Source organism: Anabrus simplex, chromosome 1 (assembly GCF_040414725.1).
Source record: "Anabrus simplex isolate iqAnaSimp1 chromosome 1, ASM4041472v1, whole genome shotgun sequence".
Classification (NCBI taxonomy): domain Eukaryota; kingdom Metazoa; phylum Arthropoda; class Insecta; order Orthoptera; family Tettigoniidae; genus Anabrus; species Anabrus simplex.
Genome location: NC_090265.1, coordinates 1,591,111,701 through 1,591,255,879, shown reverse-complemented (window position 1 = coordinate 1,591,255,879; position 144,179 = coordinate 1,591,111,701).

Below are 144,179 nucleotides of genomic sequence, written 5' to 3'. Positions count from 1 at the left end.
TATTTCTAGCCACCAGTATTGGTACTTTGTCAAAAAACACCGAGTGAACTGAGAAGACCGCGGAAAGAACTGAGCACAATACAATACACAGATGAGAGCACGCTGTTACACAAAACACCAGATCGACAACACAGGTAACCGCAAATCGAGTCTAACGCGCTCTATCGGAGCGATCGTCTGCCTATGATTGACTGTTGATTAATTCACTTAGCCTCCGCCAAAAGGCAGCACTCAAATGTCAAGTCGAAACTCATAAGAACTGAACTACTGTATATTGAGATCACTCCGCTCTCTTAATATTCTTGTTGGTGGCCCCGTCGGAGTGTGGCGCTGCAGTCGCAACGAACCAGCTGCAACAACATGTGCGCCTAATTGTTGAAGAAGGTAATAGCGTCCGTGCATGAAGTCATGGTAACAATTTTTAAAACCTATCATCGGGCGAGTTGGTCGTGCGGTTAGGAGCGAGCAGCTGTGATTTTGCATCAGGGAGATAGTGGGTTAGACCCCACTGTCGGCAGCCCTGAAGATGCTTTTCAGTGGTTTCCAATTTTCACACCAGGTAAATGCTGGGCTGTGCCTTAATTAAAGCACGGCCGATTCCTTCCCATTCCTAGGCCTTTCTTATCCCATCGTAGTCATATAAGATATCTGTGTCGGCGCGACGTAAAGAAAATTGTAAAAAAAAAAAAAAAAAAAAAAAAACAAACACGAAAGCCTATTGAGAGAATTTGTTTGTTTTGAAATTGTCAGAAAGTCTGTATTAATGTTTGTCAAGTGCTTTGTGTGTGCAATCATCTAGCTTTCTATCATCTGGATAAATTGTCGTACTGTTTCGTTTCTGGTTGTAAATCGGGTTACGGAAGGAAGCTGGGTGCTAGCCGATTTCTTATATCCCTAAAAGAAAATAACCTGTTTGCAAAGAGGATGGGAGTTACACAGCGGAAAGATTAACAATATTCAGCTAAAAGCAGAATATGTGACCTGCATTTTTCGGTAGATTTAATTAAACACAAGGATTGTTTCGTTGTGAACGGTCAAAACGTTGAAATTCCTCGTGTGAGATGGAAATTAAAACCAGGAACGATGTCTCATATTTTAAAAAATTACCGAAATACCTACCAACTGACGTAAAATTGCGAAAGGCATCCATTAGGAGAAGTATTAAGAGGATAAGGAACAAGAATCGCGATGTGAGTGAAGTAGTGATAGAAACAGTGAGCGGTAAGGTTCAAGGTCAGCCTAGGTGTATTCAAATTGACGACCAGTCTATTTCTCTCACCGACACCCAAAAGCAAATAGTGTCTCTCAAAATGCGACTAGAGAAAGCACTCGTAATTTAATGCATGCTAAATGTCTCTTTCCTGAATCAAAGCAAGGATTAATTTCCTACAGGGGCAGATTAAGAATATGGAATGTTGTATGTGCCTATTTTATGAATGTAAAACACAATATTGCTTTCGATTTTCGTAAAGTTCCATTTTATCTCGTGTGTTCTCTTATTAAATTCGCAAGATATTTCTTAGTGGGGACTGAGAATATTATTTAGAACTCTTTGACAGTATTATTCATAAGTCTAAACAATTGGGTATTTTATTTGGTTATTTGCGTATAATTGTAACCTCCACTAAAACAGCTGACCATGCAGCGTTGGTGATTGGCTTCACTAGCGCCGCTCTTCGGGAGCGCGCTTGAACTCGGAGAGTGATCTCACTAGGTATTCTAGTCGTCATGTTACAACTTTACTAAGAGATCCGCGGGCTAGTTCTTGGGTGCTACAATTCAGCGCACTACACTTCGCCGCAACATGATTGCATTTTGTTTCTAAAGCTTGTCCAATAAGAGAAAGGTTCTGACAGTTGCGGCCGTGGCGAGAACTATTGCGAAAACAATGGCGAACTGCGTTGCGAGATATCCACGAGCTGATTTGGCGTTAAATCTCCAAATGTTTTGAGCCAACGTTTGTAATGAAACTCCGTTTTTCACTTCCCTAAGCTACGACATTTATATACTCAATCAACCGACAGGATGCATTCTTAAATTTTATTACCGGTACTGTGATGGTACTGCCATAAAATAGAATTGTAGGAGGGCGTGTAATATTAACTGAAACAACTCCATCTATCATAACGCATAAAGAAAACAGGCACTCAAGACAGCTATTATAACGAAGTAATAACATTCCTGCAATACATACTTGCTTTGAAATGACTAGCTATAATGCTTGTACGCCTCTGCATGGACTGTCGGCTGTAAATAATCACAGATATTAGCCTAGATAATTCTTCAGCAACTGAATCACGTGGAAATACGCGGGTAAATAACACCTGCCTGAGCGATCGCAGCGCTCAAATGTCAGAACCGTTCTCTTATTGGACAAGCTTTAGCGGATAAGTTACTTTGTACGAAATGTTGTCAATTGCGTTCTTTACAACCTGAAGCATCATTTCTTTATTGTTCTGTGCATACCCTGGTCAGTGACCAAACCACTGGCACACCAGGCTGTACCCTAATTAATGCCTCGGTCACTTCTTTCCCAGTCATAGCCCTTTGCCCTCCCTGTAGTGGCCTAAAACCCTTCATTGTGTTAGCGCGACTTTAGACACTAGCAAAAAGAAAAAAATAGATTGTTCTAACAAGTTAGGGATGCATAGAATAGAGCCTCTCAAACAGTGCGTGCTCCTGCGGAGAGAGGGTGCTTTTTCTTGTCAGACCATTGGTTTCACAGTAAAGACTCTGTTTAGGAGATTTCATTGTCGAGTAACTGGTAACGAAACCTATCTATGTTGAAGTCTGGGAGTGATGCCGTATTCCACGAATTACAGCCAACAGCAGTAACCACAGGAAGTATGGTAAATGTCGAGAGTATATATTAGGTGGTATAAGTAAATATGTTGCTGTGGGCGTGAGGTTGGCATTCATATTGAACAAACCACTCTCCAACAAGTAATACAGTGTAATATTGGCATCATTTACCGTTTACAATAATGTTCTTTTACGCTGCAGGTCCCTTAGCAGTCGATACTTGCACAACAGCAGAAAATGTAACTTCATAAACCCGTTAACAATAATGCCGTCCACTATAGATTTGTGGCAGAGAAAGAAACAGAACTAACAATAGTCAATTAGTATATCGTCATTAGTGAATGTTTTAAGAAGTACAGAATTATTTGTAAGCTAAAACTCCCGTTCACTTGGCTGTCGAACAGTGGGTAGTAAACTATGTTACTACGATGATTGTAATAATGTGACCGTAATTATTAGGGCTAGGGTTTCGGTAGGTACTACTTAAAATAACGAACCTTCTCTCGCAAAATGTCAGTGGAGCATGTGGAATAGTTTGGGATCACACCGCACTCAGTATAGTCTCAGCAATTTGTACTTTTCATTGTGAATAAAACCACAAAAGGATTTCTCCAGATATATCAGCAAGGACTCTGTCTCCTGGTAAACAAGTCGTACAAAATTTGTTCAAAACTGTTATTACTACAGCATTTGTTATATACGATTTCTTCAAAAAAAATAATCATTGTGGAAATATGTGAAGGAATATTATATTAATACTTTGTACACTTCCGAGAAAAAATATTTGAGATTTTTAATTTGCTTACGTCGCACCGATACAGGTGGGTGTTATGGCGACGATGAGATAATGAAGGGCTAGGAGTGCGAAGGCTGCGACCGTAGTCTTAATTAAGGTACAGCCCGATTATTTGCCTGGTCTGAAAATGGAAAACTACCGAAAACCATCTCCAGGAATGCAAGCTGACAGCTACGTGACAGAAAACCCACAGAAATATTTGAGACACCATCTATGCAAATGATACTGCTGTGATATGTAACTTAAGTGTGACTGGTTCGAATCTGGTCTCGCATCTTAAGGTAGCGACTGTGAGTTCTCTATTGAAGGCTCCATGCAAATCTCTTCCACCTATCCATTCTCGTACTCAATTTCCATTCCCTTCATACTTAAGCTCGTCTTCCATTTCTTCCAGCTTAGGACTTAGTCTATTCCTCCTCGCTCTCCTGATCATGCTGCAGTTCACACTCCGCAGTAGTCGACACCTGAAGACGGACAAAATCGTGTCTGAACACACACTCCCCCATTTTCTGTTTTCTCGTTTAGTAGAGCTACTAAGTCACTCACCACTGGACAAGAGTGAATCAGCCTTTACTGCCAAGAGGATTCGTTGCACTGACCACACGTCACCTCGTAATCAGCGGACCTCCGGGATGAGCAGTGGTCACCTAGTAGCGTCATGGCATTTATTTGGTTTGGAATTGGTTGGGAGTCATGCCTTCCACTGTTAGCTTATTAGGAATGGGTATGTGAAAATACTTTCCAATAGCTGGAGCACAGTTTTTAGTACAATGGTCATCTCCATATAGGCCATTAAAGCCCTTGGAAGAGTAAAGGGTAAAAGCTTCCACTATCTGTTACCTCGGCACAGAGTGATATATCGAAGGCCTAGAATGAAAACCTCGTATCTCACAAAGTTCTTCCTATCTATTATTTCACTTAAGACTGGTCACGCCTTCCAGCCACATCTGGGTATGCAATCCATCAGAACAATGTTCGTTGGGTTTATTTTCCTATGCTTATTAGTAAAGAAAAATGAACCTTATAAAACTTATACTCTAGGAGTTAGTAAATATGTCACACAAACATGCTTTCCTATAATACGGTAAGGTAAGGTTCATTTTCCTTCACACACCCGCATAGGAAAAAAGAACACAACGTACATTGTTCTGATGGACTGCATATCCATGTGTGGCTGGGAGGCGTGGCGAGTCTTAAGGGAAAAATTGGATAGGAAGAACTTTGTGAGATACGAGGTATTCATTCTACGCTGTCGATATCCGACCACTTGCCCTCAAAAATTAACCTGTTGCTCATTTCTGATGTAGGTTGAGTAAACTCCAGGGACATTTGCCTCTCCAGAAGTCTCGTTTCTAACTGTTTCGACTATCTGACGGGGGTTCAAACCCACGTTCTTCTAATAGGAATATATATGTTTTATGTTTATTTAATTCTCACACCATAAACGTGTACTCGAAATAAACTTTTAACGTATTAGGACGTGTTCAGTACATACAGTACATACATCGATGAGATGTTAATTACGGAACAAAACTGGCCAACTGAACACCAATGGGATCCGAACCCACAACCTTCCGATTTCTTACCATTAACCTGTGGTAGCAAGGTAGCAGTAGTACATCTAGCTTAGATCCTTTCCAACAGAACACATATGGCCTAGGCCACCATAGGTCAATGGTGAGAACATTTGACGCGAAATCGGAAGGTTATGGGTTCGGATCACACTGGACTCCGACTGGCCATTGGTGTTCTGTACTTAACATCTCTTCGATATAATAACAAACACGACTTGATATATTGAAAGTTTATTTCGCAGTCCATCTTTGCTTGGGCCAGTCAAAACTTATCATCCTTCATGTTTCTGCCATCACCGTTCTTTTTCCTACTACCCACGACTTAATTTCCTAATCTGATATTTCCTGTAATATTTGACTTAATTCGAGAAGATTCCGTAAAACGAAGCAGACAGCTAAGTAGTTAACAAAAATGCAGAGCTGAGGTATTTATTTTACGTTACACCGACTCAAAGATGTCTTATAACGACAATAGGATACGGCAGGGCTAAGATTGTGAAAGGAGCGAGCATGGCATCAATTAAGGTAAAGTCGCAGTTTTTGCCTGGTATAAAAATGGGAAACTACGGAAAACCATCTTCATGACTACGTACAGTGGGATTCGAACACACAATCACCCGAATGCAAGCCTAGAACCATGTAGCCACCACGTTACTCGCAAGTTGAGATACCTTAGCTACCTATATTTCAAGACAGATTTCACACCCACTTAACGATGGGGCTGCAGTTGAAGGAACAACAGTAATTTCTTTCCCTTTTGTTCTTATATCTACTCATAAATCTTTCCGATCCTCATGATCATCTTCTTGTAACTTATCGAACGTCTTGGGGTGAAGGGGTTAAGCAAGTGCTAAATATGTTATTCCTATGGGGCTCATCTCGAGGAGACTCCTGTCTCCTAACATCAAAACTTGGGTCGTACAAACTCTCGAAAGTCTGAAGACGGTAATGAAGTGGGGATATGATCGAACGGTGATCGAGGAGAAATACTGCCCTTGCGTATCTCCCCCGCTTTACCCCACTTCTCACTAGCTTTATTATACACACTGAAACCTCATAATGAGGTAATCTAATCAGTTTAGTTCCTAATTCTCTTCTATATGCCCTGGTTTTAGTCCTGACCATTTTCGTTATCGAGTAATGGACTGCTGAAGGGAAGGCTCCTCGTTCATCTCTCGAATTTGCAAAGGCTATGTAAAATATTGGTATGATCTAGTATAAGCTTACGGGAATCATAAGGATCATGGGCTGTTACTTTATCTAGAGTCTTCCATTAAGGCCGATGACATACAGTAGAAATTGGGCCCCTGAAAACAACAGCCTTCACCGACTTGTCTCAAATCACCGTGGACAATCGGTCTGAGTGACTCAGACGTTCGAAGGGCGACTTTTCAGTCCAAGTTCGTTTAGGATTTATCGGCATGTATAAGAATAACCGTAGGATTAAATTTCGGCACCTTGGCGCCTCCGAAAACCATAAACGTAGTTGATGAGACATGAAACCAAAACATAATTATTATTCCCACAGTCAACAGCCCTGTGAACTCAGCGTTGTACATTTTTTCTGACTACTTAGCTAATTGCTCCAAAGACCAGTGCATGATAAGAATATCAGGAACTTCAAGCCATCAACAGCTGTCTATTTCGACAGTAAATATTATCGTTTTCATATTATCATCTTCGCATCATCCCACGTACGTCCACCAGAATAGCGCACTAACACATTTTTATAGCTTCTTTGCTTAATATCAAATTTTATGCGTAAGTGTGTTATTCTGATGAAGCCGACAGCCGGCATATTTGTAGACTGTGATCTAAAAGGTTTTAATTCAAAAGTAAAACAGTGCTGAATGTTTTACTTTCAGTATAGGATACAAATATTTGTGTTTTACATTTATGTACTTTTATTATCATGACTAATTTAATAATTATTCGATAAATATTCCGAATAATTTACAACTCGAACTCCGGATTCTCTCTTGATAAATTCTTTTGCTCTCGGTTATATTAGTACAAATAATCTATGGAACTGTGGAGTCCGCTGTGGTGTGCTATTTACAACTGTAGGCTATAGGACTAAGAGGGACTGAACTTGTGCAATTTTGAAATTCACCCGAACTTAACGTGGGTACAAAGGGAAACCGCTTCTAAGATGGTAGGACGTAAGATTTTTGCCCACTTGTCTTCTCAGTTACGTCCCCGAGGCTTCGTGCATAAAACTTGCACCCTTCTAATAGGTTTTACGTGGAAACAACCGGAACGTGATTTTTCTTTACAAATCTCCACTTGCTTTGGCCGGGAAATGAACTGCGGTCACTTCGGTGAGAAGCCAGTGTTATGCCATTCACATTCCCAGTATTGCGGAGAATTCGTGCTCAACCAGACGGAGAAAGACTATATCAACCCTTAGGCCCAGGATCTTCTGGGTGGAGCGATTTGGGTGGTGTAGATTTCGTGGTAACTTTATTTTCGGAAGATAGTGGTTCTTAACTCGAACGCTGGTAGCTCTGAGGACGGTTTGCCGTGAATTCCAATTTCCAAATTTCTATTAACGTCACCGCTACTACATGCTCTCTATAATCTCAGTGCCACGTTTTTATAGTTGGCTAACAATATAATGATAATGATTATAATTTTTAGAAAGTCCGATTATTTTAATACAGATTCTCGAAATATTGTGGCCTGCCAGTTCCATGGGAGAGAAAAACTATTTTTCCTTTACAATTTTATTTACGGCGCACCGGCACAGACAGGTCTTAGGGCGACGATGGGATAGGAAACGGCTAGGAGTGGGAAGGAAGCGACCGTGGCCTTAATTAAAGTACAGCCCTGGCATTTGCCTGTGAGAAAATGGGAAACCACAGAAAACCATCTTCACAGCTGCCGACAGTGGAGTTCGAACCCACTATTTCCTTGACCCAAACCAAGCGGCCACTCGCTCGGTAGAAAAACAACTCGCTCACTAACTTGGTATATGGTGTGTGTATACAGAGTGTGCAAATCTTCGCAAATTGTCAGAAATGCATATTCATAGTGTTATGGATATACACTCCGTACACCGCATAACAACAACCATAGCAAAGATCTGTTCTACCAGGAGACAGGCAGCTTGGATCCTAGCAAGTACGTATTCGTCCGTTTCTACGGGATTTTCATACACCAACGACGTGACGTAACGCCAGAGGAAAATGTCGGGATGTTTGCTAGTGTTGTGTGTGTCCTCCGCATCTAAAACTCCGCGCCTACAAGCTCCGCAGCCCGCCGCATCAACGATGTTTCCAGAGACTACGAGGTGATTGCACTGCGCCTGGCATGCTCGTCTGTGACGTCAGCCAGCGCTATATAAGGAGCAACGTTCCTCGCCTCTCCAGGACTACCGCAGTGTCCAACGACCAGACCACACCGCAAGTCAGACACGGAGGCATCCTCTTTAAAATGTGTTTGGACAGGCAATGTCACCTCTGGACATTGCCTCAATTTACCTGATCCCCGTAGCCACGTCGAGCCCTGAGTCAAGCATTCTGCTACTCCCTCAAGTCCTCACCAGTGCTCCGACGTCAATCTTAGCATTCTGCTAATTAAGAATATTAATTCAAGTTCCTTGCAAGTCTAAGCCTAATACTAGCTTCCTGTTAATACGAACTCTCGCTACGAGTTACACTTGTTATTACTCAGCAGATAGTTTTCGACTATCCAAGGACATTCTCATTGGAACAGACTATCTCATCAAGATATGATTGAATATGTATATAGGATTCTCTCTTTGTATAAATTTATATACGCCACAGACTTTCAGTCTACCTCTTAATATCAGCATTAACTGCGTGCCATTAATCAAGCTTCAAGAAAAGTTTAGTTATGTTTCTTGTGAATACTGTATAAACTATTGAAGCAATAAACTTTATGTTGTGTTACTGTATACCAAGTTCCTTGTATACAACAGCTAGAGTGCGGCAGAACTTCATGCGCCGTTGCTATTACTATGAGCTACGTTGTACGCTGTGTATGTCCATAACACAATAAATATGCATTTGCGACCTTTGGCTCCCTATCTCAATAATGATCGGTTGTGGATCCACTATCACCTCTTTCAATTTGACCCAAAAGGTTTGAGACACCCTGTAGAGAGTTCTCACTCTAAATGTTGGTTAATCCCCAACAACTCCATCATTAAATTTGTTTTAACACATACCAAAACACAGTGCACCATCAACATTATCTCACCAGAAATAGTCATGGGCTTACGTTTGATAAACAAAGAAGTTAATATCTTAGTTTCAACAATGTTCATATCAAGAATTTCCACACATAGGTATCCAGGGAACTTAAACACAATCACTAAAATTATAAACATGTGATCTATTTCATTACATTTAACGAAACACGATCCCATAAATTTACTCCAGACTTCAATATTTGAGGTCGTATATAATGCTCTCAATCAAATTTCACTTGGTAATTTGTACGATGTAATGGGATTATAATTTACGTATATCGAGTAATCCGAGAATTTGGTATTAAAGAGGCTCCATTTCACATCTAGGAAGCAAAATGATGGGAATTTCGTTACATTGTGCTGTACGGCGAACTCTCTCAGTAACGAGAAATACAGGAAAAGCCACTACTCTTATCCTAGCAGCTAGTCACCGATAAATTAGATGGACAGCCGTGGAACGGTCAAGAGAGAGTCAGGTTGGAAGTAAATTAAAAAACGAAGAAAAACCGCACGCTTCGCTCTGATGTAGGAGAAAACTCGTTGAGATTTAATTAAGTTCCTCAGAGCTTCTTCCAACGTCACAGAGTTCCCGGACTCAAGTTGGTAATATATCATATACTGCCTGTTCCATTATATTAATCACCTTTGATGTTGTGATTTAACGAATTGAGATATGTCACAAATACACAATATGTTGCTATTTTAGATTACATTGACTCCTTTAATTCGGGGATATATGTGAGGAGGAGTGATAATGAAGCCCAGAAGTGATAATCTGGCCCAATGTGTCTTTCGGCGTAGTTTTATTCTTTTACAATTGGCTTTACGTCGCACCGATGCAGATAGGCCTTATGGCGACGATGGGATATGAAAGGCCTAGGAGTGAGAAAGAAGCGGCCGGGGCCTTAATTAAGGCAAAGCGCCAGCATTTGCTTGGTGCGAAAATGGGAAACCATGGAAAACCAGCTTCAAGGCTGTCGACAGTGGGATTCGAACCCACCATCTCCCGCAAGCAAGCTCACAGCTGCCCGCCCCCAACCGCACGACCAACTCACCGAGTTTCATTCTTTTATAAACGATGACTGATAGTATTTATTTTCAACATATGCATTAGAGAAAACACCCCCATGGCATTACAACCCTGATGGGCCTTGGGCTACCAAGCGACCGATGCTAAGCTCAATGCCTATATATTACGAGGTGACATGTGGTCAGCACGACGAATCCTCTCGCCAGTTATTCTTGGCGTTCTAGACAGGGGAAAGCCCTGAGGGGAAAAAATTACAAATATAGCAAGCTCCAAACGTATTCTGCAAGTATCCCGTTCAATAACAGCTTGATGACTCTCTCGCGTACTGCCCAACCAACCACCACAAGTTTACACGAATGATGACGAACATGGAAATACGTTACTTCCCTGCTGACAATGAGGTTGAGATGTTGCCATGGCAACCGGTAGACTCGCTGTCGAGCTGCGAGGGTGTCCGTCACTCACGACACAACATGAAATCCCATAAAAAACGGTAAAATTTGTACAAAACAAAAATGATTTAAACTATAGAGATGTTTCAGATATATTGTTACGAATAAAACTCCATCTGTTTTATTGCTCAAATTTATTTCAGTATGACCCCATAAATGCACACACAATTCTAATTAGTTATGAATGGCCGTACTTACAAATAACTGTCTATTTACAAGTCTTTCTTCCTAATGGCGCAGGAGGTGGTCCAGCCCGCTTTTATACCTGGGACGACTAATCCTTACTTTCACTTCTCCAAGTCTAGTCACCTCATACAGCTATGCTTAGATCGCTGGATCTGAACACAGGCTACGGGCCACTTAACACACGATGACTGTTCGTTTGTTCAACTCCAGAGACAGTCTAGTAATTCACACAGTCACATGCAATGAACAACCAAACGGCAACAGCTCAACAGTATTCAACAGCAGGACGATACTCACAACAGCGAATATTAACAAAAAGGCTTCCCTCGCTGACTCACGGCGACCCTCAGCCCACAGGAATTCACACAGTACTGTCAAATAGTACTCTGTCTTCCGTTCCGCACGTTTTCTGAAGTCCAGCTACTCGCTTGACACTCCGACACACCAACAACAGCTCGTCGTTCAAACCTCGGTGGGACACTAGCGACAGCCAACACATCAGTCGCCCTCAGCCCAGCCACGGAATCCCTACACCGAGCCTCATTCTACCCCCACCACGGAGTAAACACTAACTGAGAGTCCAGCACCAACATTGACTATACTTACACCACGGAGCCTAACTCTGACTGACCGTCCGCGGCTAGCCTCCCTTTTTATAGCTCGGGTGATTCGAACCAGAAAATACACGAGGTGGCTAGAGGTGAAACATTCTCGTTGAATCACAAAGAAACTCACAGGTAAGCCAGCCGAACAGAACAATATACGGAAAGTACACCATCTACCTATTCTGGATCGGTCGAAACTGGCTAAAAATTGCCAGGAGCTGAATCCGGGCCTTTTACACTAGAGAGAAAAGTGTAAAAGGCATGTCCCCGGTGCAGAGAGACAATGATGTAGAGCTGAGGTCAATTTAAATGAATTAGGTTTATTAACATAAACTTGGAAAGAAAAGGTTTGAACATAGGCATAAAGCAAATGAATGGGGAATACAGGGAGTCAAATACTCACATACATGGTTTGTAAAGATACTCGAATCATAATCAAATCGTTTTACTTATCAATCTGAATCGTATAGAATTTTACACCATCGCAACAGATGTATCATGAGCTGTGATACAATTATTTTTATTTATTACAAGACAGAGGCAATTAAAACGTGATCCAAAGTATTTCTTTCTTAAGGACCCTTTACAATCATGAGATGAATGAAACAGCTTTCACACAATAAAATTATCACGGCTCCCCAGACAAAGTCAAGGCTTTATTGTAAAAAGGAAACATGGCTCCCAACAATCTCCATAGAGACTGCATCCCCAGAAATCAAAGACGCCTATGAACCAAGGCTGGCAGAAAAGTAAATAAATATGGAACACAAGGATGTAAGAAAAGGAGTTATCATAATTACGGAAATAAATAAACATGAGTCATAAAGTAAGTAAAATGAGAGCAAAATCCCTAAATAATCATATTAATTGGCTGAGGAAGCCGGAAACAATAACGAGATAAAATAAGAATAATGACAACAGCAAGAATCCATAAGATATTGAAAAGTAACACAGGTCCGATAGCCATTCCACACACACACACACTCAGAGACTGAACGTGCCAAACAGAGTGAATAAAAAATATAATATCAAGAAACGTTACGACAAGAATCGTAACAGCATGACATGAATCAGTCAACGGCTCATGAGCTTGACCTGAGAGCACAGGTCAGATACTTGGGTCACCGCAAAGAGATCTGGCTCACCCAGTCAAAACGTATAACGTAAATAACTTACACGCCGCATGACACGTATTCATATCGCACACCAAGGCTAACATGATCGTACAGTATCAGCATTAAACCATAATGCAGAACATAATCTCGATTCAGACGTCGAAGACGTAGAGAAATGAAGGGTCTCCAATCAAAAACCACAAACACATCACACACACGAATAACCGGATAGGTGCTCTCTTCCGCTCTATGTAGGTATGATTAAAAACCACGCAGACATGAAGAGAAAGGAAGGACAGTGAAATATGTCAGCAGCAAAATAATAAAAGAATAATACACAAAACAGGATCTCTCAGAAAACAAACTAGCATAACTATGGCAAGCCAAGAAAGGATAAGTAGGATAAAAACCTTAAGAGTGGAGATGTCATATTCATTGGCACTAAGCAGTCATATTCATTGACTCTAAACATAGAGAGACATACAGGGTAAACTTTGAATCCTTTTATAGAACCATTTATACGGGATGAAACCCATCTCGCAAACCAACGTCTCCATGTTTTCTTAAAAGCCATTATTGTCCGACGACCAGAGATAACACAAATCAAAGATAAGCTAGAAAGAAATGCTTTGCCAATCCTGCGTCACATCGGGAAGAACTACACGTCAAGTCAGGCATAGAGAGCACTAAACAGTCATAACAGACTGATCTACGACATCGTAAAGCATGCGATATCTTGTAAAATACAAAAGTAAGATATGAAGGTAATGAGGTGCGGCTCACCCCACAAGCCAGTTGGGAGATCCCCGGTCTTCCGAGTCACTTGCCCCTTCTTTTGGTGTACCTAAAGGGGTTACCACGGGGCTGCCATGTAACAATATTGTAGAGATCTTATTAAATTAATATCTTGTCCTTCCCACAAAACCACAGACTATTAAGTATCTTTTAAATTATAAGCATATCAAAGCCTGCTCCTGGACTGGTAGACTCCAAATATGAAAAAGAATAGAAATGCATTAAGACGCTTCCCCGTATTGGTGGAACAGGCAAACCGAAAAAAAAAAGGCCAACAGACACGAAAGCTAAAAACCACTGATATGGACTTCAGTTGATCTAAAATGGATAAATATTTTTTTAATGCACATTGAATGAATTTACATATAGCGGATCCCTACAGCTTTATTTATGTGTTGTTTGAGTCATCATTCCATAGACTGGTTTGGCGCAGCACTCCACTACACCTTATCCTGTGCTAATTTTTTCATTTCTACGTAACTGCTGCATCCTACAACTGCACTAATCTGCTTGTCATATTCATACCTTGGTCCACCCGTACTGTTCTTACCGCCTACACTCCCCTCAAACACTAGCTGCACAAGTCCTAGGTGTCTTAAGATGTGTCCTATCATTCTATCTCTTCTTCTGGTCAAATTTAACCAAACCGATCTCATCTCAACAATTCGATTCAGTATCCCTTCATTAGTGATTCGATTTATCCATATCACCTCCAGCATTCCTCTGTAACACCACATTTCCAAAGCTTCTATCCTCTTTCCTTCTGAGCTAGTTATCGCCATGTTTCACTTCCATACAATGCCACACTGCAGACGGAATATATCTTTCTAATTTCTATATCAATGTTCGAAGTGAGCAAATTTCTTTTCTTAAGAAAGGCCTGCCTTGCTTGTGTTAGTCTGCATTTTATGTCTTCCTTACTTCTGCCATAGTCATTTTACTACCCAAGAAACAATATTCATCTACTTCCCTTAAGACTTCATATCCTAATCTAATATTTCCTGCATCACCTGACTTCCTTCGACTGAACTCGGTTACTTTTGTTTTGGACTTACTTATTTTCAACTTGCACTCCTTACCCAAGACTATGTCCACACCATTCAGCAATTTCACGAGATCTTCTGCAATAAGAATATCATCAGCAAATCTCAAGGGTTTTGATTTCCTCACCTTGGATTGTGATTCCCTTCCCAAAATTCTCTTTGATTTCCTTTACTACCTGATCTATATAAAAATTGAAAAGAAGAACGGGAGGACAAACTGCAACCTTGTCTCACTCCTTTCTGGATTCTTGCTTCTTTTTGAAAAGCCCTCAATTCTTATCACTGCAGACTGATTTTTATACAGATTGTAGACAATTCTTCGTTCTCGGTATCTGATCTCAATCACCTTCAGCATTTCAAATAGTTTGGTCCAAACAACATTATAAAATGCCTTTTCAAGATCTACCAACGCCATGTATGTGGGTTTATTCGTCTTAATTCGATCTTCTAAGATCGGACGTAAAGTCAGAATTGCTTCACGTGTTCCTGCATTTCTTCTGAAGCCAAATTGATTTTCTTCCAACTCAGTTTGAACTTGTATTTCCAATCTTCTGTAAATAATACGTGTTAAAATTTTGCAGGTCTGAGATTCTAAACTAATGGTGCGGTAGTCTTCACACTTGTCAGCACTGGCTTTCTTGGGAATAGGTATAACAACATTTTGCCGAAAATGGCACTTCTTCTGTCTCGCACATCTTACACACTAAACGGAATAACCTCGCCACGCTGGTTTCTCCTAAGGCAGTCAGTAATTCAGAGGAAATGTCATCAATTCCAGGTGCCTTGTTCCTATTTAGGTCTCTGAAAGCTCTGTTAAATTCTGACCTCGAAATTGGGTCTCCCATTTCATCAGCATCAACAGCCTCTTCTCTTGATACAACTCTTGGATATATTCCTGGCATCTTTCTGCCATGCCTTCTTTCGCTATAAGTGGTTTTCTACCTGAGCTCTTAATATTCATACGCCTAGTTCCCCTTTCTCGAAACAGTCCCTCACACTCTTTTCTTTCTTGTCTAGGTCCTATCTCCTCGCATTCTTTCTTTTCTTCAATTTCGTCAACTTCAGGTGTAATTCCATGACCAACATGTTGTGGTCAGAGTCCATGTCTGCTCCTGCGGTAGTTTTGCAATCCAACACCTGATTTCTAAATCTCTGCCTGATCATAATGAAGACTATTTGATACCTTCCAGTGTCTCCAGGTCTCGTCCACGTATGCAGCCGTCATTTGTGGTGTTTGAACCAAGTATTAGCAAGGACTAAATTATGATCGGTGCAGAATTCAACCAGCCGACTTCCTCTTTCATTCCTTTGTCCCAGTCTAAATTCCCCTACTGTATTACCTTCTCTTCCTTTGCTCACCACTGCATTCCATTCCACAATTAGGTTCTCGTCACCTTTTACATATTGTATTGAATCTCCTATCTCTTCATATATTATTTCAGTTTTTTCATCACGTGCTGAGCTGTTAGGCATATAGACCTGCACTGTAGTGGTAGGCATTGGTTTGGTGTCTGTCTCGACAACAATGATCCTTTCACTATGCTGGTCGTAGAAGCTTACCCTCTTCCCTATTTTCTTATCCATCATTAAACCAACTCCTGCATTTACCCTGTTTTATTTTGTGTTGATAATTCCGTAGTCACCTGACCAAAAGTTCTTCTCTTCCTGCGAACGTACTTCAATGATACAAACTACATCTACCTTTAGTCTATACATCTCCTTTTTTACATTTCCTAACCTACCACAACGATTCAAACTTCTAACATTCCACGCTCCGACTCGCAGAATGTCAGTATCCATATTCCTGATTATTGCCCCCTCTTGTGTAGTCACCACTAGGAGATTCAAATGGAGGGCTATTTTGCCTCCGGAATACTTGACCCGAGAGGAATCCATCATCTTGACATAATTCATACAACGAGAGCTGCATGTCTTCGGGAGTTAGTTACGGCTGTATTTTCCCGTTGCTTTCAGCCGTGTAGCAGTATCAACACAGCTAAGCCATGTTGAGTATTATTACAAGGCCATATTAGTCAATCGTCCAGACTGCCGCCCTTGCATTTTCCGAAAGGTTGCTACCCTCCATTCGATGAACCATTTGTTAGTCTGGTCCCTCGGCAGATACCCATCCGATATGGTTGCACCTGCTGCTCGGCTACCTGCTTCATTGGGACACACAAGCCTCCCCACCGCGGCAAGGTCACATGTTTAGTAGAGGAGGACTTTATTTGTATAGATTAATTAAGCAAAGTATTTATTTATTTATTTATTTATTTATTTATTTATTGGACACAACACAACCAGAACAGAAACAAAACTTAGTAACTTTATGAATTCGTCTATTTCAATTTTGCTTATTGCGCTGTGTTTGGAGAGGTTGTTTTATTATTATTATTATAATTATTATTATTATTATTATTATTATTATTATTATTATTATTATTATTATTTTATTTATTATAATCCTCAAATAATTATCATGTTTTAGACTCCAATATTATCACAAATATTGTCAAGTAACAGCATACAATATTTTATATTGTAATAGTTGTTTAACAATCTCCAATACATTTTAAACGAGATACTTTTTAACAGCACTCATAAATAATTTCCAATCAGGTACCTGATCTATCCTAAGGTAAAAAATATGGCTGAGGGTGCCTACTATTCATAGGCGAAACATGCACCATCTAATATATTTATTTCATGTTAACAATTTTGATAAGGACAATGTCCTAAATTTTAAAATTGTATTGTATTGAATAGGAGGATGAATAATAAAACATACAAGTGTTATTTAATGCAAATATTTTCAATACGGTCCCAGAAATGAATTTTATCAGATGTACTCTACTCTTGAGGTGTAGAGGTAGGATTCATAACTTAGTCCGAGGGAAAAACCAACCCTGAAGGGTAAACGGATTAATAAATAAATAAATAAATAAATAAATAAATAAATAAATAAATAAATAAATAAATAAAGGAAAAACGAATAACCTAATTAGACCTGATTGCATATTGACTTGGTTTGCTTTAAGAAACCAGCTTTTTATTAACAATGAATCAGCATATGGACAAATGAGTGTAAACAAACCTCTGGAATAGATTTAACAACAATAATGCCCTTATTTTCTCAACCATTAAATGTGTTTGGAAGAGGCTACAGTTTTGTTCCAGTAAAATTAAAGGTGCCATAGTTCTTAAACAAAACATTTTGTTGATCAATACGATGAGTATCACTACTGTTCTGACTGGTGTGATCAAGATGAATGTGCTAATTATTGCGGTGTATCCTGCCGGAATGAGATAAACACAGCATAGTCTATAACTGAACAATTGCTTGTAACCAAGAGGCTTGAGGGGAGAGAATGGCTCAAGAGGGAAGAGGCATTATGCTTCTTAATCTCATGATCAGATTATGACAACAATGGGACTCCTCGGCGAATTAAGCCGCTCCACAATAGGAATCTCTCAACACCACAACTTGATAATAATTCAAATATACAAACATTCTGAAAACTTGTATATAGTAAAGATTCCATGCTCATATATAAACACACTTATATATTCAATTTGCGTGCCTTGAATGGAGCGGCAAGGTTGTAGGTCGTCCACAGGGGGTTGCTTCAAGATTTAAGTCATGTTGTTTTTGTTGGGGGAGGGAGAGAGAAATAGTCAGAAAGGGGTTACTTTATAAGAGGGAGGTTTCGTATCTCCAAAGTCTTCCTCTCGACACGCCTTCAACGGGAAGGGAGACTGAGGGGTAAGACTATGTTATTACTTATAAGTACTGTAAAGAATTGGAAAATATATTTCAGAAAGGGAAGGTTAAGTCACTATGGGAGCTGTAATCATCACCCCGTAGAAGTAACATCAGTTAAAACATTTCTGTATTTCTAGGGTAGAGGGCGAGTATTGCTACGGGAGCAAAATGTAATTAATGAGCTTTCAGTAATCTTGCGGACTTCCAGAACACAAAGTGGCTACCGGCCGTATAATTATTTACAGATTTTGAAAGAGCATGAGCAAGTAAACGACATACTCAACTGTTAGCTATGACTTCTCTTCAGGCACACTACTTTCCAAGACACGCTTCTTCCCGACTGTCTTCATCAGCTTGAATTCAGTCTATTACCGAAAACAAATATTCGTCAAGTTCAAAGCAGAATTATGGGAATACTTGCCTGTATAAATATTACTTGAATTCGAAATGTCGTAAAATAAGAATATAGACCAACCTACATGAAGGACTTAACATTATCCACTAAATTACCGTGATCATCAACAACAACAAAACAATAATAATAATAATAATAATAATAATAATAATAATAATAATAATAATAATAATAATAATAATAATAATAATAATAATAATAATACCATATAGCACGCATGAGCACACAGAGACAAACCAATAGGATCTTTTCCTACTTTCTTAACAAGAAAACCAAGGGACCCTGGTTTATCGAAGTTGAAAAAGACCTTCAAGAAATAGGAATCACACTCGAAGACATCCAGAAACGTTCTCCTCTCCAGAAAAAGCTCCAGGGATACAAGAGGTTCCAAGAAAGGCCCAAGTTGAAAACAGGCAAGAAGTGGACTGATGAAAGGAAGGAGGCTCACAGAACGAGAATGCGTGAGTACTGGGGAAGAATTAAAGCTCAAGGATGCAAACGGTTGAAATAACGTGGTCCACAGCAGGCCGAAACGAAGAAAGAATAATAATAATAATAATAATAATAATAATAATAATAATAATAATAATAATAATAATAATAATAATAATAATAATAATGTCAGGAAAGTCAGGAAGGTCAGCTAAATTTAAATATCTTAGTGAATGGATCCAGCCGAATGGGCTTGATAGAAAAGCAAATAAGGGAAGGGCCAGAAGGATGGAGTTAGCTACAGATTAGTATAGAATAGATACAATGAAAGAACGACATCTTACAGAGCAACGATCAGATGCTATTTTACGGTTATGAAGCCAGACGGACTTTACAGTTCAGAATATCTGATACTGAATAAGAAAGGGGAAATGGATGAGCTAGAGAAAAACTAGAGAAACTGGCCCTGGCAGGGACCTGCCATCAATCTCCATTACTACTGGGATGCCCGGCTCATTACAAACCCAGCCGCGTGCAGGAGTCGTGGCTTCTTTTCCTCGCACACTCCATCAAATAGTTTTAGACTTTCAATTTAAGAGCCTTTATTATTATTATTATTATTATTATTATTATTATTATTATTATTATTATTATTATTATTATTATTATTATTATTATTATTATTATTATTATTATTATTATTTAGAGCCGTCGTGGCTCAGGCGGCAGTGCTCCGGCCTTTCACCGCTGGGTTTCGTGGTTCAAATCCCGGTCACTCCATGTGAGATTTGTGCTGGAGAAAGCGGAGATGGACAGGTTTTCTTCCGGATACTCCGGTTTTCCCTGTCAAAATTCATTCCAGAAACACTCTCCAATATCATTTCATTTCATCTGTCATTCATTAATCATTGCCCCAGAGGAGTGTGACAGGCTTCGGCAGCCGGAACAATTCCTATCCTCGCTGCTAGATGGGGCTTCATTAATTCCATTTCTGACCGGTCGAATGACTGGAAAAACACTGTGGATTTTCGTTATCATTACTATTTCTCTTATTTTGGCCTACTTTGGACCACGGTAAATAGATGACTTGCTGGTTAGTCCTTTTTTATTCTCCCAGAACTGTGGTTCCTATTGCTTTCCTCTGACCACATGTACTTGGACTTCTCAGTTTGTTTTTCAGTTTGTTTTGATTTTCAAAACTGATTTTCAAGGAAACGTCTTGAAAAAGATCTTAGGACTCGAAAAAAAAAATAATGATACATGGAGAAAGAGGAGAAATGAAGATAGATGTGCAGGCAGGCAGAGAAAATCATAGACACCATACGTAAGAGGAGACTGAGTTTATATGGGCACCTCAAAAGAATGAAGGAGAGTCTACTAACAAAGAGAATCTTTAACTACATCATCAAATTAAAAGCAATTACTAAACGGGGAGAAAAAGCAGAAAAGACATGAAGGAAGTTGGCATCAATCCAAAAGAAATCTTTAACAGAGATAGGTTTTGATCTAAAATTGATAAATTCAAGGGGTTCCAGGAAAAACAAACTGAGAAGTCCAAGTACATGTGGTCAGAGGAAAGCAATAGGAACCACAGTTCTGGGAGAATAAAAAAGGACTAACCAGCAAGTCATCTATTTACCGTGGTCCAAAGTAGGCCAAAATAAGAGAAATAGTAATGATAACGAAAATCCACAGTCTTTTTCCAGTCATTCGACCGGTCAGAAATGGAATTAATGAAGCCCCATCTAGCAGCGAGGATAGGAATTGTGCCGGCTGCCGAAGCCTGTCACACTCCTCTGGGGCAATGATTAATGAATGACAGATGAAATGAAATGATATTGGAGAGTGTTTCTGGAATGAATTTTGACAGGGAAAACCGGAGTATCCGGAAGAAAACCTGTCCATCTCCGCTTTGTCCAGCACAAATCTCACATGGAGTGACCGGGATTTGAACCACGAAACCCAGCGGTGAAAGGCCGGAGCACTGCCGCCTGAGCCACGACGGCTCTAAATAATAATAATAATAATAATAATAATAATAATAATAATAATAATAATAATAATAATAATAATAATAATAATAATAATAATAATAATAATAAAGGCTCTTAAATTGAAAGTCTAAAACTATTTGATGGAGTGTGCGAGGAAAAGAAGCCACGACTCCTGCACGCGGCTGGGTTTGTAATGAGCCGGGCACCCCAGTAGTAATGGAGATTGATGGCAGGTCCCTGCCAGGGCCAGTATTAGCTTAATCTGTCCTCTCGGATTATTGATGTGCCCATCTTCTCTAAAAATTCTGCTCTTGCTCAAACACATTTAAAACGTATTAAAAGGAAGTGAAACATTGACCGTCTGCTGTCTTCCTTAGAGGCAGATGTCGTGGGGTCAGCTTACTTGACTGGGGCACTGATTTTCAGATCAGATAGTACCTCAACTGAGGTTAAGAAACCGGTTTACTGGATCCTCGAAGAAATATTACGTACCTGACTAACTGAAAATCCCAAGCTCAATCAGCCACACTGAGTAGCTCAGACGGTAGAGCTCCTGCGGGAATGAAATCCTTATTTCAGCATCTCCGAAAACCATAAACGTGTAGTTAGCGGAACGAAAACCAGCAAAATAATTAGTGTAAACCTTTTCAACAAGAGGCACTATTTACTAAATATTAAGCTGAATTATGTCAGATATGTATTTTCTTTTACTTTTTACATTATAAGCATTTTGTTATCATACTCCTAGGGGCTCACAACTTAGGAGTCGCTGACATGGCAAGCATGAGGTCCTGACAATTTCCGTCTTTCATCGTTTGATCAGTTCTTGTTCTCTTCCAACCTCTCTGCTTACAAGGACTTTCGGTAACTTTAGAAAAAGAATAGGGTTTGGAAGTTAGCACCCATTGACTTTGATTAAAATAAAGTACTAGTATTTTTCCTGGAGCAGAAGTGGTTAACATTGGAAAACCCTCTTCAGGTCTGCCGACATTACGGAACGAATCCACCACTTCCCCAATGCAAGTTTACTACTGTTTGAACCGCACTAAGTAGACAACTCGTTCAGTTACCAGGACATTCATCGACATTCCATCCTTAAACGTTGATTTATTTCAGGGATGTCTTTTTTCCCTTTTCTCCCACGATTAACATTAATAGGAGCCAATTACCTTTATTTTTCCGTATAAACATTTTTGATTACCAATTACAAGAGTGCTGTGATACCAATCAAACATTCCAGTCTGAATGAAATGAAAATCCACAGCCTGTTTCCAGTCATTCGACATGGTCAGGAATAGAATGAAGCCCCATCTAGCGGCGAGGATAGGAATTGTGCCGGCTGCCGAAGCCTGTCGCACTACTCTGGGACAATGAATTATGAATGACAGATAAAATGACATGATATTGGAGAGTGTTGCTGGAATGAAATATGACAGGGAAAACCAGAGTACCCGGAGAAACACCTGTCCCGCCTCCGCTTTGTCCAACACAAATCTCACATCGAGTGACCGAGATTTAAACCACGGAACCCAGCGGTGAGTGGCCGACGCGATGCCGCCTGAGCCACGGAGGCTTCCTATTCCTGTCTGAATATGAGGAGGATAATTCTTTCCTCAATTTAGTGCTACTAATATGAAAGCAGACGTAATCATCATCATCACTCTCTAGAGCCCCAACCAGACGAGTCAGGGTCTATCCGCTGTGTACCACTGTCTATCGTCGATTATCTGTGGACCAGGGAGAAAATAATAATAATAATAATAATAATAATAATAATAATAATAATAATAATAATAATAATAATAATAATAATGCGTGCTAAATGTTTAATAACATCCGCCCTAAAACATCCGAATGCCGGAATTTCACCTCGAAAATATAGTTTCAACTGTCGGAAAATCTTCTTGAACTTCCTTCCCATTCTTAAATGTCAATACACGGACATTCGATCTCGGAGTCTTGAGCAAAAAGGACGATCACTAACTGAGTTTCTCAGTCGCGATATTATCGCTCATTATATATGTCATTCATCGTATCTCTCTCTAAGTCAAAAAAGAACTTACTTTGTAGTTTTACGTGACTGTTGATGTCTTGAGCGTAGTCACGGGACATTCTGTTTCACGTGGAAACCAAACCGCTGGGACCTTACTTTTATTTCAAAAATCTCTCATGAATTAACGGAGATTCGAACCACGATCGCCCTGGTGACAAGCCAGTGACGGCACTATTCAGCTACCACATCCCCAACGCAGTCAAGAAGCCCAAGGAATACGGTTGAGGATGTCGTCATGCCTACCACGAATCACTCAAACACCTGAAGGCCATGTGGTTGTTCAGATGAAGGCTCAGAACATCTGGCTGTCTTGACTGCGTTTATTTTCCATGATTCGTTTTAATTTCATGACCGATACTTCAACAACCACCGTAATATTTTTCTAATGAATGTTTCTCAGATTGGTTTGAGTAACTTGTTCGCACGACCAAATTATCTTCGATCTCTAGCATGTGATGAATGACTGAAAAAAATGTAATTAAGCAACTCAAACTATAGAACTCTCAGAGCTAAAAAATACATTCTATATATTAAAAGAGTTTACTAAATCAGCTTTGGCAAATCCGTCGTTCGTTCTTGTGGACCGATTTTTGCTTCATTGTTGTTTTATTCTCTCTGGAATTACCTCCCGGAGAACCACGAGACACTGATAGGTCTGTAAGTTCAGGCAACTTTTAGTGATCATAAAATCAAATCATGAAATGATCACTACAATAATTGCAGGCGAAGGTTTACATTCTGTATTTAGCAAGTTGCTAAGCGACTAACACTTTCATTAATATGATGATACATGTGATTTTCATCCTTCGTATAATGTTATTGCACGCAACCATGTTTGATTACTACCTGTCAAGCCAGAGAGTATACACTTCTTCTGATCATCATCATCATCTGTTTACCCTCCAGGGTCGGCTTTTCCCTAGGACACAGCGAGGGATCCCACCTCTACCGCCTCAAGGGCAGTGTCCTGGAGCTTCAGACTCTTGGTCGGGGATACAACTGGGGAGAATGACCAGTACCTCGCCCAGGCGGCCTCACCTGCTATGCTGAACAGGGGCCTTGTGGAGGGATGGGAAGATTGGAAGGGATAGGCAAGGAAGAGGGAAGGAAGCGGCCGTGGCCTTATGTTAAGTACCATCCCGGCATTCACCTGGAGAAGAAGTGGGAAACCACGGAAAACCACTTCCAGGATAGCTGAGGTGGGATTGAACCCACCTCTACTCAGTTGACCTCCCGAGGCTGAGTGGACCCCGTTCCAGCCCTCATACCAATTTTCAAATTTCGTGGCAGAGCCGGGAATCGAACCCTTCCAATCTTCCCATCCCCACTAAGGCTCCTGTTCAGTATAGCGGGTGAGACCGCCTGGGCGAGGTACTGGTCATTCTCCCCAGTTCTCCCCACCCGATGTCTGAAGCTACAGTCCGAGGGAAAAGCCAACCCTGGACGATAAACAGATTAAGAAAGAAAGAAAGAAAGAAATTCACAATTACAAACTACTGTGGTATCCAGAGGCACATGACAATTCACAGCCCAATATCCAAAGCATCTATCCATGCAAGTGACGCTGGCACTGAGGAAATCTGCCCAGTTCCCAAATAGGCTCGTAAGTTGCACTCACGCACAATATGTCAGAGTGTCTGAGCAGAGGCACAACAATCACACTGGGAGGATGTAAACTTTCCCGTGTTGAACAGGGAGTAGGCACAGACTCCATGCCCAAAACGGATCCTATTCAGTGTACTCCACGCTTTTCTTGAAAGTTCAGCCCCCGAGGAACTAAAATATTTCATGATGCTGAATAGTAGCAAGTGTTGAGGGTCTTCCTTCCATTGTGCAGTGGGACAGAAAGTGCTTGCAGATAGCATCTGGGCACACTGGATCGGTGGAGATCTTGAAGTAAGCTGATTTATTTCAACGGAAGGAATGTCAACATGAGTAGGCAACATGGAGTTCCTTAGAATTTTTTTATATTCCCTCATAAGCGCATGTGTGCTGCAAAGGGAAGGAGGCATGATATTACCGAGCACAGGAAGCCAGTAGGAAAGGGTGGATCTTATTAAACCAGAGATCATTCTCATTGTGTTGTTCAGCTGAGTGTCCACAAGCTTCACATGACTACTGTTGAGCCTACCGGACAACAATATTCGGACCGGGCGAGTTGGGCGTGCGGTTAGGAGCGCGCAGCTGTCAGCTTTCATCCGGGAGATAGTGGGTTCGAACCCCACTGTCGACAGCCCTGAAGATGATTTACAGTGGTTTCCCCATTTACACACCAGGCAAATGCTGGGGCTGTGCCTTAATTAAGGCCACGGCCGCTTCCTTCCCATTCCTAGGCCTTTCCTACCCCATCGTCGCCATAAGACCTCTCTGTGTCGGTGCGACTAAAACAAATAGCAAAAAAAACTATATTCGGCTGCAGAGAAGACTACGTTCAGTGCAGAACACCTCAAAGTTGTGGCAGAGGTACCCCAAGTTGTTCCACAAAGCCTCTGTAAGATGTTGTTACGGTTCTTTATTTTCTCTGCAGTGTGCTGCTTAAAGGAGAGTGTGCGGTCAAGCACTACACTCAGATACTTTGGAAGCCTGTTATGCCTGAGAACTTGTCCTTCCAAAGGTATTTGGAGAGTACTTTCGGCCTTTTTGTGATATAAATGCAAGCAAGACACTTCAGTTTTGTTTGCGCTTGATCGAAGTCTCCACTTCATAAAGCAGTTCCCAAGGATGGCTAGGTCTTTGGTGAGTACTTTCTCCATTTCCTTGATGCTGCTATGTCTTATGTCCAACGCTATGTCATCAGCTTAGCAGAATTTCTTTGATACAGTTTGAGGCAAGTCAGATATGTAGAGGTTAAAGAGGAGGGGAGCCAGTACCGATCCTTGTGGAAGGCCGTTTTTTAATTTTCTCAGTTTGCTCATTGTGGTTCCTAAAACAACTTGGAAGAGTCTATCGATGAGCATCTTTCCAATGAGGTTTACCGTCATCTTACAGGTTATAACTTGAAGTAGTTTATACAGCAGTCCATCTCTCCACACTGTATCATATGCTGCAGTCAGATCTAAGAAAACGGCAAATGTTTCCAGTTCTAATTGGAAGCCTGATTCAATATATCGTCGTTGCCCGGACAAAATCTCCTATGTGAAATGTTTTAGCTTAGAACTTTGCCCGGTAAGGTTCTGTCATGTAAGGTGCAATATCGTGTGACAATTGTCAAGGCATTCTCGCTCTTCATAACGTATGTGCTGCGGGTCAGTATATCTCCAAACATATTAACACATAGGAGGTTTCGTCCCGGCAACGACGATATGTCGTGAGGGAAAGAACTTGGTCGCAGCAGCTGCAGTTCTCCCTGAAGCCCGGTTGCTCTACAGCAATGTGTTCATCTATGGTAGAACTGATCCTGTTGTAAATAAGTCTTTCAAGAAGTTTGTAGCAGCAGCTAAGAAGAGCAATTGGTCTGTAACTTTGAGACTGATGTTTAGATTCCCTGGGCTTTAAGATGGTGAGAATTTTTTTCTTTTCGAAATGTTTTGGAAGGATACCGGTTTGCAATATCTGTGTGGAGAAGCAAGCTAACCATCTCCTACATATTATCAAGAACTTTAGGACAAAAGAGGGATTATATGGACAGACTTTTACCAAACAAACAGCATGATGAGGTCAGAATGGATAAATTCTGACTACAAATTGTGGCATACCATGACGCGCTTCTTATTAAATGTTCATGAAACCATTGAAAAGGGCAGGCAAAAAGTGTGACTATGACAGGCATATCTGACCTACTTTATAACGAATGCTGCGGAGTAGCAGAGGTCCGCTAGTATATTATTATTTTATTTGGTTTAACTAAACGCTTTCTTCGGTTTACGTCAGTTATTTACCAGGTCTCTAGAGCCATTATGGTTCGATTTGTGTTTCTAATCTTCTTCTTTCTTCTTTTCCTACCGCTTTTTCCCACACCTGTGGGGTCGCGGGTGCGAACTGCATCGCACATGTGGATTTGGCCCTGTTTTTACGGCCGGATGCCCTTCCTGACGCCAACCCTCTTTGGAGGGATGTAAGCACTATTGCGTGTTTCTGTGGTGATTGGTAGTGTAGTGTGTTGTCTGAATATGATGAGGAGAGTGTTGGGACGGACATATACACCCAGTCCGCGAGCCAGAAGAATTAATCAGAAGCGATTAAAATCCCCGACCCGGCCGGGAATCGAACCCGGGACCCTCTGAACCGAAGGCCAGTACGCTGACCATTCAGCCAACGATTCGGACCGTTTTGTGTTTCTAATGGAAGGTCAAAATCATATACCCTTTCCTGCCATGTGAGAATTCCAATCCGAGATTCACTGGGATTAGAACCACAATCATCTAAGTATACATGACTAATCCCACTCCCTCAATAAATACATAAATAACTAAATAAATAAATAAATAAATAAATAAATAAATAAATAAATAAATAAATAAATAAATAAATAAATAAATAAATAAATAAATAAATAAATAAATAAATAAATAAATAAACGTGACATTTTATAGACTTTTGGGCTTGTGCCGTGTCACCTTATTTTCTTGACACGCCCAAAAGCCTATACAATATTATGTATATAAGTACGGGCCGTGAAAGCATTAATGGCAACAATATAAAATAGTAGTGCACACCTAATTACTACGTCGTATGGGTCATCTAGTTTTAGGCTTGGATCAGGTGGTGTTGGATTTGATCCCACAGTTGTCATCCCTATGGATGATTACCCATAAATTTCCACTTTAACACAAGCAAATACTAAGACGACGATGATGATGATGCTTGTTGTTTAAAGGTGCCTAACATCTAAGGTCATCGGCCCACCAAATACTATGAAGACACCTTAATTTAACTAAATTTAAAACCTTTACCGTCCCACCTTCTGTCTATATTAATCTATGTTAAACAAAGGTAAATAAATAAATAAATAAATAAATAAATAAATAAATAAATAAATAAATACATAAATAAATAAATAAATAAATAAATAAATAAATAAATAAATAAATAAATAAATAAATAAATAAATAAATAAATAAATAAATAAATAAATAAATAAATAAATAAATAAATAAATAAATAAATAAATAAATATTTTAAACAAGTAGTCCTGCAGTCCCTCATCATTGATAAACATTAATTTTGTTCCTTTAATCAATTATCTTGCTGTCGTGTACCAGTCTGTGGTGATAACACCATTACAGAAGTACTTAAAGTCAAGTCAGTTTAGTTCAATTGCTTTACTGCAGAGGGTAGCAGTAAATCATGTTCTTCCTTATCAGGAATCATGGTTTTCCACTGGCACTAGTCATGAGACTTTAGAACTGTCAGACAACATAAAAGGAACCCCCCACTCAGAGCGATGACATTCTACGTTCCCCCTCACAGAGTGTGTCGCACGACAGGCTGATAACACAGTGGATGGACTCTATTACATTTAATGAATGTGGTCGTCGGAGCAGTTTCTTTAATGTCCTGTCTTGTTTACAAGATTGTTTTCACTCGTCATTTGGTGAGCACTGTTTCCCACCCGTGACCCCTATATTCGACGGACAGACAGACAGCCAGAGACCTTTCTTTCTCGCTCACTCACCCTTAAAGCTGCCTCTTATCATGGTCTGTATCTTAATTCCGCTATTGCATGTCCTGAAGTAATTAGTAAATCCCCCTCTCCCCTCTCCCCCACTGCCCGCTACCTAATGTGAGCACCCCGTACAAGCAATTCACTTCAAAAATAGATATAACCTTATCCTTGCCATTTTCGTCTTCTTCAGTAAACAGAACCATTTCCAGAATTTAAGCCTGATTTTACAAAACAACTTCCAACGATCTTACAGGTTGTTGTCCGTAGGTTCGACCTCACCTGAAGTCGGTGGCATCAAAAATGTATAAATGTCATAACTCCGCCCTTGGCTTCTGGTAATTTAAGAGCTCAAAGATGAAGTTATCCCCGTACTGACAATGAAGACTCTTGGAGGAGTGGAAGGTATAAAGCCTCCACAATTCATATTCTCGTGGCTAGGTGAGATGGATGGGTTAGTTCTATACCCAGCCTTTGTCTTCAAGAATTAACCTGGTACTCAATTTTGAGATAGACTGAGTGAAGCACGAGGCTATGTGGCCCTGCAGAAATTGAAATCTCGTTTCTAAATTTTTCGACGTTCTGATGGGGAACTGAACACACGTCTTTATGGGTGTCGCGAACACGTGGGTTCAGTAAGGTATAAAGGTGTCATATATGTCAGCCTCGTGTCGGTCGATTACCTGACACGTAAAATAAACCCTGCTGGAGGAATTTTCGGCTCCTTGGAGTCTTTTAAAATAAGCAGTTAGTTGGAAGTAAAATCAATAAAAATATTATTATTATTATTATTATTATTATTATTATTATTATTATTATTATTATTATTATTATTATTATTATTAAATCCATTTAGAGCCGGGCTGAGTGGCTCAGATGGTTGAGGTGCTGGCCTTCTGACCCCAACTTGGCAGGTTCGATCCTGGCTCAGGCCGGTGGTATTTGAAGGTGCTCAAATACGACAGCCTCATTTCGGTAGATTTATTGGCACGTAAAAGAACTTCTGGGGGACTAAATTCCGGCACCACGGCGTCTCCGAAAATCGTAAAGGAGCAGTTAGTGGGACTAAAGCAATTAATATTACTAAATCCATTTAGGAGGGTCTGCTTGTGCTGGTAACATAGTGGGCCGACTCAGCCTAAGCAAGGAGTCGCACTCTTGATTATAAAACTATACCGATGTCCACAAATGCTGTATTTACAACGGAAATAATTACCACACATATAACAACAAATGTGCACAGATGATGTCCCTATACACGTCATCTCTCCCTTTTGGGAATCTGACCTTCAGTATCAGAGGAAAAGTCGTTCCTAGAAACTTTCACACAATGTGACAGGTTCTCAGCAGAGTGCCTTTCTGCAGTTCAATGTCCGTGTGATGATGCAGGTTTAAAGCGGCCAGAGAGCTGTGCAAGCTTTTCGGAATAACACCCATACACGATATTACTATTAGAAGTGTGATGACTGATTCTATTTTCCGCAGGCGTTATATTTCTATTGCCAGTTCTGTGTATTTTAATATCATTGTGGCTATTGCTGTTTGCAGATCGGAGGTGTTTCGCCAAGGGATGCGGATCTTCTAGATTTATCGATTAGAATAATATCTGGCCTATTGTTGCTGAGCGTGACATCGGTTATGACTTCTCGGTCCCGTAGAAGCTTGTATGAAGAATGTTTGAGAAAGGGTGAAAGTGAGTATTTACAATATGCAGTTGATGACTGAAGAAATCCACATTTTACAGAAAGTTTCTGGTGTATGATTTTAGCTACCTGATCATGTCTGTGCTAATAACCAGTATTGGCTAAGTGTGGACAGCCAGAGATGACGTGCTGTATTCTCTCTGTATTTCTAGAACAGCGGTGGCAGCTGTCTGTAACTGTTGGATCATTCATGATGAATCTATGGTAATTCCGCGTACTTTATCTTGGATGGCCAAAACAAATTCTTCTGTTTCTGGAAAAAGAGCAGAGTAGATCAGTCAAGCGTGCGACGCAGGCTTCTCGATATGAAGCTGATCAAGTTCGCGGGGGTATTTCCAGTGAAGAGGTTTTTACTTCTACGCGGCCATATTCATCTTCTTTATAGATGGGGTAGATACAGGCATTTCCGGAGACGATAGGTTGAGAGGAGTATAGTTTATATCAGCTCTGCAAACAGCTTGATCAAGAGACGATATTTTATATCTGGAGTGGAAATATCCTCACAGATTTGATATCTGATTGTTGTGTAAATTGACAGTTGATAAGAAGCCCCTAACACCTTCTGATATTATTATTATTATTATTATTATTATTATTATTATTATTATTATTATTATTATTATTATTATTATTATTATTATTATTATTATTATTATTATTATTATTATTATTATTATTATTATTATACAACGTACAGTGTTAGAAAGAACATTTTAGAAAGTGAGATTCTTTGTAGTAAATGACGCTGAAGGTAATCAATCATCAGTATCAGTTGGTGTATTTAGAAACCTTGTGAATCATGTTTCGTTAAGTTCTCTCCCACAGGTGAACGTCAGACATGCAGTGTATTTCGATAAAAATAACGTAAATGAATATATTAATGTTTCATCCTAATTCATTATAAATAATAATTCAGTACCAGAAATATAGGAAATCTGGGAACGAAATTTCCCCCTAAGTATTTCAGGTTGAAAACTTCTGGCAGAAACGTTAAAAAATTGTGTTAACTCTAACTGAATCATACCTCTGTGTCTGAACATAGTTTACTGGAACGTCTGTTAACATCATTGGAAGTAACAATGGACTTAAAGCAGATAATAATAATAATAATAATAATAATAATAATAATAATAATAATAATAATAATAATAATAATAATAATAATAATAATAATAATAATCCTTTATCGACTTGCAACACAAGCGAGTCTGTACAGCCAAAAAACTTACAAGAAAATGTTTTATCATAAAAATTCCCCTCAAATCACCAACTTCACGGGGAACCATGAATTGTTAGCGACTTTCAACTTCGCAATGGGAGACTGGCTATTAAATGATGAGAACAGAGTGTGAAGTGAAATTGGAAGGGGAGTTGAAGGAAAGGCAGTGGCTTGGACAGGAACAATGGGGGCGAAAAGCTAGAGGGTAAGTAGGTGGGGAGAATAATTGAGGGGTGTATGTATTTATAAGAGTGATTTATTGGGCGAATAAAAGAAGGGAAGAGAGAAATTGCGTGTAGACTACAAGATTAATAGAGCGGTTTTTTTACTGCCCTCTTGTGAAGACCACCATTCCATGGCCAGAATACATATTTCTTACACTAACTTCGAACTTGACATCAAGGACGATATATTGTTCTCTATTTCAACACGATCCTTCAGATAACTCGATTTATATTAATACTGATCTACGTAATTCTTTTAAAATATGAAACTAGCTGCCAGGAAATTAACAAAGTCTATTTTATAATCCGTCAATTCTTTAAAGTTTTAATCGAACGTGAGGGGAAGCTGTGTTTCTATTTCCTGACAGAAGGAACTTCAGAACCATTGTCGTTGTTGTTACAATCGGATTTGAGCTGGGCACATCATTATCTCCATTTATTTGTCTAGCTTAAATGTTGTCCCACGGAGCATGGTCTGTTCTGTACTCTCTTCTCCATTTCACTCGGTTTTCTGCTTCCTCCTTGTTAACATTGGTCACTCGAATGTCGTCCTTGTTATAGTTTCCTGAGTCATCCTCGTGGTATTCGCCCACTGTGAAGAGTTACAATACTCCGTTTTGTCACAGTGTCCTCGCTAGGGTCTTTCATACATGGACGTTGGTGACATGGTCGAATCATGTTAAGCCATTGGATCAGCCTAGCATCCTAATCTCAGCATTTTCTTGTTGCCGACTAACATTCAAATTGGTGTAATGCCACTTGTCTTATCATACTGTCCGGGCATATGCAATTTGTAGGAACAAATAGAATTCCGGTCACCTGCCACTAGTTTGCTAAAGAATCATTCGTTCCATTCTCATGTCTCCTAACGCATCCCCATCCGATATAGTGTATATGTCCAAGTATAATAACGTGTTGAGTTACTGCCTATCGATGGAAGTTGTACCGTCTATTCGTTCACCACACTCGAGATATTCAGTTTTGGAAATGTGAATTTGTTCATTTTCACTGTATTTGCCACAAAGCGTATATTTTGCAGGTTTATGTTTGTTGCTCTTGGCCTTGGTGTGTTTGAGTTGCCAAAAATACATAATCGGTGCTCATAACATTTCAGAAATTTTGGGCTTCGATAACTGCTGTTGTCAACTTTATTCACAAACTGAAATGAAGTGATAACAAAACTGAATTTTAACAGACATCATCTCTGATGCTGGAAAATGAATTCGCAGTTGCGCACTTTGTTCTACTGGTGACGTTTTTGTCGAGAAGCTGCACACTTCGTTTATGGTGCTCCATATGCTCTTTTGACTGGTCGTATAAGTTCATGAAACACTCAGTCAAAGATTTTTCCAGGTCTGTGAATGTCATATATAATGATTTTCTCTTCTCTTGACATCTTTCCATTAGCAAACAGACTACGGGGATAGTGTCCACTGACCCACAGCCTTTGACACAGACACACTGATATCTACCGACTGAGACAACTGAACGAATGTGTATTCGACCCACATCATTTATCCTCACTATAATGTTCTATTGGGTGTTAAATATTCCTGGTATAATAGGTGTGCCATGAGTAATATATATAATTTTTTTTTTTTTTTTTTGCTAGTTGCCTTACGTCGCACCGACACAGACAGGTCTTATGGCGACGATGGGACAGGGAAGGGCCGTGGGAAGGAAGCGGCCGTGGCCTTAATTAAGATACAGCCCCAGCATTTGCCTGGTGTGAAAATGGGAAACCACGGAAAACCATTTTCAGGGCTACCGACAGTGGCGTTCAAATGAGTAATAATTATATCCTATTCAATGCTTGTAATTACTGCAAGTGAACGTGAAAGGAGGCACCATTTCTTTGAATCGCTCATCGCTGGTTTGATTGTGGAAATAATTGGGGGAATAGCATTCAAGATACCTCCGAAAATTGTCACGGTTTAACGTCAACCAATTTCAGTTGATATTTTCTCTATGTTTCATGAAGATTATCTATAGCTTCAAAGGTGAGTAAATATGAGTTTCTTGGTTCAACTGATAATCGCACGTTCAATGTGTTATGTGAAAACAGGTTGCTGTTGTTGATCTTGTTGAATATCTGATGATGTGTCCCATCTCTCTCCTCCCACTGAAGTTTACCAAAATGCTTTGTCTCATCAGCTTCTTTCAGTATTTATTCATTTCTGACCCGATATGACCATATCGCATTCAACAGTCTTCGGTAACACATATTAGCGACTTCTATTCTATTTCCCTCAGCACCAGTTATTGTCCACACTTAACGTTCATTCAATGTTCACTCTTCAGATATATCTTCCAAGTTGCATACTTATGTCTGAGGTGAGATAATTTCGTTGCTTAAGGGATGTCTTCCTTAATTTGGATAGTATGCATTCCTTGACCTCAAATTCCGCTATTTTACCATCCACGTAGAAGTTTTTGCATCTTTCCTTCAATATTTCGTTTCCTAATACGATGTAGTCCGCACAATATGATTGCGTTCTATTGAATTACATTCTATTTTGTGTTCCATTTATTTCGTTTTGGACAATTTCTACAACATAATCCTTGAACTTTAGGGTTTTAATTTCCTCTAATTTAAGTATGATTCTCCCTCCAAATTTATATTTTTCCTTTAATGTCTGCACAATAATATAAATATTGTCATACTCACAGCTAGAAGATCATAAATTTTAAATGGTCACGCTTTTCTTCTTGTGAATAAGTAGACTCTTATTTTATCATACCAGGCTTGAAAGTTTGCATTGCTTATAAGAGAAAGTTTCTGAGGCATGTGTATCTTTGTGTGAGGAGCATTTTCAAGGTACTAGAGACATGACTCTTATCTCTTAAGAGTATGCCCTACAGCAGAGAATTATGAATTCTCACTTTGAGTATATGTACGCGGCTGCACTCAAAGTTACCTTAGAACCTTATTAGAAACGGTTCATTATATCAGTTTCTCTGCGTTAGTGTTTTAAAAATGCTATTGTAGAGAGATAATAACCAGCTGAAATAATCATTTATAGAAATGAACTTTGGTTATATGTACTAGAGAGTCTTCTAATCCGAAATATAGTATTAATTTCTATTATTCTGCAATACTGCATTATTATATGATTAAATGACAATGTTGATTTGCTATTTGCTACGAATCTGAGGCCCAGATATATTTTTGTATACAAAGTTTGAAGTGAAGTACAGCCCTTTTTCAGCGTACGAATGAGTCAAGAGAAGATCTCTAACACCAGAGATTGCTTACTGACAACAGTGCGCATGATCCTTGTAACATATTCCCAGTGCAGGCATTCGCACGTTTGGAGTTATAGTATTGATACCCGTGCCCGTTACTGCTCAGCAACCGTTTCAAATAGATCTATATCATTTACTATAAATTTAATTTAACTAAAATATCTCCATGTATGTTCTGAAGTTTCCGTATTTGCGATTTTGAATGCTTATGGTGATGCAAAAACTTTGTTAATGATTAACATAGGTAAAGGCATTTAATGCTAACATATTTCACGAGAAATGGAGGGGTAATATCAATGGTAAATCACCATTGATACGGTATATGTAAAGAAAAATGTTTTCCTTATCCGGGAGGGGGGGGGGCGGGTAGCTGTACAACAGGGGAATTTCAAAATTAAAAATTATGTAAGCTAATTTTATCCTAAGATTAAAAGTGTGAATATTGGAATGGCATTAAGTACATTACCATCAATCTGATGCTGTTACCGTACGGTACCCATTGTTCTAGGGTAGCTATCCCTTGTGGATTCTCTCTCTAAAACTGAAAAGTATTGAACTGTGCTCTGTCGAATTTACGGTAGCAAGTTTCAATCAGTCAATACTGATCTGTATTTAGGGCAGTCGCCCAGTTGGCAGATTCCCTATCTCTTGTTTTCCTAGCCTTTTCTTAAATGATTTCAAAGAAATTGGAAATTTACTGAACATCTCCCTTGGTAAGTTACTCCAGTCCCTAACTCCACTTCCTATAAATGAATATTTTCCCCAATTCGTCCTCTTGAATTCCAACTTTATCTTCATACTGTGATCTTTCCTACTTTTAAGGACACCACTCCAACTTATTCGTCTGCTAATGCCATTCCACGCCATCTCTCCGCTGACAGCTCAGAACATAACACTTAGTCGAGCAGCTCGTCTTCTTTCTCCCAATTCCTTTTTTTTTTTTTGGTTAGTTGTTTTACGTCGCACCGACACAGATAGGTCTTACGGCGACGATGGGACAGGAAAGGGCTAGGAGTGGGAAGGAAGCGGCCGTGGCCTTAATTAAGGTACAGCCCCAGCATTTACCTGGTGTGAAAATGGGAAACCACGGAAAACCATTTTCAGGGCTGCCGATAGTGGGGTTCGAACCTACTGTCTCCCGAATACAGGATACTGGCCGCACTTAAGCGACTGCAGCTATCGAGCTCGGTCTCCCAATTCTTCCTAGCCCAAACTTTGCAACATTTTTGTAACGCTACTCTTTAGTCGGAAATCACCCAGAACAAATCGAGCTGCTTTCCTTTGAATTTTTTCCAGTTCTTGAATCAAGTAATGCTAGTGAAGGTACCATACACTGGAACCATACTCTAGTTGGGGTCTTACCAGAGACTTATATTCCCTTTCCTTTACATCCTTACTACAACCCCTAAACACCCTCATAACCATGTGTGGAGATCCGTACCATTTATTTACAATCCCATTTATGTGATTACCCCTATGAAGATCTTTCTTATATTAACAATGAATATGTATCACATGATAGCTAACGTAGAAAAAATCTAAATGGCTTTAAAATATTGGTGTCGACATTTTATTTATTCATTTCTGAATAAATCTACACTCTTCAACACAATAAGCTCTAAATCATTTTCACCGGGCGAGTTGGCCGTGCGGTTAAAGTCGCGCAGCTGTGAGCTTGCAACCGGGAGATAAGTGGGTTCGAATCCCACTTTCGGCAGCCCTGTAGGTGGTTTTCCGTGGTTTTCCATTTTCACACCAGCTAAATGCTGGGAATATACCTTAATTACGGCCACGGCCGCTTCCTTCCCACTCCCAGAACTTCCCTATCCCATCTTCGCCATAAGACCTATCTGTGCCTGAGCGATGTAAAGCAAATAGAAAAAAAAATCCTTTTCCACCACTGTGGCAGTTCATGTGCTCGGCTGAGGCTCCAGACGCGCGTAACACGTCCGATGACGCTCGGCCAGAAGTTCCCGATAAGCATTTTGACGCTCGGCATTGGTTAGTTTGGATATTTTGGAATTCTGACAAGGCGTCATATTCTCTTAAATGCATTTGTATAACTTTGAAGGCACTTATTGACAATATGTCTTGACATTTTGCAAAAGAAAGAAAGAAAGAAAGAAAGAAAGAAAGACTTTTATACAATTCTTCCCATCACAATTTTCTCAAATGTTCAATATTTGATTTTCCATTGTCATATTCATGTATAGTCTACCAACACGAATGAAACGACATTTCACATGACGGCGTACTATGCCGAAGTCTAGAGCTACACTAATTGTTAGCCTCACGGCATGGCGATTTTATCTTAATGTTGAAAATATTTCTTAGCAGATAAAGCAGATACCACGAAAGAGGAAAAATTAAGTAAGCAAAAATTAAGCAATCTCCTCAATTGTGCCGAAAATGGATGGGCTAAAGGGCCCAGAAGGATTTCAAATTGTGTGTCTTGGATAGTTCTATCAAACAAAAAAAGAAACAAATTTCGAAAATCACTTCCGGCCTAAGTTCAGTTTCGTAAGAACAGCCTAAAATCGCTTTTTCCTTTATTCGTTATCCTTTTAATTCAAATCCTAACCAAATTAAGTTATTTACGTAATTATTTTTGTAATGTGTCCCTTGATTCAATACCCACAGGTGTTTCTTAATTTTTTGAAAATTGTCCACACCGAATATAGTTATAACGGCTTAAGTGAAACTCTGCACTGACTCACATTAGCGCTCGTAATGGTGTTTAAGTGAAACAATGCAATGACTCACATTAGCGCTCGTAGTGGTGCTTAAGTGAAACAATGCAATGACTCACTTTAGTGCTCGTAGAGGTTTTTAAGTGAAACAATGCACTGACTCACTTTAGCGCTCGTAGTGGTGCTTAAGAGAAACAATGCACTGACTCACTTTAGCGCTCGTAGTGGTGCTTAAGTGAAACAATGCACTGACTCACTTTAGCGCTCGTAGTGGTGCTTAAGTGAAACAATGCACTGACTCACATTAGCGCTCGTAATGGTGCTCAAGTGAAACAATGCACTGACTCACTTTAGTGCTCGTAGTGGTGCTTAAGAGAAACAATGCACTGACTCACTTTAGCGCTCGTAGTGGTGCTTAAGTGAAACAATGCACTGACTCACATTAGCGCTCGTAATGGTGCTCAAGTGAAACAATGCACTGACTCACTTTAGCGCTCGTAGTGGTGCTTAAGTGAAACAATGCACTGACTCACATTAGCGCTCGTAATGGTGCTCAAGTGAAACAATGCACTGACTCACTTTAGCGCTCGTAGTGGTGCTTAAGAGAAACAATGCACTGACTCACTTTAGCGCTCGTAGTGGTGCTTAAGTGAAACAATGCACTGACTCACTTTAGCGCTCCTAGTGGTGTTTAAGTGAAACAATGCAATGACTCACTTTAGCGCTCGTAGTGGTGCTTAAGTGAAACAATGCACTGACTCACTTTAGCGCTCCTAGTGGTGTTTAAGTGAAACAATGCAATGACTCACTTTAGCGCTCGTAGTGGTGCTTAAGTGAAACAATGCACTGACTCACTTTAGCGCTCCTAGTGGTGTTTAAGTGAAACAATGCAATGACTCACTTTAGCGCTCGTAGTGGTGCTTAAGTGAAACAATGCACTGACTCACTTTAGCGCTCCTAGTGGTGTTTAAGTGAAACAATGCAATGACTCACTTTAGCGCTCGTAGTGGTGCTTAAGTGAAACAATGCACTGACTCACTTTAGCGCTCGTAGTGGTGCTTAAGTGAAACAATGCACTGACTCACTTTAGCGCTCGTAGTGGTGTTTAAGTGAAACAATGCAATTAGTCACATTAGTGCTCGTAGTGGTGTTTAAGTGCACTTACTCACTTTAGCGCTCGTAGTGGTGTTTAAGTAAAACAATGCAATGACTCACATTAGCGCTCGTAGTGGTGCTTAAGTGACACAATGCACTGACTCACTTTAGCGCTCGTAGAGGTGCTTAAGTGAAACAATGCACTGACTCACTTTAGCGCTCGTAGTGGTGTTTAAGTGAAACAATGCAATTAGTCACATTAGTGCTCGTAGTGGTGTTTAAGTGCACTGACTCACTTTAGCGCTCGTAGTGGTGTTTAAGTAAAACAATGCAATGACTCACATTAGCGCTCGTAGTGGTGCTTAAGTGAAACAATGCACTGACTCACGTTAGCGCTCGCAGTGGTGTTTAAGTGAAACAATGCAATGACTCACATTAGTGCTCGTAGTGGTGTTTAAGTGAAACAACGCATTGACTCACTTTAGTGCTCGTGGTGGTGCTTAATTGAAACAATGCACTGACTCACTTTAGCGCTCGTAATGGTGCTTAAGTGAAACAATGCATTGACTCACTTTAGCGCTCGTAGTGGTGCTTAAGTGAAACAACGCATTGACTCACTTTAGTGCTCGTTGGTGGTGCTTAATTGAAACAATGCACTGACTCACTTTAGCGCTCGTAATGGTGCTTACGTGAAACAATGCATTGACTCACTTTAGCGCTCGTAGTGGTGCTTAAGTGAAACAATGCACTGACTCACATTAGCGTTCGTAATGGTGCTTAAGTGAAACAATGCATTGACTCACTTTAGTGCTCGTAGTGGTGCTTAAGTCAAACAATGCATTGACTCACTTTAGCGCTCGTAGTGGTGCTTAAGTCAAACAATGCATTGACTCACTTTAGTGCTCGTAGTGGTGTTTAAGTGAAACAATGCACTGACTCACTTTAGTGCTCGTAGTGGTGCTTATGTGAAACAATGCACTGACTCACTTTAGTGCTCGTAGTGGTGCTTAAGTGAAACAATGCACTGACTCACTTTAGTGCTCGTAGTGGAGCTTAAGTGAAACAATGCATTGACTCACTTTAGTGTTCGTAGTGGTGTTTAAGTGAAACAATGCAGTGACTCACTTCAGTGCTCGTAGTGGTGCTTATGTGAAACAATGAAGTGACTCACATTAGTGCTCGTAGTGGAGCTTAAGTGAAACAATGCAATGACCAACGTTAGTGCTCGTAGTGGAGCTTAAGTGAAACAATGCATGACCAACGTTAGTGCTCATAGTGGTGCTTATGTGAAACAATGAAACGACTCACATTAGTGCTCGTAGTGGAGCTTAAGTGAAACAATGCAATGACCAACATGAGTGCTCGAAGTGGAGCTTAAGTGAAACAATGCAATGACTCACTTTAGTGCTCGTAGTGGTGTTTAAGTGAAAGAATGCAATGACTCACTCTAGTGTTCGTAGTGGTGCTTAAGTGAAACAATGCACTGACTCACTTTAGTGCTCGTAGTGGTGTTTAAGTGAAACAATGCACTGACTCACTTTAGTGCTCGTAGTGGTGCTTAAGTGAAACAATGCACTGACTCACTTTAGTGCTCGTAGTGGTGCTTAAGTGAAACAATGCACTGACTCACTTTAGTGCTCGTAGTGGTGCTTAAGTGAAACAATGCACTGACTCACTTTAGTGCTCGTAGTGGTGCTTAAGTGAAACAATGCACTGACTCACTTTAGTGCTCGTAGTGGTGTTTAAGTGAAACAATGCACTGACTCACTTTAGTGCTCGTAGTGGTGCTTAAGTGAAACAATGCACTGACTCACTTTAGTGCTCATAGTGGTGCTTAAATGAAACAATGCATTGACTCACTTTAGCGCTCGTAGTGGTGCTTAAGTCAAACAATGCATTGACTCACTTTAGCGCTCGTAGAGTTGCTTAAGTGAAACAATGCAATGACCAACGTTAGCGCTCGTAGAGGTGCTAAAGTGAAGCAATGCACTGACTCACGTTAGTGCTCGTAGTGGAGCTTAAGTGAAACAATGCAATGACCAACGTTAGTGCTCGTAGAGGTGCTAAAGTGAAACAATGCACTGACTCACGTTAGTGCTCGTAGAGGTGCTTAAGTGAAGCAATGCAATGACCAACGTTAGCGCTCGTAGAGGTGCTTAAGTGAAACAATGAAATGACTCACATTAGTGCTCGTAGTGGAGCTTGACTGAAACAATGCAATGACCAACGTTAGTGCTCGTAGACGTGCTTAAGTGAAACAATGCAATGACCAACGTTAGTGCTCGTAGTGGAGCTTAAGTGAAACAACGCAATGACCAACGTTAGTGCTCGTAGAGGTGCTTAAGTGAAACAAGCAATGACCAACGTTATTGCTCGTAGAGGTGCTTAAGTGAAACAATGCACTGACTCATGTTAGTGCTCGTAGAGGTGCTTAAGTGAAACAGTGCAATGACCAACGTTAGTGCTCGTAGAGGTGCTTAAGTGAAACAATGCAATGACTCACGTTAGTGCTCGTAGAGGTGCTTAAGTGAAACAATGCAATGACCAACGTTGGTGCTCGTAGAGTTGCTTAAGTGAAACAATGCACTGACTCACGTTAGTGCTCGTAGTGGAGCTTAAGTGAAACAATGCAGTGACCAACGTTAGTGCTCGTAGAGGTGCTTAAGTGAAACAATGCAATAACCAACGTTAGTGCTCGTAGAGGTGCTTACGTGAAACAATGCACTGACTCACGTTAGTGCTCGTAGAGGTGCTTAAGTGAAACAATGCAATGACCAACGTTAGTGCTCGTAGAGGTGCTTAAGTGAAACAATGCAATGACAAACGTTAGTGCTCGTAGTGGAGCTTAAGTGAAACAATGCACTGACTCACATTAGTGCTCGTAGAGGTGCTTAAGTGAAACAATGCACTGACTCACGTTAGTGCTCGTAGAGGTGCTTAAGTGAAACAATGCAATGACCAACGTTAGTGCTCGTAGTGGTGCTTAAGTGAAACAATGCACTGACTCACTTTAGTGCTCGTAGTGGTGTTTAAGTGATACAATGCACTGACTCACGTTAGTGCTCGTAGAGGTGCTTAAGTGAAACAATGCAATGACCAAAGTTAGTGCTCGTAGAGTTGCTTAAGTGAAACAATGCACTGACTCACGTTAGTGCGCGTAGAGGTGCTTAAGTGAAACAATGCAATGACTCACGTTAGCGCTCGTAGAGGTGCTTAAGTGAAACAATGCACTGACTCACATTAGTGCTCGTAGAGTTGCTTAAGTGAAACAATGCACTGACTCACGTTAGTGCTCGTAGTGGAGCTTAAGTGAAACAATGCACTGACTCACATTAGTGCTCGTAGAGGTGCTTAAGTGAAACAATGCACTGACTCACGTTAGTGCTCGTAAAGGTGCTTAAGTGAAACAATGCAATGACCAACGTTAGTGCTCGTAGAGGTGCTTAAGTGAAACAATGCACTGACTCATATTAGTGCTCGTAGAGGTGCTTAAGTGAAACAATGCACTGACTCACATTAGTGCTCGCAGTGGAGCTTAAGTGAAACAATGCACTGACTCACGTTAGTGCTCGTAGAGGTGCTTAAGTGAAACAATGCACTGACTCACGTTAGTGCTCGTAGAGGTGCTTAAGTGAAACAATGCACTGACTCACGTTAGTGCTCGTAGAGGTGCTTAAGAGAAACAATGCTCTGACTCACGTTAGTGCTCGTAGAGGTGCTTATGTGAAACAATGCACTGACTCACATTAGTGCTCGTAGAGGTGCTTAAGTGAAACAATGCACTGACTCACGTTAGTGCTCGTAGAGGTGCTTAAGTGAAACAATGCACCGACTCACGTTAGTGCTCGTAGAGGTGCTTAAGTGAAACAATGCACTGACTCTCGTTAGTGCTCGTAGAGGTGCTTAAGTGAAACAATGCAGTGACTTACGTTAGTGCTCGTAGAGGTGCTTAAGTGAAACAATGCAATGACCAACGTTAGTGCTCGTAGAGGTGCTTAAGTGAAACAATGCAATGACCAATGTTAGTGCTCGTAGAGGTGCTTATGTGAAACAATGCACTGACTCACGTTAGTGCTCGTAGTGGAGCTTAAGTGAAACAATGCAATGACCAACGTTAGTGCTCGTAGAGGTGCTTAAGTGAAACAATGCAATGACCAACGTTAGTGCTCGTAGAGGTGCTTAAGTGAAACAATGCAATGACCAACGCTAGTGCTCGTAGAGTTGCTTAAGTGAAACAATGCACTGACCAACGTTAGTGCTCGTAGAGGTGCTTAAGTGAAACAATGCTCTGACTCACGTTAGTGCTCGTAGAGGTGCTTAAGAGAATCAATGCAATGACCAACGCGAGTGCTCGTAGAGGGGCTTAAGTGAAACAATGCAATGACCAACGTTAGTGCTCGTAGAGGTGCTTAAGTGAAACAATGCAATGACCAACGTTAGTGCTCGTAGAGGTGCTTAAGTGAATCAATGCAATGACCAACGTGAGTGCTCGTAGAGGTGCTTAAGTCAAACAATGCAATGACCAACGTTAGTGCTCGTAGAGGTGCTTAAGCCAAACAATGCAATGACCAACGTTAGTGCTCGTAGAGGTGCTTAAGTGAAACAATGCAATGACCAACGTTAGTGCTCGTAGTGGAGCTTAAGTGAATCAATGCAATGACCAACGTGAGTGCTCGTAGAGGTGCTTACGTGAAACAATGCACTGACTCACGTTAGTGCTCGTAGAGGTGCTTAAGTGAAACAATGCAATGACCAAGGTTAGTGCTCGTAGAGGTGCTTAAGTGAAACAATGCACTGACTCACGTTAGTGCTCGTAGAGGTGCTTAAGTGAAACAATGCAATGACCAACGTTAGTGCTCGTAGTGGAGCTTAAGTGAAACAATGCAATGACCAACTTTAGTGCTCGTAGAGGTGCTTACGTGAAACAATGCACTGACTCACGTTAGTGCTCGTAGAGGTGCTTAAGTGAAACAATGCAATGACTCACGTTAGCGCTCGTAGTGGTGCTTAAGTGAAACAATGCATTGACTCACGTTAGTGCTCGTAGAGGTGCTTAAGTGAAACAATGCAATGACTCACGTTAGCGCTCGTAGTGGTGCTTACGTGAAACAATGCATTGACTCACGTTAGTGCTCGTAGAGGTGCTTAAGTGAAACAATGCAATGACTCACGTTAGCGCTCGTAGTGGTGCTTAAGTGAAACAATGCATTGACTCACGTTAGTGCTCGTAGAGGTGCTTAAGTGAAACAATGCAATGACCAACGTTAGTGCTCGTAGTGGAGCTTAAGTGAAACAATGCACTGACTCACGTTAGTGCTCGTAGAGGTGCTTAAGTGAAAAAATGCACTGACTCACGTTAGTGCTCGTAGAGGTGCTTAAGTGAAACAATGCACTGACTCACGTTAGTGCTCGTAGTGGTGCTTAAGTGAAACAATGCACTGACTCACATTAGTGCTCGTAGAGGTGCTTAAGTGAAACAATGCACTGACTCACGTTAGTGCTCGTAGAGGTGCTTAAGTGAAACAATGCACTGACTCACGTTAGTGCTCGTAGAGGTGCTTAAGTGAAACAATGCAATGACCAACGTTAGTGCTCGTAGTGGAGCTTAAGTGAAACAATGCAATGACCAACGATAGTGCTCGTAGAGGTGCTTAAGTGAAACAATGCAATGACCAACGTGAGTGCTCGTAGAGGTGCTTAAGTCAAACAATGCAATGACCAACGTCAGTGCTCGTAGAGGTGCTTAAGTGAAACAATGCACTGACTCACGTTAGTGCTCGTAGAGGTGCTTAAGTGAAACAATGCACTGACTCACGTTAGTGCTCGTAGAGGTGCTTAAGTGAAACAATGCACTGACTCACGTTAGTGCTCGTAGAGGTGCTTAAGTGAAACAATGCTCTGACTCACGTTAGTGCTCGTAGAGGTGCTTAAGTGAAACAATGCACTGACTCACGTTAGTGCTCGTAGATGTGCTTAAGTGAAAAAATGCACTGACTCACGTTAGTGCTCGTAGAGGTGCTTAAGTGAAACAATGCACTGACTCACGTTAGTGCTCGTAGAGGTGCTTAAGTGAAACAATGCAATGACCAACGTTAGTGCTCGTAGAGGTGCTTAAGTGAAACAATGCACTGACTCACGTTAGTGCTCGTAAAGGTGCTTAAGTGAAACAATGCACTGACTCACGTTAGTGCTCGTAGTGGAGCTTAAGTGAAACAATGCACTGACTCACGTTAGTGCTCGTAGAGGTGCTTAAGTGAAACAATGCATTGACTCACGTTAGTGCTCGTAGAGGTGCTTAAGTGAAACAATGCAATGACCAACCTTAGTGCTCGTAGAGGTGCTTAAGTGAAACAATGCAATGACCAACGCTAGTGCTCGTAGAGTTGCTTAAGTTAAACAATGCAATGACCAACGTTAGTGCTCGTAGTGGAGCTAAAGTGAAACAATGCACTGACTCACGTTAGTGCTCGTAGAGGTGCTTAAGTGAAACAATGCACTGACTCACGTTTGTGCTCGTAGAGGTGCTTAAGTGAAACAATGCACTGACTCACGTTAGTGCTCGTAGTGGTGCTTGGGTGAAACAATGCACTGACTCACATTAGTGCTCGTAGTGGTGCTTAAGTGAAACAATGCACTGACTCACATTAGTGCTCGTAGAGGTGCTTAAGTGAGACAATGCAATGACCAACGTTAGTGCTCGTAGTGGAGCTTAAGTGAAACAATGCAATGACCAACGTTAGTGCTCGTAGAGGTGCTTAAGTGAATCAATGCAATGACCAACGTGAGTGCTCGTAGAGGTGCTTAAGTCAAACAATGCAATGACCAACGTCAGTGCTCGTAGAGGTGCTTAAGTGAAATAATGCACTGACTCACGTTAGTGCTCGTAGAGGTGCTTAAGTGAAACAATGCACTGACTCACGTTAGTGCTCGTAGAGGTGCTTAAGTGAAACAATGCACTGACTCACATTAGTGCTCGTAGTGGTGCTTAAGTGAAACAATGCACTGACTCACATTAGTGCTCGTAGAGGTGCTTAAGTGAAACAATGCAATGACCAACCTTAGTGCTCGTAGTGGAGCTTAAGTGAAACAATGCACTGACTCACGTTAGTGCTCGTAGAGGTGCTTAAGTGAAACAATACACTGACTCACATTAGTGCTCGTAGTGGTGCTTAAGTGAAACAATGCACTGACTCACATTAGTGCTCGTAGAGGTGCTTAAGTGAAACAATGCAATGACCAACTTTAGTGCTCGTAGAGGTGCTTAAGTGAAACAATGCACTGACTCACGTTAGTGCTCGTAGAGGTGCTTAAGTGAAACAATGCACTGACTCACGTTAGTGCTCGTAGTGGTGCTTAAGTGAAACAATGCACTGACTCACGTTAGTGCTCGTAGATGTGCTTAAGTGAAACAATGCACTGACTCACGTTAGTGCTCGTAGAGGTGCTTAAGTGAAACAATGCACTGACTCACGTTAGTGCTCGTAGAGGTGCTTAAGTGAAACAATGCACTGACTCACGTTAGTGCTCGTAGTGGTGCTTAAGTGAAACAATGCACTGACTCACGTTAGTGCTCGTAGAGGTGCTTAAGTGAAACAATGCACTGACTCACGTTAGTGCTCGTAGTGGTGCTTAAGTGAAACAATGCACTGACTCACGTTAGTGCTCGTAGAGGTGCTTAAGTGAAAAAATGCACTGACTCACGTTAGTGCTCGTAGAGGTGCTTAAGTGAAACAATGCACTGACTCACGTTAGTGCTCGTAGTGGTGCTTAAGTGAAACAATGCACTGACTCACATTAGTGCTCGTAGAGGTGCTTAAGTGAAACAATGGACTGACTCACGTTAGTGCTCGTAGAGGTGCTTAAGTGAAACAATGCACTGACTCACGTTAGTGCTCGTAGAGGTGCTTAAGTGAAACAATGCAATGACCAACGTTAGTGCTCGTAGTGGAGCTTAAGTGAAACAATGCAATGACCAATGATAGTGCTCGTAGAGGTGCTTAAGTGAAACAATGCAATGACCAACGTGAGTGCTCGTAGAGGTGCTTAAGTCAAACAATGCAATGACCAACGTCAGTGCTCGTAGAGGTGCTTAAGTGAAACAATGCACTGACTCACGTTAGTGCTCGTAGAGGTGCTTAAGTGAAACAATGCACTGACTCACGTTAGTGCTCGTAGAGGTGCTTAAGTGAAACAATGCACTGACTCACGTTAGTGCTCGTAGAGGTGCTTAAGTGAAACAATGCTCTGACTCACGTTAGTGCTCGTAGAGGTGCTTAAGTGAAACAATGCACTGACTCACGTTAGTGCTCGTAGATGTGCTTAAGTGAAACAATGCACTGACTCACGTTAGTGCTCGTAGAGGTGCTTAAGTGAAGCAATGCACTGACTCACGTTAGTGCTCGTAGAGGTGCTTAAGTGAAACAATGCAATGACCAACGTTAGTGCTCGTAGAGGTGCTTAAGTGAAACAATGCACTGACTCACGTTAGTGCTCGTAAAGGTGCTTAAGTGAAACAATGCACTGACTCACGTTAGTGCTCGTAGTGGAGCTTAAGTGAAACAATGCACTGACTCACGTTAGTGCTCGTAGAGGTGCTTAAGTGAAACAATGCAATGACCAAAGTTAGTGCTCGTAGAGGTGCTTAAGTGAAACAATGCAATGACCAACCTTAGTGCTCGTAGAGGTGCTTAAGTGAAACAATGCAATGACCAACGCTAGTGCTCGTAGAGTTGCTTAAGTTAAACAATGCACTGACCAACGTTAGTGCTCGTAGAGGTGCTTAAGTGAATCAATGCAATGACCAATGTGAGTGCTCGTAGAGGGGCTTAAGTGAAACAATGCAATGACCAACGTTAGTGCTCGTAGAGGTGCTTAAGTGAATCAATGCAATGACCAACGTGAGTGCTCGTAGAGGTGCTTAAGTGAATCAATGCTCTGACTCACGTTATTGCTCGTAGAGGTGCTTAAGTGAATCAATGCAATGACCAACGTGAGTGCTCGTAGAGGTGCTTAAGTGAATCAATGCTCTGACTCACGTTAGTGCTCGTAGAGGTGCTTACGTGAAACAATGCACTGACTCACGTTAGTGCTCGTAGAGGTGCTTAAGTGAAACAATGCAATGACCAACGTTAGTGCTCGTAGAGGTGCTTAAGTGAAACAATGCACTGACTCACGTTAGTGCTCGTAGAGGTGCTTAAGTGAAACAATGCAATGACCAACGTTAGTGATCGTAGTGGAGCTTAAGTGAAACAATGCAATGACCAACGTTAGTGCTCGTAGAGGTGCTTAAGTGAAACAATGCATTGACTCACGTTAGTGCTCGTAGAGGTACTTAAGTGAAACAATGCAATGACTCACGTTAGCGCTCGTAGTGGTGCTTAAGTGAAACAATGCATTGACTCACGTTAGTGCTCGTAGAGGTGCTTAAGTGAAACAATGCAATGACCAACGTTAGTGCTCGTAGTGGAGCTTAAGTGAAACAATGCACTGACTCACGTTAGTGCTCGTAGAGGTGCTTAAGTGAAACAATGCACTGACTCACGTTAGTGCTCGTAGAGGTGCTTAAGTGAAACAATGCACTGACTCACGTTAGTGCTCGTAGTGGTGCTTGGGTGAAACAATGCACTGACTCACATTAGTGCTCGTAGAGGTGCTTAAGTGAAACAATGCACTGACTCACGTTAGTGCTCGTAGAGGTGCTTAAGTGAAACAATGCACTGACTCACGTTAGTGCTCGTAGAGGTGCTTAAGTGAGACAATGCAATGACCAACGTTAGTGCTCGTAGTGGAGCTTAAGTGAAACAATGCAATGACCAACGTTAGTGCTCGTAGAGGTGCTTAAGTGAATCAATGCAATGACCAACGTGAGTGCTCGTAGAGGTGCTTAAGTCAAACAATGCAATGACCAACGTCAGTGCTCGTAGAGGTGCTTAAGTGAAACAATGCACTGACTCACGTTAGTGCTCGTAGAGGTGCTTAAGTGAAACAATGCACTGACTCACGTTAGTGCTCGTAGAGGTGCTTAAGTGAAACAATGCACTGACTCACATTAGTGCTCGTAGTGGTGCTTAAGTGAAACAATGCACTGACTCACATTAGTGCTCGTAGAGGTGCTTAAGTGAAACAATGCAATGACCAACTTTAGTGCTCGTAGTGGAGCTTAAGTGAAACAATGCACCGACTCACGTTAGTGCTCGTAGAGGTGCTTAAGTGAAACAATGCACTGACTCACATTAGTGCTCGTAGTGGTGCTTAAGTGAAACAATGCACTGACTCACATTAGTGCTCGTAGAGGTGCTTAAGTGAAACAATGCAATGACCAACGTTAGTGCTCGTAGAGGTGCTTAAGTGAATCAATGCAATGACCAACGTGAGTGCTCGTAGAGGTGCTTAAGTCAAACAATGCAATGACCAACGTCAGTGCTCGTAGAGGTGCTTAAGTGAAACAATGCACTGACTCACGTTAGTGCTCGTAGAGGTGCTTAAGTGAAACAATGCACTGACTCACGTTAGTGCTCGTAGAGGTGCTTAAGTGAAACAATGCACTGACTCACATTAGTGCTCGTAGTGGTGCTTAAGTGAAACAATGCACTGACTCACATTAGTGCTCGTAGAGGTGCTTAAGTGAAACAATGCAATGACCAACTTTAGTGCTCGTAGTGGAGCTTAAGTGAAACAATGCACCGACTCACGTTAGTGCTCGTAGAGGTGCTTAAGTGAAACAATGCACTGACTCACATTAGTGCTCGTAGTGGTGCTTAAGTGAAACAATGCACTGACTCACATTAGTGCTCGTAGAGGTGCTTAAGTGAAACAATGCAATGACCAACTTTAGTGCTCGTAGAGGTGCTTAAGTGAAACAATGCACTGACTCACGTTAGTGCTCGTAGAGGTGCTTAAGTGAAACAATGCTCTGACTCACGTTAGTGCTCGTAGTGGTGCTTAAGTGAAACAATGCACTGACTCACGTTAGTGCTCGTAGAGGTGCTTAAGTGAAACAATGCACTGACTCACGTTAGTGCTCGTAGTGGTGCTTAAGTGATACAATGCACTGACTCACGTTAGTGCTCGTAGATGTGCTTAAGTGAAACAATGCACTGACTCACGTTAGTGCTCGTTGAGGTGCTTAAGTGAAACAATGCACTGACTCACGTTAGTGCTCGTAGAGGTGCTTAAGTGAAACAATGCACTGACTCACGTTAGTGCTCGTAGTGGTGCTTAAGTGAAACAATGCACTGACTCACGTTAGTGCTCGTAGATGTGCTTAAGTGAAACAATGCACTGACTCACGTTAGTGCTCGTAGAGGTGCTTAAGTGAAACAATGGACTGACTCACGTTAGTGCTCGTAGTGGTGCTTAAGTGAAACAATGCACTGACTCACGTTAGTGCTCGTAGAGGTGCTTAAGTGAAACAATGCACTGACTCACGTTAGTGCTCGTAGTGGTGCTTAAGTGAAACAATGCACTGACTCACGTTAGTGCTCGTAGATGTGCTTAAGTGAAACAATGCAATGACCAACGTTAGTGCTCGTAGATGTGCTTAAGTGAAACAATGCACTGACTCACGTTAGTGCTCGTAGATGTGCTTAAGTCAAACAATGCACTGACTCACGTTAGTGCTCGTAGATGTGCTTAAGTGAAACAATGCACTGACTCACGTTAGTGCTCGTAGAGGTGCTTAAGTCAAACAATGCATTGACTCACATTAGTGCTCGTAGATGTGCTTAAGTGAAACAATGCACTGACTCACGTTAGTGCTCGTAGAGGTGCTTAAGTCAAACAATGCATTGACTCACATTAGTGCTCGTAGATGTGCTTAAGTGAAACAATGCACTGACTCACGTTAGTGCTCGCAGAGGTGCTTAAGTGAAACAATGCACTGACTCACGTTAGTGCTCGTAGAGGTGCTTAAGTGAAACAATGCACTGACTCACGTTAGTGCTCGCAGAGGTGCTTAAGTGAAACAATGCACTGAATCACGTTAGTGCTCGCAGAGGTGCTTAAGTGAAACAATGCACTGAATCACGTTAGTGCTCGTAGAGGTGCTTAAGTGAAACAATGCACTGAATCACGTTAGTGCTCGTAGATGTGCTTAAGTGAAACAATGCAATGACCAACGTTAGTGCTCGTAGATGTGCTTAAGTGAAACAATGCACTGAATCACGTTAGTGCTCGCAGAGGTGCTTAAGTGAAACAATGCACTGACTCACGTTAGTGCTCGTAGATGTGCTTAAGTGAAACAATGCACTGAATCACGTTAGTGCTCGCAGAGGTGCTTAAGTGAAACAATGCACTGACTCACGTTAGTGCTCGTAGATGTGCTTAAGTGAAACAATGCACTGACTCACGTTAGTGCTCGTAGAGGTGCTTAAGTCAAACAATGCATTGACTCACATTAGCGCTCGTAGTCGTAGAAAAAGGCAAACTGCACATCTAATCGACCGGTTAACGGCTTAAGAAAAGGATTGTAACTTTTAGGAATCAATATAATATATTCTATGATTTAATATATTTTATTTATCTGAAATTCGTAGCTCATATCCCTCAAATCCACTATCTCCCGAATGCAAGCACACAGTTTCGCGTCCCCAACTGCACTGGCAATTCCGTCGGTAGAGCGATTTTTGTACCTCAAAATCATCAACTGATGACGTCACACCGACCCCAAAGCTTTGTTGGTAAATACAATGGTCCTTTCTTTTTATCGTGAGAATTTGAACACTGTCATCACTTGTGTTGTCTATCAATTATTTCGATTTGAAAACTTTCATATTTTTCTAGTGCTCACTGGTCCAAGTAGTGTCCCGGAACATATTCAAATAGCTTGGTTTGCATTCCACAAACTAATTCAGGAGTTTTGGAGGCGTGAATGAAGAATAGCTTAGCTGATGACTTCACACCCATATGGTAGGTGATGCTTTGCATTCCGATTGATCCAAGGGTAGAATTTTCACCCAAAGCGTTACTTAGTGACCCCTGGCCAAATTCTAGAATGACCAAGATAGGCTCTAACGGCTTCGCAAGTGATAGAAATAAGCTGAAAAAGTTTACTTGTTTCAAAATATTTCAAAAGATCTCTTCAATTGGTCTATTACTTGCCAAGGAATTACTTGTAGAACCATAATGAATTTTACTAATTTAGCATTAGCCCACTTTTAACATGCATCTATGGAAACTTCAAAATTTTGAATAACATTTGACATAGAAGGCTGGGGTTAACACTAATTATGTTGATAGCATTGTCATATTAATAGTGAGCTAATCCGTGCAGACTTTTATAGGCCTACTTATGAGGTTGAGTACGTTACTCATTTCAACATAAATATCTAGGGCCTATTGATATGGGGTTGAAGATCTCACTGATTAGTTTTAAATTCATATCAATGAAAGTAAATATCCAGGTTGAGACTAATTTCCTTTATCCTGAACTATCTGCTAAACAGTTTAAAGTAGAGTCAGTAATGTACATACATTGTCCTATCCTGATTAATACCTACCTGCACTTGACCAATATGTTACAAATGGAATTGTTTTCTATAGCTGGATACTATAACAATTAACCTTCCATACTTAAGACTTCGAAAATTCGTGTCTGACTGTGAGCAGTCCGGTATGGAATTTTTCATCTAGTGTGCAACTCTCCGTCTTTCCTGGTACACTAGCGACGCTAATATCAACAGCATCACTTGCCGGTGATATACACGATGACAACATAGAAGTTAATAATTGATATCGGTTAATATTATCAGAAAAAGATGACAAAGTGCTGGTGAAAGATGATTTACTCTGCTGATGTTAAGCTAGTGCAGTGTCCTCTTCTTCTTCTCCTTCTTCTTCTTACTAGTAGTAGTAGTAGTAGTAGTAGTAGTAAGTAATTATGTAATTACTGTTTGAAAGAATTCCAGGTGTGATAAACTTTATTTCCTTCGTTCAATGCATAAGCTAAACATTATTATTAGTGAGAGCTAAATTCCATTCTACGCCATGTTCATGTCAACGTGGTACTTCTACCACATTAATTTTTCAACGTAATTTAAAATTATTGTTATCGTGGTTCCTTCGTCATCTCTGAAAGTTCGGTGATGATTTAACCAAATTTCATTAATGAGAACCTTATGATGATTTAATTTATAAAGGTTTTATGTAAATTGAGATTGTCGTTCAAGATTATGGACTGGTATGTGTTTTCTTATAGAACTAGACTCTATTCTACTACGACATGACGAATCATTTCAACAAATTGTACTATTATTTAAATGAATTTGGAATCCACCTAGCGTGTGTTGCATTAATGATTAGCAAATCTCATTAATTCGTGGAGTCTATCTAAATTTAAATTATTTTTGCAAACTTATAATTCAATTAATCATATCTTTAAGATGCCATTATCTCTCAACGAATTCAGCATGGTACGTTATAAAATAATTTAACTTTTCAGGTAATTTAAAAACTTTTTCATTAACCTAGGTAATTGTACTTGAAATTATGTAATATTATCCAGATGGAATTGCGTCTCGCATTTGTATCTTAATTGGCTCGACGATTGGAAGCTAAGGGAACCACACCCCCTGAAAAATCACTAATTGTTAAAGAGGAGGATTGAGGAACCAAAAATTAACACGGACATATACATGTTGCACTGGTCAGAGATAAACACAATCAGTTCCTAACTCTAAAATAAAATGCAATTACTAAACTAAATATTAATGATTATGATTGGATGTTAATTGTTATCTTAGCATGATATCCCAGTTTTTGTTTTTCGTTCCTTGCTTGCGTTTACTTACTTTCCGTCCTTATTTTTCCTTACTTAATTGCCATCTTTATGGATTTTTATAGTATTACATTTTCGTTAATTACATGTTTTGATTTCCCTTTATCGTAATATTAAACTATAGTTGAAATGCTCCTTTTATTAGAGTACGTATGCTTTATTATGTGCATCCTTATGACAAATTTAACATACGTTCCTAAGATTTCCTAATTTATTGATTTATTTGTATTTCATATTCATATCACTCCGCCAGGGTTTTACAACTTATGACAACAGTGTATTAATCACAGAGCCATAGCTAAGTATGAGAGTGCTGGCACTTCTTCGTGCTTTACTGTTTCTCTTTCACCAGGTTGAGTGGTTCTCGTATTAGAACGCTGGCTTTCAATCCCTGTTCCGTCTGGTGGTTTTCAAAGATGCTCAGCTTCCTGTCGGTAGAATTACTAGCACGTATAAGAACTCAGTGGAATGAGATTTTGGCACTATTTCATTTCTGAAAACCGTAAAGGTAGCTGTTATTATAATTCAATCACCACTGGTCTGCATTTAGGGCTGACACCCAGGTAGCAGTTTCCCTATCAGTTTTTAGTTAGTCTTTTTTAAAAATTATTTCAAAGAAGTTGGAAATCAGACGAGCATCTCCCTTGTTAAATTATTTCAATCCCTTATTACTTCTCCTATAAACAAATATTTGCCCCAATTTTTCCCCTTGAATTCAAAATTTGTCTTCATATTTCGATCTTTCCGAGTTTTAAAATATCCATTCACGCCTATTCGTGTACTAAATTCATTCCACGCCATCTCTCCGCCGACAGCTCGGAATATACAGCTTAGTCGAGCTGTTCATCCCCTTGCTCAAACGTCTTCCCAGCCTAATGTTTACAACATTTTTGTAACATTCTGTTTTGACGGAAATCACCCAGAACAAATAGGGCTGCCTTTCTTGGGATATTTTTCATTTCGCGAGTGAATTAATCCATGCGAGGCTCTGATACAGTGGAAACATACTCCAATGGGGGTCTTACAAGCTAATTATACGCCCTTCCCTTTACATCCCTATATACCGTCAAGATCATGGAAGAGATATCAACCTATATTTATAATCCCATTAATGTGATTACCCCAATAAAGTTCATTATTTATACTAACACATAAGTACTTACTAAATAATCACGGCAATTAATTAGAACATTTCCTCCTGGCGAGGGGTACAACCTGAATTTTCAAGCAGTTTACCATCACGCTATTGTCTAATGTCCATCTCTCAACATTGGCAAGGTCCTTTTTCCAATCGCTCACAATCTTGCAACATTTATTACTCTATACAGTATAATATCATCTGCAAACGTCTGTGATCTGTGATTACCACGCGGCCTCGTTCCCTGGCTGCCCATACTTTAAAAAGGCTATCAAATCTAAAGTCCGGAGAAATTTACACCTACACACACACACAAAACCAACTACACCCACACCCATGCCCCCACCACCTCTCAACACCACCCTCAGCAATAACCAAGCCAATAATCTATTATTACTTCTCCTCAACCTTCTTAAACTCCAATCCCCATTGAACCCAGGGCCCCCTCGGTGGATTGAGTAGCCGAGACCCTGGAAAACCTAATCAACATACATCCCTCCCCAACAAATCCCCGCCAAGACCACCAAGAAATCCCCGCCAAGACCACCAAGAAATCCTGACTTCCGCAAGCCAAGACACAACCAATAATGATGCCTTTTACAATTAGATGAAGCACTGGTTTCTCGGAGACGAGGCAAGGTGCACCGCCGAACATGCTGCAAAACAACAATGCTGTTTTTCAAAATTTACCTATCATCTGCTAAAATTTAATTCATTATTAAATTAAGCGCCAAATATATGGTATGAGCTAATTGCTACATCCAAGCAATAAGTAGGTAGTTGACGCTAAACGGAGTACCGTAAAGCGCCAACACATGCCATATTCCTAGAATGAAAGTGTCAGTCAAAGCATTGAACGATACGCGTTCGAGCCTCCAATCAAAATTTCGCAAAATTAATTAATAATAATTACAAATTGCACCGCACATTATCAACAAGCCATTAACGAAGCACTTATAACTGTTTACCCGCTAAAGTAACTACTATAAATAATGACCGACAGAGGAGCGCTAAAGCGCACCGGTATCGGTAGCTCACATACCACCTATCTCTACGGAGATAGGTGACTCATACGGATGACTAGGGGCCCTATCTGTGATTCCATTTGTTTACTCCTAGCATTTATATGTAGTAGTTGAGCCTCACTGGAATAACATTTCCCAGACCCGAACTGACTTCTATCACATCAGTCAGTAATTTCGCAAACGTGTGTCATATAACCAGAAAGAATGCTTTCCCAGAACTTACGCGCAAAACATGTCAACCTCACCGGCCTGCATATTTCGTATTATGTTTGTCAACCGTCCAACTCTATGGTGCAGTCGTTAATGTGATTAGCTGCCATCCCCAGAAGACTGGGTTCGATTCCCGACTCTGCCAGGAAATTTGAAAAGTCGTACGAGGGCTGGAACGGGGTCCACTCAGCCTCTGGTGGTCAACTGAGTTTAAGGGGTTTCGATTCCCACCTCAGCCATCCTCGAAGTGGTTTACGGTGGTTGCCCATTTCTCCTCCAGGAAAATGCTGGGATGGTACCTAACTTAAGGCATGGCCGCTTCCTTCCCTCTTCCTTACCCATCCCTTCCAATCTTCCCATCCCCCACACAAGACCCCTGTTCAGAATAGCAGGTGAAAGCGCCTGGGCGAAGTACTGTTCCTTCTCCCCAGTTGTATCAATCGACTCAGTGTCTCACACTCCAGGACACTGCCCGTGAGACGGTAGAGGTGGGATCCCTCCCTGAGTCCGAGGGAAAACCAACCCTGGAGGGTAAACAGATTAAGAAAGAAAGAAAAATGTTTATCAACCTTTACATTGTACATTGGGGTACCACAGTAATTCACTATTCATTTGGCATAGCTCCTTCATTCAAACAGTAATCAAATAAGTAATTCACACATTCTACTAAATCCCAAACCGCAACATTTAATATATCCCCCAAAAAACTTATCAGTCCCAGCTGCCTTTGTAGTTTACAACTTTGGTGTCTTTTTGTATACATCTTTTTCATTTATGTCCGGTTCCATGGCTAAATGGTTAGCGTGCTGGCATTTGGTCACAGGAGTCCTGGGTTGGATTCTCGGCAGGGTCTGGAATTTTAACCATAATTGTTTAATTTCACTGGCACGGTGACTGGGTGTATGTGTCGTCTTCATCATAATTTCATCCTCATCGCGGTACGCAGGTCGCCTACGGAAGTCAAATCAAAAAACCTGAATTGGTTAGCCGAACTTGTCCTCGGACAATCCAGACACTAAAAGCCATACGCCATTTCATTTCATTTTTTTCCATTATAAGTAATCTTCAGTATTATATTACTATTAGTCACCTCCTCTACCCTGGCATTACCCTTACATCCAACGATATTTACATACTCATGGCTAAATAATTTTACCTTCTGTAAATTCTCACATATACAGTACACTCCCTTGTTCATTAATGATTCTTGGAATGTCCTTCCTAGAAACCGTTTCTGCCTTAAAAGTATCGATACATACCCATCCATTTTTCACTAAAATGCATATGACTGGCAATTGCAGTATGCCTACCATCATGTCATCCTTAGTTGACTTCTTCACTAAATTCAATTTCCTGCTAAGTTACTTCAATTCCTCCATACTTACACAACCATTAGCAACAGTGTTTCTTTCCAACCTACACCTCCTTCTTAATCTATTTATTTATTTATTTATTATAATATAGTGAGGCTACACTGGGGCTACATAGCAATTTACTACTCATTTGTATAGCTCCTTCATTCGAACAATAATCAAATAAATAATTCAAATATTGTTTTATATCCCAAACGATCTCCAGACTCAAAAATTTCGTATGGGGGGACGTATTAGCCGAGTGGAATAGTCACCATCTCTCGCCGAATCGGTCGTCGTGTAATTCCTGGCCTGGTCATGTGAGACTTCTGAATGAAAAGTTTCGTCTTTGTGGCTCGCAATCCTTGTAAAACTTAATAATTTTCTTTCTCTACTTACTACACTTTATAATCTTGAAAGGCACACATGTGTTTTAACAAAGTATTACTGTAAAGGTTTTCAAACTGTCGAAACTAATGCAGGATGAATAAAATTACGATATACTTGAATACGAAACTATTTAATAAAAGATTATACCTTGAAAAGTGATTCGATTTAAACATGACATGTTTGTTCGTGAAAGAAATTCACGACATTATATTAATTCACAGTTTTATTTTTTACTGTTATCATTATGTTCTTTATTTTTTTATTTTTTAAGAATTGGTGTAAACCATGGACGAGGCTAAAACATGTACTGTATGTTAAAATTCTGAGTACACCTTCCTAATAGTTAATTGTCAAAATTTCTTCCAATGATGTACTCTTTGCATTTTATTCCTTTAAACTTACTGGTCTATCTAGGACGTTAAGAATCATAAATAAAATAATAGTAATAACAAAAATAAAGGATGGGCTGAGTAGCGCAGGCATTACAGCGCTGACATTCTGAGCTCAAGCCAGTGGGTTCGATCCCAACTCAGCGCGGTGATACTTGGTTCTCAAATACGTCAGACTCGTGTAAGTAGATTTTTGGCACGCAAAGGAACTCCTGTGAGACAAAATTCCAGCACCTCGGCGTCTGGAAGAACCGTCGAAGTAGTTACTGGGGCGAAAACCGATGATATTATTTTTTACTAACAATAATAATGGCATTTGTTTTACTGCAATTGCTACAAAGATATGTCAGGGCGTCGGGAGTTCTTCCACAGGAGTTCGTTAAAGTGCTGGAAGCCAATGACACGGTGTAGTCGCATTCATACACTCTCAAAACACACCGACCTTAGTCAGGATCGAACAATTTCGGGACAGACTTCCAGACTACACTGTCTGAAGTCGGTAATTACCACAAAAACATCAAGTTGCCAATTATCTTTAGACATGAGATCATGTGAAATTTCACGTTTCTCAATCTAAACTTCTTTGTAGGTTAGGCCTACAAATTCTAATATGAACAGGAATACAGCTTTGAACTTGCCACCCCCTGACAGCTACACGACACCTACCACGCACTCCACTGGACCTATTTACTGTAAGCTCTTCAGTTTCTGCTTCCTTATCCAAACTCCGTTGACCAGCTCTTGTTTGTGAAGTTTACAGCAAGCAAAGTTGTAGATTTTACGCGACTGTTGATATCTAGATCATAACCACACGATCTCCAGTTTTACAAGGCTTGCGAGCCACAGAGACGGGAATTTTCATTCAAAAATCCCATATACCCCGGCCAGGAATTAAACAGCGGTCGACTTCGCGAGAGAGAGAGCGACTATGCTACTCGGCTAGCAAGTCCCGTCATATGAAAGTTTTGAGTCTGGAGATCTAGCATTTTCTCGCCTTTCATAGCCAATCCCTTTCTTTACCTGATGACTTGTGTCTTCAGAAGGTAGTAAATCTTCGTGTACATCCTCTCTTTTAATTATCCCTATAAGGTTATGAGCCTTATAAAATGCTTCCCGAAAACTGTAAAAAATTAGTCAGTGGGACGTGAAACAAATAATAATAATAATAATAATAATAATAATAATAATAATAATAATAATAATAATAATAATAATAATAATACGATTATTATTATTAGGCTTATAAAGTCGTTGCTTTTCTCCTTACCACCACTAATACAGCTCATCAGAAAGCGATATCGGTGGATAACCTCGTGCAAACGATTCTACCTCATTTTAGTCGGATGGGAAGAATTGGGAGAAAGGAGACGAGCTGCTCGATTAGGTGGTACGTTCCAAGCTGTCAGCGGAGTGATGACGTGGAATGACATTAGTAGACGAATAAGTTCGAGTGGTGTCTTTAAAAGTAGAAAAGATCACAATATGAAGATAAAGTTGGAATTCAAGAGGACATATTGGGGCAAATATTCATTCATAGGAAAGGCAGTTAGGAATTAGAATAACTTACCAAGGGAGATGTTCAATAAATTTCCAATTCCTTTGAAATGATTTAAGATAAGGCTAGGGAAATAGCAGATAGGGAATCTGCCACCTGGGCGAGTGCCCGAAATGCAGATCAGTATTGATTGATTGATTGATTGATTGATTGATTGATTGATTGATTGATTGATTGATTGATTGATTGATTGATTGATTGATTGATTGATTGATTGATTGATTGATTGATTGATTGATTGATTGATTGATTGATTGATTGATTGATTGATTGATTGATTGATTGATTGATTGATTGATTGATTGATTGATTGATTGATTGATTGATTGATTGATTGATTGATTGATTGATTGATTGATTGATTGATTGATTGATTGATCTATAAAACCCATTCGTATACAGGTTATTTACCTAAAATGTTACTGTTAAATAACTTCTAATCCATTAAACATATCGTTATTCTGTTTTCATATTCTTAAATGGTTTTAAGATCCTTGTAGAGCATGTGGTAAGTTTTGTCGGAAAATATTGATATTGGAGAAATCGTCACAAACTTATATTTTGGAACTGAACTGTAGTCTCCACTGGGCTGGGTAGCTCAGGCGGTAGACCACTGGCCTTCTGAATTCAGTTTGGTGGGTTCAATCCCGGATCAGTCCGGTGGCATCTGAAGGTCCTCAAATGCGTCAGTCTCGTGTCGCTATGTTTAGTGGCATATTAAAGAACTCGATGTTTCCGTAAATCACACAAGTAGTTAGAGCGATGTTAAACCATTAACATAATTTCCTCCCCTAGCAAAAAACTTCAAACTGTCACAAATTTAGCTATTTGATTAATTTATACACCATATAATTACTTCCTGAAGTATCAATGTCTTCAACTTGAGACGTTTGTGGCCGAGAGCAAAAGCTACACTTGCCGCATCAGACCGTTCCCTGGAACAAGGTTTTGTTGAAAAACAAGATGCTTCCTTACTACACAACTGGTAATGCACGTGTTTACAGTACAAGTAGGTAAGTATGCCAGCTTTCTCCATAAGAGCCTATATATAGCCGCTATCTTGCGCAGTAGCCCCTGAGCTAGCTTTCTCCATAAGAGCCCGGGTATAGCCGCCATATTGTGCAATCGCCATAGGCCGTCTTCTTAAGCCCTATGTCTCCCCATGGCTAGTTTTCTCCATAAGAGCCTATGTATAGCCGCCATCTTGCGCAGTAGCCCCTAGCGCAGGTCCCAGGAGTTAGTCCCATAAGAGCCCATGTATAGCGGCCATCTTGCGCATTAGCCCCTGGCCCAGAATCCCCTTTTTATCCCTCCGCAAAGGTGTTCCTGAGCCGGAGTTTACGTGCGGTAGGGTGGCCAGTTCCTTTCCGCTCCTCCATTCCCTTACTCCCCACCAACAGCGCGTGGCAACCCATCCAACTCCTGACCACGCCCAATGTCGCTTAACTTCGGAGATCTCACGGGATCCGTTGTTTCAACACGGCTACGGCCGTTGGCACAGTACAAGTATGTCCCATAAATTCAATCGGCTGCATTCCTTGGGTAAATGTTTTGACAATAGAAGTATGGACGGGACAAGGAGGTTTATGTTTTAAAAGAAATAAAATAATAGCGCGGGTTGGAAAATAACCTACATTAACTCAACCTTTATTGTCTCCATTTCTCAAGAACAAGAGGATGTACTAATGGAGATTAAAACAGTTAAAATGAGGATAGGAAGAAACCAACCCTGTATTTCGCAATCATCATACAGAGTAAACTGGAACAAGTAACGTTATGCCATTTCAGGCGAGGTCTGTATTTCAAACGCCGCTAGAGGAGCGTCCATGATGTATTAAACCACTGTTATGTTGCGAAATCCATTTTTCCGATATCTAGTAGTCATAAAACATGATGATCGGCCAAAGACTCAATTTTTGCATGAAAACAATATCCTCTTCACTCACATCGTCGTTCCAAAGTAAAGAGTGAACTGAAATCAAGGTAGAATGTGTGCGGAGACTCTCAACTGACAATTGTTGGAAAACTACATCACCTTACGTCTTGGTTCTGGATGAAAACTCCAAATTAGAGTGTTGGTTCTCAACCTCATTTCAATTCTCTTGATCATTTTTCGAATACCGCCTAGTAATAAAACTCGTTGTAGGCATTTGATTTGACACCAACTAGGCTACCTGTGATTCATTTCAAAGTACCGTTTTAATTTATCAGATGGCTGAATAAAAATTATTTTTCTTGGGCGATATGTGGCTGATAGTTAATTTTGTCGAATAAACACCAAGTGTATCAGCATTGGCAAGATACTTTACACGCCGACATCGTAAGAAAGAGTGTCGAATAGGTATTTTTTCCGCTCTTCAAAAATTAGACTGCCTCTGCCGGATTTGAACCCGCGATTTTTAGATCCAGTGAGCCACCGGTGGAGCTCGTACACCCTGTACAGCCCTTACATTTTCATAGAGGGTACGCTATCACTGCGATCAGGGGCCGGGTTGCGTGCGTACTAAAGGATTTACGTTGCAATTCTCGGTGTGTTCTGTTTTTAAGTCCTCGACTTGTGTTTCCTTGTGATGAATGTGACTACACAAAGCCGCAGATACCGTACAGAAGTTTGGGTTCAATTTACAAACTTGTAAAATTCAGACCGGAGAAGTTTTAATCTAACAAACTTCTATATCCAATCCTTTAAGGCCTGCTATTTTTGTCTATATGAGCACTGAACGTTTTAGTTTTCTTCCAAGGCAGAGAATCCATAATAGCTTAATCGGATTGGCTGAAGTTAATCTCGTGATGGAACTTACAAATTAACTTAGCCAACTAAACGAATGTTTACTAACAGCGCAGCTCGAGCCAGACTCTCTGATCAGCAGAATACGGGGAAAAGGCTGGCAGGATAGTAAAATATCATTCCCAGTTATATGGATCCCTTCAATACCGCTTTAAATGGAAATCTGAAACTGCATCACACAGCTATAACCTGAATTATATTCTTGAGCGTTACCATAGTGTGATGTGGCAGGGTTTTTCAAACTTGTCATGTGCATTCCAGATTGCTTCCATCTCAGATATATTCAGCGAAAGTTGAGAATATTTTTTTTTTAATAACTTCAGAATTTTAAATACGTCTGACTATGAAAGCACAAGATTTCCAATCAATTATATGCCGCATGATTATTGTTTTGAAAAACTTTGCTCTGCTATTCTCATAATTGGAGGTTGCTTAGATTGAAGAAGCTTGCAGATACATTTATTTATGACATTATGTTTCAAAAGGGCATAACAAAGCATTGACAAATAAAACTGACGAGTTTAAAACATAATTTTATTAATATGTTTCATTAGCCCACTAATTCGTGAAGTTTGCTCTTTTCTTGTTGTTGTTGTTGTTGTTGTTGTTGTTGTTGTTGTTGGTGGTGGTGGTGGTGGTGGTGGTAGTGGTGGTGATTACTGTCTTGTTCTCTAGCCAGTGGTTTTAAGTCAAAACTCAGACATGTTTTATAGCGACGATGGGAAAGGAAAGGTTTAGGCTAGGGAAGGAAGCAACCGAGGCCTTAATTAATATACAGCCCCATCATTTACCTGCTATTAAAATAAATATCAATCTACCGTCTCCCGAATACAATCCAACAGATACAGGCCCCTAAATGAACAGCCGACTTACAACTAGATGACCACCTTTCTTAACCCTATTGAAGAGAGAAAAGCGAAATAGGTCCAACACATTACAGATTGGCCAGCTGGAACGTGAAAGAAGTAAGTGGAAGCAATGCCGGACTCGAGTAAGTGCCATAAGGTCACCAGGCTACGACAGGAGTGAGCTAAATCACGATAGCGAAATAATATGGTTGACGATGCCATACGCTGACCACGTGGTTCTCGAATTTCTTCAGCTACATGTGTTACGGGTTTAAAAATATTAAATTTGAAGAGTTAACTTACGGAGAACTAGAATGCTATCAGCAAATCCATCCAAACGAAATATATTATTTCACTTTCTTCAGTCAAAGCGTTCATAGCATTCCCATAACATTTGCAGTGGATTTCAAGGAGGGCAGCCAAGAGTGGCTTTCAATTCAGGAGCATAGTCATCTGATATTATAACTATCGGCTATTGATAATGCTCTGTATTATCGTAGTTATAAAATAGTTCATCCGTTTAAGCTGTTTATCCTCCAGGGTCGGCTTTTCCCTCGGACTCAGCGAAGGATCCCACCTCTACCGCCTCAAGGTCAGTGTCCTGGAGATTTAGACTCTGGGTAGGGGGATACAACTTGGCAGGATGACTAGTACCTCGCCCAGGCGACCTCACCTGCTATGCTGAACAAGGGCCTTGCGGGGGGGGGGGAAGATTGTAAGAGATAGACACGAGGAATGAAACGCCCTTGACCTTAAGTTAGCTACCATCCCGGCATTTGCCTGGAGGAGAAGTGGGAAACCACGGAAAACCACTTCCAGGATGGCTGAAGTGGGCATCGAACCCACCTCTACTCAGTTGACCTCCCGAGGCTGAGTGGACCCCGTTCCAGCCCTCGTACCACTTTTCAAATTTTGTGGTAGATCCGAGAATCGAACCCGGGCCTCTGGGGGTGGCAGCTAATTACACTAACCACTACACCACATAGGTGGACATAAAATAGTTAATACTAATTAAAATTCTGTTAATTGTGTATGTGATCCATTTAGTGCTATAAATATTGATGTTTAATGGCAGCAATTAAGATGAGTGATATTTAAGCAGACGGCATCACGAGATGATTGTCAGCACCCAGATGGACAAAGGACCTCTACTGTCGTCACTGTTAGCCTTATGGCAATCTATATTCCCATAAATATCCTCGAAGGGCTGAACTGACGGACGAGATCGAAAGCAGGTAAGTCGAATTAAATATAGTATGGTAAAATAGCTTTCGCAGTCCATTTTGTAAATATTAATTCATAACACCGCTTAAGGCGATATCTTTTGATAGTATAATTTAACTTGAATGGGTGACGATGGGATAGGGAAGGCCTAGGAGTGGGAAGGAAGTGGCCGAGGCTTTAATTAAGGTACAGCCCCAGCATTAAAACCTTTGTGAAGGGATGCATTTGCTACTAGCTGCAAGCCTGTCCAAAATGAAGATACTCGTATTTACTCGCCAACGGCCGTAGCCGTGTTGAAACACCGGATCCCGTGAGATCTCCGAAGTTAAGCGCGGTCAGGAGTTGGATGGGTTGCCACGCGCTGTTGGTGAGGGGTAAGGGAATGGAGGAGCGGAAAGGAACTGGCACCCTACCGTACGTAAACTCCGGCTCAGGAACACCTCCGCTGAGGTTCGGACCTGCCTTCGGGCAGAATAACCCTTAACTACTCTTGTAAACACTTCGTTCTGTCGTAGAACTCAATGACTATAACCATTTCCAGAGAATGTAGCGTACAGAGGTGAAAACCATAAAGCACCAGCTTTCAATTATTGTTTGCGTATTAAGTGTTGTAATCAGAAATGCAAATAATAATAAGAACAGCCATGAACTCAATGGACATCAAATAAGACAAGGAGAATTGGGAAATAGACCCCTAACTGTTCCCTTCAGATAAAACCAAGTCCTGTCGAGCGGGCTTGCATTAGCTAGTTAGCTAGAGTGTCAGGGAAGAGCAAAGTACAAAGTGGTCAGGAGTTGGATGGGTTGCCACGCGCTGTTGGTGGGGGGTAAGGGAATGGAGGAGCGGAAAGGAACTGGCACCCTACCGTACGTAAACTCCAGCTCAGGAACACCTCTGCGGATGTTCGTACCTGCCTTCGGGCAGAATAACCCTTACCTACTCTTGTAAATTTCTGTTAACATTTCGGGATGGGACAAAATTATAATGTAGAAGATGTTTGAACTTCCTACCTCGCCGGAAAGTCAGTAAAAATCCTCAGACACACCCACAGCTGGACAGAAACTAAACGCGGCTAAAATCCCTGACGCGGCCAGAAATCGGACCCAAGACCCTCTGATCTGAAGACCGTTATGTTGACCAATCAGCTAAGAAGCCCAACAATGCGCAATATATTATAGTGAGGTTATTGCAATTTTTTATCAAACACAGAGTTACGTTGTACAACACGTTTTGCAATAAATGTCGGCCTACATCAAGAAATGGGCGTTAATTACTTACGAGTTAAGCAAAAAGAAATTCCACCAGAGCATGTTTACGTGTCTGTGAGAACGTATTTCATGAATCGCGTGTTTTCAAATTTATAAAAGCATTTCACAGGGTTAAATAAGGAAATTGAATGAACTCTCTTGCCTCGCCTATCAAAATCTCACAAGAGAATGTCTTATTATTTCAGATACTAAAATTCAATTGGCTACACTCGACACACATGGAGTAAAATTTGAAGCTTACCAAAACTGGTTTCAAATAATTCCTCGATTATCGTTTCGTTTTATATCAATACGAGTCTGTGGACTCCTGGGCAATGAAATCGAATCGAAATACGTAAAGATGTGCACAATAACATCAAACTTGGTAAAGATGCGTAGTGTAAGTGGCTTCAGCTAGGCTCTACCAACTTTTAACTGAATTTCAAACCATTCTCTTTTTATCTCCTTCCTAACCTTCTACTTCCTTAAAGCACAGCGAAAAGGGTTTCAAGCTTCCGAGTGGTATTAGAGCACACAGTATTTAACAAGTTAAGAAAATATGATGAATATTCTGACGAGGGAAAGAATTCAATTGCATTTTGTGGTATGCTGCTCGTATAAAAACACAACACTAAAGTATGTAGCGGTTTTAATTACATTTGCATTGGAAGCTGAAACTAGGGAGAAAGAGGTGAAGGGAATGGGGAGTTAGTAGGATAGAGTCATAGGCGCGAACCCCAGCGGCAAGTGTTGCGACTTATGGAGCCCCATTAGAGGGCAGGTCATTCATATGCATACACCATATACAATGAGCGGCGTTAAAATGTTGCTCCGCCACTACTTTATAATGCGTATAATGGGAAAACGTGGCCTTATAGCGCGTGTCTGCCTACGGAACGGAAAAAAGACTGTCTTTTAAAGAGGATGTTTTAGATGTGTATGAAAATCAAGCAATACTCGCATTTTCATTGCAACCGCCATTGGTTCTTGTACACCTAGTCAAATTGTAAAAGAATTCCTGCGGGACAAAATTCCGACACCTCGGCGTCTTCAAAAATCCGTAAAAATCGGTTAGTGGGACGTAAAACATTATCATTTTAATTTTTTTAATATTTATAAACAATAACGACATGAAAATAAGTGCCGTGTGATGAAAAATTAGGAAGAAAATAAAACAAATTTAACAACCTCTACTGCCTTGGATAACAGATTCCCGTTACTTTGGCTTCTATGATGTAGTGGTTAGCATGATTAGCTGCCACCAGCGGAGGCTCGGGTTCGATTCCCGGCTCTGCCACGAAATTTGAAAAGTGGTACGAGGGCTGGAACGGGGTCCACTCAGCCCCGGGAGATCAAATTAGTAGAGCGGGGTTTGATTCCCACTTCAGCCATCCTGGAAGTCGTTTTCCGTGGTTTCCCACTTCTTCTCCAAGCAAATGCCGGAATGGTACCTAACTTAAAGCCACGGCCGCTTCCTTCCCTCTTCCTTGTCTATCCCTTCTAATTTTCTCATCTCCCCCCTCCTACAAGACCCCTGTTCAGCATAGCAGGTGAGGCCACCTGGGTAGAGGTACTGGTCCTCCTCCCCTTTTTTATCTTCCGACCCAAAGTCTCACGTTCCAGAACAGTGCCCTTGAGGCGTTAGAGACGGGATCCCTCGCTGAGTCCAAGGGTAAACTCACTAAGAAAGAAAGAAAGAAAGAAAGAAAGATAAATTTAACGAACTCTGCTGCCTTGGATGAAAGATTCTCTGTAAAAAATCCCGTTACTTCGGACAATAGAGCTATCATGTAGTAACAAATAATGTTAATACGTTCTAGGTCTTACATCCTACTAACTACTTTTACGGTTTCCGGAGAAGCCAAGTGCCGTGCAGGAGTTATTTTACGGGCCAATAAATCCATCAACACCAGGTTGAAGTACACTTGCCGACACCGTAATTGAGGCGCTGAAAAATCCGACGTCCAACTGTACAGGGACGAGCACTGTTGCATGCAATAATGAATTTGTATTTCCTAGTTCGATACGCAGGTGCAATGGAACACTACTCGTATGGAAGCTGTCATCATACCTGGAGTATGTACGAGTTTGGGAAGTAAATTAATTAGCACTGTTTGCCGTAAAAGGTTTTAAGTATACGAACGAGGTGGAAGGTGTTATGCACTCCTGCTCGTGAAGCGCTGTAGCCCGGTCCGCATTGAGAAGGTGGCTGGTTCGAATCCGCTTGTCATGATTGGTTTTTTCACTCCACCGGTTGCAACAGCGGGCAAAACAATCAGATTGCAGGATACCTCCTACCGCACATATTATACGTAGGCAAATCATTCTACCGGCAACTATGTCGCACTAAAGACCTCACATCAGTGAACGGGTTAAGTTGTTCTCGTTGAACAAGGAAATCTACCCGCAAAAAGAGGCTGGACGACACTACAGCATGCCTCAGAGAATGGCGACGTGTTGGGTAAGATGTTTTCGAGAATCGGGAGACGAAAGCCGACGTCCTGGCTCGGATTCGTTCCAGATCTTGAACCGGGAACAGGATGATCGCTGGATGGCTGAGGCCCATTCAACTCAATTCATGAACGCCGTGCAATTACGCGAGGCCGAGCTTCCCAGCAGCTCGAGGAAGACCTTGAGACGCCTGAAGGAGGCAGTGTTGCAATCCCGGCGAGCGGCTAAGAAGCAAAACCTCGTTCATGAGCCGAAGGCGGTACGTAATTGCTCAACTGTCATATTCTCCGACGAGAACACGTTTTTCTCGGCGAACGACGGGCCGTTACACGCGTTTCGACCTTTCGGTACCCCACACAATCCAATATACGTAGATGAACATCGGCGCAATGGCGTTGCGTTTTGGGGCTGGATGAGCTCTCGCGGGATAGGAATCGAGTTATGTCTCACCACCGAGCAGCATATGCACGTTTTATGGAATATTATAGTCATTTATGTACGAGTGCTTCATCCCGTCGGTGTTATACAATTTCAGCAGGACCTGTCCCGAATACACACGTCCCGAGTAGTTCAGGAATGATTGAACTTATCGACTGACCTCCTTGTGGGGCAGACGTGAATCTCAATGTCATCGAGAATTTGTGGCCCGAGACGGACAAAGTAATGGTGGATACTATGCCCGATCACCCTCCAAATACGAACGATACTCAATGGGAATTTGTCGGTGCAGCCTAAGATGCGATGCGATGGCAGGTGACGGCAATATGATTGCTTCTGCCCTAATCGACTGCATGCCCAGGCCACATGCCTGAAAGAGTAGTGTATAACGGCGCTACGTGGTTCTCTTACCGAGAGGACCAACTGACGGCCGTTTTCAGGGCCACAAATAAGCCCACTCACTGTCAGTGGCATGATAAAACAAAGGGAGACACGTATTGATGTAGGAAAAAATCCCGCAAAAATACTTTACTCTACCGAGACTCGATTCCTTGGAACCAGACGAACCCACCAGAACTCCCGATTTAGCTCGCAAGTCTACCGCTGGGGCTCTCAGAGCCTGCACGTTCGGCGGAACCTAACAAAGCTATAACACCACCAGCGGACAAAATATAGTGCATGCATTACGATATTGCGATGTGTGAGTACTGGACGTATACATTTTGTCCCAAGCCGAGAAGCTCAACAAGCCAAGCCCTGTGAACAAATATAGACAATGAAATAGAATGTAACTCGGCAAGGACATGTTGCATGTGCTATCGTCAATCATCAATCAAACACTATTGATCTGCATTTAGGGCAATCGCTCAGGTGGAAGATGCCCTATCTCTTGTTTTCCTAGCCTTTTCTTAAACGATGTCCAAGAAATTGGAAATTTACTGAACATCTCCCCTGGTAAGTTATTCCAATCCCTAACTTCCTTTCCTATAAACGAATATTTGCCACAATTTGTCCTCTTGAATTCCAAATTTATCTTTATATTGTGATTTTTCCTACTTTTAAAGACTCCACTCAAATGTATTCGTCTATTAATGTCATTCCACGCCATCTCTCCTCTGACAGCTCGGAACATACCACTTAGTCGAGCAGCTCGTTTTCTTTCTCCCAAGCCTTCTCAGCCAAAACTTTGCAGCATTTTTGTAACGCTACTCTTTTGACGGAGATCATCCAGAACAAATCGAGCTGCTTTCTGTGGATTTTTTCCAGTTCTCGAATCAAGTAATCCTGGTGATGGTCCCATACACTGGAACCATACTCTAGTTGGGTTCTTACCAGAGGCTTGTATGCCCTCTCCTTTACATCCTTACTACAACCCCTCAACACTCTCATCACCAGGTGCAGAGATCTGTACCCTTTACTTACAGTCCCATTTATGTGATTACCCCCATTAAGATAATTCCAGGTGGCAGATTCCGTATCTCTTGTTTTCCTACCCTTCACTTAATCGATTTTTTAAGAAATTGGAAATTTATTGAACATCTCCCTTGGTAAGTTATTCCAATCCCTAACTCCCCTTCCTATAAAAGAATGTTTGCTCCAATTTGTCCTCCATACCGAGCTCGATAGCTGCAGTCGTTTAAGTGCGGCCAGTATCCAGTAATCGGGAGATTGTGGGTTCGAGCCCCACTGTCGGCAGCCCTGAAGATGGTTTTCCGTGGTTTCCCATTTCCACACCAGGCAAATGCCGGGGCTGTACCTTACTTAAGGCCACGGTCGCTTCCTTCCAATTCTTAGGCCTTTCCTATCCCATCGTCGCCTTAAGACATATCTGTGTCGGTGCGACGTAAAGCAAATAGCAAAAAAATAAAAAATTTGTCCTCCATTCCATTCAACCCATTCTGTCACTCTTTTGTCTCGTCCAATTGCAGTCAATTTGTCAGAAGTCTACCATGATCCACCCAATCAAATGCCTTAGACAGGTCAATTGCGATACAGTCCATTAGACCTCTTCAATCCAAAATATCTGCTATATCTTGCTGGAATTCTACAAGGTGAGCTTCAGTGCAATAACCTTTCTTAAACCCGAATTGTGTTTTGTCAAACCAGTTATTAATTTCGCAAACATGTTCCTGTTGCGGGTGGCGATATCCGAGAGAGGCTGACTTTCTGTGTCCGCAAGTCTACTTTAGCGCCACCGGGCTGAGCGGAAATCGAGTCCACCAACTTGGGTTCAGATATCTCGCGGTGTGCTTTCTGAGTCACTCAGTCAAACTCATATTTTCTTATTATTATTATTATTATTATTATTATTATTATTATTATTATTATTATTATTATTATTATTATTATTATTATTATTATTATTGTCATTATTATTACTGTCTTTGTTATTGTTGTTATTATTATGAATAATACTTTTATTTGCTTTACGTCCCACTAACTACTTTTACCGTTTTTAGAGACGCCAAAGTGCCGGAATTTAGTCCCGCAGGAGTCCTTTAACGTTCCAGTAAATCTACCAACACGAGGCTGACGTATTTGAGCACCTTCAAATACTGCGGTACTGGGCCAGGATCTAACCTGCCAAGTTGTGGTCAGAAGATTAGCGCCTCAAGCGTCTGGGCAACTCAGTCCGGCTATTATTAATTTTATTAATGTTCTTTGCTTTACGTTGCACAAAGTACTTTTACTATCTTCAGAGGTGCCCAGGTGCCGGAATTTAGTCCCACAGGAGTTATTTCACGTTCCAGTAAATCTACCGACATGAGGCTGACGAATTTGAGCACCTTCAAATACCATCGTACTGGGCCAGGATCGAACCTGCCAAGTTGGGGTCAGAAGGTCAGCGCCTCAACCGTCTTGGCAACTCAGTCCGGCTATTATTATTATTATTATTATTATTATTATTATTATTATTATTATTATTATTATTATTATTATTATTATTATTATTATGTCCGACTCGTCGGCTGAACGGTCAGCGTACTGGCCTTCGGTTCAGAGGGTCTCGGGTTAGATTCCCGGCCGGGTCGGGGATTTTAACCTTAATAGGTTAATTCCAATGGCACGGGGACTGGGCGTATGTGTTGTCTACATCATCATTTCATCCTCATCACGACGCACAGGTCGCCGATGAGCCGAACCTGTCCTGGGATATTCCGGCACTGAAAGCCATACGACATTTCATTTTTTCATTATTATTATTATTATTATTATTATTATTATTAATTTTTAATTATTATTATTATTATTATTATTATTATTATTATTATTATTATTATTATTATTATTATTATTAATGTAATACATGTGCTGGTGCATATTTGTTGCAGTTTACTGGGGCCGGGTCGGTCGCGGTGGTGGCCTATTTATGTACACTTCTCGATACAAAGTGGTCGGTTTTAAATATCCAATAATAATTTTAATGTACATTTGTTTTGCGCCCCACTAACTAGTTTTTCGGTTTACACAGACGCCGTGATACCGGAATTTGTTCCGCAGGAGCTGAAGTTTATCTACATATTTCCACTAACAAGGTGCACTTCTTTGCTTTTTGAACGAATTCATTTCACAACCTACTCTGGTTTATTAGCAAATTGTATATAAGACAAGACCTTAATGAATCAGAAAAGTATTCTGTCACGAGCGCCCATAACACGGGACTTTGACTATTCTGTATAAGAGTCTTCTTCTTCTTCTTCTTTATCTGTTTACCCTCCAGGGTCGGTTTTTCCCTCGGACTCAGCGAGGGATCCCATCTCTACCACCTCAAAGGCAGTGTCCTGGATCTGCAGACCCTGGGTCGGGGGATACAAATGGGGAGAATTACCAATACCTCACCCAGGCGAGCTCACCTGCTATGCTGAATAGGGGCCTTGTGGGGGGATGGGAAGATTGGAAGGGATAGACAAGGAAGAGGGAAGGAAGCGGCCGTGGCCTTAAGTTAGGTACCATTTTGGCATTTACCTGGAGGAGAATTGGGAAACCACGAAAAACCACTTCGAGGATGGCTGAGGTGAGAATCGAACCCTCCTCTAATCAGTTGACCTCTTGAGGCTGAGTGGACTCCGTTCCAGCCCTCGTACCTCTTTCCAAATTTCGTGGCAGAGCCGAGAAACGAACTCGGGCCTCTGGGGGTGGCAGCTAATCACACTAACCACTACACCACAGAGGCGGACCTGTATAAGAGTCAGCTCAGTTTTTGTACACCGGGCTATTCCCCTGGAATTGAGGAGATATTGTATTGTGATTTAAACATTTTGGCAGGGTTCCTGAATGGATGTGTAATTGGGCTTCTTTGCATGAGTTCTTAGACGATATGCCACTACATGTGCGTCTAAACATGTGGTTTCAGCTCAATGGTGCACCACCTCATTTTTCACTTGCGGTTCGAGATCATTTGCACCAAAGATTTGGATATCAGGGGATAGGTCGTAGTGGCCCGATTGTTTGGCCTGCACGATAACCCTACTTGACCCTGCTAGACTACTACTTGTGGGGTCACATAAAAACTTTGATTTACTAGAAACCTGTGGGATCCGAGGAAGATCTACTGGCGCGGGTTATGGCTGTGGCGGATGATGGAGGACTAGGGACTGGCGATCGTTTGTACGAGAACATGATGCTGAGGTATCGTGTCTGTGTTCGTCACATCTATCCCTACCTACGACAAGCAGCAGGAGTCGGGCAGAGCACCGAAAATGTAGGAGCTGTGAACGTGTGTTGTGGTGGTTTATTTGCGGGTGGTAGTAAGGCGGTACGTTTCTGGACACAAGTTTCTGTGATAATCTTAACCCTCTTGGTCCCCACTGCAAGCCCTCAAAGTCTATAATCGGAATTTAGAAACACCCTGTATTAATACTTGTTTCGCTGTGGCAAGACAGTAGAGCTAAGCAGCTTGTGTTACTGTTAAATACCATTATATGTTGTCTAGAATTCTCCTGGTGAGTCATGTTTCTTGAACATGCTTCCTCTACAGACTTTCAACCATAATTGGAGTTTATCAGGAAATGTGAGAATGCATGTTAGAAAACACCAGAGTCAAGAGCCGAGGAGTGTTTCCGTGACACATACAGCACTTACTGTTCTATAATGACTTACTTTGCCGCCAAACAAAGCCATTCACCACTTCTTTAGATTAATGTCTTAGTATTTTGAAATTGTTTCTTTGAACTGCTATTTTCAGTACTTTGGAACTATTAAGATTGTTCAGTTCACCTAAAGTAGCAATGTCATGAATCTATAAAAACGACACGTTAGTGGCATGATGCACTAAATACCGGTACATAAATCATTTTACTAATATTCTGGAGGGCTTCTTCATTACGATGGTAGAGGTATGCTTAGTTTTTCCGGAATGATGTGTCAAGAAAGCGAGCATTTTTGTAACAAGAATTTCGCTTCTGGACTCAATGCATTTTGCCCTTATTAATGAAGATAATGAACCGGAGAAATTCCAACACTTAGAATTACCTTCTGTTCGTTTTGGAATTTTATGCAATCTCAGAAGTGGGTTTTTTTTTTTTTTTTTTTTTTTGTGGCCTTAATTAATGTACAGCTCCAGCATTTGCCTGGTGTGAAAAAAATGGTAAACTACGGAAAACCATCTTCAGGGCTATCGACAGTGGAGTTCGAACCCACTATCTCCCGAATACTGGATACTGGCTGCACTTAAGCGACTGCAGCTATCGAGCTCGATAATCTCAAAATTAGTGGTTCCTTTTGAGGTATTAATCAGCATCTCAGTTGATGATTCTAGAGCCAGATCCGACATAACCTTTAGATAATAAACATATACCTTGTCTCTGATAAATTACGAATACCCTGTGATTCGTATTCCACGTAGACTTAAAACTGGAAGACCATTTTTTTAATTCTTACAATTTGCTTTACGTCACACCAACACAGTTAAGTCTTACGGCGACGATGGGATATGGTAGGTCTAGGAGAGGGAAGGAAGTGGCTGTTTCCTTAATTAAAGTGGGGAAATAGGAAACCACCGTAAACCATCTTCAGGGTTGCCGACAGTGGGATTCCAACCCACTATCTCCGGGATGCAAGCTCACAGCTGCGCGCCCCCAACCGCACGGCCAACTCGCCCGGTGATCTCCTTTATAAACTGTAACCTTATCTTGTATATCAAGCAAAAAGAGGTCCGGTTAAGACTTAAAGTCTTATCTCTGTATATAAAAGGCTATCTCCGAGTGATTTTAATCAACGCCCAGCCAAAACTACTCGACATAATGATTTGAAATTTTGGGGATACATTTATATTATAGTGTAGGTGCTCACTAACGGAGCATTTTTGATATTCCGTCGCTAAGAGGGTGAAAAGGGAGGTGAACTGTTCAAATGGCTACATCAATATATCAAAAAAACTTAACAGTCTACTTTAAAAATAAAGAAACACATATTAATTTGTTTTCGGAAAATTCCCTTAAGGGGGAGAAAAATGATGAAAATTGCGTTGAATACCTTTTATGAGGATATCTCAAATACTAAAGATGTTACAGATATTAAAACTGTTATTTTGAATCTTCATTAAAAATAAAGAAACGTATTTTTTGTTTTCAGAAAATCCATTTAAGGGAAGCATGAAAAGAAGTGAAATAGGGGATGAAGTATTTTTATTATGATACTTATCTATGTAAATAAAATCATAACGACCTTTTGTCTGTACATTGACTATTTTGATGAAATTGTCGTAGAGTTACCTGTTTGAGGTGTAATACAAACATACAAATACATATATTTAGTTTCTGTTTCCTAAAAGTCCTCATTTTTACTATTCTCCCCAAAATCAACATGGCGGCACAATCTACTTGACGAGCAAGAAAATTGAAATTTGGCAAAATTATGGATAAAGCCTGTAACCGACGAAAAAATTCAAACATATTTAAAATGTTCTTCTTTATCCCCGGAAAATATCGAAATATGGAGGCAATTTTAATGGCGTGTCAGACCTTTGTTTAGATGTGTTTCGTGGCTAAACGGTAAGTTGTATCACAAGACGGATGATCACTCGAACTCATCATGAAGGATCTACAACATTAGTCCTGTGATATTTTGTCGTATCTCCATACATTTTTCGTTAGAAAGAGCTGCATTTCTTGATTTCACGTAAATTTCCGTACTTTTTACACGTATATTTTATACTTCGGCGGCACACTTATAGGAAAGATAGAGTCATCAAATTTGGCACGAACATTGGGCTCTCCAGTAATAATACTGGAGCCGAATTCAATGTTTCGAGCTGTCACGTAAGTAGCCTGAGTTTAATGCACTGTGTGAAAACCCTACACAAACTTCGGCCTTTTCAACGTTTCTGACTCAATCTAATCCATAAATAGAGGAGATACTAATAATAATAATAGTAATAATAATGTTAGAGGCTTTACGTCCCATAACTACGTTTTCGGTTTTCGTCACGCCAAGGCACCGGAAATTCGTCCAGCTGGAGTTCTTTCACGTGCCAGTAAATCTACCGACGCGAGGCTGACGTATTTGAGCAACCTCAAATACCACCGGACTGAGCCAGGATCGAACCTGCCAAGTTGGGGTCTGAGCCACTAATCCCGGCAGAGGAGTTACGAGAAAATATCTTAGGATCAAGTGCTGTATTTAGACCGTTAAGGCAGGCGTCTTATGGTGCAATTCGTTTGTCGATATACTGTGCCGTTCAGCAACAGATAATATGTAAATGAAGGTTTGCAATATTGTAAACATGCGTATACTTTCGTATGTCGATCTATGTATATTCATTGAAGTCGATTTGTAGTGATCTAGAAGGGGTGTGTCCGCCATTATAATTAATACTTTACAAATCGGTAGTGACTCAGCAGCAAGGCGTGAGGTATTGCAATCAATACTTTCCACATCGACTTTGACTGGCAGTAGGAATGTGGTCCTTCTCCAACTCCTGTGTAAGTGACATTAATAAGGAGGGCATACCACGTAAATGAATAATTCCCTTCTTATTTTGATTGGCAGAAGGCAAGGGAGCATGCAATTTTCTTCAAACCTCCCCTACCCGATTGTGTCTGAAGTAGGAAAGGGGGCCTGCCATTGTAACGAAAGCTCCTGGCATCTATTGTGACCGCACAGTAGACAAGGGGGTCTTCTGTTGTAATGAAAACTTCGCAACTCGATTATGAATGACAATAGGCAAGTGAGTCTGCCGTTATCATCACAACTCCGCAATTCGCACTTTACATTGGAAGCAACGTTTGGTGACCTCCCCATGCTGTTTCTTCGACGACACTAAGAGACATGCGATAAAAAAACTTATTTACTGCGTTTACAGGAATTTACCTCGATATCCGTGTGCAATGTAGACTACCGTAGCGAAGCACGGGTACATTAGCTAATATGAATTATGGGAGCTTCTTCTGCCCCAGGAGTAACCTAACCTTCAATCTTGTCTAAAATGTATTTCTTGTTGAAACCGTAAAGTTGTTGTTGTTGTTTGAAATGATTATCTACCGAAGAAAAGAAAAGTTTTTCAGTAAATATGTGTTGTTTGAGTCATCAGTCCATAGACTGGTTTGATGCAGCTCTCCATGCCACCCTATCCTGTGCTAACCTTTTCATTTCTACGTAACTATTGCATCCTACATCTGCTCTAATCTGTTTGTCATATTCATACCTTGGTCTACCCCTACCGTTCTTGCCACCTCCACTTCCTTCAAAAACCAACTGAACAAGTCCTGGGTGTCTTAAGATGTGTCCTATAACTCTCACTTTAATGTACTCTATGAGAATCGAACAAGAGGAATAGAAACACGTCAATCAATTCTTGCCATTTCCCCTTAAATTGGGCTAAATATCCCCATCCGATTCGCTTTACTAATCACTCTTTCTTCCCCATTACGGAATACACTGAGCAAGCTGATGTACTTTCATGACCAGTATTTACAGTACATCTGACCATAACACACTTGACATTAGAGAGCACAGTTGACATTCATTAGTACAACATTACCAAATCTCAATTGGTACATACGTACGCCATGTTTTTAATTACGGCTATCTGATTTTTCGATACTGCCGTTACACTTACGACCTGGCTGGAAACATGCGACATGTGTTAATATCAGATAATATGCGTTTCATTTTTAATTCTAAGTTACGGCAGGGATTACGTTGGTCCATGCTCTTTTAAAGCGCTACTTTATGTGCAGTATCGATGATTTTCCGGCAACAGACTAATAATAACAATTGGCGAGAGCTGAGGCAAACAAAAAATACAGAAGCTGACATCGCTCGCCTGCTGCATTGGCTTCATCCACGCGTGTTACATTGTAAATCTAAAAGTCCATTTTCGCTCGACTGAGCAGAATTCGCCAGATAGGTTATAACACCATCTTTGAAATGAACAGTAATATCATTGAATATCTGACAAAATTAGCACGGTAACAATTATACGCGTATAAGGTAATTTAAGGCAAGAGGGAGAAAAATTACATATATAATAACAAAGGTTTCAATCGGATCCAAAATTTGTTACGAGACCGTTGCTTCTATAACATAACTTAAAATAAAACAATTCGCACCAGATAAAGTAACAATAATTAATTAATAATAATAATAATAATAATAATAACAATAATAATCATAATAATAGTAATATAAATAATGTTGTAGGGGGTCTAGTGTCTGTAATTTCGTTTGTTTTGCCAATTTTTCAGATATTTATCCGTTTTAGGTTAACTCAAGATCGTATCAGTGGTATTTTTCGTGTCAGTTTGTCTGTTTGTTTCACCATCACGGCAAAACGGCTAGATAGATCTCAACCAAACTTCATATTTGGAGTATACTCATCCTGAGGAAGGTTTTGATATGCATATGACTTTAAAATGTCGAAATAGACAAGGAGTTTATAAGAAAACTAGAACAGTTTTCCTCCATTTTCTCTTACACTATTGATCTTCTGTAAACTCCGTGGAGTGTATCTGAAACGTCTCTTCATTATAAACAACTTTTGTTATGTACATAATTTTGCTTACTCTCTAAATGACGGAGAAACATACTAAATTCTGCGGGTCTCATGCCCTGCATTCAGTGCGCGATAGACCGACAACGAACCTACAGGTTACCATGGCAACGTCTCTGACTGACTGACTGACTGACCGGTACTGCTGATTGAACAATTCTGCCTTTTGTCGATCATCACATACCCACTCCCCTTGTTCATTAATGATTCCTGGAATGTCTTTCTTGCAACCTGTTTCTGCCTTAAAGTACCTATACATTCCCTTCCATTTTTCACTTACATCTTGGTGACTACCAATTATGCTTGTCATAATGTTATGCTTACCTGACTTCTTTGCTAGATTAAATTTCCTAGTAAGTTCCCTCAATTTTTCTTTACTTCCACAGCCATTTCTAACTCAATTTATTTCCATTCTGCACCTCCGTCTTAGCCTCTTTAGTTCTGTATAATTATATAGTGGCTCTTTACCATCCCTTACCACCTTGAAAGATACAAACCTGTTTTCACATTCCTCAACAATTGCTTTAAACCCATCCCAGAGTCTGTTTACATTTTTATTTACCGTTTTCCACCAATGACATTTACTTTTTTAAACCACATCATGCCTGTTTTATCAGCCAGATGGTACTGCCTAATAGTCCTACTTTTAAGACCTTCCTTTCTATCACATTTATTTTTAACTGCGACAAAACAGCTTCATGATCGCTAATGTCATCTGTTACTTCGTTTTCTCTATACAGCTCACCTGGCTTTACCAGCATCACGTCCAGAATAATCTTCCCTCTAGCTGGTTCCATCACTTTCTGTATTAGCTGTCCTTCCTATATTAACTTATTTGCCATTTATTGGTCATGATTCCTGTCGTTCGAATTACCTTCCCAACTGACATTTGGTAAATTGAGATCTCCCGCTAAAATCACATTCCTTTCCGTACCGTTTCCCACATAGCTGATTATCTTCTCAAATAATTCCGAATCAGCGTCAGCGCTACACTTTCCTAACTAATACGTACCACTCCAAAGACATCAGCTTGCCAATTAGCTTTAGAAATGGCCTTACACCTATAATTTTATGTTCTTCATCGTTAAACTTTTCGTAGCTTACAGATTGTTCTTAACCAGAATGAATACTCCCCCTCCTATCATTCCTATCCTATCTCTACGATACACACTCCAGTTCCATGAGAAAATTTCTGCATCCATTATATCATTTCTCGGCCATGATTCAACTCTTATTACAATACCTCTATTAAATTACTTAATTCTGATTCCTTTCTTTACGATGCTTCTAGAGTTCAACACTCACATTTTTATGTCATCCCTACTTACATTCCTGATCCCTGTACCCTTATCACCGCTCCCTAGACCACCCCGTTTCCCTGAATATACCTCCCTATAATCTTTCTAAACAAATTTCCTATTACACATACCAGTGCGGTTTAAGTGAAGGCCATCTGAGCATCGTCCCTATCTCCTACCCACTCATTAGGATCTAGAAATCTCACTCCCTGATTCCCACATACCCACTCCATACAATAGAGTAAATATATTATTTTGGGTCCACCTTTTCAATAAAAAATGTAAATAGTTTAAATTACATAGGGACTAGTTTCGACCTAGTAATAGGTCATCGTCAGCCTAAAGTGAATTAAAGCATAAATATCGAAGAAAAAATAAACAATGTAACCACAAGTACAGTCTTTTTAAAAGTACATACGATGTGGGGTATTGAGCAGCAATATATTAAAAAATAATAACTCTTCCAATTGAAGAAGCACTGAGCGGATTATTTATGAATAAAGTTCAGTGCGCCGTATATCATTAAGCACTAAAAGATGTTATAGAGAAGAATTATCAGTTGTATGCTGGCTTCTTGACTTTGCTGCTGTATATTCGAAGAAGTTACGTCATTTTTAAGGTATTCATAGACGTAAAAAACTGAAGAGCCTTTCCAACTACCATGTGTTTAGACGTCTATGAATACCTTAAAAGATGACGTAACTTTTTCGAATACACAGCAGCAAACTCAAGAAGCCAACATACAACTGATAATTCTTCTCTATAACATCTTTTAGTGCACACTGGACTTTTAATGATATACGGCGCACTGAACTTTATTCATAAATAAACAACATAACTTCTGCTCAGTGCTTCTTCAATTGGAAGAGTTATTATATTTTTATATATTGCTGCTCAATACCCCACATGGTATGTACTTTTAAAAAGACTGTACTTGTGTTTACATTGTTTATTTTTTCTTCGATATTTATGCTTTAATTCACTTTAGGCTGACGATGACCTATTACTAGGTCGAAACTAGTCCCTATGTAATTTAAACTATTTACATTTTTTATTGAAAAGATGGACCCAAAATAATATATTAATTTACTCTATTGTAATCACAGTTCAATACGGATCTATCATTATGAAACTTATTTCTTTTAATTACCCACTCCATAGTCTCATTTAAATCCCCACTCACCTTCCAGTCAGTATCCCTCCTACACAGTATTCCATTGATAAAAATCTCCGCTTCCTTAAATTTCACATGTTCTGCAAAATGTTAACACGTATTATTGATAGAAAAATGGAAAGACAAGTTGGAAATGAGTTGGGAGAATACCAACTTGGCTTCAGAATAAATGTGGGGACACGTAAAGCAATCCTGACTTTACGTCTGATCTTAGAGGACCGAATTAAGAAAGACAAGTCCACGTATATTTCTTTCGCAGATCTAGAAAAGGAATTTGTTAAAGTCGAATGGGCTAAGCTGTTTGAGATATCGAAGGTGATTGGGATGAGGTAGCGAGAAAGGAGAGTTATCTACAATTTATACAAAACTCAGTCTGCAGTGATAAGAATTGAGTGCTTTCAAAAATAGACAGCAATCCAGAAAGGAGTGAGGCAAGGCTGCAGTTTGCCCCCTCTCCTTTTCAATGTTTACATAGAACTAGTGATAAAGGAAATCAAAAATTAATTCTGAAAGGGAATCAAAATCCAAGGAAAGGAAATGGAAACCCTGAAATTTGCCGATGATATTGTTATTTTATCTCACTCTGCTAAGATCGGAGAAATTGCTGAATTGTATGGACAGATTCTTGGAGAATATGTAAATGGACAAACTAGCTCAAAAAGAAAGGGAATGGAATCTTTTGAAATGTGTTGATATTGAACCCGACAGGGGCATGATCCAAGGACCTTGGGTTGATATCGATCTCAGTAATTACGCACGCAATGCTATTAAAGGGAAAGAACGCTGAAAATGATTAATATTCATATCATTAATAGAGGTCATACCGAAACTAATTAATATTCATACCATTGAGATAGATAAATTGTGTATTTTAAAATTATTTTATGAGATTTCTTTGTCTGCGACTTACTGCGCAGTATTATCCTTTGTGTAGCGGGGGCCCCGCAGATGAAGCCAAGCCAACTTAGACCCGGGAGGGGTTACGAATGGGGATTCCCTATGACATCACTCGAGAGAAGACATCCCTCCTCAAGGCTCACAGAATGAGGGGAAACTAACTTTTTCGAAACGGAATATAGGAGCCATCTTGGAATCGGACTGGCCAACTTAATTACCGACGAGGTAGAAAATTAATAAAACTCGAATTAGGGGCTCATCTCCCGATTTAAAAGGGATGAATGCTACTGGGACATTTATTTAGAGTGTTTAATGTCCTCTTCCGTGATAACTTTCAGCAGGAGAAAGAATACTGTGTTGTTTCTGCGTGGAAAAGTACTGGGGCCATCTGGTTAGTGTCATGACAGCTCCTCGAGACCGGGACTTCACCCCGTGTGGTGGGGGAAGCAGAACATATTTTAATTAATTTAAAAAGATTCACCGAAGGATAATTGAGTGGTTATGTCTCAATCGCACCAACTAGATACTGGTCACCGATCAATCGTACTATTTTACCTCGAGTACGCCGGGAATAGGCGATACGCAAATTAGTGGAAGGGGTATCGCTCCCTAGTAAAAACTACTGCAGAAAGGGAGAAGCGTCAGTCGGGATTTGTGGCTTACAGGCGGCGAAGCTACGTGTTGTCGAGCTGCCAGTGATCTTTTGTTGGAGTGAATTTCAATTTAATTTACAAGTGAAATCGCGTACTGTGCGTAAATATTGCAGAGATTGGATAGACGTGATGCTAGTGTCTAAACTTTAAAGATCAGGGACGTGTCGCGAACATTAAATATAATTTGTAATAATATTATTATTATTATTACTACGGCGCTACTGTGTCGAGTAGTAACAAAGGTACGCGGAATCCGATACTGAATCGTGGATTGCGGAGTGAGGTCCGATATCGGGGCTGGACGTTCACACCGAATGTAACTAAATAAATCTTGGAATAAATAGTGACGTGTTGTGTGCCTCAGGAATATTGCCAGCGGTTTCGTCAACCTAGAACAATGGACTCCCAGTTGGAAAGAAGAATGGTGCCTCCAGTAACTGCTGTGGTGCCTATGGGTCAGCACTAAGCCAGCAATGGACTCCCTGAGCTGACAACGGGTCATCGAGATGGAGATGAGTATAAATCATAATTAATATGACGTAATCAGATTGGGCGGGGAACAGTTATCATTACCTGACGCTATAATGTTAAAGATTGTAACTTCAGTAATGTAGATGTGCTACCATGATACACGTAGCTTCTATTTACTTTATTTAATTAGTAACACGTCTGAGCAATCAATTGTAAATAAAGGGGTAACACGATAAGTTTGCATGCAGTAATAGATTGACTTAATCATTTTATTTGGGAAAACTTGTAATTATTGATGCGTCAGGAGACCAATTTTTTTTAGTAATTCAGAGTAATTCAAGTTAGGCTGTAGTTAGTCCAGCGATGATTATGCATGGCTGGTAAATAGTGTAATTTTATTCCGTGAGCACCCAGAACTACGAGATGTGACTTCGGAACTGACACCCAGGCCTCCACTGACATATATTTAGATAGGAAGTGTACGATTTTAATTGGAAGGCTTATCACAATTTTAAGTGCAAATTGAGGAATATTTAATTCATAATTGTATTACCGTGTGACGATTTTATCAGAAATCACAATTTAGATATGGATTAATTACACCGTCATTACGAGGAAGTTAATTATGATCACGCAGTATGGTCTAATTTCCAGGTAAGTCGTGTAGGGAGATGGTGTAATGATGAACCCAATAGTAATAATAATAATAATAATAATAATAATAATAATAATAATAATAATAAATTGTAGTTATGGTAATCAAACAAGTATTGGTATCATAGGAACCGATGTCGCGTCGCGGGATCATGATATTGTAAATGAATGTGTGTGTTGAATTGAAGTGAAGTATTGAGAGCCAATGTAATTTTGTTTAAGGAACGATGAGGCTCAGTTTATTAGTGAACGATCCCCGAGATGGGGTGTTTTGTTAAGAAAGGGCGTTATGCCTGTGAAGGCCGAGGCCAATGACCACCCGCCGTGTGGGGGCTGTGGGCAGTTGACCTACTGAGGAGAAGTGTCGGTTTTTTGTGTATTCTCGTCCGCTCGTGTAAGAGGGAGCCTTGAGTTGAAGTGAATGAGGGCGAAAGAATCGCTTAATAATGAAATATTCAACACGCCAGACTGATGTAGTCGCTAATAAATGACACGGCGATTGTTACCAGTACTTGTTAGTTTACTGCCATTACACACTTGAGTATAACGTAGTTTAGGGTTTTCAGAGTCCCACTTCCATCCCAACGGGTGTCAGTTCAGTTCCCGACAGCGGCATTGGTACCCCAATGCTCAACCGAAGGCTGGATGTCTCACGTGTTTACTGTATATAATTTGTGTTCTTTAAGGGTTTATGTATCTTGTTGTGATTATAATTGAGTTACCGATGGTGTTGACCATCGGGGTGGTGAATTTTTTACAAGTGAGGGTCGGTTCAAACCCGGGCGTTTGTTCCACATTTTTATGAGTTCCTTCGTGGTACTTCGTTGGGGAATAGCTGTGTGTTTAGTATAGGGATTGCTCAGATTCGTTGCATGCATGTTAATCCTATTGGTCAATGATATCACATAGCCTCAGTGTCTATGATAAGTGTTTTCCCGTTCGAATCTCGTCATAATGGATCGCTCTGCGATAGATAATACTCGGATCCATCGCAAACGACTGAAAGTCGATAACAAACAACAACAATTGATAACAATCCATGTAATTCATTTGTATATAAATGCGTCATTACCATCATCATCATTAAGGCCTAATAAACCACGTGTATTAATCTAATCTTTAACCCGAATGTGTTCTCATTGTAATTAGGTATGACCCGTCTCCTACCCTGTATGCCCTTAAGCTTAGTCGAGTTAAGCGCCCATTTGTTTTATTCCAACCCGTTAACGCCCTGTAGACATCATGCCGGAGCCATTAGGTGTAGGGACGGGCACATACTTAAGATGGCGCCCAACGTGGGGCGAGATAAAAGGGCGTAAGTGAACTGTGGGGGCTCGATATGTCCGTAAATAAGGGCTACCCAGATTTAGGAAATTTAGCGCCATATAGAATGACATCCAATGTCTGGATATATAAATACGGCCCAAGGTGGGACATATTCTACGGTTTAGTAGGCGTATTTTGATGTTTAATAGGCGCATAATTATCCCACCTATTGCATACCATTAATGCAAAGATAGGGGCGTGTTGTGTTGTGTATTAGGCAAGGCATACTTGTGCGGCTTCCAGGAGTGGGCACGATTATTTTGGTAACCCATGTCTGCTTCTGACATTTCCACGCGAGGCCCAGTTCATTATAGTTGAATAAGTGATACCTTGATGTCAATATTAAATCGTTTTATGAATGAGAACACAGTCATGGTCCAATGATATGGGCAGAGCCATGACATTCGCGTAAGCAGGGGCGTATCCAAAATTTAAGGGGATTAGTTCGAATCCCGGGAAACAATGAAATGAATTTCCCATAAGTGAGGTTTGAAGTGAATAGTGGCTTTCTCTTAGTGCATATCTATTCACGGATATTAGCCAGTGGTGCGTGTTTCGTCACCAAACAACCTGCTATTAGGAAATATATTGTACGTTAGTATAACCGTGGATGAGAAGAGGTAACCTCACGCCTACTTTTCTGTTTCGAGTGGCAGTAGGTTGATTTCATGGGTTCAGTTTGAGATTCTGATGGACTTTGTGTGTTTGAAGGACCTCAATGCTGAGGGCATGGGTTGATTTACTGGCACTATACCACATGTGTTGGTATTTAAAATCGAGCCCAATTTTAAAATCACAGGTCAACCGGCAACTTTATGAACTGAATTTGAGGGCTAATGTTATAATCATTTTCGGAAATTTCCCGTTGCCTTCTTATATAAATTTCATGAACCTTAATGATGTTAGGCGGTTAGGCAGCTTCAATGATAGCCGTTTTTGAGGCTTAATTTGCAATGATGATTAAAGTAAAGATTATTTGAAGCTGGAAGAACGTAAAGTTTGGATAGAGGAATCCTTTCTTTTAAAATCAATAATAATTATATATTGTTGTGGTTTGTTGACGCCGACGTTAGCGAGGGGGGTCCTGTCATCTCAAAGGATAGCGACATGGATAGTGAAGCCATGCGGGCTTTGATGGACGCCTTTAAGGCACTTGAAAATAAGATGGAAGAGAACAGTGCGCGGAGTAGGGCACTTGAAAATAAGATGGATGAGACTAGTGCGCAGATTAGGGACAGTGTGAAAGACGATATTAAGACACTTGAAAATAAGATGGAAGATAACAGTGCGCAGATTAGGGACAGTGTGAAGGACGATATTAAGACACTTGAAAATAAGATGGAGAATAGGATGGAAGATAACAGTGCGCAGATTAGGGAAATGAAGGACGGTGTGAAGGACGATTTAAAGGCGAATCGGGAGGAAATGAAGGACGATATTAAGACGCTTGAAAATGAATGCAAACAGGGGCGCGCGGAGGTCAGAGAACAACTAGAGAACTTTGACGGTAAATTAACACATTTTGAGGTTAAATTGGAAGAAAACCGAACCGAGACTAGTAAGATGATTGAGGAGAAATGCAGTAGTTTAATGAACAAAATTCAGGAGGTTCAACAACAATGCGAAAAGGGGGCTAAGGAACTAAGCGATAAAATAGACGCGGTTTCTCAGCTCAATGCCGTTGTTGAAATAAAGGTCGAGGGAATAGTTGAGCGGCTTGGTCAGGTTGAGACCGGTATCGAGAGAGACATAACTCGCGTGAATGGCGAAATCGTGGATGTAAATGAGAAAATCGATCGGCTGAATGGTGAGATGAAACAGGTCAGGTCCAAAGCGAATGACCGCGACACGAAGATCGAAGAGATAGTGGAGCAGGTCAAGGACAACCAGATAAATATCAGGATCGTTGAAGAAAGGACGGAGAAAGCCTTGGCGGTAATTGAGGCCCTAGACGAAAAGATTACGTCAGTATCGCAAGCAGCGCAGTCCGATACGAAACTAACTTTTGCCAGGTTACGGAAGGAAGTGTCAGGACAAATAGTAGGAGAGACTGCTAAACAGATCCACGAATGGAGCGAAGAGAAAGGCTCGAAAATGATGGTGAAATTGGAGATTCACGAAGAACAAATTAACGCGCTTCGCGAAGAAATTGAGGGAATGAAGAAATTAGACATTCAGGACGAACCACATTTCAAAATGGAGAATATGGAAGACGAGATGAAAGCTGAGGACGGAGCAGAAAGGAAGAGATCATCAGGTCGATACAAGAGACGACAACGCAACAAGCAGCGCCGAATTAAGTATGGATGGCTTACCAGTGAAAGAGGGACATGTTTAAGAAGAAGACGTCGTGATACCAGAGGTTCGAAGCTACAGCATGTGAACGGGAGAGACGAAATGAGAGATGAACGAGTTCTGAAACCCAAGCGCTACGTAGAGCAATTGAAACGTAAGCGAGGAAGCAAGAAGGGCCAGCCCTTGGCAATATTACAAGTAACAAGAAGAAGTGGAAGTCTTGAGTTCGTAGCACGTGGGGACTCAAGCCGGAAGAACCTGAAGGAAATTGACGAGACTACAGAGGATCCAGGAGGATGTTCTGTGGCTTAATGAAGGCAGACCTAACTTATCGACGGTCATCTTATGTATGTAAATATTTGTAAATATTATCATCCAGGCGCAGCAGATGAATTACATTAATTACCCGAACGTGACAAGATCCAAGAAGAAGTGAACAACGCTGAAGAACTTGGGGCAACGGAAGAAGAAGACGATGAGGAAGACGAAGAAGAAGATCGACGCGACGTGTCAGATGAAGAGTCGGGACCAAATGAGGAAGCCGAAGAAGTCAATTATTTGGAGAATTTGTTTTCACAGAGAGATCTTGGGGATGAAGAATGTCCAGAATGTCAGTACCTGGAGAACTACAGAGAAGCATTGCGTCAGATAGCATATTATTTGGAAAGAGAGAACCAGGAACTTCGCCAGAAAGCAAAGGTTTGGAAACAGTTGTGAATCGATATTGCCAATTTAATATTCAGCGACGAAATGTGTCCAGTGCCTGTACCCATTTCTTCTCGGGGAGAGGGGAATATGAACCCGACAGGGGCATGATCCAAGGACCTTGGGTTGATATCGATCTCAGTAATTACGCACGCAATGCTATTAAAGGGAAAGAACGCTGAAAATGATTAATATTCATATCATTAATAGAGGTCATACCGAAACTAATTAATATTCATACCATTGAGATAGATAAATTGTGTATTTTAAAATTATTTTATGAGATTTCTTTGTCTGCGACTTACTGCGCAGTATTATCCTTTGTGTAGCGGGGGCCCCGCAGATGAAGCCAAGCCAACTTAGACCCGGGAGGGGTTACGAATGGGGATTCCCTATGACATCACTCGAGAGAAGACATCCCTCCTCAAGGCTCACAGAATGAGGGGAAACTAACTTTTTCGAAACGGAATATAGGAGCCATCTTGGAATCGGACTGGCCAACTTAATTACCGACGAGGTAGAAAATTAATAAAACTCGAATTAGGGGCTCATCTCCCGATTTAAAAGGGATGAATGCTACTGGGACATTTATTTAGAGTGTTTAATGTCCTCTTCCGTGATAACTTTCAGCAGGAGAAAGAATACTGTGTTGTTTCTGCGTGGAAAAGTACTGGGGCCATCTGGTTAGTGTCATGACAGCTCCTCGAGACCGGGACTTCACCCCGTGTGGTGGGGGAAGCAGAACATATTTTAATTAATTTAAAGAGATTCACCGAAGGATAATTGAGTGGTTATGTCTCAATCGCACCAACTAGATACTGGTCACCGATCAATCGTACTATTTTACCTCGAGTACGCCGGGAATAGGCGATACGCAAATTAGTGGAAGGGGTATCGCTCCCTAGTAAAAACTACTGCAGAAAGGGAGAAGCGTCAGTCGGGATTTGTGGCTTACAGGCGGCGAAGCTACGTGTTGTCGAGCTGCCAGTGATCTTTTGTTGGAGTGAATTTCAATTTAATTTACAAGTGAAATCGCGTACTGTGCGTAAATATTGCAGAGATTGGATAGACGTGATGCTAGTGTCTAAACTTTAAAGATCAGGGACGTGTCGCGAACATTAAATATAATTTGTAATAATATTATTATTATTATTACTACGGCGCTACTGTGTCGAGTAGTAACAAAGGTACGCGGAATCCGATACTGAATCGTGGATTGCGGAGTGAGGTCCGATATCGGGGCTGGACGTTCACACCGAATGTAACTAAATAAATCTTGGAATAAATAGTGACGTGTTGTGTGCCTCAGGAATATTGCCAGCGGTTTCGTCAACCTAGAACAATGGACTCCCAGTTGGAAAGAAGAATGGTGCCTCCAGTAACTGCTGTGGTGCCTATGGGTCAGCACTAAGCCAGCAATGGACTCCCTGAGCTGACAACGGGTCATCGAGATGGAGATGAGTATAAATCATAATTAATATGACGTAATCAGATTGGGCGGGGAACAGTTATCATTACCTGACGCTATAATGTTAAAGATTGTAACTTCAGTAATGTAGATGTGCTACCATGATACACGTAGCTTCTATTTACTTTATTTAATTAGTAACACGTCTGAGCAATCAATTGTAAATAAAGGGGTAACACGATAAGTTTGCATGCAGTAATAGATTGACTTAATCATTTTATTTGGGAAAACTTGTAATTATTGATGCGTCAGGAGACCAATTTTTTTTAGTAATTCAGAGTAATTCAAGTTAGGCTGTAGTTAGTCCAGCGATGATTATGCATGGCTGGTAAATAGTGTAATTTTATTCCGTGAGCACCCAGAACTACGAGATGTGACTTCGGAACTGACACCCAGGCCTCCACTGACATATATTTAGATAGGAAGTGTACGATTTTAATTGGAAGGCTTATCACAATTTTAAGTGCAAATTGAGGAATATTTAATTCATAATTGTATTACCGTGTGACGATTTTATCAGAAATCACAATTTAGATATGGATTAATTACACCGTCATTACGAGGAAGTTAATTATGATCACGCAGTATGGTCTAATTTCCAGGTAAGTCGTGTAGGGAGATGGTGTAATGATGAACCCAATAGTAATAATAATAATAATAATAATAATAATAATAATAATAAATTGTAGTTATGGTAATCAAACAAGTATTGGTATCATAGGAACCGATGTCGCGTCGCGGGATCATGATATTGTAAATGAATGTGTGTGTTGAATTGAAGTGAAGTATTGAGAGCCAATGTAATTTTGTTTAAGGAACGATGAGGCTCAGTTTATTAGTGAACGATCCCCGAGATGGGGTGTTTTGTTAAGAAAGGGCGTTATGCCTGTGAAGGCCGAGGCCAATGACCACCCGCCGTGTGGGGGCTGTGGGCAGTTGACCTACTGAGGAGAAGTGTCGGTTTTTTGTGTATTCTCGTCCGCTCGTGTAAGAGGGAGCCTTGAGTTGAAGTGAATGAGGGCGAAAGAATCGCTTAATAATGAAATATTCAACACGCCAGACTGATGTAGTCGCTAATAAATGACACGGCGATTGTTACCAGTACTTGTTAGTTTACTGCCATTACACACTTGAGTATAACGTAGTTTAGGGTTTTCAGAGTCCCACTTCCATCCCAACGGGTGTCAGTTCAGTTCCCGACAGCGGCATTGGTACCCCAATGCTCAACCGAAGGCTGGATGTCTCACGTGTTTACTGTATATAATTTGTGTTCTTTAAGGGTTTATGTATCTTGTTGTGATTATAATTGAGTTACCGATGGTGTTGACCATCGGGGTGGTGAATTTTTTACAAGTGAGGGTCGGTTCAAACCCGGGCGTTTGTTCCACATTTTTATGAGTTCCTTCGTGGTACTTCGTTGGGGAATAGCTGTGTGTTTAGTATAGGGATTGCTCAGATTCGTTGCATGCATGTTAATCCTATTGGTCAATGATATCACATAGCCTCAGTGTCTATGATAAGTGTTTTCCCGTTCGAATCTCGTCATAATGGATCGCTCTGCGATAGATAATACTCGGATCCATCGCAAACGACTGAAAGTCGATAACAAACAACAACAATTGATAACAATCCATGTAATTCATTTGTATATAAATGCGTCATTACCATCATCATCATTAAGGCCTAATAAACCACGTGTATTAATCTAATCTTTAACCCGAATGTGTTCTCATTGTAATTAGGTATGACCCGTCTCCTACCCTGTATGCCCTTAAGCTTAGTCGAGTTAAGCGCCCATTTGTTTTATTCCAACCCGTTAACGCCCTGTAGACATCATGCCGGAGCCATTAGGTGTAGGGACGGGCACAATATAGAAGAATGCTGAAGGTAAGATGGGTAGAGAGAATCAAGATGAAGAGAGGTTGAATTGAATTGTTGAGAGGAGATCGATTTGTCTACATTTGACGAGAAGAAGAAATATAATTACAGGGCACATTTTAAAACACCCATGACTTGTACAGTTTAATTTTGAGGGAAATGTAGGTGGTAAGAACGTAGGGGTAGACCAAGATACGAACATGGCAAGCAGATTAGAGCAGATGTAAGATATATCAGTAATGAAGAAATGAAAATTTTAGCACAGTGTAAGGTGGCATGGAGAGCTGTATCAAACCAATCTATGGACTGAACACTCAAACAACAACACCATTGATCTATACTTCGAGGAGACGTATCCATCACTACGGATGATAACAGGTCGACACAGAAGTATTCCCACGAGGACATGTTAACAAATGTTATGACCACTCTGTACGACAATCAAGTCTAATGGACTGTACAGAGCCATTAGATGATCAATGCTACATTATACTTCTACAAATGACGTAAAATGCCATAGAGAATTGATTTATGGTTCTCAGGTGACAGTGCTTCAAGTGTTGTGACTTGAGACTCGTTAAAATAGTGATACATGAATTGACATTAAAGGTATTTTATGTCGATATATCCCAAGCCACTTCTAATACACTGTAATATATTGAACCCAATTCGTTCATGTCATTGGTATATGGATACGATACCATGATAAAAAAAATATGGGAAAAAATAGTTCGTATTGAAGCGGGATGTATGTGGAAATCCGGCAGGCTGAATCATGTCTTCAGAGGTACACGTGTAAAGGATGGGTGGATGTTGCATCGTATAGGGCACTGGAATTTTTCATTTGGTAGAGAAAGAAACTAAAGAAGGAGATGAAACAGAGGTATAGATATCTGTCGGTGGAAATTTTGAACCGACGAATAACAAGGCAGCGCGAAAATGAGTAATTGGGATGGTAGTGGTAGAAAAATAATAACACTGCGAAGGAAGGTTGAAGTCCAGAAGAAATTATTATGGAAAGTGAATAAGACTCTTATAATTACGTATAAATTAAATTAAAATATCCTGGCAGCTTTATAAATTAAAATATGTGATAATCAGAGACAGGACGTATGATGGAATGTAAAAAGGGTACTCTGATGTGTGTGCCAGGAGTTAATAGGCCGCATGACGCCACGCGCTAATCATGAGCTCACTTTGAAGTCTGAAATTGAACGGATCGGACGTGTTTCTACGTTCGCCGCTTGGAAAACGTGGGGTCAGCATTGAGCATTTCTGTAGACAGAGATAATGACTGTAATAGTGGAGAAACGATTTTCATCCGCAGGGATTTTCCCATAAGGGAAATATTAATGGTTGATTTTTACAAATTGATACGTATAGCTGTGTGAAGTGCCGAGCCATTTGTTGTGCAATCAGTGTGAAATTTCATAAATAACGTAGTCGTAAGTTAAATAAGAACTGTTAACTAACAATAACTACGAGATTCCGGTGGAGAATAGACTACAGGACTGAACTGTTACGTACATGGAACTGTGAAAGGATTATTTCATTGTGTTTGTTTAAGTTGTGTGATAACTGATACTGTATGTTTTCTATGCTCAGTTTATTTTGACTTTTGCGGGACATGTCCAACAAACTGCGCAGTGAATCGGATTGTTTCGGGACATTGTACATCAGAAGAAATACCAAAGAGGAAAACTTTCAAGACCGTCGTATTTCCAGTGTAATTATGATGTAAACGTGGCATCTTCGGGCTAACCTGATAGCCTGAACTTGTTCATTGCTGAATCATGTAAGGACTTGGACAAGGATGAGTATATCTGATTTTATTTAATCCGTAAATAACCCGTTCTAGCTGCCAAAGTAAATTTGTGCAGTCATTAATTGCATGCAATATTTAAATGTATTTGAGTTAATTATGTAGCAAGGGTCACCAAGGTTAGAATAAGTTATTTTGTCGTACTAATGCCATGGGGGTGTTTTATTTTGTGTATGTTAATTAGTGTAATGGTATTAATTCTATCTGCGAAATATATTTTCGAGCGTGTGTTGAAACAATCTTCTTCCTATGATATATCAGCGTGTGTTAATATAATGGGGATAAAATAGATGGTATTATGTATATTTAAAGTAGTTTGTTGGAGCCTGTTAAATGTATGGCATGTTGCATGCGTATTTTGTTCTTCGAGAAAACCATGAGTGTTGTGTTACGGGCTCGAACCAGTAACCATCAGCGAATATTGCAGCTTATATTTAAAGTCTTCGTACGCCGACAAATGATTTGATTCTGGTTGAGATAAATATCTGTGATGTGAGGTAATTCATGATTTTCGACGTTCCTTTATTGTATTCATTTAGCGATTTGTTGAGATATAATATATTTAAAAACCACAATGGCAGTGAGGGGAAGATAAATAAGTGAGCGGTATGAGATAAGGTATCATGAAACTTATAGTAGAGGCAAGGAATTGTGTATTGCGGATTATGGTGTTTTGAGGAATATTATGTTAATCCTGGTGAGGTATTGAAACAGAGAGCCAGAGAGAGGCTAGATTAGAAGATATTTTGAAGAGAACTGCCTTGTCACGGAGATAGCGTGAGGAATGCTGACATGTGTGTTACGCCAAGAGAGCGTTGAAAGATAAATGTTTACTCTGAATGTGGAAGATTATATCGTGCTGAGGTAGGGTCATTGAAGATTAATTAAGATTTTATTTTATACCGTTCCAATTGATTAAGTAGAACCACAGCACAAGTTTATTTGCATTTTAACGTCATTTAAGTATCATTTTGGTTAGAAGTCAGAGCATTTCAGGTACGCTGTTATTGGATGTCTTGAAGGACATCGCTTCGATTCTTGACCGAGTCATTCGACTTGGGTTTTTCTCTGATGGTTGTCATTATGGATTTGTTTATTTACATGTGTGATTTGTATTTCTTGTATGTGTAATTGACAACACAAATTCTGTTTTGTGGTTGTAATTTGTTGATTGTGGTCTCAGATCCATGTTGTTTCTATGTCTTTTTGGCAGGGGTTCCATTCCTACTGCAGTAAAGACAGTGTAGTTGTAAGTTTTAGGGGGATTGTGGTTGTTTATATTATGTAGGGCCCCTTGCTACAGATTTATTATTAGTGTGATTTTGTTAACGTAAAATGTCCTTGTTGGTGGAATATAGTAATTAGACAGCCGGTTGTGTTTGTTTATGAGATTGAATTTGTGGTTGGATCTACTCATGTCAGTGAACCTGGATCAGTTATACTTGTTCAGTCCGTGTTCGGTTCGCAGTAGCAAATTTTAGGGATGATTCGGTAAAATGATGATTTAATTTGATTTGTTTTAATTTGATTTGTTTTAATTTGATTTGTTTTAATTTGATTTAATTTAATTTGATTTAATATAATTTAATTTCATTTGAAAAGGGTGACACAGGTCAACTTTATTTTTGGAACAAGGACCTTTTCTAATGAAACCCAACAAGAGGGTAAACAAACTGTAGTGATTTATGTCGGTAAATTTTTTGTTATAAGCCAATCGTAAAGATGGATCCTAAGGTAATGTAAACTACCTTTAAATCACTCGATGAGTATTTCTATAGGATTTCAAGATTTTGAGAGAGTGTTATATAGTGTCAAAGAGTTAATGAGTGGAAATGAGTTTCTAAACAAACCGACTTAACAAATTTAAGAAGTGATGCACTTGTGCTCAATTGAACGATAATACTTGGAAGATATAACGGAATTATGTAATATACAAATGGATTAGTATTAGATTTTCATGTCAGTTGACCTTGTGAAATTTTTTCCTGATTTTTATTTTCTGTTGTTCGTTTTTTATGTCATACTGCCAAAGTTTAAAATAATCTAGTTTGCAAAGAGTTCTCATTTATAATTTTTATTATTTTGTAACTCTTTATCTTTCCTGCTTATTAATTTAAATTTACTTTTAAATTTATTTCGTAAATTCCCGGGGATCACCCGTATTCGACCCTGGGATGAATAGCCGGCGCCCAACTTCTAGGTTGTAAGGGTAGAATGTATATTCAACCCCTAAGAGGTAAAAGTAAGGAAGTTAAAACACATAATATGCGCAATGTCTCGGAGCAACCGTTGACGGGATGCGACGATAGCAAATTTTTATGCCACTCGAGAGCATTAATAGGTCCCAGGCTAGTACGATTGCTATTTCTAAAGCCACTTGGTCACCTTGATTAGTCAGGGGCTGCCATGAAAGTTAATTATTAGTCTTGATAGTCTTCCTTTATTTTGCCGTAGATTTATACAGTATGTGCTGTGGCAGACAGACCGCATTTTGAGATTAGAGCTGTTGACTATTCTACATCTTGTTTAGCTCTGTTAGTTGAAAGTGAAAGTTGAATAATAATAAGAAGAAGAAGGAGAAAGAAGAAGAAAGGAATTCGTTTGCTAGCAAAATCTCCATGTGGTTACTGGAAGCATGCATGAAGTTTGTTTCCTGCTTCCAGCCGAGAAAGAAGTGCCTGCTCCCTAGAGCAACGATATCATTACCTATGTTCTGTAACACAGACCGGGATTCCTATAAGAGGAAGGCCAATTACTTGGATGAGATAGCGAGGTGGAATGTGAAGTACGAATAAGAATCGAAGTACGTACAAGGAAACTCTAAAAGAAAAGGAAATCATGGACACCTCCTCGTGGCGTTTCTCTTGATATTCTAAGGAAAAGGAAGTTTCAATTTTCTTTTCTTTGCTTCTCTTTTCTTTCCTTAAATACAAAAAGAAAACACATTTATTAAGAAAGTCCTCCTAAGAAGAATGGATGATTTTATAGTTCATGATTATTCTGTGTCTAAAACTTCGTCCAACATGTTGGTATTTGGTAAGAACGTTAATGAGCATGATGTGAAAATCATAATGTTACTAGCAAGTAAAAATTCCCAGTATATTTGATACTTATTTTTTAAAGGGGCCTAACATCTAATTCATCGAGTGTCGTAGGGTATTTCATCTCAAGTTAGGAATTACGAAATGGAGAAGGTAGACGATGTCAGCTATGAAGGAGTGTTTTTCCTCACTAGTGTAACTTCGTTAGACATATTGGGCTATTGGAGACCAAAGAGTTTAAAAACAACAATACAACAGTATGTATCTGTGCTGAAAGCTTTGTTCGCCGCAGAGGTTATGAATGCCTATGTACCGCATTTATTTTATATTCAAGCAGCTTAGCAGTACTTCATTTTAAAACGCATCATAGCAAGGTGGATTCACTCTGCAAACTACAGACACATTCGATACGCGCCCTAAGTAACACACTTCCTTTACCCAAGGAGACTCTAACCACTGTTGAACGTATGGAAAAGAAATAGACCACAATTCTCAACTGCCTGTCCATACAGACACATCAGTGACCGCTGTCAAAAGACAGATTAGGACAAACCTTTCGACGAACTGCACTTGACGTAAAGGGCGACATTTTCAACATATCAAATGCCGGAATACAACAGTGGCAAGAGGAATTCCTGTTACCCGAACATCACATGACATAAAACCCCTGTGAACTGTCGGCTTGATTCCATTTAATAGGTGACGGTGCAGGATACTAAACAGTGAGGATTCCTCATGGTTGATGTGGTACGACGTTTTTCAAATAGGAAAGGAATGACTCACCTCAATGTAAATGGGGAGAAGAAACGCAGACTGTGGATCTTATTGCCGTTCAGTGCTCTCTCCGTGCGTTCAGAGACAAGACTGAAGACCTGAACAGTGTGACAGGTAAAATTCTTTAATGGCTTTCACACTTGATTTAGAACTGTGATTGCCAACTTGTAGGAAATGTATCTTTGTGTCTGTGTATGTGTGTATGTAATGTAAATATTCAGTTCATCATGCGCTAAACAAAGAGACTATTATATTTACTTAACCACGGTACCTGATGTGTAAATAAGCTATACCACATGCTATCGCCTCCATTTCAAAATAAACTTTTGTCATTGCTATGCTCACGTAACCATGGTACCTGGTTTAGGAGTAAGATATGAAATGTCGTATGGCTTTTTATTGCCGGGATATCCCAGGACGGGTTGGGGCTCGCCAGGTGAAGGTCTTTCTATTTGACCCCCATAGGCGACTTGCGCGTTGTGATGAGGATGACATGATGATGAAGACAACATATACACCCAGCCCCCGTGCTATTTGAATTAACCAATTAAGGTTAAAATACCCGACCCGGCCGGGAATCGAACCCGGGACCCTCTGAACCGAAGGCCAGTACGCTGACCGTTCAGCCAACGAGTCGGACAGAAGTAAGCTATAACGTGGTTTTTCGCAAATAATTTCCTAAGTATGATATTTTTAGGTCTTTGCTTTGAAATAAAATCCAGCTCCCTCCGAGAATGTTTGTGTAAACTTCCATGAAACTCTGCCCAGTGGTTGAGACGCAATGTCGTTTCGAAAGGTAGATAGACAGACAGACTTACAATTATTTTTTGTGTACAGAGACGTAAGGTTTCGAATTACTGAAAACATGTTGCATCATTCCTAAAATGGCCTCCTTATACTGATGATAAAATGTCAGTTTTTTTAAGCATTATTTTGCTACAGTACTGAGTAAACTTTCGGTGCCTCTACAATACTCCTCTATACGTCTTAACTTCATAATACCTATTATCCTCCAATCTCTGCATCTCACTTCTTTTGCATCATCCTGAACTCGACCTTTCCATCTCGACTTTGATCGATCTAACCTCCTCTGAGCTCGTGGATCATCAAGCAGAATTTAACCTGATTATCTTGTTTAAAGAACAATTAAATCCTAAAGTGCTCTATTAAATGAAAATATTCTTTGTCTGCGGCCAAGAGACGGTTGCCAACTTCTTTAGAGAAATTGTTCACACCAGGCAAATGCTGGGGCTGTACCTTAATTAAAGCCATGGCCGCTTCCTTCCCACTCCTAGCCCTATCCTATCCCCCCGTCGCCATAAGACCTATCTCTGTCGGTGCGACGTAAAGCAACTAGCAAAAAAAAAAAAAAAAATAGAGAGAAATTGTTGTTAACAGGCAACCACAGAGCCAATCATGTAGAGCGAATAGCTATTTAGAAACTATAATTGAATATTGCCAGTTCAGAGGGCATGTTTTGCCTTTGAGTTTGATTATCATGTTTCACACTATATAGACCTATCATTTCCAGAAGAAGAAAGCGTTCAGAAATACTACATATTCCGTAGAATAGTTGATGTTATTCCTGTACACTAGAATTTAACTGTCAATAAATTCCGCTTCTCAATATTAGACAAGAGAGTACTTTGTTATACAGTTGGATATGCTTCAATGTCGTTAAAGTCAAAGAGTAAAACACCTCAAGAGGACTCCTCAATGCGTGCCTGATCTTTCCGTCAAAAAAGATGTAACACAGTGATTAACTCATACTGCTGAGTTCAGGAAGCTGGGCCAGAATTGTGGTATTGAGTTCAAAGTTGGTGAGAACGATCCGATAGGTACGGGATATGAGGTCGTCAGGTCAATGGTTTACGGTTAAGTTCTGTCGTCGTATTCGAAACTTATCCACGCAGCATCGTGATCTACCTGGCTAAAACTTGAACTAGAGTTTTGGGAAACATGTCGTACGCATTACCAATGCTTTAAACCACAGAGCTCTGTAGTTCTCTCTACTGAACTTCACACCTGGTTTCCCCACCCCATTTTAACACACATATTGTGGATTATCCGCCCATTGACAAAGTTTGAACCAAGACAGCTCTCAACAAGTTATTGAACACAACAACCTGAAACTCTGGAATACATAACTAATTTTTAGTTGATATTGTCCTTGTGGCAGCCTCCTCATGGGGGGAAGTTGTATTAATAATAAAAGAGGCATGTTACCAAATAACTTTTTAGCAACTTCTTAACTAGATATACCCTGAGGAAATATGATTAGGTGTGTTTTTACTCTACTAGGGACTACCTAATCTAGGTGATAAAGGCGTTCACGGTTCGTCTAGAACAGGGATGGCGAACCTATGCCACGCGTGTCATTAGGTGACACGCGAACATGATTTCGGTGGCACACCACATGCGCATATTAAAATTTTTATGTACATTTTGTACTATAGACTATACATATCTCGTGCATCGTATAGTCATAGTGTTTCAGGTTTAAGAAATAAATACCGAAAATCTAAATTCTATTCCATTCGAACGTGCATTACGGCAACACTACAACACTGATAGGTCCGGAAGTCAAGTGAAATAAATGACAGATGCAGTCGACGAGCCATTCGCTCACCCATATTAGTGAATTAGTGAAGTTTGGCTTGTGTGTGAATGCCAGCATCGCGTAATTATTCTTAGTGGGTAACTTTTCATTGTTGTGAATGTTGTAAGACAAATAATTGCCAATAAATTATCCCAATTTCGAAATTTGGAGAAATTATCGTACTTTCTTTCAAAACCTCATATTGCAAAAATGAGTCTTTTTTTTTTTCTTTCTTCTTTTGAGTGGTTAGATATTGACAGTTTAGAAATGGAGTTGACTGAATTTTAAGAAAGCGAGTATGGGTGAAAAAGTTCGTACAACTTGATGAAGCATTAGTGAAAGTCGAGTGTGCTGTTGATGGGGAATACTCTCTCCAGAAGCCAGAGAACGTAATACTTGAACAGTGGAACAGCCTCCCACAAAAGTTTTCGATCATGAAGAAACTTGCTACAGCGCTATTTACTTTGTTTGGGTCACCATACGCCTGCAAGCAGCTATTTTCTACAATGAACGTTGTGAAGACAAGTTATGAACCTAACATAAATTACAAAGCTACTAAGTATTTTTGCGGTATTCGCAAAATACGACCATGAAGCATGCATTCACATGTATTTGGTATTTTACAATATATGTAAAAATGAAATGGCGTATGGCATTTAGTGCCGGGAGATCCCAGGACGGGTTCGGCTCACCAGGTGCAGGTCTTTTGATTTGATTCCCGTAGGCGACCTGCGCGTCGTGATGAGGATGAAATGATGATGAAGACAACAGATACACCCAGCCCTCGTGCCTCGGAAATTAACCAATGATGGTTAAAATTCCCCACCCTGCCGGAAATCGAACCTAGGATCCCTGTGACCAAAGGCCAGCACCCTAACCATTCAGCCATGGAGCCGGACTATATATATATATGTAATAACATTATTATGAAACATAATTTGGAATTAGGGATGGAAGTCGGTGGTGGCGGTGGTGAGTGGGGGCGGGGGTTGTATCTATTAAAAACGAAAATAACAAGTGGCACAGTAGACAGTTGAGAATAGTAATCCAGACCTAAAATGGCACACTAGTTAGAAAAGGTTTTGCCATCCCTGGTCTAGAATAACTTGGAAATCGTAAAATTTAGAAACTTAAATTTCCACTTTCAGAATGGAACGTCGCCCCTAGCCTGAGTTCTAGGCAAATTCCTGGAAGCAAAGGTGACCGATCATTATGCCCCGGTAAGTGCTGAGTTTACGGATAGTGGAAGTATTTGTCTTCCACTCCTCCAAGGACCTTTATGTCATGTACGGAGATGGCTTTGCTTCGCTCTCTACCACGATCCGCCGGCTTTGGAATGCATTGCTAGCGATTGTGATATAAATAAGTTTATCCATAGTCGTCATGACAGCTTGTAATCTAAATAGCACTGTGTGTGAAATCAAAATATATCACCTTCCGAACAGAGATGATAATGATGTTGATCATGCTTGTCTTTTTAAGGGAACAGTCTTCGTAATGTTGCTATTGATGCTTTCACGGCCCGTACTTACAAACATGATACTGTACAGGCTTTTGGTCTTGTGCCATGTCAAGAAAATAACGTGAAATTGTTTACTGTTCGCAGAGAACTGTGCTCTGCGTCATCAGAAAAACATATCGATAGCCACAAGAAAGGCTCCTTAAACAATAAAAGTGAGTATCAAAAATCAATACTGAACAGGTTATCGATACAAGAAATGTCTCAACTAATAAATGCTAAATTTCAAAATTATCAAATGTTCACATTTGTAAGAAACAACGCCTGGTTTGGAAATGCTTGGACCGGGCGAGTTGACCGTGCGGTTAGGCGCGCGCGTCTGTGAGCTTGCATCCGGGAGACACTGTCGGCAGCCCTGAAGATGATTTTCCTTGGTTTCCTATTTTCACACCAGGAAAATGCTGGGGCTGTACCTTAATTAAGGCCACGGCCGTTTCCTTCCAACTCTTAGGCCTTTCCTATCCCATCGTCGCCATAGGACTTATCTGTGTCGGTACGACGTAAAGGCACTAGCAAAAGCAAACGCTTGGGCTAGTCTCGAATACCTGAAATGAGTTCAAAAGGGATTTGTGCTACTGATGTAGCGACAACAGAGCATATCTGGCATGTGGTTGAAGTGATACATAACACCTGTTGGAATTGCACATCGTAGTCATTGTTTCCGTTCACTGTGGCGTACTCTCTGTACAGCAGGTGTCGAGGTTACTACCAAGCGAAAACATTTATTTACATAACAGTGTCTTGTGCACAGCCATTAAATGCTCCACACAAATGCAGACACGCCATTTACTCCCATTGACGCGCACTGAAATCCAGCTATTCACTCTCCGATCAACGGTACATGCGTTTCAATGTCCTGACAACTACAGACAATGTACTATTATTTCCTTAAATGTAGATTAATAGCTTAACTTCCGGCCTATGTATCTGAAACAGAGCAACTGAGGAATATACGGTACTTATACGGTTCAATTTTTGAGTTGCAGTTTGATATTAATTATTGGTACATCCAAGTATTGTTTGACTATCTGATTAAAATAGAGAGCACAACTCCTTTCAACATTCGTAAAGATATAATGATCCTGTAATATAACCACAGTCGTCCCCCCTCCCTCCTCCTTCCTCATCTTACCCTTTCAGACCGAGTACGCACAATTGTGCGCGTTCGTATTTTAGTTATCCCTGAGCGTATTTGATGTTTTTTCGGCGCTACACCGGACTGCAGTGATTGTGCAGGACACGTGGCATGTATTTCAATTGATTTTAGTATGCGCTTGACCGCCAGAGCGAAGGAAGAAGAGTTTAAAAAGCACAGTTGATCGGCGAGATGGCAGGAAGCAGTAGTGCCGAAAGTAAGTATTTATTTACTGCGTTTATATTAATCTAGAAGCTTTACTGAATACCGGAATATATTCAATGAAGTGTGTACATTGGTTAGTGAACGTAAATTTTGAAGCTACACCATCGTACGTGATACAACGAGGTTTTGAATTTTGATACGCAGAATTGTGTGGGTCCTGTTTTTAGGATGTTAGTTTTTATTTTGTAAAATAAACTATTAATATGTGTATTGAGCAGCATTTTAGTCAGTTCTTGACGTACAAACAAAAATTCACACCTCCAGTTTTCTTTCAGGTCTGAAAGGGTTAAGTTTGAAATCTAATACACAAATTTCAATGAAGTTGTGAACGAATATTCCAATTTCTGTAGTAGTTTTCATTCTACTCTACAAAGTTTTCATGTCACATAAGACATGAGCCACCCAAGATCTCTATCACATTTGAGCTCTATTAATCAGTAAGTCATCGCATGTTTTAAAATTTCAATTGTTTAATGACTAACTAGTCAGAAGTTTCATATGAAACTGAAACTTTACCTTTTTGTTATTTATCTTACGTCACACCGATAAAAATAGGTCTTATGGCGACGATAGGATAGGAAAGGGCTAGAAGTGGGAATGAAGCCACATTTGTGTGTTGTATAAAATCGGAGAGTACGGAAATCCATCGTCAGGGCTGTTGACAACGGTGTTCGAACCCACTATCCACAGAATGTAAAATGACAGCAAGAGAACAATTAAATTTGGAAGATCTACGTTTGAATCTACCACTACCTGCTAATTAACTTGCAACTGAAGTGATCCAGAGAAGAAAACAAACACGTGCAGAAATACCTCAAGACTTCTAGGCTACTGACGTAATAATATATATAATTTCGTGTGGCTATTACTAGCCGAGTGCAGCCCTTGTAAGGCAGACCCTCCGATGAGGGTGGGCGGCATCTGCCATGTGTAGGTAACTGCGTGTTATTGTGGTGGAGGATAGTGTTATGTGTGGTGTGCGAGTTGCAGGGATGTTGAGGACAGCACAAACACCCAGCCCCCGGGCCATTGGAATTAACCAATGAAGGTTAAAATCCCCGACCCGGCCGGGAATCGAACTCGGGACCCTCTGAACCGAAGGCCAGTACGCTGACCATTCAGACAACGAGTCGGACACTGACGTAATGATTGACATGAAATTGATTGACCAACCATTAAGATCTGTTTTGACAAGACTCGCAATTCATGGCTTTCATCATAAATTGTGTACTAATAAGGAATTTTATGAGCCAAAAGTTGAGTGCGTGTGTGTATTATGTGGAAAATACTGCGACAAGTATCATATAACTGTATGCAACTATAGCTCATTCCACGTTAAGAAAACGGTATTGCTCCTATGGACCTACAAGGAGTGAACACACCCCCCTCTGAGACACCCATAATTCCTCGTTATTAAGGAATATTATACCGTACTTTGTAATGTGTTATGAAAGATAGATAAAACGGATGAGACATTTTTGCCCTGAGTTATTAAAACAACTATATACAGGGAACAGCCATCGCTTCGTTGCCTTCCTTCATTTACCTTCTTCTGTCTTGCTCTGGTACAAGCCTCGTGTAGTCCCTTACTCTGTGAACCGTCGGCAGCTCGCTTACTGTATGTAGTGAAGTCATCTACAGTATTTATTAGTTGCGTGTGCGATTTTAGGCTTTACATCAGTGCGTACTTGTCTTGAGTGAGAGTTATGCGATAAGCCTACGCGTGTCATTTCTTTCTTTAACGTTAATACTGTGACCTTTTGTAGAGTCCTCTACAGTATTTATTTGTTGCCACGGGTTTTCTAGCCTTTATTGCCTGAATAAATTTATTAAACGCAATTAAATGCATCCCTCAACGCTCGAGCCCATAGCAATTATTTGTTTATTTTCTCCCCCAATTTGCCTTACACTTCAATACTGAGGATTTTTATGCGCCGTAGTTTACCTCCGATTCTCCACAAACCAAAAGTAGTCCCTGTAAACCCCCCGTCCCCTAGTTCACAAAAATAATCTGTAGCTTAGTTTCTTCCGCTTTTTGTCTTGAACTTCAAATTTCACAAATGTATGTGTCGTCGTTTCCCCGTGATGGTCCTGAGCAGAGCCGTTCGATATTGCAACCATGTTGTCATAAGAGCAATACTGTTTTCACCGGGCGAGTTGGCCGTGCGTGTAGAGGCGCGCGGCTGTGAGCTTGCATCCGGGAGATAGTAGGTTCGAATCCCACTATCGGCAGCTCTGAAAATGGTTTTCCGTGGTTTCCCATTTTCACACCAGGCAAATGCTGGGGCTGTACCTTAATTAAGGCCACGGCCGCTTCCTTCCAACTCCTAGGCCTTTCCTATCCCATCGTCGCCATAAGGCCTATCTGTGTCGGTGCGACGTAAAGCCCCTAGCAAAAAAAAAAAAAATACTGTTTTCTTAACATGGAATGAACTGTAGAGAGACATCGATAGTCGATTACAGTAAAGACTGAATTCCATAATTTGTACTTGCAATTCCGAATATAAAATGATAGCTGATAACTATGTGACCCAAGTCGCACAGCCACTTGTTCGGTAGGGAATGAAGTGACCGTCACCATAATTAAGCAATGGTCTGGTTTGAAAATGGGAAACCACGGAAATCCATCTTCAGAGCTGCCAAAAGTGGAGTTCAAATCCACTATCTTCTGAATTCAAGCTCACAGTCACGTGTCTCAAATCACGTAGCCAACTCTCTTGGTATCAGAAAATTGGTTGAAATTTAGATCATATATTTGTAATAAAATCGTGCACAGGTGTACATATCGGATCTCCCTCAAATATAATTTAAAATGTTCGTAATTATTTCTGTCATAAAAACATTCGACTGTTAACTTAATCCTGTACATCAATAGTCATGACAGTTTGAAATGAATGTCAAATCCCAGTGGAAATATTAATGCTTGTACCTTTAAAAATATTATTATCAAGCGTAAATTAACTTCGTCATAAGTTACAATACATGCGGTTGTGCCCAGGAAAAGCACTGAAGCACTGAAAAGTGTTTGAACACGATGCTTGATACTTTAGGTACCCATTAGTGACTTAGAAATGTGAATTGACTAAGAAATTATTTGAAAACTTGAAAATAATACGTATGTAACTTGTATAAGTGTAAAGTTTAGAGCCAAATATACATTTTTGTGGTGAGATAAATCATGAAACTGGGGAAAATTTTCCTTTAAAAATGGAACATTTCAGGTGAATATTTTTCATATCCATACAGTACTATTCGTTGTTGACTAACTGTGCTTATCTTTCATGTATATCATCAATGCCTAATTCTTCTTCTAATTGTTATTCCTTTTACAGTTGTTTCGTTAAGAATCAGTGCCCTATTTATCAGATTACTGGGATTCAGATATGGGATTGCATTATTTTCTGCTCGAATTCATGGATTCCATGTAGAAGAATTAATCACATCTAGAACTGTCGATAGAAATTATTGTGGGACTGCCGTGGACCACTCAACCTCATACGCCTATCTCAGGTGCAATATCAGTAGGTTTTTCTCAAAATAGCAATTCAGAGGGTCTAAAACCCACAACTCCACGTCGTTGATTTCAAGATGTTAAAGAGTTGCCGTGGGACGAAATTACAATTCAGATGTGTTTCTTATGGTTAACAGCAATTAAGATGACGTGAAACAAATAACATTATTATCTGGCTTATTAGATGAATGAACAGCGTAGTGGCGTACGATTTATGGCTGCATATTTTAGCCGCGGGATTTTAGTCAGCTCTTTGTTTGGCTTAATATATGCCTTCATTTAAAACACAACATATCACAATACCAACCAACATAGAAATACGCGTTATTGAATGAATTCCTGCATATAGGGTTGAGTTAAGAAAGATATTCGGCTGTAGAACTTCGCTTAATCCATATACAGAGCGAAACCACAGTACTAACATGCACTGCCGTTAAGCATAATTTGTAAAAATAAAACTAGAATGGACGAGGATATTTAAAAAAGAATATGGTAGTGTGTCCGACTCGCTGGATGAGTGGTCAGCGTATTGGCCTTCAGTTCAAAGGGTACCGGCTTCCATTCCGGGCCGGGTCGGAGTATTTAATCGCTTCTTATTAATTCTTCTGGCTTGGGGACTGGGTATTTGTGTCCGTCTCAACACTCTCATCTTCATATTCAGACAACATGCCACACTACCAACCACCACAGAAACACGCAATAGTGATTATATCCCTCCGTATAGGGTTGCGTCAGGAAGGGTATCCGGCCGTAAAACGGGGCCAAATCACATGTGCGGAGCAGTTCGCACCCGCGAACCTGCAGGTGTGGAAAAAGCGATAGGAAAAGAAGAAGAACATGTTATGTTAGTGTGTGTTAACCACCTCAGTGTGCACATGCTGGGGTTTATCATCTTCAAAGCATTCCAGTCGCAGAGTGAAGGACGTGACTACATGGCAGGAGAGGTTCAATGTGATCATTAAATCCGTTCTCCCGGCACCACGTTAGAGTTTTGTCTGTGAGGGATGTGACAGTGGCCAGCGCCAAGAATAACGTCGTGATCAGAATGTGATGTTCACCTTCCTTTTTTTATGACGAACATTACTGGTGTGTGCTGGGTGATACAGTAGGGGGAGCTTTAACTTTTGGTGTGCGGTCTCCACCCTCCTCCACTATTACTACACCCTCCCTCAACCACACGTCCAGTCCAGAGGGCGGTTTACGTATAAATTATAGGCCGGGTGGGCAGTTGAGGTCCCTATATATTCCATTTAACTAAGATGGGAGAATGGCCATACAGTGCCCAGACAGCTCACGGAAATGTGCGCAGTTATTCCCAAATCCTTACTGTTACCGCTCACTTTCCCTAACCGAATTAACTTCTGAGAGAGATTGTTCTAGCCACCACGCCGGCGTAGTCTGATACCTTCACACTCGCTTACTTCACGTTTGATTCCCGATTCTGCCACAAAGTTAAAACTACTTTCAAAATCAAGAAACATACATTTATTATTTAGTCTCCGAAGGGGCATTATATAAAAAACTTCACCATTAATATATTTGCCTATAATAATAATAATGCCGGGCTGAGTGGCTCAGACGGTTAAGGCGCTGGCCTTCTAACCCCAACTTGGCAGGTTCGATCCTGGCTCAGTCCGGTGGTATTTGAAGGTGCTTAAATACGACAGCCCCGTGTCGGTAGATTTACTGGCACGTAAAAGAACTCCTGCGGGACTAAATTCCGGTACCTCTGCGTCTCCGAAGACCTTAAAAAGTAGTTAAATTAATAGTAGTAATAATAATAATAATAATAATATTAATGGATTATAGCCTCCGAAGAGACTTGGTGCAGGTCTCTCGATTTAACGCCCGTGGGAATCCTGCACGCCTGTGATTAAGGGGCCTTACAAAGGATAAAATATGGTGTCGAAGACGGCACGAACACCCAGTTTCCGAGCCGGTAAGGTTAAAATCCTCGACACGGCCGGAAATCGAATCCAGTACCCCTTGTACCACACGCCAGTATGCCTGTCAGTTAGCTACGGAACAGGACTATATTGGTGGTTTACATTCACTAACATAAAATAAAATAACATAAAATTTCCACGTGCATACTGGTATTACTTTTACAAATTAGAATTAACAACACATTGCACATTAGCGCACGCATCATAACAGAATTGAACTTAGGTCATGTACTTATAGGATCAGCACTTGCCCTTGCGAGAAGGACCGACTGGTGACATATCTCCAATTGGCACACATGTTTAAAAGCCCAGTTGCCAAAACTTCATTAGTGGAATCAAACTTAAACAATTGTTTTATATAAAAACTTAATTGTTTTTATATATTTCTTTTATATTATCTGAAAAAATTCTGAGAAATCATATTTAATACTTATTACACACTGAATTATGGATTAATGAAAAGTTTCCGTCTTTCTCGACACATCGCCTGGTAAATAGCGTGTCCCTTAACAACAATCTAAATATTTCTGGTCCCGAAAGCGGAATAAAACTAATGATAGCGGCCCCAGTGTAGAAAGTCAAGAATTACAGCCCAGAAGATTCGTCAAGCCGACCACACGACATCTCGTAATCTGTAGGCCTTCGGGCTGAGCAGCGGTCTCTGGTAGGCCATGGCTCTTCGAGGCTGTTGCGCCATGGGATTTGGTTTGATTTTCATTGTGACTTGAATGTATTTAGTTTGTCTGTATGTTCATTTCGACGTTCTGCTTTACATCACCAGATGGGAGAAAAATTGGAAACAATTGGGTGATTTATAGTCGATTTTAATAAATGTTGCTGGTTAAAAATCAAACGTATCACCAGAGTATGCTTTCTTGCTACCATCGAACTACACCGAGTATCTAATGGAACCTTCTCCACTACAAAAATAAGACTCCCACTATTGGGTTTGAACCAGTGATCTTGGGATCCGGAGGCGTTCACCAAACCAGTGATTCACAGAGTGAGTAACTTTTTTCAAAAGAAAGGAACTGGTCTGAATGGTGAAAGTAAACTCCGGTTTAAACTACTCGTACCTGACGGTGAGATAGTGCCCCCAGTCTATAAAGCAAAGTATAACGGCCGAGAGACTTCGTAGCATTAAGTGTCACCTAGTAATCTGCAGGCTTTGGGGCTAATCAGTGGTCGCTTTTAAGGCCAAGGTCCATAAGAACCGTTGCGCCACAAGGTTAGTTATTGTTTGTGTTAATTTATAATTAGAACATGAGATGATCACAGGATTTCGGCTGTCCAGACATTGATTCAAATAAATTCAACTACTAAGTGAATAGAGAAGGAATAGTATCGAATTGTCACCAAACTAATAAAACAAGCAAGCGTAGTTTTACGCATCAGTTGATATTATGATCATATCATGAAATCTCCAATTTTGCATGGAATGCCAAACATTCCATTTCTATAATCTTGGTCAAAGTTCGATTCGAACGGCATCCACCTTGGTAACAAGCCAGTAACGATGTCACTCTTATCATGTCCGAAATCTGTGATAACTCGAGTTAAGTAGCACCACACTTTTCTCGAAAACTGAGGAGATTCAAGGTCGGATCCCGAGTTCGTCCACCCCTTAGTCACCATTGTTTCGGCTATTCTGGCTTTCAGCTCCAAATCGAGAATCTCGGAGCCATTCAGTAACTATCGTCCTTGTTAGTAGATTGGAGGTTTTGGAAAACCATATTGTGAAAGAAGGTGTTCCCGGAAATATATGTATGTATTATGTTGTACCTATATACTTTTACGATTTTTACCTGAGAGTGCAAGACTAGAAGAAGTCCGACTCATTGGCTGAATGGTCGGCGTTGAGACCTTTCGGTTTAGAAGATTCCGGGCTCGATTCCAGGCCGGAACAAGGATTTTAATCGCCTCTGATTAATTATTCTGGTCTGGGGACTGGGTGTTTGTGTTTGTCCCAACAATTTCCTCTTCATATTTACACAACACAACACACTACACCACCAACCACCACAGAAACACGCATTACTGATTACATCCCTTCATATAGGATTGGCGTCAGGAAGAACATCAGGTCGTAAAACAAGGCCAAATCCACATGTGAGACACAGTTCGTACCCGCGAACCCGCAGGTGTGGGAAAAGTGACAGAAAAAGAAGAAGAAGTGCAAGACTAGAAGTGTGTTTAGTTTTATTGCCTTTCTTCGTAGTAGACGGAATTGCTCATAGAAAGTTTTGTGAGGTTAACTTTTACACATGTACCTTTAATAATGTTTAATGTTATTAGCTTTACGTCCCACTAACTACTTTTACGGTTTTCGGAGACGCCGAGGTCCCGCAATTTAGGAGTTCTTTTACGTGCCAGTAAATCTACCGACACGAGGCTGACGTATTTGAGCACCTTCAAATACCACCGGGCTGAGCCAGGGTTGAACCTGCCAAGTTGGAGTCAGAAGGCCAGCGCCTCAACCGCCTGAGCCACACAGCCCGGCTCACGTACCTATTTAAGCGAATTTCGTTTGTTATACGGTATATTTATGTTTATACCCTTATATTTACACTTCTCAAGCCGGCCCCGTGGTGTAGGTGTAGCGTGCTTACCTCATGCCCGGAGGCCCCGGGTTCAATTCCCGGCCAGGACCTGAGGGCTGGTTCGAGGTCCACTCAGCCTACGTGATTAGAATTGAGGAGCTATTTGACGGTGAGATAGCGGCCCTGGTCTAGAAAGCCAAGAATAACGGCCGAGAGGATTCGTCGTGCTGACCATACGACACCTCGTAATCTGCAGACCTTCGGGCTGAGCAGCGGTCGCTTGGTAGGCCAAAGCCCTTCAAGGGCTGTAGTGCCATGGGGTTTGTTTTTATTTACACTTCTCAAATACATATCTTGTAATTATTTATGAACATAGAATTGTGGGCTAAATCAGCGGTTATTTTGTTGGACGTAGTTGGTGATAGGTGGGGCTATCTTACAACAAATAGCATAGGGATGCTGTAACCTGGATCAGTTGCCATATTGTTGGACGTATATCCTGATGCTACACATTTTTACGTATTTCGCCTGTGGAATGCAGTCTTTCCCCGAGAGGACGTGAAGTGAGTAAAATTAGCATTTCCTTTTCGTGTAATGGAAGTTCTTGCCCAAAGAAATTTAAATGAGATCAACTTTTATATTTGTGTCTTTTTGAAGAAGAAAAATGACGCGAGTGTCAGATGAAGTAGAATTGCCTGATCCACTACAAACGGCAACGGCTTAGGCTGGATGAGCGTTTGTAGGAGGGTAATGGTACCTCAAGGTAGTGTCTGTTCTCCAGAGGAGCGGATGCAAAAGCCGTCTGTTCTCCATGTTAGGAGCATCAAAAACCTCCTTGATGCCAGTAGCTCCGAAATTCCTTGGCGTGGGCCATTGCGACAAGTCGGCCGAGATTTCAAAGTCGCATTTCATGTACATGGCTTAAAGAAATATACTAAGAGAAATGCTAGAGCATCCCCGCTTCAAACAACACGCATCACATTCGTCTGAATGGTGCGAGAAATGGGCGAGGGCCACAACTGAAAGACGGGGTGGGCTAAAAGATGAAGTTGATGCTTGTTATTTAAAAGGGCCTAACATAAAGGTCATAGGACCCTAATGGAACGAAATGAGACAAAATGTAATGACAATTTAAAAGTCCAAAATCATCCACCGACCAGAATTCAAAACGCGATGATGAAGAATATTTATGGATGAGTATGAATTTAAGACAATCAGTGGATCGATCCGCAAAGCCCTACCTTCCCAGAAACTATCTTAAAACAATGGTATTACTGACCAAGTGACTGCTTCTAAAGCACATTCTTGAAAAGATGATGGTTGATGTCTAAAGGGGTCCAAAATCCAGGTCAACGGCCCTTATAATGCTACTTATCGCTAGTGAAGTAGAACCATGGTATTTATCATATTGCGGTACTAATCACAAGTAGCGTAGACTCATGGTGTCCCACATATTATGGTACTATACACAAGTATCGTACGTCGCACAGGTAACGCAGACCTATGATGTTTCTCACATAATGGCGCCACTCATAGGCAACGCAAACCAATGGTGTTCCTCACATAGGTGTACTTATCACGGGCGCCGGTATTCCCGCGGCGTTCCTCACGTAGTGGGTACTATTCACAGGTAACGCAGACCCACAGTGTCGCTCATATAGTGCTACTAATCACAGGCACTGTAAATCCACAATGAACCCACTCTCTGCTGCTAATAATCACAAAACTGTTGTGTGCCTAACATAGTGATACTACTCGCAAGTAAAGGCGATCCTTGGTGTTACCCGTGTGATGGTACTAATAACAAGTATTTCCATGGTTCTAATACAATCATCCCTTGATCGCGCCTTTTAGTCGCCTCTTACGACAGGCAGAGGATGATGTGGGTGGGTGAGCTAAGGAAGCAAATCCACCTAATCAGGATAGCTTCTGTAAACATTGGTACACTAACATGTCACTGTCGTGAACTTCATGCTGTCCTAAAGAATCGACACATCGACGTTGCCTACATGCAATAAACCAAGTGGACTGGTTCCAAAGCTAGAACATTTGTTGAAGGATACAAGCTGTTCTATCATGGAAATACACCAAACAGGAATAGCGTAGCCATAGTTCAGTCACGATAAGTAGTGGCTCCATGGCCCTGCGTGTACTTTTATGTTACGCACTAAAAACTGGATATACTGACAACGAAAGAGATGAATTCTGAAATAGCCTTGAAAATAACTTTAAATCTATTGAGGGTGACGAGATCTTATTCATCGGCGATGACTTAAATGGCCACGCCGGGCAATACAGAGACGGTTATGACAGAATCATGGAGGTCAAGATTTTGGAATACGGCATTAGGATGGGTCGCGCAGCTGTGAGCTTGAATTCGGGAGATGGTACGTTCGAATCCCATCGCCAGCAGCCCTCAAGATGATTTTCTGTGGTTTCCAATTTTCACACTAGGCAAATGCTGAGGGTGAAAAATTTAGGCCACGGCCGTCACCTTCCCTATCCAAGCCCTTTCCCATCATTTCGTCGTCGAAGTCCTTCGATGTTTTTAGTGCGACGTTAAACGATCACAAAAGTCCATCGCATATCATCACCTACGGAAGTGGTGGAAGTGAGAAAAGTGAACTAGTGTATTCATCACGAGGTGGTGCAGCTTTTTTCCAGGCACACTCCCAATGGAGGTGAGATGCACGTGCCATTTTTAACTATATACGATCCCACCTGCCATTCTTAAATCTGTTGAAGTACCGGGAATCGAACCCAATCCTCTGAAGATGCCAGCTAATAGTGCTAACCGTTACGTTACGGAGGTGGACAGTGGAGAAAGAAATTCGCATATTGATTGCTGGTGATAAGAAGACGTGTCCTGAACTGACACAAAGATCAATCCGTCAGAAAAAATTGCGTCTCAACATCGTCTGCTCCTGGTAAGCTTCTTCAACTGAATCACCATGTGAAATCCATGAAGACAACATCCAAACAATTTTTTTTATTTATTGATTTGGGAAACCAAAACAGCGAGAAGCCGAATTACAGAGTTCCGCAATGAAATACATATTTACAATAGAGTAGCACAAGGCAAGCATAAAGAAAAGTGGAAGAATAATGACGAAAAAACATCTAACGATAAAAATAGAGGAAAAAATTAAAAACTAACAAAATTAGAGACACAACATATAGAAACAAAAAATAAAGGCTAAAGAAACAACGAGAAAAATTGTTGAACGTAAAACGAAGAGAAGAACTTATAGCTAGGCACTGTAAGATAAATACAGATATAACACTTAAGTAATTGTATAGTACAGTAAAAAATAAATAAATATTATATTATGTACAAAAGAGAGGACAGCAATGAGAAGAGAAAAAAGGAATATGAAAAAGATATCAGCATCATACACAGCTGAAAATCTCCAATGGTATATTAGATACTCTACATCACAGGTGCTCGCTCTGGGCATTCTGTCCCGCGGGCGCCCAGGGCGGGCTGCGTAGCGTATGCTATTCAACCACAGTGCCGTTGTGGCTAAGTCACAGGCAGTGAAGGTTGGGCGAAGTTCTCTCAGTCACTCTCGATCATTGCGGCGATAATCGAGTTTGAGATGGAGGCAGAGACTTATAAAAGAAGGCAGAAATCTACGTCATTTTCAATTTACGCTGTAAGAAATAAATTATTTATGTTCACTGTAGTTCATGTATTTTGACCGGATGAAATAAAGAGTTAGGCTTTCAACTTCAAATACTTTATAATGACGTAATGAATTACAATTTTCGCTATTACATTCTAAGACGTACTTTAGAAACAGTTCTAATATAATACGGACTTAAGGTGGATAAGTTGTTACTTGTGGTTGTTCGGGTTTAAATTATATGATAAAGTCACCAACAATCCAACCATGCTTACCGGGAATAAAACCTTTTCTTTTTTCTTTCTTTCCTTTCTTTTATCTCTCTACCCTCCAGGTTTGGGTTTTTCCTCGGACTCAGCGAGGGATCACACCTCTACCGCCTCAAGGACAGTATCCTGGAGCTTCAGGATACAACTGGCGAAGATGAGCAGTACCTCGCCCAGGCGGCCTCACCTGAAATGCTGAACAGGGGCCTTGCGGGGCGATGGGACGATTGGAAGGGATATACAAGGAAGCGGGAAGGAAGCCGCCGTGGCCTTAAGTTAGGTACCATCCCGACATTTGCCTGGAAGAGAAGTGGGGAAACCACAGAAAACCACTTCCAGGATGGCTGAGGTGGGAATCGAACCCACCTCTACTCAGTTGACCTCCCGAGGCTGAGTGGACCCCGTTCCAGCCCTCGTACCACTTTTCAAATTTCGTGGCAGAGCCGGGAATCGAACCTGGACCTCCGGGGGTGGCAGCTAATCACACTAACCACTACACCACAGAGGCAGACTAGCGGGAATAAAATCAATCAGATTATTTATATGAAGGCATTCTGTACATCTATCTGGTAGATATACTTACGTTGTTGTACTTTAATCTTGGATAGTAAATATCTATGTCCTCACTCGTGATGAAACCCCCTCTCGTCGAGTAGCTATTATCACCGGATGCCTGATTTTAAATGCTATTTTCAGAAATTCAGTGAGCGGGGAATGTCACACACACTACTATACTGTGCAAAACCATTGTTGCATTATGTAATTAAGTTACATTTTGCTTAATGAATAACAGAAATTTTCTTTTTTTAAAAAAATGCAAGTACAGTACTGTCATTCCCATCCAAGGAATTATAAATCGTAGCTTGTACGCTTAAACCATTGTATACTGTAACACAAAAATTATAACGTGTCAGTTATCTTTGAATGCATAAATATGTATAAGAAAGTACAACTGACTCTTTATATTGAGTGCAGTATAAATCAAACCGGAAAATCTTTAAAAGGTCAGTTTTTGGTTGCAATTGAAAATGTAAACCTACAACCTGTTTTCCAGTCATTGACCGGGTCAGGGATGTAATGAATGAATAATATATTAGGCTATTAGTACGATGGGTTCACCACTCCGAAAGTGATTTAGTAATGACTAATAGATGCTATGAAATGAGTCTGGAGAGTTTTGCTGGAATGAAAGGTGACAGGGATAATCGGAGTACCCAGAGAAAATCCTGTTCCGCCTCAGCTTTGACTAGCAAATATCTCATATGGAGGGACCGGGATTTGAATCACGATATCCAGCGGTGAGAGGCCGACGCGCTGCCGACTGAGCCACGGAGGCTCTTTGGTTGCAATAATAGAGTTTTATTTTAAACTAGCAAATGTACCCGTGCTTCGCTACCGTATTCTACCTTGTATACTGATTTCTACGCAGTGAGCAATATTACATTAAATTGCATGTCTCTTAGCGCAATCCGAGAAACACCACGGGGTGACCCCATACGTTGTTTTCGATATAAGATGCGTGTTGAGTAATTTTGATGGTAATGGTAGGCCACGTTGCCTACTGCCATTCGAAAGCGAATTCGGGAGTTTCTACTATAACGGCAGGCTAAATTGCCAACTGCCATTCACAATAGCGATGTGGAGATTTCATTATAAAGACAGGCACCCTTCCCAAACGATAATTACAATCGAGTTAGAGATTTGATCATAATCGAGCAATGCAGCTCTATCTAAGGAATGGAGTTACGACAAAAGGTCGTGCGACCAAGGTTGAAGATCTCTCCAAATTGAGTTGTGATTGTGTAATCTGTTTTTTGGTATGACCTACCGTTTAGCCAGCAGTTACTCCGAAATGAAGGTCTGCACCGTCATTAAAATTGCCTCCATATTTCGATATTTTCCGAGGCTAAAAGTTAAACGTTTGAACAACTTGGAATTTTTCATCAATGGTAAGAGTATCCAGGTTTCGGGATTAGCACTCGCATACATTCGGGGAAACTAAGGAAAGAAGTAATACAGTTAAGAAAGTTATCATAAATAGAAAATTGGATTATAACTGAGGATAGCCGGATGGCACAAATATGTAAATACCAAGTGAATGTATTGAAACTTGAAATGTCACTGACTAAACTGTGATGATATTAGTTACCGATTTAATAAGGCGGTAACAGAAGATATATTTAGGCTCAGGGAACGTTAGGTAAACATATAAGAAGAAGACATCTTGGTATTACTTAAGCTAAAGGGGAGAGCAGAGCCAAAAAATTAAAGCAAAAACGAAGGTAGAAGAGAAATAAATTAAAAATTAAAGAAAATACCAGGGACAACTTAAGGTGTAAAATAATGGGCTACAATCCGCGGTAGTGTTCAAAAATTAACAGCCCCTCTTAGTTCTATTTGAAGACGATTGTAACGCACAACGTTATTCCGCAAATATCCCGCAGAATGGCAGCTTGGCCTCTCTCTCGCATTTTACCTAAGGAACAACCACGAGTTCACAGAAATGATGACGAAAATATCATAACGATACTTCCATGCTGGCAAGCAGCCAGAGACAGTGCCATGGTAAACGGTAGATTCGTTGTCAGTCTGTCGATCACTCAATGCAGAGCGTGAAAGCCCAAGAAAATAGTAATTTTCTCCATCATTTGAAGAGTAAGCGGAAGTATGTACATAACAAAAGTTGTTTAAAACCTAGAGACGACACATTGTCCACGGATTTTAGAGGCAATAATATTATAAGAGAAAATGGAATAAAACTATTCTGGTTTTCCTACAAGCCCCAGTCTATTCAGTGATTTTTAAATAGTATATGTATCTAAACATTCCCCTGGATGAGTATACTATAAATTTAGAGTGGTCGAGATCTCTCTAGCCGTTTCACCGTGATGGTGGAACAGATGGACAAACAGACACGAAAGCTAAAAGCCACTGATACGGTTTTGAGTTGACCTGAAACAAATCAATATCTGAAAAATTGGCAAAATAAACGAAATTATAGACGATGGACCACTACAATTTTATTTTAATGTATCCCAGTCAGCACTTCCTTGAGTAGTAGAGGAGAGCTTCGTAATCGCAATCGAACGTCAATGCTCCCTCGCTTCCCTGCAAAGTGTGTTCGCTCTCCCGCTTCACTGTGACGTAAGCTTGCTACGTAAGCTGCCCGCATATGCCAGCCCAGCCTGGCCAAAACGGGCGCTCAATTGTTCAACTCTGCTCTATAACATAATTATATTACTGCTAAGGTAAGCAACAAAATAGCTAATAGGGAGTTGAAGTGTACATGAAAAACCGGCAATTGGGACACAATAGATATCCTAAATATTTAGGGCTCACATTGGATAGAACATTGTCTTAAAAACAACATCTCTAGAATGTTGCTGCAAAAGTAAGAATGCGCAACAACATAATTCATAAACTACGTAAAACAACTTTTTTTGCTATTTGCTTTACGTCGCACCGACACGGCGACGATGGGATAGGAAAGGCCTAGGAATGGGAAGGAAGCGGCCGTGGCCTTAATTAAGGTACAGCCCCGGCATTTGCCTGGTGTGAACGTGGGAATCCACGGAAAACCATCTTCAGGGCTGCCGGCAGTGGGATTTGAACCCACTATCTCCCGATTACTGAATACTGGCCACACCTAAGCGACTGCAGCTATCGAGCTCGGTGTAAAACAACTTGGGGACCTACAGCTGCAACTCTTCGGTGCTCAGCTGTCTGGCTAAATAGTGCCCACATAAATATCATAGCTCAACTGAACACCACATTGCGTCTCATCACTGGCACAATCAAATCTACTCCCATACAGTGGTTACCAGTGTTAAGTCATATTCCTCCTCCAGATTTCAGACGTAGGGATGTTCTCCTAAGAGAATTCAACATAATAATGAACAATCCAGAACTCCTGATACATGATGATATCGGTGATGCTTATACTAGTCGTCTGCATTCAAGAAAACCGCCAACAAGAGAAGCCATGAACTTGAGTAACAGCAACTACCAAACTTCCGTTGAATGGCAGAAGAGACCCAACGACAAATACTACCCAACAATGCCTCCTGTGAAGAAGACGTCACCCCTGGTTCCAAACTCCCCCGTAGACTATGCTCCACACTGAATAGGATTCGAACCAAACACGGGAACTGTGCAGCCTTCCATTACAATTGTAACAGAATTTCAACTCCTGAGTGTGACTGCGATGCTACACAACAGAAGATCGAGCACAGCATCACCGACTGTAAGACAAGAAAATATAACGGCAGTGCGACCCCAGAAATTGTAGACTACATCCAAAATTTAGATATACATTTATATAAGCGCAGATCCTACCTAAAACATACACTGTATCTCTAGCCATAAGCTAAATATATAAATAATAATAAATAAATAATTAACTAACAAGGTCTAGAAGACAACCACCGAACACATTAATGCTTGTGCTACAACCATCCTAGGTACGATAAAACCTGGTCATCGTTTCTCAACAAGAACATGCGGTGGTGGGATGACCGTATAGGAAACTGTATTAAGGCAAAGAAATTAGTCTACCAGACCAGAATTGGGACAGCGCTTAATGAGGATCATCAACAATACAGATAGCTGGAGTGAGCATCAAAGTTTGAAGTGGCGAACGCAAAAGTAGACCAATACAAAGATGTCTGTTACCAGTTGGATACCCCAGAGGGCGCTAATAAGATACAATAGCAGGCCAGGAATCGCCTCCGCTCCACGCAGGACATTTGGTACACCATAATTTATAGAACGGAAACGACGAACTACCACAAAGAGCAGATGAGTTCCTCATCCGTTAGGAGAGGGATTTTGATAAACTCTGCAATGAAGAATTTTCTCATTATCCATTCCCAAACGCGGAACCTGTGCCTGGCCTTGCCCCAGCCATCAATCACAGCCATCAACCTGATGAAGTAGATGCCGCTAAAAAGAAAATGAAGAATGGAAAGGTGAGTGGACCAGAAGTGTAGAAGCTGTTTAGACACGAAGCGTATAATTTTCTAGCAGATTTATTCAACAGAATCATTGATGAAAACGAAGCATCTTTCAACTGACATCCTGGCGGTATACGTCCAATATGGAGAGGTAGAGATGATGTCATGGACCGTTCCGTTCACCTAAAATGTCACACAACGAAGATCTTCGTATTCTGGATTCTCGTCTTCACGACCTAGTTAACATCACCCTAAACAAATGTGGTTTTGTAAAAGATAAACGGACTATCGATGCAACACAAGCCCAATGTCATCTAATGAAACAGTACCATGAAAAACTGAGAAAACATCACTTGGATTTCTTGGTCTTCAAAAGGCGTTCGGTAGACTGCCACGCAATTACATGTGACATACGAATGTGATCTATGCACTGCACGAAGTTTATGTTAGATGGACCAAGATTCTTGCACGTAATGTTACCAGCCCGTTGCGATGCGCCGCATGAAACTCTGCACTCTTTAACATTCACATTGTTGTTCATCTGGTATAGTATTTGTCTCCGCTTCTTGACACTATAGCTGCGGAACTGCAGACTTCACATCCTCGATTCTGTCGGCAGTCCTGAAAATGGTTTTCCGTGGTTTCTAATTTTTTTGCTAGGGGCTTTACGTCGCGCCGACACAGATAGGTCTTATGGCGACGATGGGATAGGAAAGGCCTAGGAGTTGGAAGGAAGCGGCCGTGGCCTTAATTAAGGTACAGCCCCAGCATTTGCTTGGTGTGAAAATCGGAAACCACGGAAAACCATTTTCAGGGCTGCCGATAGTGGGATTCGAACCTACTATCTCCCGGATGCAAGCTCACAGCCGCGCGCCTCTACGCGCACAGCCAACTCGCCCGGTGTTTCTTAGTTTCACACCAGGCAAATGCTGGGGCTGTACCTTAATTAAGGCCATGGCCGCTTCGTTCCCACTCGTAGCCCTTTCCTGTCCCATCGTCGCCATAAAACTATCTGTGTCGGTGCGACGTAAAGCAACTAGCAAAAAAAAAAAGTTTATGTTAATGATATCATGGTTGTCAGCAAAACTCTGCAATACGTACAGCAGGTAATCCAACGCTAAAAACTCGCCTCGATGCGTATGGATAAGGCTGCCTGGATGAAATAGCGTCAGGTCACATAGGTTCTTTTCGATCCGAAAATGCCGCCAAACATGAAATCGAACATTTATAGAATGATTGTACGTCTAGTGGCAATCTACGGAGTGGAGAACATCTGTATGTTATGGAAATTAATATGCTTTGATGTCCAATGGGGCTCACGAAACTGGACCGCTTCAGAAATCAGGATGTGAAAACGGTATTTGGTGTGGCTCCAACAACCGAGAGACTCGTCTGACTTGGTAGAGCCATGTACTGCGGAGCAGCGGCACTTCAGTGGCTAATACAGCATTAGAATTGAACCCCGAGGGCCGTCAACCACGAAGGTGGTCGAGGAAACGATAGCTCGATGCTCTGAAGGAGGACATATTCTTGTTTGTCATACCTCGAAACAACGCCAAGGATTGGGCAATGTGAAGAGAGAGGTTCAAAGCAGCGCACCGGCCAATGAAGAAGGATACACGTTCAGGAAAAGAAGAAGAAATGAGTATATTTACAGAGGCGTTAAGGATGCACTCTACGAATTTTTTCACTTTGGTGTTTTATTAGACCAACAATGGATAGAGGGAAGTTTATTATTATTATTATTATTATTATTATTATTATTATTATTATTATTATTATTATTATTATTATTATTATTATTATTATTATTATTATTATTATTTAAGTTTACGTCACACCGACCCACAGACAGGTCTTATGGTGACAATAGGATAGGAAAAGACTAGGACTGCGAATTAAGCATAACATTAATTAAGGCTTGGCGTGAAAATGAGAAACCACGGAAAACCATCTTCAGGTCTGCCGGCAGTGGGGTTTGAACCTACTACCTCCAGAATACAAGCTCACATAACCCAAACCGCGCAGCCACTTGCTCGGTAAAAATTTGTTAACCGCCTCTTGCACCGAAGATTGATCCATGTACCTTCCATTGTGATGGGATGTTGTAACGATTACTTAGGTATGGCAGACACGGTTCAGATACATCTTTCTCTCTATCAGCCTCCTGTGCCTGGTGGATGGAGTTCTCGATCCGTACGGATGGGTCTGAAACATTGGCCACACGCAGATTTAGGTTTATTGCCAGGGTCTCTACTCCTCTGTTGCAACCACAGGATGACACGGAGTGAACTTCTTTAAAAACGTGCCACTTTCTGGAGCGCAGTGAAGATGTCAGTGCTGCTGTTACGCGATGATGTCTGCTATTTCTCTGAAGTTCACCTTTGGAGCGGAGTCCCAGTACGTGAGCAATGGTTTCAGTCTCACTACAACCGTCATGGCAGCAGTGGTTTATACTGAAGCTTCTACCTGAAACTGCTCGGACGGCTGCTACGTAACACGACATGTTTATAGCGTTCGAACATTCTGAAGTGGAAAGGAATTTTCTTGTGCTCAACTAACTATTCAGTTTAGGATGTTCATCGCATACCTCGACACTTTTATCTGGAAGCTTGTGCGAGGACCAATTGTCAAACTCTCGGTTTCTAAGAATATTCCTCAGTTGATGAGTTAATTGTCTCCATCGTTGGAGACTTCTTTGGAATATGCCTCACTGCTTCAATATTCCGAACTTGATGAAGGTGTTCGTCTTCAATTTGGGATAATTTCCTACAGATATTGTAGTGCTGAATATAAGCTTCCCACCCAGCTTTCATCAGTCCCAGTCCACAAAACTGCTCGGTGGCATTTAACATGCTACTGGGGCAGTCATGTGACAACCTAATTACTTTCTTAACTTCTCCTCGTAGTACCTTGTCAACATCACCTAGAAATATTGTCCTGATTTTAGACAGGGGAGCACATTGTATGGGAAATACCGTACTAGACCATATGCATTCAATGAGACTTTCTGATCTGTTTTCAATAACGCAGAATTATATAAATTCTTCTAAATATTCAAAACAACTCATTTTTCCATTGACAATAATTTCATCACAGAAACTTCCACCGGATGCTGAATGATCTGTGAGATAATTATATATCAAATTATTTGCAGATGTTATATCCAGAGAAACAAGACTACCTTTCTTCACGCAAATTTACTCTTGGATTTACTCTAAGGCCTATGAAGGCAAGCCAATTTCCTGCTAAATCAATAAGAGCTCTAATACCGATTTCATCTAACGCAATCAGGGCTAGATCATCAGTGAATGCAAGTGAAGACTAGTTATTCAAGTCACTGCATAATGAGAAGCTATATTTTCTCGCCACTTCAGAATCGGTCATTTCCTTCAATGCCTCATCAAATGTGAAATTAAAGAATGTAGGTGAAAGTGGACTTATTAACGATTAACACAAAGATAAATTTTCCCGCTGCCGACGGCAGGGTTTCCACTTCGGAAATTTACAACTCAGTCAAAAGAAAGCGAAACTATTGGCATGCACAAAAAGCCAATATGGGCTTATTGACATATGACTCACTCCTTCAGTCACAATGTTTTTCATAGTCCTATTACTATGGCCGTCTTTTTGAATTTTATTGTCGGAGATTAGCTCATAAATTAGTTGTTTTAAGTTGCTAGAAACATCGCACTCTTGATATGATTGTCGCTGATGGAATCCAGAAAAGCAATGTAAGGATCTCGTTGTTAATATTCTGCTATTTGAAGGCAGACATGTATCAAGGAGGTATTGATGTGCGTACCAGGTACATATACAAAACCTCTTTGATGACAGGAGAATGATATTTCATCCCAAAGTTGGAAATCAAGTACTCGTTTGAATATTCTTAGCACAATGGGGGAAAAAAAATAGTAATCGGCCTCCAGTTTTTCAAGTCGTCTGCACTACCTCCTTTAAAAATGAATACGGTTCTTCATACGGAACAATTTTAAAACGGAGCATTGCTGTATCCAAAAGAAAGATGATTTTGGAAGCTTTGATGTTCTTCAGTACTCTTACTATAACACCATCAGGGCCAGAAGCTCTATCAGTTTCCGTTCTTGATAGTTCCAAATTCACTCCGTCCTCTGTTATGTTGAGTAAATCTTGTTTTTGATACCTGTCAAATTGAATAGTCTCTTGGGTGATACTAGTCCAAGATCACTTAAGTTCGAAGTCTCAGAATCACGGTTAATATTCTGATCAATATATATTTCAAAAATATATCACCATTAGGGATAGCACAGGAAACTTGTAGCCCTTCGCTTGTAGCTCTCTCCTCTGACTGCAGTAATTGTACAACGCTAGGACTTATGTGTACTACGCTTTCTTTTTTATCTCATCTCACTTCGATCTTTTTGGGGGGTTGGTTGAATTTGGAAATTCCTGTGCAGAGACAATTTTCCTCTTCCTTCTCAAGTTGTAGTACCTCACTGCAGGGTGCTGAGGTTCAGCTGCTGAACAGATTTACGAATATACAGTGGCGGTCAAAATAATAGAGCCACCTCTATTGAGGGGATTAAGAACTAGGATATCTATTATTTCGCAAAATCTCCACGAGTGCTCTGTTGTCAGTCCCTTTTAGACATCATCAGGGAAGACGTCGCTGCTATCTGTAGTCGTGCGAAAGGGAGCGTTTGAGCTAGATGTGCGAAAAGAGGCATAAAGGTAAGAATCTTATGGGTCAAAATAATAGAGCCGTTTTACAGAAGTCCCGTTCCAATTGATTTTTTGCAGTTGTTTTGGAGGCTAGCGATATTATATGTCAACAAATCTCCACTCAATATTATTTTGTATGTAAATTGACGTTTGGTTTTGTTTACATTCTTCTAAATAGGCAGAGCAAAGCATACAAGTGATGATGAGCGTATAGTAATGTTCCGGATGTTCAAAAGTGGGATGTCCATGAATAAAATAGCCAAAGATTTACACGTTTTGCCAAAACGAGTCCAGAACGCCATTAAATTGGCAAAACAAACAAAGCCGCAGGTGGAGAACAGGGGGTGACCTCGTGTAACTTCTCCTCGCGTAGACAGACTCATCACTAGGGAAGTAAAGAAAGACCCATTTTTGTCAACACCACGACTGAAAGCCATTTTGTTTAGCGACAAAAATGATGTTTAACCATCAACCTAAACGATCCAAAGACGACTGAGATCCGCAAAATTGAATGGGCGCATTGCGAGACAGAAGCCACATGTTTCAAAAGCTAATGTTCGGAAAAGGTTGGGCTTCGCCCGGAGAAATGAACAAACACCTGATATTTGGTGGAGGAACATCCTTTGGTTCGATGAATCCAAGTATAGTAGGTTTGCCTCAGACGGAAAAGTCTATGTGCGCCGCCCACCAAAGCATGAATTTAATCCCAAGTACACTTTAAAAACTGTGAAATACGGTGGCGGAAGTGTTACGGTAAGGGAATGCTTTTCATGGTACGGCATTGGTCCAATACACCGTATCAATGGTATAATGAACGCAGAAATGTACAAAGACATCTTGGCAAATGTTATGCTGCCTTATGCTGAAGAGGAAATGCCGCTGAAATGGAAATTTCAGCACGATAACGATCCAAAGCATACTGCAAGGATCCTAAGGCAGTTTTTTCAAGACCACCATATCGAAGTATTAGAGTGGCCACCTCAGTCCCCTGACGCATCACCCCTTGAGAACTCATGGGAGATCGTAGACAAGAAAATTGACCGCTCAAAAGCTACATCTTTAGATAAACTTTGGGAAGAAATCCAGAGAGCCTGGTATGCGATCAGTAGCGACGAATGCAGGCGTTTAGCCGACTCTGTGGGTAAGAGGTGCAGGGCAATCGTCAAAAATACGGGTTACCCCACGGAGTACTAATTCACTCCTATGCAAAAACAACTTTTCTTGTAAATTTCGTAAGACTGCGATCAAGTACAAAATATTTGTGTCAATTGGCTCTATTTTTTTGACCCTGTGGTCTGGTATTCTTTTGAATATTATTGATTAGTTTGAGTTGTGTTATCTATATAACTGACTGTGGTACAATGTGACTCTGTTGTAATGGTTCCTGTACAACGTAACATTTTGTTTCCATCATAGTACAAACATGTCTAGTAATAAATTTGTACTTTATTCCAAACCTTTGCCAGGTGGCTCTATTATTTTGACCACCACTGTATCTTAAAACATCTGTCACAAGATTAAGCAGTTGTTGTGGTGTTTCATTAATAATAATATGTTGAATCTTGTCTTTCTACAGCAGCAGAGACTTTTTTTTTGCTAGCGGCTTTACGTCGCACCGACACAGATAGGTTTTATGGCGACGATGGGATAGGAAAGGCCTAGGAGTTGGAAGGAAGCGGCCGTGGCTTTAATTAAGGTACAGCCCCAGCTTTTGCCTGGTGTGAAAATGGGAAACCACGGAAAACCATCTTCAGGGCTGCCGATAGTGGGATTCGAACCTACTATCTCCCGGGTGCAAGCTCACAGTCGCGCGCCTCTACGCGCACGGCCAACTCGCCCGGTCAGAGACTCTTTAACAGGCAATATTTTATGACAATCAATGGAGCTATTACTCTTTAAGTAGGATGAGAAAATTTGATTTCTGTATTGTTCTGGGTGAGATTTACTAAGCAATGGAATACCTTCCAAACTGGCATCGCTTTCCAACTTTATTCGTTTTCCAAAGCTATTATTTATGGCTCGTTAGTATGTAACTGATCAAGAGAGCATAGTAACATACTGTCTGACTGGAAATGCTGTTATCAGGATAGACTTCATTTTCATTATCATATTATATTCTGCTGGCCTTACATATCTAGAATCACGATTGCTTGACATTTAGACCGATTTTTCACTTGATGTTCAGAGATTTTGATCAATCTGTGAGCACTTATTGTCTGTATCATTATGAACAGCTAGTGGGTTGTGATGACTGGTAGTGTCGGCATATCTATTTAAAAGTGATTTGCCATTATGAATTTTAAGATAGCGCATAACGGAACATCTACCTCATTTTGTGATGCAACAAATGTGGTAAATAATCAGTGGGCCTGTTCATGCTAACTGTGTGAGCTGTCAAGTAAAATGGCTAATAAGTTATGAAAATTCTGCACAAAGAAGGAGATAGAATGGAATACAAAACCGCTGTTGAAGTAAGAAATTTTAGTTAATATGGTATCTGTAGAGTAAACTTGTGGCCTCGTCCCTAGGTGGTGCTGCTATTTTTAGGCGTACGCCCATTGGAGGTGAGCTGTATGAACCATTTTTGCCCCATACCAGCCCTCCTGCCTTTCTTAAATATCTGGCAGTACCGGGAATCGAATCCAAGCAACCGCGGAAGGCAGCTAATTGTGCTAACCATTACTCTTCCGAGGCGGACTGTAGTACTAGTGAATACTCGTAAATAATAACCACAAATTTATACAAATTAAATATAAACATCCTTTCCAAACTGACAAATATAATTCAAAATACAATCAACTGGTGTCACTGACATTAGCATTCACTGAAAAATCACTTTACTAAAGGTATCTAAAATGAGGAGTAAACAATAAAAAGTATAACTCAGCAAATAAACAACAAGGAAAATATATTACTATGCTGCTCTATTCACAGTAAAGAAAGCTCAGAGGGATCCCAAACACTGTCACTTATTCATTTTTAAAATTGTTAGATTCTTCGGTCTGCTGAAACTAATTTTTAATAAATAAACGTATAAACTACCTGAAAAATAAAACATGTGTTAACATAATTATATCTGAAAAAGCTTATTTAAATATAACAGTTTACAATCCTGATCTAAATATATATAGCCACAATTGTAAAAGTTTTGCAATTCGTAAGAATAGTAGAGAGCTAAAATTTCACAAAATTCGGTTATTAAAAAGTCACCTGCAACGTAATAATAATAATAACAATCATAATTAATAATAAATTAACTATTCAGTTTAGGACCTTCATCGAAAACCTCGACATTTTTACCTCAAAGCTTTTGCGAGGACCAATTTTCTCAATCTCGGTTTCTAATAATAAAAAAAAATAATAATAATAATAATAATAATAATAATAATAATAATAATAATAATAATAATAATACTAATAATAATAATAATTGACCTACGAAGGAAAATTGCATACAGGATTGAAATCAAAATTGGGCAGAAATCAGAGGAAGCGTCAGTAATGACGTTAGATGATATAACCTACAACACACGAGAGGTTTGAGAGAGAATCAGTGCCAATTGCCCCAATGTTAACAAGGACGCTGATCGAATTCCGGTAGTAGCATCTAGCATAAAACACAGCGCAAGCCAGAGAGGAGGGAAAGTCATCCTTGTTTACGATCCCAGGACTGGCCGGATATCACGCGCGCACTACATGGCCCAGCAGGGGTTGTTGTGGGGGAAGGGGTGGAGGTCTATAATGGCCACCATCCTCCCAGCCTGTGTATCGGCTCTTTGCTACGCAACGTGCTGGGAATATTAATTTAGCAACGTTACCCGTTTTCAATAACATATAATGGCATTACTCTAGATATCTGATGGTCATTGGAGACAGACGCGCTCTGATGGTAGAGTGGAGGGGAATACCCTTCTCTAAGAATTTACCGTGCAGCATTACTCCACAGAGCAATAAGTGGCGTGGTTGCATCCTCTTCGACACTAGTGCGTATTACACCCATTATAAACGTGATAGGGCAGCAAAATAACACGGTACCGAGCTCGATAGCTGCAGTCACTTATGGGCGGCCAGTATCCAGTAATCGGGAGATAGTGAGTTCGAACCCCTCTGTCGGCAGTCCTGAATATGGTTTTTCGTAGTTCCCCATTTTCACACCAGGCAAATGCTGGGGATGTACCTTAATTAAGGTCATGGTCACTTCTTTCCCATTATTAGGCCTTTCCTATCCCATCGTCGTCATAAGACGTATCTGTGTCGGTGCGACGTAAAGGAAATAGCAAATATATATCATGGTTGTGTTTTGAAGATGTAGACGTGTGAAATGAGTGGATCACTTCTGATCTCGTTAACTACTCAACATTGAATTACGGCCTAGGTCAGAACTAGGATTGTGAAAATTTAATAATTTTATGGAGGGATGTTAACATAGAGATCACCAGTTCTATATTCCACTAAAGTAAGAGTCTTCCTACATTGAAAAAAATAAGAAAATCCAGAAAACGTGGTAAAAATGACATGTAGTGCGGTAAAGTGAAAGCCTTCATAGGGGGTCGAAAATGTAAAACCGTCGGAACAGAGACGAATAGGGATTTTCTTAAGAGAGATCGGACAGAAAATATAAAATATAAGACCATGGCAAAAAATAACATGGACAAGGTCCGAGTTCCGTGCGAGAAGAGGTATGGTAACTATCATGGGGTAATAAATAATTTTGCACTTCCCAAAACGGCGTTCCCGTGTTTGTTGAAACATTATCGGAGATTCTGCGCCTAGTATAATATTTTCTGTCCACGTTCATTTTTCCATTATCAGTTGTATGAGGCTGTATTTGTGACTTCTGAAGATGTGGCCGTAATTAAGCTGTTTTTCTACGTTTTGGGAAGGATAATGATTTGCATGATTTCCCACTATGACGTCGTACCGTGTCGATGTGGGTAAGATCTACTCATAGAGTCTTGAACATTCTGCGAGATTATTATGCAGATGAAATGACCATGTACTATTGGTTTGTGGAAGAATAGAAAGGAAAGACAAAATATGGGACTGTATTATGTCACCAGATGTATTATTAATATTATTCAAAAGGAGAGTCATGCAGGGAGATTCTTTCAGCCCCCACTATTTTCTCCCTATGTTTGAATCTACTGTCTAGGCAGTTGAAAAGAAGTGGAATAGAGTTTGAGGTGTGTCCTGGTTAGATGAAGCAAAACGCTTTTCATTGATTATACATGAATGACTTAAAAGTCAATGCTTAACGCATGAAGGCATCTGCATGATCTAATAGACCGTTTGCAGGAGTTCAGCGTAAACATAGCGATCGAAATTGGTATAATATAATAACGTTATTGGTTTTACGTCGGAGACACCGAGATGCCGGAATTTCGTCCCGCGGTAGCTCCTTTACGTGCCGGTAAATCTACCGACATGGGGCTGACTTATTTGAGTACCTTCAAATACCACCGGACTGAGCCAGGATCAAACCTGCCCGCTTCGACTCAGAAAGCCAGCACATTAACCAACTGAGACACTCAGCCCGGCTGGAACTTGGACTGGACCAATGTAAGGCAATCTTTCTGACACAGGGAAGCTTGATGTAACGGTGGACTCTGACATAGGTCTAGATGATATCACAAGAGCGTATGGATGAAGGATATATACACAAGTGCCTGGGTTTTCTTCACGTTAGCCACACTCAGACAAAAACTCATTTCTAGGAAACTTTACGTGTTCGTATGAAGGATTTTTGAAACCATTTCTAGTTGCAGGTAAGACGCTCAAATTCGAACACATGCACTTAAGAATTCATTTGGAATTTTCAAATGGTCTAGAATAGATCTGGAACAAATTTAACGGATTGTACGAGTGGTAATGACAAAATATCGATTGCACCATCGAAGTGCAGTCGTTCAGCGCATTTCACTGCCACGATATGAAAGCGGTTGAGGCGTTAATAATCTCGTAAATGCCCAAAGCATGCAACTGAAATGTCGCTATGTTCACATCCCCGTACGCTAAACCAGCCTACGTCAACCGTACGTTGTGGGACTTATGGCTTATTCATGGTTCACTTCAAGATCGCATCAATGCTAGGGGGAACTACAGAAAGCATATTTTAAACAAGAATGTGGCAGATGAACGGTGTCGAAGATGCACCTCAACAGCAGGAATCAACAAAAACTTCAATGGTGGTTGTCTAATGTTGGTCGGTGTGGAATACACAAAGAGCCACAGTGATGTATCCAAAACCTTGCATCATGAACTTGCAGTGCCATGTAGACTCTAGCTATAACTATCAGCCATCCTTCATGTATGAAAACGAGGAGTACGAAGTGTACCAGGACAGATCTATTTAACTGACCAGAAAATCTTGACAAATCGATTTGATACTATCTTCAATGAGCGTTGCCTACTTGATATGTATTTCTGTCCCACTGAAACATAATATCAAAACATTATGGGCGGAGGAAATTTATAGTACGCTGCACTGGGAGAAGAGATTAAAAAGTTGTGGAGAATACATCGCACAAGAGTGATACCCGCGGTGGTGTGAGCGACATGTATCGTCCCAACGCGCTGCTAAGAGATCTGGAAGAATTAGGAATGAAGCATCTAATTCTAAGAACCCAGAGAGCAGTTTTGATAAAGACGTGTCACACGGTTAGATTGTTTTTCTCACAACAATGATTTACGAGATACTTGATTGTATAATCCGTGTTTTGAAAATTGAGTTGAACAACATTTATATGTTGCAAGGGCCGATGACCTAGCTGTTAGACCCTTTAAACAACAAACATCATCGTCATATAATTGTGTTGTATATATGAGAAAATAAAGGAACAATAATAACATACGTTTTACTTAAAGGATATTGTCAATTACAATTTTAATCAGTATTTTATTGAAAGGCGTTTAACATTATTTGTTAGGCTACAAACAAATTTTTAGAATGTAAGAGATTGATATCATTACAAATTATCCCTGCTATTGGCTTTGACTGTCAATATTATTTTATCTCGTACAGCGACAGTTGTATCGCAGGCCATACACATGGACCCCCAGGGGCTCTGAACTTTGGAGCGTGGGTTGGCGACCACGGGGCCCTTAGCTGAGTCCTGGCATTGCTTCCACTTACTTGTGCCAGGCTCCTCACTTTCACCTATCCTATCCGACCTCCCTTGGTCAACTCTTGTTCTTTTCCGACCCCGACGCTATTAGGTTTGCGAGGGCTAGGGAGTCTTTCATTTTCACGCCCTTCGTGGCCCTTGTCTTCCTTTGGCCGATACCTTCATTTTTCGAAGTGTCGGATCCCTTCCATATTTTTTCTCTGATTAGTGTTATATAGAGGATGGTTGCCTAGTTGTACTTCCTCTTAAAACAATAATCACCACCACCACCACCACCATACACATGGGGTAACATAGCTGTGGAAATATAGTTCCTATTTACCTTTGCACCAGAAGGGTCTATATATCAAAGTGATGGTAGAAAGAGGTGTCGTTTGCTTTTATGGAATAAAATTCCATTCACATATGTCTGAGATAACCTGAGATAAATTTTCCATTAAAACAAACTTTTCATGTGATGTGTTCTGCGGCGTGCAGCTTGACACATGTATAGCCCGAGCGGGGGATGAGGGATTGGGGGAGAAACATGGACACATCAGCAGTAACGTGTGGTGGTTGATTTTGATAGCATGGTGCAGTATGGCTCATGATGTGACACATGGATTGCCCTATCGACTGAAACAACATTCACAAAGAAGTTTAACTACATTCTGGAAAGGAATGACGAGTACACTCAGATTGTAAAATATTGGCTCACAAATTCCTTTAATATAGAGTCCTCCTTGGTTACTAATAGTGGATTAAGATATAACAGTTCACAGACTGGTTCACAGGATTATTCAAATTAGAACAAAGCAAAACTCAATTTAGCTTCATCAAAGTGGTTTAGTTAGGCCGAACGTTACTTTTTATTATCCGTTAAGGTTACAGTATGTTGGTCACAGCACCGTTTCGATGTGATATCCTAGCCTTTCCTCAAGGGACGTGATGATCGAGTGACTTCGTTCCTGGCCTGTTACAAGACGGCCGTGTTTCGAATTCGGCCAATGCATGCGATATTGAAAAGTCATGTCCATGTGATTCGTGTTCCGGGTAAAACAAGAGGTCCCGTGGTTATGATCACGATAACTACAGTCATGTAAAACTTCAGGATTCCCGATTGTCATTTTCTCCTTTTATGTATTACAATCATCATTAAATGAGATATGTTAGGAATTATTGTTTTCATTCCTTCCCTGAAGGGGATGGTGGGCCTTCTGAAGGGAAATGCCATCTCTGAGGCCAGGAAGATGTGATACGCAGAAGGAAATGTTCGGAGAAGGTGAGAGGGTTGGCGGCCATGGCCTATATTAGGAACTGTCCCAGCATTCGCCTTAGTGCAGGAGAATGGAAAATCACAGAAAACCATTCTCAGGACAGCTGACGGTGGGGACCAGCCACTCGGAGTGCAGAGCCGTCGAACCACTGACTAACCGTGGGCACCTGTAGGCCGAAGCCCATTCTGCAACCACCGACCTTAGAGATAATTATATTGGTAAGTAAAAACCACAACGGTATAAGTGTATTTTTGTGAAAAATTTATTAAGTGAACTTTAGCCACGGAATATGGTCATACTTTAGAATGTTAGTGAGATTCGATTAAATACAGTCAGCTGCCGTTATTTACCGATAACCAGGCGATTGGAGCGTGTAGTTGTGAGCTTGCATCCGGGAGATAGTGGGTTCGAACTCCAGTGTCGGCAGTCGTGAAGATGGTTTTCCAAGGATTCCCATTTTCACACCAGGAAAATGCTGGGGGATGTACCTTAATTAAAGCCACGGCCGATACTTTCCCGATTCTAGCGCTTTATCATCCTTCCGCTAAAACCTTCGACATGTTAGTGCGACAAGTAGAAAAAGGACAAAAAGAAAACATTACAGAAAAGTAAACGATTACATGAAGCGCGAATCTGAACAGGGAGTGGTACGTACGTGCTACGGCTCGATATTAGACAAAAAGTTCAAGTTGTGTAGGAAGGGAAACGGAACAGTGAATTATAGTCGCAACTCACGAGTGTAGTAGGGGCTGTGCTCTGCGGTCTGCTAACGAGTGAGGATCGCGAACAGAACAGAACGGTCGACCATCCCTCCACGACACCTCGTCGACAGGAGCAATATCGATCGAGCAATTCGTACTTTAATTGGAACTCCCTTTTTTTTTTCTTTCAGTGCAAGAACTTGTTAATTACCTCAGAAGGATTAATTATGCCAGTAACCTGAGAAAACTACAGTGAACTTATTTACATACCAACAACAGTACTCCTTGGCTCCTTAATACTAAGATGGTGCCCTCAACAGGTGGCTGTTACTATTTGTTGATCGACGGAGTATTCTTGTATCTATCTGTCTTACAGTACAGGCCAGAGCAATAGGCCTGTGTAGTATGCACCGGTGTCTCAGTCCCATTTTTGTCTGCGACAGTACGGAAGTTGTCAAAGTTTTTTTTTACTAGTTGCTTTACGCCGCACAAACATAGATCGGTCTTATAGTGACGATGAGATAGGAAAGGGCTAGGAGTGGGAATTAAGCGGCCGTGGTCTTAATTAAGGCACAGCCCGAGCGTTTGCCTGGTGCGATAATGGGAAGCCCCGGAATACCATTTTCAGGGCTGCCAACAGTAGGGTTTTAATCCCATTATCTTTCATTGCTGCTGCTGAAGTAAGGTTGGTTCTGACTAATGACGTTTGAAACCTAAGTAGTGTACCTGTATGTTATGAATGGCTGGGCGTATTGAAATAGCACTTTTGGTCCAATGAGGAAGGCAATGGCAAACCATCTAACTCCTCATCTTGCCTAATAAACCTCATTTTAGCGCCGTCAGCAGTTTTTTACGGGTTTCTTTTAACTTCATAAACTTTGATGACATTATTCGAGGATCCAGTCAGACTTCGAACTGGCAACCTAACAGACAGCTTTGAGAATACTGAAGTATTCTCCTTCGTCTGATGGCTTCAGATGCACAGTCGCTAAGCCATCGTCATTCATCAGTTCATTAAATAGCGGATTCAATCTCAGACGACGTCAATGACATTTGGGCAAAGTTCAAATGCGACAACTCCGTGCCATTGTTTTCTAGCAAGTATAAGAGCTTCTGAAGAATGACACTCTTACACACGATTTGAAGGGTTGTAAAACAATATCATTGCTTTTACGAAGGAATGTATTCAAAAATAATATTGCACAACCATCTGAATATATAGGCATGTGGTACTACTTCAGATATGATTCTTCGTTATTAGAGGATGATTCAAATGATTGCGCAAAATATGAAATAGCACATAGAGGAATATGTAGTCTAGGACGAAACACTGATTGAGGAAAGAATGAGAATTTAGGTATCAGATTCCCAGGCTATGTTTTATTTGCCTATAAAAGTCTTGCCACGTTTGCACATGGAGAGGAAATAACCTAGACCTGTCACCCCGATTCCAGCTCAGAATGCTTTAATATACGTAGGTAAATCCAAATGTTAGGTGTACTTGCATGAAACACAGCGTATGGATCTTTAATTCCTTTAATTTGTTATAGTGAAAATAATTTCTTTTTGTACTATCTGTACCATGGATATACACCCGGAGCCGTTCATCTTTCTTATTCGATCAAATGTACGTCTCTTGGGCCTGCATTCGTATAGTCGCATTTCCTGGTGTTGTCATCTTACTCACATTTTGACTAAAACTGGCCAACCACTCAATATTCTACGTATACTTGTGCGTACCTGGTGGCGTGCAGACCCTGCAATACTATTGATATTGTATCGATCTCTCATACATTCAGTCATTGATTACGGAAGCATTCTATATGGAAACGCCTCACAATTCGTCCTTCAGAAAATCAACATTCTTGAGAATCGTGCTATGAGGATAAGCCTGGGTGCCACGTGATAAACACCTATAATGCACTGGTGACAGTGGCTGCTGAGATGCCATACCATACACGCTGTGAGATTCTCTATAAGAAATTCCTTTTTCATCAGCTATTACTGTACTCCAGAGACTAGAAGCTCTTACATCGCAACACATCAGAAGAGCTTGCTACGAATCACCTCTCCTTCTGCAGTGTTACAAACAATTGGCAAATATTCTTCCTCTCACTCTGAAACGATCAAGTATTCCTGGATTCGAGTATCAGTACAATCGTACTTTCAGTAATTTACGTATGTTCTACCGAGAACGCTTCCCACAGATATGCTATGAATATTCCTTCAGTGTGGCCAGGTTATATGTGCATCTTTACTGGTGGCTCTAAATACGAGGACGTCGTCGGATTTGCGTACTACTGTCTGCAAACTGAATAAAAAAGCCAAGTACTCTTGACAGACTGAGGCATCCATCCATTTAGCGATCAGATAAGCCCTAAGGTTTTGTTACGCAGTCATGCACTCATCATAACCGATTTGAAAAGTGTTCTCCAAAGACTTCAGAATCCTTAATGGAATAGTCATACACGTGCCAATTTCTATGAATTAATCGGAATTACGTTATATTTACAATTAACAGGTCATCAAGTAGCGTTTCTTTGGATCAAAGGATATTCTGGCATTTTTGGCAACGAGAAAGCTAACGAATTAGCAAAACTGGTGCTCGTGATGGACTTGGCAACATTCATCCGTTGCCGTATACGAACTTTTATCCCCTCGTTCGACAACAAACATATAACCAACACTGGCGATCAGACAGACAGGGAAATATCAACAAGACAGGCAGGACGTGACTATGGTCTCATTCAGCCTCAACAACCATGGTTTACGGAACTTCCTTACAGCTGACAGTCGAATGTATCTATAATTCGTATGCGATTTAACCACGGAACACTTTCGGCACACCTTTCCCGCATAGGAGTGGTCAATTCCTCACAGTGTCAGTGCCAGTCACCAGGAACGGGTGACTTGAATCACATTCTACTCCAATGTGCGTATTATTCTGGACCAAGGTTTCAATTCATGCATACATTGCTATGTACGTTTGGGAGTTCCCTTCCCACAGACATTTTCTTTTCTTTTGGGCGTCAAAACAACACTAACGACATTTTTGAAAAAGTGTGGTAATAGAATATAAAAGTGTAATTAAGATGTGATGTGAGCTACTTGTATTGAATATGGACACGAACTATAAAAAGTTGGAAGAAAATGTAAGTAAATGCTTGTTTGTTTGGTTATATTTGTTGTGTAAATTTTTCTGTATTGCTCTATGTACTGTATATTGTGTTATCTTGTTGTCTCTGATGACAAAATGGTATGTAGGCAAAGGTCAATAAATTTTTTAAAAAATTCATTTTTGACTTAGTTAAGCTGACCGAACGAGTGGCTACGTGGTTTGGTCCACGTATCTGTCAGCTTGCATTCGGGAGATAGTGGGTTCCAACCCCACTGTCTGCAGCACTGAAGATGGTTTACCGTGGTTCGCCATTTTTTTTTGCTATTTTGCTTTACGTCGCACCGACACAGAGAGGTCTTATGGCAACGATGGAACGGGAAAAACCTAGGAATGGGAAGGAAGCGGCCTTGGCCTTAATTAAGCATTTGCCTGATGTGAAAATGGGGAAACCACAGAAAACCATCTTCAGGGCTGCCGACAGTGGGATTCGAACCCACTATCTCTCGGATGCGAGCTCACAGCTGCGCGCTCCTAACCGCACGGCCAACTCACCCGGTGGTTTGCCGGTGTTTAAGAAGCCTCTCTCGTGGATGGTCGAGATTTCTTCTGATGACGCAGAGCACAGTTCTCTGCTAAACGTAAAGAATTTAACCTTGTTTTCTTGACAAGGCATAAGCCCAAAAGCCTATACGGTATCATGTCTACATTGTTATGGTTTATGGAGATGCAGAGGTGCAGGAAATTTGTCCCACAAAAGTTTCTTTACGTGCCAGTAAACCTACTAATATGAGGCTGACACATTTAAGCACCTTAAATACCAACGGAGTGAACCTAAGTCGAAGCCAGTAAGTTGCGCTCAGAAGGCCAGCGCTCTACTACCTGAACTATTCAGCCTGGCTCCATCCTCTATCAAGTTAATTCTAGTATTTGTCGTAGATAGCATATCTTGTTCCCAGAATTCCTGTCCAACTTTCCATAATGATCCTTTTTCTCTCACTTGGAATCACTTCAGTTACCTTTGTATAACTGTAATGAAATGACGTATGGCTTTTAGTGCCGGGAGTGTCCGAGGACATGTTTGGCTCGACAGGTGCAGGTCTTTTGATTTGATTCCCGTAGGCGACCTGCGCGTCGTTATGAGGATTAAATGATGATGAAGACGACACCTACACCCAGCCCCTCGTGCCAGCGAAATTAACCAATGATGCTTAAAATTCCCGACCCTGCCGGGAATCGAACCCGGGATCCCTTTGACCAAAGGCCAGCGCGCTAACCATAACTGTGATTCACATATTTTCAATAATAATTTCTCTACTACGTTCAGAATTGTTGTCGTTGAAGTTGACATTAATCCTTGTCAATTATCGTCCTCATTATTCCTAAATCAATTCTTGAACAATACTAAACATTTTGTGAATGCCTTGCGTGAAAATGGTTCGTCATTACCATCTAGCACTTGATACAGTTACGATGCCCGCACAAAATAAGTCCCTGCGTGTATTTACAAATTGGAACATCCCAACTCCCTGTCACGGTTGCACTCGTTACTCCATATTTTCGTGGGAACTGTGAGAATTGTTGTCAGCTACAGTCATCAAGATACCTCTTTGCAAAAACTCGTTTAGACTATGTACAACCATGACTTCATATTACTATTACCTTCGTCACCGCCTTATTTAACGTTCTTTCACTCAGGATCCGTCAGCTAATGATATGAGTAAACAAGTGGAATCAGAGGATTGCCTTTTTGCGGATGATGTTATTCTGTATAGAGTAATAAATAAGTTACAAGATTGTAAGCAACTGCAACGTGACCTCGATAATGTTGTGAGACGGACAGCAGGTAATGGTATGTTGATAAACGCGGTTAAAAGTCAGGTTGTGGGTTTCACAAATAGGAAAAGTCCTCTCAGTTTTAATTACTGCGGTGAATGTTCCTTTTGGGGATCATTGTAAGTATCTAGGAAAGATCTTCATTGGGGTAATCACATAAATGGGATTGTAAATAAAGGGTACAGATCTCTGCACACGGGTATGAGGGTGTTTAGGCGTTGTAGTAAGGACGTTAAGGAGAGGGCATATAAGTCTGTGGTAAGACCCCAACTAGAGTATGGTTCCAGTGTATGGGACCCTCACCAGGATTACCTGATTCAAGAACTGGAAAAAGTCCAAAGAAAAGCATCTCGATTTGTTCTGAGTGATATGCGACAAAAGAGTAGCGTTACAAAACTGTTGCAAATTTTGGGCTGGGAAGGATTGGGAGAAAGAAGACGAGCTGCTCGACTAAGTGGTATGTTCCAAGCTGTCAGCGGAGAGATGGCGTGGAATGACATTAGTAGACGAATAATTTTGAGTGGCGTCTTTAAAAGTAGGAAAGATGAAGATAAAGCTGGAATATAAAAGGACAAATTGAGGCAAATACTCATTTATAGAAAGGGGAGTTAGGGATTGGAATAACTTACCAAGGGAGATGTTCAATAAATTTCCAATTTCTTGGAAATGATTTAAGAAAAGGCTAGGAAAACAACAGGTAGGGATTCAGGCATCTGGGCGACTGTCCTAAATGCAGATTAGTATTGATTATTATTATTATTATTATTATTATTATTATTATTATTATTATTATTATTATTATTATTATTATTATTATTATTATATATTATTTATTATTATTCAGTTTTATTTCATGTTTCATAACCAGCTAAAGGTTACACATATGCATAGGAACTTGCTTTACTTTTCTAAAATATCTCAATGACATATCAATCTTACGACCTGTGATAATTGTTAGGAAAGTAATTTCTAAGGTAATATTATTGTAAGTATTAAGGGTAATTCTTGAGAGACTCTTTATTATTATTCGTGCCTAAGAGTAGTATTACTCGTAAATGTCACCGAGAAATTTAGAGGAAAACTGCACATACAATTTCTTTCCGACAACAAAATTACAGTACTCACGATAATTGGAGGACAAACAGTTTATCAAAATACAGCAACCCTTAAGTGAATACAGTATTATATTGCTATCAAAATTAAATTCGAACGTAATTCCAAAGTTTACCAACCAGTCGTACATAACGTCAGTCTTCTGACAATTATGTCGCAAGACTTTCTCGTAGAAAGAAGTGAGGGAACGAATAACCCATTTATCTTCAGCTGACAGTCAGTTAAAGCGAGATATTACATTGATCGGCCATAAATTAAATAGAAAGCCTTTACGATTACATTGTTTCAAATAAGGTATCGTACTGGGTAAGCAATAAAATACATTTTGAAACGATAAGGTACACCGTTAAAATAAAATCGAAGCTCACCCATGAAACGTGTAACAGTTTAATGGAACGAATTTCGAGATAATTCTTTCATAGAATAGCTACCGAGACAAAAATTGAAATTCGTTTGCAGACAGGAGATAAAACATTAATATTAGAAATCTCGCAGTTGATTTATTTTATATTTTGTTAGGCTATACCACAGTGACTTCCTCCAACACGACTCTTTCTACGATTACATCATTCCCATACTAAATTAGGTCCTTATCCGGTGTTTTACTGATGTAAATACATCTTGCCCTCACAAGCTGCTGCTATTGAAAATCTATACGAAGTCTCCAGGATTCAAACATGGGTCACATGCCCTGGAGGCTAATTGACTAGATCATTTCATCTTCCTTCAACTTACTGCAAAGACTGTAAACAAGAAACCACGGTGATGATATCAACAACAATAACATTTACAACGACATTTTCCCCGTGCTCATAAATCAAGTGTTAAAGAAGGGAGCAATCATTTGCTAAAGAGACATCCATTTCCTTTTCCGTTTTGACTTAGTTGACATTAAACCTTTAAGTGCTTCAATTTGTCGAAACTATAAGAAAACAAAGGAAAATACCTGGAAAAGAGACATTAGAAAAAGCCTGGGAAATATTTTTAATTGATAACAGAATGGGCCGCCTCTGTGGTGTAGTGGTTAGCGTGATTAGCTGCCACCCCCGGAGGTCCGGGTTCGATTCCCGGCTCTGCCACGAAATTTGAAAAGTGGTACGAGGGCTGGAACGGGGTCCACTCAGCCTCGGGAGGTCAACTGAGTAGAGGTGGGTTCGATTCCCACCTCAGCCATCCTCGAAGTGGTTTTCCGTGGTTTCCCACTTCACCTCCAGGCGAATGCCGGGATGGTACCTAACATAAGGCCACTGCCGCTTCCTTCCCTCATCCTTGCCTATCTCTTCCAATCTTCCCATCCCCCTACAAGGACCCTGTTCACCATAACAGGTACTGGTCATACTCCCCAGTTGTATCCCCCGACCAAGAGTCTGAAGCTCCAGGACACTGCCCTTGAGGCGGTAGAGGTGGGATCCCTCGCTGAATCCGAGGGAAAAGCCGAACCTGGAGGGTAAACATATGATGATGATGATGATGATAACAGAATGGCAAGCTTCGTTCTGAAGAGAACATCATCAGATTCTATCAACTCACTTTCATCAAACGTATATAATTTCATTGTTCCTTACGTTCTGTAAATGACACTTACTAAGAATGTACAAGTACCGGTATTATAAATAAGCACAAAACCATTTTATTTTAACATGCTGTGTTCAGTGCCTTAATAAATGTGGAAATGTTTAGGGAACTTACCTTACTGCTCTTCACCAAAGCCTCCGTGGCTCAGGCGGCAGCACGCCGGCCTCTCACCACTAGTTACCGTGGTTCAAATCCCGGTCACTCCATGTGAGATTTGTGCTGGACAACGCGGAGGCGGGACAGTTTTTTCTCCAGGTACTCCGGTTTTCCCTGTCATCTTACATTGCAGCAACACAACTCAGCATCATTTAATTTCATCTCTCAGTCATTAATCATTGCCCCAGAGGAGTGCGAAAGGCTTCGACAGCCGGCACAATTCCTATCCTAGCCGCAAGATGGGGGCTTCATTTATTCCATCCCTGACTTAGTCACTGACTGGAAAACAGGTTGTGGGTTTTCATTCGTCTTATTGTCCGACTCGTTGGATGAACGGTTAGCGTACTGGCCTTCGGTTCAGAGGGTCCCGGGTTCGATTCCCGGCCGGTTCGGGGATTTTAACCTTAATTGGTTAATTCCAATGACACGGGGGCTGGGTGTACGTGTTGTCTTCATCATCATTTCATCCCCATCACGACGCGCAGGTCGCCTACGGGAGTCAAATAAAAAGACCTGCACCTGGCGAGCCGAACCCGTCCTGGGATATCCCGGCACTAAAAGCCATACGACATATCATATATATTCGTCTTATTGCTCTTCATCCATTGTACATCGACTCTTCTCAGCTGTTAAGGTTGGACCGCGTCACAAGACCCTAGGCATCATTCCATATCATTAGTCTCGCCGATAACTTTCCATTGACATACACGGGAAAAATCACCAGTATAGGCTGTTTGTTGTTAAATTTTATTGTTTTGATTACGGAAAACATTTCTGGAATGCCATTTTGTGTACTAGTGAATTAGTAGAGTACTTGTTAACAAAATTATATTCGAGTACATATTTATACAATGTGAAAAATACTGAAATTTTACACGCACTATAAAAGTGATTTGTTAGAAACTGATGATTTTAGGAACGAAACACGTCATTCTGTGATTAGATAATTGTTTTATTTCCTGGGCAGTTTCTAATGGATATTTTTTTTAATGTTTTCTCTTCCAAGTATTTTCTAATATTTTCTTACTCTTGCTTTAGTTTCGACAGACTGATAAACTTGGAGGTTATATATCTCGCCTATGAATCATAGGACTGTAATTGTTGTCAATATAAAGGGCTGCAGGTAACGTGGTCAGCAGCACTGTGAACGTAAAAAGGATTAAGGTTTTGCTGCTGTAGGGTCTGTATGTGAATTTTGTATCTGTCTGGGAGAAACATCGTGGTTTATATGTTAAAACACGAACTCAGTATTCACGTTCTGATCAAGTTTGACGGAGGACCAAAGACCAATACTTCTATGTCATCGAGAGTGGGATATTAATTTACTTCGTTACTCAGCTGAGCTGTCTGAGGCAAACAAAGAACGTCCGAGAAGCACCGGACAGATATTGGTATAGTTCTGAATAACACGAAAAGTTTGTTGAATCAATGTTAGTTGCCCGTAGTGGTCATTTTGTTAGACGTATCTGGAAAATAAAAATAAAACACAGACACTGTACCGTCCAAATTTATTTTGACATTCGTATGTTCGACCATACATAGCGTAATGTATACCCATGTTGCAAGGCAAACGGGACTATTAGTACTCTGTCAGCCTGTGTCTGAGCAGATATATTGTGAAAACACCAGTGAGGTGGAAATTGTATATATTTTGACATAGGAGATTGTACTGATAGGTGTAGGTATGATTTCCACGTCTTTCTATAAATCAAACAGGTATTCAAATAGGGTAAACGAAATAGCATTCATTAGACCTTAAGCAAGAGGTGATTGCTGCATTGAAAAGAGACAACAATCAAGCACAAGCTGCGAGAGACTTTGGCCTTTCTAGGCAAATTGTGAATATTTGGAATGAAGTCCACAACAAGGGAGCACCGAGCTTGATAGCTGCAGTCGCTTAAATGCGGCCAGTATCCAGTAATCGGGAGATAGTGGGTTCGAGCCCACTGTCGGCAGCCCTGAAGATGGTTTTCCGTGGTTTCCCATTTTCACACCAGGCAAATGCCGGGGCTGTACCTTAATTAAGGCCACGGCCGCTTCCTTCCACTTCCTAGGCCTTTCCTCTCCCATCGTCGCCATAAGACATATCTGTGTCCGTGCGACGTAAAACAAAATAGCAAAAAAAAACAAGGGAGCAACACTATCGGTCTTGTTGAACTAAAATCCTTACCCCATCTATGGGAGATGGAGAGACTCGTGCGAAGATAATGTGTCACTGATCCTCGTATCACGACAGGTGATACTCGAAATTACTTGAAAGGAAATTATAAGATCAAATTTGGCCTAACAACTATCAAACGGTACCTCAACGCCCAAAGTTTACTAGGCTGTAGAGAAACCAAGAAGACTTTTATTTCAACAAAGAATAGGAAGGCCCAATCAATCTTTGCTAAGAAATATGACGTTTGGATGAACAAGGATTAGAGGAAAATACCTTGCAACGATGAAATTAAATTCAACATGTTCCGTTCTGATGAAAATTCCTTAGTCAGACGTCATTTTAAACACGCAGTTATATAAGGTATAAAAAATCCACACACCGGGCGAGTTGGCCGTGCGTGTAGAGGCGCGCGGCTGTGAGCTTGCATCCGGGAGATACTAGGTTTGAATCCCACTATCGGCAGCACTGAAAATGGTTTTCCGTGGTTTCCCATTTTCACACCGGGCAAATGCTGGGGCTGTACCTTTATTTAGGCCACGGCCACTTTCCTCCAAATTTCCTGTCCCATCGTCGCCATAAGACCTATCTGTGTCGGTGCGACGTAAAGCCCCTAAAAAAAAAAAAATGCACAGTTAAACATACTGGTCATATAATGGCCTTAGAATCACAGTAGGTCCATTGGTACGAACTTAGGCTATATGAATCAATTTCAATATGGAAGGATCATTGAACAACATACATTCATCTAAACATGTCACGTGGGTGGTTGTATCGGCATGACTGATCCTAAGCATAG